Below are 137594 nucleotides of genomic sequence, written 5' to 3'. Positions count from 1 at the left end.
TTTCAGAGAGCTTACATTTGAAGGGAAATGGACAGTTAAACACGTGAGTGGTGATTAAAGTCCAGAAAGCGCTTTGAAGAAATCAAACTGGCATGGAGTGGAGGCTCAGTCAGGGAGGCCTCTATAGGGAGGTGACATGGAGCCAAGTTCTGCAGGACGAGTGGATAGGAAGAGGTGGGGAAGACCATTCCAGCAGAGGGATCAGCAGGAGCAAAGGCCCCAAGGTTGGGACAAACTTGGTGTCTTCCAGTGTGGCTGGAGCATGGTGACCGGGTGGGGAGAGGTGACACCCTGCAGGGTCCTTGAAGCCATGGTAAGGGGATTGGGCCTGTCCAGGGAGTACCTGGAAGGCTTCTGGAGTGGGGACGAGGGCCCTTGGGTTTCAGCATTTGGACAGTGCCCAGTGCTGGGAAGACAGCAGTGGCCACTGGGAAGTCGGAGCTGGAGTGGTCACCAAGGGCATTTGGGCTGTGGAAAGGCAGAGTACTGCGTGGGGTGGGTGGGGTCTCCTGGGCTAAGGGCGGAGCCAAGTCAGGGGAAGGCCCACCTGCACCCTGGGCTCATTTGGAACCCTGGAGGCCAAGGGCTCCATTCTTGGAGGACCGAGTCTGAAAGAGCTATGAGGAGCACATCGTTTAGGAGCACATAGCTCAGCACAGGAATTCAGGCATAGACTTTGGGGTCGGCGAGACATTGGGTCTGCCCCATCCTAGCTGAGTGACTGTGGGCCTCAGTTTCCTCATTTTAAAGTGAAGATAATAAAGTCCCTATTTCATAAGGTGGTAGTGAGGACTCAGAGGAATCCTGTGTGTACTTGGTCAGGTTCTCCATGGTGGAAGCCTGCAACTCATTCTCGCTCTCTCTTGCTTTACCTGTCCTACAGCTAGCTGGTCCATCAGTGCAGTTCCTGATCATTATTACTGTTAGAGCTGGAAAAATCTTAGAATGCTCCTCTAGACCACCTCCCACTTATAGAGAGGGAAGAGAGTGGAGGAGGCTGGCCCTAGGTCACCAACTGGCCAGTCTTCTGACTTTTGCCTTCTCCTCTGAGCCATATCACAGTGCTCCTCAGTTTCTTCTTGCCTCAGGTGAACTCTTGGAAATCCTGGTGGGTTTGGAAAGGGGTGTGACATGTAATGAGGAGTGTTTGTGTCAGTGTGAATTTATTAAGCACCTGCTGCCTCTGAGATGCCTCCTCCTGATCTTCCTGAGCATGGACCCCCACGCTGCCCCCCTTATCATCCTTGTTGGTGATGACCTCAGCATCTACCCAGCCTCCCACTTCCAGTCTTCTATTCTTGTAGACTCTACCTTGAGTTTGTCTTCACATCTTCATCCTCATGGCCCCATCCTCCTCCACTGCCTGGGCCACTGTCCCAGACTCCCCATGAGTCAGCCTGCCTCCAGATTCCACCCAACCCATCTGTCCCCTGCACCAGTCCCCACGGGGTCTTCTTTACACAGAATCTCTCTGCCCCAAGCCCTTCCACCTACAACATCCAATCCGGCCTCAAGACATGTATCATTTCTCATCTGAGTTTGAGCTCTTCCTGTTTCCCCAATCTCCCCATCTCAGGAAAGGTACTTCCACTGACCTGGGGTTCATTCCTGCCTCCTCCCTCTCCCCCACATTCAGCCAGTCGCCAAACCCTGTTGGGTTTACTCTCAGAAAGGCTTTTGGGGACACCTACTTCTTTCCACCTCCACTGCCACCACCCCGGCCCCAGCCACTGTCATCCCTCATGGCTGACCCTCCTCATGCTGTGGCCTTCAGCCCAGATCCCCACAGCCCCAGACTCATCCACTAAAATGTGTATTGAATCATCTCACTCCCCTGCTTAAAATTCTCTCAGTGGCTTAAAACTCTCCTGACAGTGTTTGGAATAAATTCCACAATTCTTGCCGTGGCCTATAAGGCCCTGTGAGGTCTGGCCCTGCCACCTCTGCCTCTCATCTCCTGTATCCTCCTTGCCCCTCTGCTCCAGCCATCCGAGCCTCCTTTCCATTCCTGGAATTGCCATGTTGCTTGCTGCCTCAGGGCCATCACCTCTTCTGTTCCCGCTGCCTTAGTGCTCTTCCCCACACTCTCTGCCTCAGGAATGGTTGAATTGCCGTGTAAATGCCACGTCCAGAGAACAATCTACGACATGCACTTTGCACCCTACATCAGGCATCATCCTTTTCCCACTCATGAAAGCACTTGTCCCGACTCAGAATTACATATTTATTTGATGCTTGTATTATTTTTTATGCTTTCCCCCAAAAGGCTGTAATCTCTCTAAGTGAGGAGAAAAACTATCTTTGTTTTTATTTGCGTTTAACCACTGTATTCTCTGAGCCTCGCGATGGCCTAGCACATAGTAGTGTTTATTGGTTACTTATGATCCAGCAATGGAATACCAGGGTCTTTTTATTCCCTTCAGGCTTCCCCTTGGACCATAAGCTCTTGGAAGACAGGTTCCAGAGCTAGCTCATCTCGAGGTCCTCAGCCCCCAGAACAGGGCACTGAGGGGGCATGTAGGGAATGTGTGAATTGAAGGGAACAGGGAGGGGTTGGCCCACCTTCAGCCAGGCGCTGGGGAGATCAGAAGGCATGCAGTGCATTGCTGAGTATCAAGAAATGCACTCTAAGGGCTGTGGGGGATTCTGGTGAGCCTGCATGGGCAGGAAGTGGCTTGTTCTTCTGTCCACTGAAGCATAGGGGACATTTTGAAGCTCCGAGAAGGAGGCCCATGTCAGAGTCAAGAGAGCCCAGGCTGTGAACAGGACAGACCTGGGTTTGAATCCACCACTCATATGCTGTGTGACTTGGGGCAGGTGACTTCACCTCTCTGAGCTCCAGTTCATCAGTAAAATGGGGATGATAACAGACCTCACCTCCTCGGACTATCATGAAGATAAAGAAATAGGGTGTTGGTTCAGACAGTGCAGAATAGTCCACAGCGTCAATATGAACACTAATGATGATGATATTGAGGAAGACAAAGAAAAAATATTTAAGTCTTTGGGTACTGGATACTCCTAAGCAGAACTTGGGGTGGCTGCAGCTTGACCTTGACTTAGGCTCATGGAGAAGCAGTCCTGAGGGCACCTTGGGTCTGAGGGGAGAAGCAGGTGTGTAAACAGGAAATGGAGGCTTGAGCCCAGAAGCTGAGAGGGGCAAGCAGTGCCCAGAGCAGACCAGGCTGAGGCTAGGGATGGTTCAGGGCATCAAAGGCCCATTTGGGAACCACAGGGCCCTGCAGCAGGAGCGGCCCACATCCGTTTATCTGTGTGTCTGTCTGCCTCTCCCGTCCTCCTGTTTTCCTGCCTGTTTGGGGCCCTGAGCCTGCCCTCCCTGACCCCCAGAGAAGTCCCATGTGTTTTAATACAGGAGGGAGGCTGGGCAGAGGGTGATCAGTGTCAGTGAATCCTGGGCCAAGTTCATCCCTTGGCCCAGCTGCTGACTCCCAGTGTGGCCTGCAATCTGGGCTCTTCCTGCCAAGCTGGGGGGCCCGAGGAGCCTTTCCAAGCTCCCATGTGCTGCAGCCCTACAGATGAGGGCAGCACCTGTGGGAAAAGACCCCTTGAGTCCCCACGCAGAGCTGGGAGGCGGCTGGGGGCTGAGTGGAGAGGTCGCCGGAGACAGCAGGAGGCCAGGGAAGCTGGGGGTGAGCCACAGGGAAGGTCCCCAGGGGTGGCCACAAGGAAGAGGCCGCGGCTGGGGGCCCTGAGGGGTGAAGAACCCCGCTCTGCTGTCCCCGGTGGGCCGGTTGCCCCCCCCACCATCTCCCCACCGGGCCCCCGGGGGACCTCGCTCTAATAATGTATTTGATCGACTCGCCGGCCGCGTACAAGCGATTATTGTCTTGTCGGGAGTCAAACGTATCGATCCGGCGAGAAATATGAGCGGAGCAATGGGGCCCGCGTGTCAGTTACTAGCCCCGCCGGCCCTGGGGAGCCCCCTACGTCTCCTTTAATTACCGCTCAGCCCTGAGCCCAGCCTGGCCCTGCACCACCTCTCCCCCAGGCTTCCTGCATCCCGAGTGGCCCCCTGTGCTCCCCAGCTCCCACACCCTACCTGCCTTGCTCATCATGGCTTGAGGCCTCTTCTCTGGCTGGGAGGCCACCATTTCCGCCTCTCCGGCCCTGGCTGCCAAGCCGGCTCCGCCCAGCGTGCCCCAGACACGGCCCCCCTCCTCTCAGGCCGAGGCTCTGGCCCACCCTCCCTCTGGATCACCTCACCAAGGCCTGGACACTTGGCTCTTGTCTCTCCGAGGCAGGAATAGGGGGCCAGCATGGGAGGCAGGTGGTGGGGTGATTTCTTCCTACCGGGACATGGGTAAGGCCTTCCTCGGTTCCTGTACTCAGCCAGATCTGGGAGGACAGCACCTGAAATGGGGGAGGTCCCTCTCTCCTGGCTCACCTTAGGGGGCGGGCACAGGGCCACATCCAAAAGCAGGCACCTGACATGGGTGGCATGGAATATGCCTGCAGTGGAGCCAGGGGGTGGCTTTGTGGTAGTCCCCTATAATATCCTTATATCCCATTTCCAAGCACCCCCCCCACCACCACCACCACCAAATGTACAATCCTAAATCGAAGTAGAGCTTACTGGGTAAATGCAGCTCCAAAACAAGGCTCCAGGCCCTCCCTGCCCACCAGTCCGCTGACCCAAGGACCCTCGTGTGCAGAAATCCTGCAGCTGCGCTGAAAGAAGGAGAGACAGAGGGAGGGAAGGGGCCAGGAGGCAGGAGGTCTGGGTTGGAACCCAGTAGCTCTTGGCCTCTGGACCTCCTCTGTGAAATGGCCTTTGCAACAGGGGACTTGGGGAGGGCAGATGCCTGGAAACTGTGTCCTCAGTTTGTAGCTCATTCCCTGGAGGGGGTGTGGACCCGTCAGGGTGGCTGTGCCTGGGTGGGAGCACAGGAGCTGAGTGTGCATGTGTGTGTGTGTGTGTATGCATGCCCAGGGCAGCATGCCTGGCACACACGTGTGGATGTGCCCTTGTGCCCACAGGGGATGTCCCTGTCTGGGGCTGAGGCACCTGAGCTGGGAGGGTCCCCAGGCAGGGAGAGATGTGCAGGCAGGTAGAGATGTGTTCACGTGTGTATGTGTGCACACGTGTGAGCAAGTGCAGAAATACTGGCGTGCCTATGTATGTGTGAGTCCAGGCGCCTGTGTGTCCGTGTGTGATTGGGGGCCCCCCAGCGTGGGGTGCAGCGTGTCCTGCGGGGTCGCAGGCGGGCGGGCAGGCGGGCTGTTTGGAGGCACCAGGCAGCCCGGCAGCCTCGGACCCCGGGCGCCCGGAGAAGGAAGAAGGCAGCGGGCTGCGCCGCGCCTTTGTCTGCGCCGCGGTGCGCGGGGAGTCCTGCGCCTTTGTGTGACCCTCGCAGGTGTGCGCGCGGGGGCGGGGGCGCGAGGCGGGGGGAGCCGAGGGAGGGGCGCCCTCCTCCGCAGCCGGCCCCGCCCTCCGGCCCATTGGCTGGGCGCTGCTGCCCTCTGGCGGGAGCCGAGGGAAGCGCGGGGCCGCGAGCGCCGCAGCGCTTTGGGCAGCTGGCGGTGGGGGCACCCAGTGCTCCCCTTCCCCGGAACCCTCCCCCTGGGACCCCGCACTCGCCCCCCGACAAATCTCTCGCGCCCCTGGCCAAGGCCCCCCACCCACAGCCAGCACTGCAACTGCCCGCGGGCACCGCTTTCTCCCAGGGGTGCCCCTAGATGTCTCACCTGCGGACAGGTGCGCGGCTCGGTCCCTCCGCCGCACGGGCACCCGCCCTGAACGCCTCCTCTGGCTGTATTTCTTGGCTTCATCGAGTCTTGGGAAAGTCAACTCACCTCCCTGACCCTCAGGCTTGTCGTCAGCAAACTGGGGGAAATAGCAGCGTACTCCCCACCCCCCCACCCGCTGAGCTGTTGTGAGGAGCCTCCCCTGCCATGGGCGAGGATCGCGGCCTGGCTTCGGGAAAGCCCCCCGACGCTGCTAGAGAGCGTGTTGGTGTTATTGTCGTGGGCCTCCCTTCTCCCCCAGACCCGCGGGTCCTGTCCAGACGTGTTCGCCCCCGTGGGGGCGGCAGGAGGGCTGGGCCGAGTGTGGCCACCACCTCCCCGGGGGCGCAGCTGCGGGAGCCTGCTCCCCTCCGCCCCCTACCCCGTCAGTCACCCTTACCGCCGAAGATGTGGGGTCAGCTGCTGGCGGTCGGCGGGCCAGGGTATTTTCCCTCCCGAAGGGGGGCGGATCAGCCCTGTGGTTTCCTCCCCGGGTGACTTCCGGCAGGGAGGGCTCGGCCCCCAGAGGGCGGGGAGATGACACAGTTGTTCCCCAGCCCTGGCAGGGCGGGCAGCATGGTTCACTCCAGCATGGGGGCTCCAGGTAAGACTCCCGGGACCTCAGAGGAAGAGACAGGCCAGTCGTTGGGTTTGTGCCCAGATGCCTGGCGCCCTCCCGGGCCCTCCCTGCCCCCCCTGCTTGGCTGTCTCCTTTGCCCTCTCTGTGCTTCAGCAGTGCCCCCTCTCCCAGCCCTGAGTCCCTGCTCCCCAGCTTCTCTTTACCCTTCCCCCAACATCAGGCACCCCTCCCAACCTTTTCTCCCCATTTCTGTTGCCTCCACCCTGCTCTGCGGGGTCTGGGTGGGGAGGATGGAGGTATGTTGTGAGCGCGTCCCTATATGGAAGGCCAATGGGGTGGGCGACACGGGGCCTCTGTGGGGGCCTGCAAAGGGGCTGGAAGTTTCCTAGACTTGAGTGTGTGTGCGTGTGCATCTGTGTATGTGTGCGTGTGCTGGAGCTCTGAGTCTTGGGAGGGCTTGGCGTGTGCCTGCTGTGTGTGGCGGTGGGAGACAGGCTGGGCAGTGATGTCTGGCTCACTTCCTCATGTCCTTTGCCCAGGTGTCCCCTTCTTGGAGATGCCTTCCCTGCGCTTCTGGTCCACACCCACACCCATCCTGCCCTCCGTGGTTCCTTCACTCTGCTTCACCTTTCCTGGTGGCACGTTTGTTTGTGAGCTTATTGAATGCCTCCCCACCGACTCTCAATGAACTGGGGGAACACTGAGCGTCGGGCACCTCACAGGCAATGGTCTTTGTGCTCATTTGGGGTCCTGTGTCTGTCTCTGCATGACGACTGTCATCGCTTGGTGTGATGATGGCAGGCTTAAATGAGAGAGCCTGTGACAGATGCTCAGCTCAGTGCCTGGAACCCAGGAAGCACTCAGGACTTCGTAGTGGCTGTTTCATGTATGGCTGTAGAGATGGGAGTCTTGGTTGGTGTGTGTTTGTTAGTCTGTGCGGGCGTCCTCAAGACCCTTCTTCAACAAGTTGTCATTGAGTTCTGTGCTAGGGGTTGGGAATACAAGTGAAAAAGGCAGCTCCGGTCCTGCCCTCCTGGGTTCTTGAGTTAGGGGTCAGACCTGTCACCAGACGGTGACAGCCCAGAGGGGTCAGGGCCGGAACAGGGGAGGCACGGCCGGAGGGGTCAGGGCCAGATGGAGAAGCACAGGGGAGTGAGAGTCCAGAGGGCCTGCGTAATTCAGCCTGTGGGGTATCAGGGAGGGCTTCCTGGAGGTGGGGATGTCCGAGCTGAAATCTGAAGGATAAGTGGGTGTGAGCAAGGCGAAGGAGATAAGGAGGGAGGTTGAGATAGAAGGAAGACACTTTGCCAAGTGGCATGTATGCATTTATTGAAGTGACTGTAGGTGCAACCAGGAATATGTGTGTGTGTGTCTATGCAGTGTCTACACAGAGATACAGCTGTGTACTCCACCCCTGACTCAGTCCCTGTCTGGGATTGAGTGGGGGCCTTGTGTGTGCCAGGCATGGGGTTAGTCCCTTTACTCGGGCTTTCTCACAGAGCCAGCCTGCCTGACGTGAGTGAATACATTGTGTGGCCTTGGGCAGCTTGCTCACCCTGATTTTGCTCAGGTGCCACATCTGTGAACTAGTTCAAGGGTCCTCCATGGCCATCTCCCAGGATCAGGGGACCCTGGGTGGGTGAGTGTATACATGTCTGTCTATCTGTGAGTGACTCTGGGTGTGTGTCTGTCTGTACATGACTGAGTGTGTGAATGTGTGTGTGCATGTCTGGGTGTCTGCACATGACTCTGGGTGTGTATGTGCAGTCTGATGTGTGTCTATCTGTGCCTGTGTGTGTGCACATCTAGCTGTGTGCCTGTGTGTGACTGGGTATACACGTATGTGTAGCAATTGCATGTCTAGGTGTGTGTCTGCTCATGATTCTGGGTGAGCGAGTGTGTGTGTGTCTGGGTGTGTGCCTGTCTGCACATGGCTCTGGGAGTGGGAGTGTGTGTGGATGTATGCATGTCTGGATGTGTGCTGTGCATGACTGGGTGTGTGTGTTTGCATGTCTGGGTGTGTGTCTGCTGTGCATGACTGGGTGTGCATGTATGTGCATGTCTGGGTGTGTATGTGTGTGTGCACACGTTTGAGTGTGTGCATGATTGGGTGTGTGTGTGAGAGTGTGTGCACATCTGGGTGTGGGTTTTGCATCTCTGCCCATGTCATCGTGTCTGGGCCTGGGTCTCTCTGTGCAGGCCGGTGCTCATTCTTGCCTGCAGTCTTTGCTCACTGCTGCCCGTGTGGGTTTGCCTAGTCTCCCTTGGTGCTGGGGCCCTGCCCAGCTAGGGCCTTGCCTGGGGTTGGCTCAGCTGTGGGGCCACCTCTCCTGCCGTGACGGCTGCGCCTATCACCATCCCTCCCTCCTGCCATCTCAGAAGTGTTCACCCTCTTGATGCCGCCCAGGGCCAGCCGCAGGTTGTGGTGGAGGGGATGTATGGGGTGCTGCTTCTGGGGAGGCCAGGGGCTGAGCCAGCTGGGCCCACCGAGGTTCCCGGCATTACAAGTCACCGCCCACAGGGGCTCCCAGGCCGTGGCCTTGACTGGGGCGGGCTGCGGGTGTGGGGGACCCAGGGGACCAGCCACGGGGGCCAGGAAGGGGTGAGGGGCAGCCCTTGGGCCCTCTATATTTAGCCCCATTTTCGGTAAGTGCTAAGGAGAAGCTGGCCGAAGTCTGCTAAAACCGGCCGGGGGAAATGCAGAGGAGAAGTGAAAGTCCGAGGAGGGCGGGGCGGGGAGCGCAGAGGGGACCCAGGGTCCCAGACGTGGGCTAGGCGGGCGAGCAGGGGTGAGCTCAGGGGCCTGGGCAACCTTCAGTGGGTCTGCCCCAAGGTTGGTGGGATTCGAGGGGCTGCGTGGCTCCAAGTGGCCTGCCAGGATTGTACATTCCATATCCTGGTCACGTCCTCTTAAAAAGTCACTCACCACCTGGGATGGGCACGGGGAGGGGCTGACCGTAAATAACCAACCAGATTTTCTGAGCCAGGGAGGCTTCTGGGGCGGCTGGAGGTGCCAGGGGCTCAACAGAACCACCTGGGGAGCTTTGTAAAACCCGATGCCAGGTGGCACCCTGTACCAACTACATCGGACTGCTGGGCTGGGTGGAGGCATCGCCCCTTCCCTAGAGGTGGGAGGGAGGGGTGTCGGGCATCCTTGCCGGGTGAGCAGGCTTCACCGGCCCTTGGCAGACCCTTGGTGGCCTGTGCCTGCAAGGCCACCCTAAGTCACCACCTGCCCTCTCGTCCACGGTGGACATGGAGCCCCCTACTGACCCTTGGTGGGAATGATTTGAAGAGACCCTTTCCTGGGACTGGGCTCTGACAGGGGAGGAAAGAGGAGAGAGAGGGGACACGGCAGAGAGCAGCCCAGGCAAGGGCAGTTGGTGGGCATGGTGGGAGAATTTAGGGAGAATAAGGGAAACAGAATGGTGAAAACTATCCCTCAAAGTGAAATTGGTCGGATTGTTCCCTTAAAGGGTTGTCTGGGGCCTGGGGTTAGGGGTTGGGGTGTCAGGTGACAGCAGGGATGGGGTCTGTTTTGGACCGGATTGGGGTCTACGTCAGATAGGGGATTCTTTCACGCATTCATTCATTCATTCCACTGCTTCTGTAGCAGTGACTCCAGCCTGGGCTGCAAGGAGCCCACACTCTGGGGGTGAGGGCCCTGCTCGTGGTGGTCAGGGTGGGCTAGAGGGCAGTGAGCGGGGTCTTAAAGGGGAGACGTTTGCCAGGAGAGGAGGAGAGGATCACCCCAAGTGGGAGGACAGCAGAGGCCAAGGCCTGGAGGAGGAGACCGGTGCTTTGGACCACCCTCGTCCACTTGTCACACATGTCCTATGCAGGGCAGTATTGAGGTCCCCGAGATGAGTCAAGCCTCCCCCTGAGGGCAGTGACAGGGGAAGATGCTGGGGTGGGGGAGCCAGGGTGGGGGAAGTTCCTCTTTAAGGCCCTGGCTCCCAGTCACCTCCTCTGTGAAGCCCTCCCTGACTCCCTATGCCCCTGACCTGCCCTCCGCCACACCCTGACCCCCTCCGAGGACTGTAACCCCCCCAGACTGTGGGCTCCTTGAGGGTCCAGGCCGGAGTCCCGACTGGGAGCTGGGGGCAGCTGGGTGGTGGCTTCACAGAGGACAGAGCCTGTGCTGAACCAAAGGGTGAGTTTCCTGGTGGCCCAAGTGGGGACCAGCCCAGGCCAAGGCCCCAGGAAACGTGTGTTAAATTGCAGGGGACAGGAGGCCAGAGGCAGGAACAAGTAAGAGACACAGAGAAAGATGCAGGGAGGACGTTCAGCAAACCTCTGCGATCCATTATTAAGGGCAGGGCGATGTCGGAAAACCAGCAGTGGGTCGGACCAGGCCTGCCCGCCCCAACTGCTGGAGGAAAGACCCGGGCGCAGACATCCACAGCCCTGGGGCTCAGCATGGGGACCGCAGGAGGGCAGCGGCAGGGGGAGGCCAAGGCCAAGGCCAAGCACGGTCTTTCCGGGTGGACGCGCAGGCTGCCGTGCTCTGTGGGTGGGCAGTATAGAACCTTCGTCCCAAGCTGAGGGAGACACCATGGGGTTGAAAAGCAGGATGTGTGGGGATAAAGTGGCAAGACAGGCAGTGGAGGGTGTCTGAAGGGCCCAGAAGGCCAGGAAAAGTGGCTTGGATTTTCTCAGAGAGGTGGGAGCCATGGAAGGTTTTAGAGCGAAGGAGAGCCGGATGTAGAAGAGATCACCCTGGGGCAACACGAGCAAGGCCATGCGTGGGTCCAGGCCTGAGTGGGAGCGGAGGTTTGGGGCATGGTGAGGAGGGGTGGGATTCAGGGCCTGGTTGGGGTGGCCTGGAACAGGGCCCAGGTCCGGACGAGGGAGAGTGGGACTGGGCAGCTGACATGGTTCCTGCCCTCGCTGCCCCCGAATCAGGACCTGGGGGCCCGATTGCCTGGCTCCCCTCACTTCTTCTCATGTCTCTTACGATCATGTGTGGAGAAGCAGAGCCTGCGCCCCCCGCCCGCGACACCCACTCCCCACCCTCCGCCCTTCACCAGCCCCCACCTTAGCAGGACTGTGTGCTGATGTTCAAGACATGGCTTTTTTCCTTTTTAGCTTTTAATTTTTTCTTTTTGTGTTTGAAACTCTAGTTTACATGCAGTAAAGTGCTCACGTTTTTAGGGTACAGCTTGATGAACTTTTACATGCAAATAGACCTACGTAGCCACCAAACAGATGAAGACACAGAGCATTGCCAGCCTCACAACAGGCCCTTTCCCAGTCGCTGCCCCCCAAAGGTCCCCACTAATCTGAGCTTTATCGTCTGAGGTCTCTTTTGCCGGGTTTTGAACTTCGTGTCATTGGAGTCACACCGTGTGTCCTCTCAGGTCCGTGTGGACCGATGTGCGTGTCCCACGTCTCTCAGTCAGCGTCATGCGTGTGAGATTCGATCCTGGGGGTGAAGCAGGAGTTGGTTGCTCTTGGTTGCTGGGGGATGTTTCGGAGCTGGATGGGCCACCTCCTGGGTGTCCGTTCACCCGCTGCTGGACACATGAGCTGCTTCCAGTCTGCCGTGGACATCTGTGGCTGGCGCATTGGTGGACAGAACGCCCGTCTCTCTTGGGTGTGTTGCCAGGGGTGGGTGGGCCAGGTCACAGGGAGGCCCTCTCCTCTGCTTTATTGACTGGGGCATGGGTCAACTGACGCTTCCACCAGCAGCGAAAGACCTGGCTTTTTAATTAAGAATTAAAACCCGAGTGGCGTTGCATGGCAAGAATTATCAACTGCAGAACTTCTGCACTTTTATCCAATTGCTGATGGCTTCTCACCCCTCCCTTTTGCCGGCGGCCTTGGGGTGCAGAGCACTGAAGAGCTCGACAGCCCCTGTGATTGGGGTGGGGCCACGGGCTAGGCCTGGGTTCTGGGGCGAGCTGTGGGGAGTGTTTAGGGTCCGAGTCAGGCGATGGGTAAGATCGGAGGCCAAGAGTTGGATGAAGGGCTTAGAGGCGAGTCAGGACTCAGGGTGAGAAAGGGGATTATGAACTCATTGGGCCGAAATGTGGGCTTGTGTTGGGGTCCAGGACCAGGAGGAGTGAGGTTCTAGCCGGTGTCAGGGCAGCTTTGGAGTGGGGAGCCGGGTGGAGAGGGCAGGGTTTGGGGACCGGTGGAAGTCAGGATCGGGGCACACGTGGTGCTGATGAGAAGCGGGAGCCCTGGAATCATGGAGACTAGGGCTCTGATTGGGGCACCTCTGGGGTGTCTTGCTGTGCTCTTGGGGAGATGACACCCCCTCTTGGAGTCTCAGTTTCCTCCTCTGTAAAATGGGAGTCAATCAGCACCACCCACTGATGTGAGCACCGTGGAGGAACCTGGTTAGCCTTTACTTTTCACAATGGGTACTTCAGCTCTTTGAGGACAGGGAACTTGTCCACACCCTCTACTGCCTCCTTTCGAATCCTGGCTCCAGGGAACTATTGTATTTGCAGGAGTGGGGTGTTTAGGTTGGATCTGGGGTACAGCTGGGATCCAAGGCTGAAGTAAGGGGTGGGATTTGGTTCGGGGATAAGGTCAGGGGCAGAGCCGGATGGGGCTGGAGGTCGAGGGGGTTTGGGGTGGGGCCTGTGGAACGCGAGAAGGAAGGCAGGTGGGAGTGAGGTGTGGATGGGAAAGTGAGGGGGCTGTGGGGGGACGACAGAGGGTGACTGAATCACACTCAAAGAGCTGGTGGCTCCCTCCCTGGGGGAAGCGGTCCCATCCCACTCCCTAGGCCCCACTCAGAGTGGAAAACATGTCTCACCCAAAACCTGGTAGGGCAGGACGGGGGCCCGGGCGGCCCAGCCGTGGAGGAGGCCGGGCGGACAGCACACCCGTGGAATGTCACTGGCTGCTCCGGGTGGCTGCCGCCTCCATCCACCTCCTGCCCCCCACCCTGCCCCAACGCCCCACAGGGGGCGGCACCCCTTGTGCCACCTTCTGGAAGGGTGAGAAGGCTCAGGCAAGATCCCCACGGCCCAGGGGACAGGGAGACTTCTCCAGGGAGGGGTGACTTGGGAGCAGGGCCTGGGGGGTCCCTCTCAGCTTCCCCTCCCTCATCCTGCTTCCATCTCTCCGCTGTCCCCAGAAATAAGAATGTCTAAGCCCCTGGAGGCCGAGGAACAAGGTCTGGATTCCCCATCAGATCACACAGGTAGGTGGTGGTGGTGGAGCAGGGTGGGCAGAGAGCCAACATGGACGGGGCAGGGTGGGGTGCAGGTGGGGGGCTGCTGCCAGCTCGCCCCTTCCCTCTTGTTGCAGACACTGAAAGGAATGGACCAGACACTAACCATCAGGTGAGGGAGAGGTGGATGGGCAGGGAGGGGGCAGGATGGGGCTGGGAGGGCGCGGGGTCCAGAGGCAGCTTCATCTCACCATCCCCACCGCCCCACCCCAACTTTCTCTTTTCAGAACCCCCAGAATAAGACCTCGCCATTCTCCGTGTCCCCAACCGGCCCCAGCACCAAGGTAAGGCCCTGGTGGGAACAGCCAGGAAAGTCGAGCAGTGTCTGGGGGACGTGCAGAGGCTGGGGAGGGTCGCAGCTGCCCGACCCACGACCCGAGAGGGCGCTGAGCCTGGGTACCTTGGTGGCGAGGTGCCTTCCCCCCAACTTCTCACCCTCGGGCTCCCGCCCTGGGCCTGTGACTCACCCGCTCTCCTTCCCCTTCCCTGGGGGGTGGGGGTGGCCAGGGAAATCCCCCCCAGGGCCCCGGGGCGATGAACAACAGGAAGCTGAGGGCCCCGCCCCCATCCCGACTTCCCTGGCAGAACAAGGGCCTGCACCCCCCACCCCAACACACGCACTCGGGGGCCAGCGCGGGCGGGGTGGGGTGCAGGAGGACAGGATGATCGGGAGGCCGGAAGCAGCCGGGCCGTGCACGTTCCGAATCCAGACGGGGCCGGGTGGTGGGCCCTGGCCAGCTTCCTGGGTGCTTCTTGGGCCTGAGACCCCGGGCAGACCACCCTCCAGCCTGGGCGGGGGCAGCGGGCAGGTCCAGGGGCCTGAAGGCCGGGGGGCACGAGCCCCCGTAGGACTCCTGGCTCTGACCGAGAGTGGCAGAGGGATGGGGTGGGAGGCTCCCCGCCCTGCCTCAGGCTTACTGTGCAACCATGGGGAAGTTGCTCCCCCTCTCTGAGCCTCTCAGTTTCCCTCTCTAACACGGTGGCGGGGTGGTCAGATCAGATGGCCCCTGAGGGCCTGTTTGCCACTGGCCCCTTTTTGCCGTGCTATTGTGGGAGGACACCGATCTTGGTAAGCAGATGCCCTCTGACCCCAGGCCTGGCTCGTGCCCTCTGACCCCAGGCCTCGCTCGTGCCCACCCTCCTCCTGCCCCCTCCTCAGCCAGAGCTGGCCTTTGCATTCTCTCCTCCCCTCAGCACCCCTCCTTCTTCTGGGGAAACCAGCCGGGCAGAGGGAATAAGGTTTTTTCCCTCCCCTTCCCCGGCTCTGGCGCCTGGTTCCAGGACAAAGCCAGAGGCAGAGGAGGGGGCAGCCCCTGGCCCCTGGTGTCCGTGCCCCCCTCGCCCTGTCCCCCGGCCCCTGGAGCTTTACCCCCCACCTCTCTCATCTCTTCTGTGTCAGCGTTTCCTTGCTCAGTGATTCACGTGCTCCCATCGCCATTTCAGACATGGCCAGGCAGGGTCTTGTACAATTATTTACATAATAATTTCTTTTAATTGGCCCGATTTAAAAAAAAAAAACAACAACATTTCACTATGGAAAATTTGAAGCGGATACAAAAATAGAGAGGTGCGTGTAACAAAAAGAAACCCTCAGGTGCTCGTCACTCGCCTTCAGCGGCTATCAGCTCATGGATTGGCACGCTTTTCAAACAGCTTAAATAAATGTTTTTTTAAGTGGAAATTCCACGGATGGAAAACCAGAATCACTTGCCCTAGAGATAAAGACAATGATTAAAATTTGCCCGGAGACTGTTGCCTGCTGAGGGGTCGAAGTCCTGTCTCCTTTTACTATAGGGGAGAAGAGCCGGGGGGGGCGGGGGGTGTCGGAGGCATCTGAGCCCCCAGTGGGGACTTTCCTCTTGAGATGACCAGAAGGAATGAAAGAGCCCCGAAAAAAGAAGGGTGGTCTCACCAGGCCATTCAATGCCATAGAAAAAAACACAACCCAGTTTTTATTAAAATGCTACACAAGTAAGAACAGCAAATGCACTAAGGGTACAGTTCTGTGCATTTTCACACACGGAACGTACTGTGTCACCAGCACCGGCTCAAGGAGCGGCACATGCCCTGACTTCTGGAAGCCCCTCAGGCCCCTCTCTGGGGTTCCCCTATCCTATCATTCCCTTAAACCTTCGAATGTTTGAATCCATAATTCGGGACATGCCACCCTCTGTTTTTGGACCTTCCCCAGGCCTCTGCCTGTCCCTAAGTCTCTGTGTTCCAAATGCCACCCTGCCCCCATCCCACCAACTTGCCTCAGTTTCCCTTTTTGCAAAGTGGTGCTGGGACACTGGGTGAAAAGATGGTCCCTAAGGTCTCCTCTAGATTTGGGGGTCTGTGATTCCATGAAGCCATGCCTTCTCCCATCCCCGCATGCCCTTAGCCAGGAGACCTTTCTGGGGAGGAAGAAGGCCACGAGCTCTCCAAGCTAACCGTTCCACATGTACAACGCGAGGGGCGTCCGCATTCGGGTCAGGGTGACAAGCGGGGCCTGGTGGGCCTCTGGGGTGGATGGAAGGCTGGCAGCTCCCAGGGCCACATCTGGCCTGCAGAGCTGCTTTGTTTATCCAGCCTCACATTTTTGTTATAGAGTTGAGAGTTTTTGGAGTTTGGAGTGGCCTTCAGGCGAGGCACGTCTTTGCCACGTCCCCCGCTTGTGCTGTCTGCTTGTCTCTGAAAGCACTGGGTTTGTGGCCCATATTCTAAGGCACTGATTTTCAAGCTTTTAACACCCTAAGACCCTTTTTTCCAGCAACATCTTACCCCACTGACTGAAGCAGATGAGGGGTGCAGGACTCAGAACCCACTTATTTGGCCCCCCCAAACTTCCCCTTCAGTGATACCATTTCCCATTTTATAGCAGCTGACTCCCAGGAAGGGGGAAAGTGCTTTCCAAAGGTGACATTCTCCTATAGAGGGTTGGGGTACAGGTGGTGTGTCAGCCCATTTGATGGATGAGGAAACTGAGGCCAGAGAAGGGCGGCCTGAGGTCCTCTGGCCGCTCAGCACAGGGGCGTGAGCAGCAGCCTCTGCACTCCAGTCTGGTCCGTTCCTCGGCCCCACACGTGCCCTCTCTTTGGTTCACAGGTGGGCATTCTCTCTGGCCTCCACTTAACATTCTGGGGTCCCGGACCCTGCCTCTCTCCCCCCCAGATCAAGGCTGAAGACCCCAGTGGCGACTCAGCCTCAGCAGCACCCCCGCCCCCCCAGCCAGCTCAGCCTCATCTGCCCCAGGCCCAACTCATGTTGACGGGCAGCCAGCTAGCTGGGGTAAGTACTTGGGAAGGACGAGGTTGAGGGGGCACAACCAGTCACCCCCACCCCCCGTCTGTTACAGGACCAGTGGCATGAGGTGTCCCATCAGGTCCACGGCCACGGCCACTCTCTCACACCCATGTTGCCCCCTAACCTGCTTGGCTCCAGCACTAACCCTCTCTGCCTTCTCTGCTCCTCTCCCGACCCCCTCCTCTGGCCCCCGCTGCCCCCCGGGCCGCCCCCACAGCTCACAGCGCTGATGCCAGCTCAGCAGCAGCTCCTCCTGCAGCAAGCCCAGGCCCAGCTCCTGGCCGCCGCCGTGCAGCAGTCCACTGCCGCCGCCGCCGCCACCGCCGCTGCCGCCGCCTCTTCCTCCTCCACCTCCTCCTCCTCCTCTGCCTCCTCCTCTGCCTCGCAGCCCCCAGCCTCTTCTGGGGTTGGTGACCTGCCACCGCCACAGCCTGCCAGCCAGCCCCCCGGGACCCCACAGCTCACCCTCTCCCAACCCATCCAACTCACAGCACAGGTAAGGGCCGCCATGCCGACTGTGCTCCTGCAGCAAAGGATACACGGAAGCAGTGAGTGGGGTTGGGGGGACTGACTGGCCCTCATGGGTCATCCTGGTCACCAGCCACAGGCCAGGCAGCTCTCAGCAACCTTAGGGAGGCTGGGGAGGTGCTGCCGCCTCATCTTCCAGGGGGGCACAGCGAGGCTCAGAGAGAGGAAGCAGGCACGTGGCATCCTCCACTTCCTTGCATCTTGCTGAGGGTTTGCGGCAGCTTGGACATCGGTATCATTATCTCGAATTTACCGATGAGGAAACCAGAAGCCACCCCTGTGAGCAGGTGCAAAATGGAAGGCTGAGAGTCAGAATGAGTGCCCACATCGTGCCCCTGGCTCATCCAGCAAGACGCTGTCTCTGAAAAGGGTTCTGGGATCTCATGAGTTAGGAAATGCTGCACCCTTTCTCCCCATGCTGGAGATTCCCGGTGCCCATTTAATCATGAATTTGTGGCCAACAGATCTCCTGTAAGGACAGTCAGTGGGAGCAGAGTAGGTGCTGAGCGGGTTTCGGGTGGGCACGCGCCCTCTGACTACCCCGTCCACGTCTACCACATCGTCTGCTTTGCTGTTGTTCTGGTTTCTCTAAACTTTGGAGTTTGTGGTCCGTGTTCTGAGGCCACGGTGAAGGTCCAGAGAAGCTCTCCGGCAAAGAAACCTGTTTCTCTTCACTCAGCCTGGGTTTCCCGGAACGCCTTCCTCTCACGTTGTCCCCACCTTCCTCGGAAGCCCCGGTCCTTGCAGAGTGGCTGTCCAGCCCCTGCCAGGCCATTCCCCTCGAGGGGGTTCACGCTCTGGACCCTGTGCTCCCCTGTTGGGTCTTTCCTTAACACAGAGCTTGCATCTGCCTCCTTTAACTTCCCGCCACTGGGCCTGAATGACACAGGACAATCTGTACCCACTGTTCCTTGGTGGCTCTTCTGAGTGTCCCTCCCAGTAGCTGGTCCACCATAGCAATAATAACTGTAGTCTTGGTACAGGGTGCTGTGCAGATCATGACTTCTTTGAACCCACGAATCCTCAACACGGCCAAGGCTCAGAGAGGTGAAGTGACTTGTCCAAGGTCACACAGTGAAGGAAAGTGGCCTAGCCAGTGTGTGAACCCAGCTGAGTCCAGGCTCTCACTGCACCATCGGTGGCTGCTGCCTTTGGCCATCCTTAGGGACACAGTTTCCAGCCCCTCCCATCACGCCGCCAAAGACTCGCCAGCAGGTGTGCAGTTTGCCTGGTGGCCCATGCCGCTCTTTACTGAGCGACGCCACGGGTGGGGGTCCCTCACGTGAACCGGGCTGTCTCATACCCTGGTGCCCCTGCTCTCGTTTGCCCTCCTGCCTGGAAATCTGCTCCTCCTGCCCCCTTGCCTGGATTGCTCCTCCTTACCCTTTAAGCCCCAACTCGGGAGTCACCACCTCCAGGAAGCCTTCACTGACTGCCCTCCCTTCAGCTCAGTTGATTTCCTGCTGCAGCAGCACTTGCTGGCTCCTGCCTCCCCTGGGGACCCCCGCCCACATCTCTCCTTCTGCCACAGCCCTGATCGCCCAGAACTGTGTTTGAATAAGCCTGAGGACATTTGTGTTGAAGGAGCAGACTACAGGAAGGGAGGAGGGGACATGGCCGCCTAGTGCAGACCCAGCGAGGCCCTGGCACACCCCTTCCGTGGTGCCCTCCCCATCTTTACAGCCTCCCCAGGAGAGTGACTGAAGCCATCAGGTCACCAGGGTCCAGCTGTGAGCAAGGCAGGGGGGTTGCCCTCGAGGCACTTATGTTCTGGGGGTGACAGACATAAACAAGTGAACAAGCCAGCAAAACAGGCAGCTTCAGACCCCTCTCCTGATCTGACCCTGGAACCACCTGCCCGGCTCCCCACCTTCCCTCAGCCCCCTGCCACTGGCCCAGGAGATGCTGAAGGTTTCCTTGAACCTCCCCCCTGCCAAGCCCTCCTCTCCCCGGCTTCTCTCTCGGCTCTGCTCTTTCCCTGTAGGCAGCCAGGTCTGCTTTCTGGGAATTCTGTTCCCACGGGCCGAGTCGCCCTGTGACGTCATTTCCCCCGTAGACAAATGTCCCTTGGGTATCCCTGCCCCATGCGGGGCACCACACTGCGCGCAGGCTACCGAGGGGCCACGGTGGGTCTCACTTCCTTGGCCTCCCCAGCCCCCGCTGGCTGCCCTGACCCCTCCCCGCGGCCCGTGCCTCATGCCTCTGGGTTCTGCTTTCTGGGCCTTTCTGCACAACTTTGCCCTGCAGTCATTTCACAAACACTCCCCCCTGCCTCCCCAACATCAGGCCCTGGCAGGAAGCCAAAGACTTGGACGTGAATCAGACCCATCCTTGCCCCTGGAGTCGGGGAGTCAGGGGGCGGTGGGGGGAGGGCTCCCTGTCTTATAGTGAAACAGACACAGCATTTAAAACTATTTTATTGAAAAATACCAAAAAACACCAAAAAGAAAGCAAAAAGCACCTCTAAGTTTTATCACTTTAAAATCATATAAAATAGGAAGGGAAATTCTGCTTCCATTCCTCTAATGCCAGCTCCCCAAAGTAATGTCAATTGAACAGTCTGGCTGGATCTTTCCTATGTTTTCCTAGCTTGTACAGATAAAAGGACAATTTTAATACAGGCCTCATAGCTGAATCAAGGAGGGAAGTTTTGCTGCAGTTTTTCAATGGAGGGTGGGGAAGACCTCTCTCCAGGGGAGTATTTCGGGATGTCTGGGGTAGGGGAAAGCATTGATTGAAAATTTACATGAACTGTTAAAAGATCACTTTATATTTAGAAAGTGAAAAAAAAAATCCCTAATTTCATAATATGACCACAGAAAATCAAGCTTGACAAAATGTTTTAGCTGGGAGGACCTAGTGAATAAAGACTTCCCAGAGAAACCCACTGGATTTGGGAACAGAAACGTGACCTGAGTCTGAGGGAATCCAGGAAGGCTTTTAGAAGGAGGTGGCATCTGACCTGAGGCAAGACAAATAGACGTTTGCCAGGTGGGTGAGCTGGAGGAAGGGCTTCCAGACACGGAGAATGGCAAGTGCAAAACCACAGAAGTGAGACAGGAGAGAAATGCCGGGGGCTGGCGGGAGAGAGAGAAGGGTGGTCAGGCCAAAATTCAGCCCAGGTGGGAAGGAGGAAAGAGATCATCTGCCTCCCGTCACCGAAAGGCCCAGCCAAAATGTCAGGTCTGGCTCCAGGGATCTGTCTCCCTGTTCCATTCTTGGGCAGCCAAAATGGGTGCCAGCCTTTGTAGACTGACAGCCACCCTGCCCGGGGAGATAAGACACATCCACTACCCAGGTTTGAGTTGGTGCCCACGACCCCTGAGGCAGCCAGAAGGTGGGGTCAGCCCCACCTGGACCACGTGGCCTGAGATTCCATGGGGAGGGCAAGCCCCAAAAAGGGAGAAATGGGTTCTGTTGCTTGAGGAGGGGGCAGTGGGTACTGAGCCGGGCAAAGCCACACATCTGGGGTGTGTGGAGCATGTGTAGTCAGACCCCTGGAGTCCAGGAGCTGGGCTGAGGTGGGCCAATTACTCTCACTGATTCCTGGGCTGGGATCTGCTGTCCCTCGTCTGTACTGGAATTTCAGCATAGGTGGTATCTGATGTAACACAAAATCCATACTTAGGTTTTTTCCTGCTGTTGAAAGTCTGTGTTTCATGGTGTTTTGTCCCAAGCACAGAGACTTGCTGTGCACCATAGGGCAGGACAAATCTCTGGGGGGCAGGGGGCAGAGAAGAGCCCAGGCTAGGGGCAGGCCAGCCCCTTCCACACCCTCCCCATCTTTACAGCCTCCCCCAGAGAGTGACCGGAAATCATCAGGTCACTTATTCATTCAACTGGCGTTTATTGAGCAGCTTTTGTATGCCAGGTGCCCACCCATGGCCCCGAGGGGACAGCTGTGAGCAAGGCAGAGGGGGGTGCCCTCAAGGAGCTTATGTTCTTGGGGTTGGGGGGTGGCGAGACATCAACAAGTGAAGGAGCCAGCAAAACAGGCAGCTTCAGAGTAAGTGCGATGCAGCAAGGAAGCCGGGCAGAGTTAGAGAAGCGGGAGGGTTGTCGGAGGTGTCACTGGGAAGATGACCTTTGACAGCCCAGGCCTGAGTGAGTCAGTCATGGGAGCAGCCAGGGGAGGCATCTGAGGAAGAGGGAGCAGCCAGTGCCAAGGTCCTGAGGTGGGAACCAGCTCGACTTGTTCAGAGCACAGAAGGAGGACAGTGTGGCTGGAGCAGAGCAAGCAAGTGGGGGACGAACAAGACATCGGGAGAGAAGGAGGCAGGGCCAGGAACTGCAGGGCTCTGTAGCCGGGGCAAGGCGTTTGGAATGTACTCTGAGCTTCATGGGATGCTGTTGGAGGGTTTTAACCAGGGGAGAGACGTGACTCGATTTACCCTTTTTGAAGCTCCCGCTGGCTGCTGCCGTGGGGAGAATGGGCTGCAAAGGGACAGGAGTAGAAACAAGGAGCCCAGTGGGAAGTCCTTGCAGGCATCCACGCAGGAGAGGAGGGTGGCTTGCCCCAGGAGAGCGACAGTGGGAGTTGCAGATGCCCTTTCCTGTGACTTGGACAGGTCAAGGATGACTCCTGGGTTGTTGGTTTCAGCGTCGAGGTGGGGGATGAAGTGGTTTCCTGAGTTGGGGGATTTAGGGGAAAAAAGAGGGGGTCTTTTGGAAGACTGGGGTAGAGAGCCTGGAGTTTCATTTTGGTTGTGTCAGGGTTTGAAGTGTCTCTTCATCATCGAAGGGGAGGCATCCTTCAGGCTGGCAATATATGAGGCTGAAGCCCAGCGGAGCGTCTGGGCTGGTGCTGGAAGTTGTGAGTTGTCAAGAAGAGGATGGAACTGATAGCCAGACAGGGGTCCCTCCCCGAGAGCTCTCGGTCCAGTGGGCTGCCGTGGTGGCAAGTGCTCATGTTTGAGGAGTCTATTGTGATTTTCCAAAATGCTTTCAGGCTAATAATATTATTCAGACCTAAGAACCACCCATTTTGTAGATGGGAAAACCGAGTCTCAACCCCCCTCTCCCCCGCTGAGAGAGAAATGACTCAGGAATAACAGCTAACATGTATGGAGGACCAGTTAAGTGAACGGGGGTTGTGCTAAACATTTTGCATGCATCATCTTATTTACTTCCTTTAACAGCCCCACGAGGTCAGAATTTTTGTGGTGTCCCCTGGGAAAACTGGGGCTCAAAAAGGGTAAGGAGCAGCCAAAGTCTGCAGCAGGTAAGGGACAGAGTGAGGTTTCTGGCCATCTTCAAAGCCTGGGTCTTTCCCTGTTACCACGCGTCATCATTGTATTAGTTTCCTGTGGCATAAAACGACAGAACTTTCTTCTTTCACAGTTCTGGCGTCTAGAAGTCCAAAACTAAGGTGTGAGGGGACCATGCTCCCTCCAGAGCCTCTAGGGGGGTCATCCTTTGCCTCTTCCGGTTTCTGGTAGCTCCCGGCCATCCTTGGCTTGTAGCCACTGCACTTGTCTCCACCTCCGTCTTCTCATGGCCTTCTCCTCCGTGTCCCTCTCCGTGTCCTCCCCTCTGCTTATAAAGACACAAATGGTTGGATTTAGGTTCCATCCCAAATCCAGGATGATTTCATTTCAAGATCTTTAATTTATTCTGTCTGCAAAGGCCCTCTTTCCAAATAAGGTCACATGCGGAGCTTCCAGGTAAACATGAGTTTTGAGGGACACTATCAACCCAGGACAATCATCCAGTACAGTTAAGAAAGCTGAGATCAGAGAGTAGACATGGCAACAAGGACACGAGAGGGTCAAGACTCACACATGCGAGTTTGCAAGCTGGAAGGGATCTTCCCTGCCAGTGTAGCAAGTGCCTCCACTCTGTGCTGGGTGGGCAGTGACTCAGTTTTACGTAGATGCCTGCCCCCCAAGGCAGCCCATCCCACTCCTGGGCCGAATGACACTGCTCAGAGGATCAGAAGGCTCTTGCTTATTTGGAGCACAGCCTATCAGTATATAACTGACCTGGTGCCCAGGCCCCAGCCCCTCCTCTCTCCACGTTCTGGATTTGCTCCAGGCCGTCCATGTCTGGCACTGGTCATAGTTGGCCATATCAGGGATGGCAAATGGGTGTCGATCCACCACCACCACCCCAGCCCGGGTGGCTGCTGGAGCAAGTGTGGAGGACTGTAATGGAGGGGAGGAGGGGTCCCGGGGTATGGGGCGTGGAGTGAGGTGTAGCCTCTTCTGTCCCGGCTCCGGTGGAATGAAGGCCACATGGGAAATGACAGTTGTACCTCTGTTCACCCATGTATCACACAGACTCTGTAGCTCAGCCTTTCTGCCCCCAATCTGTGGCCAAAATTCTACCTGCGGCAAGGCGCAACCAGTCTGCCCCCGAAACACTGCCCATCCTAGGTTTTGCCTCATCCGTACGTTGAACTTTTATTGAGCACCTGCTAGGTGCTGGCACTGGGGGTGGGGGGTGATCAGAATACAGGGACTTGGTCCTTCTCTTCCCAGCTGTGCCAGCCCCTGCACTAATGTTTCTCATAGATTAGGGACAAGGAGTGGATCCACTGGACATTCTGGCCAGGGACTGTCCCCGGCCTCTCTCCACTTACTAGAACTTCTCCACCCTCTGACTCAGACACCGTCTGTAACATGCTGAAGGTTTCAGGGCTGCCTGTAGATGGTGGGGCAATGGGGCCTCCTGCTGGCCAATCCCAGCCCGGCTCCCTGTTCACCAGGATCTTCTCTCCTTCACGGCTGCCACACACTCGTCACTCTTTCGTCCCTTTAGTCAGCGAATGTTTACTAAGCACCCACGTGCCCAGGCACCTTTTTAGGTGAGGATCAGTGGGCAATAAGGCAGACAAATCTGTGCCCTCGTGGAGCTGAGCCCACCCTAGCTCGGGAGACAGACAGGAAGCAGGTGACTGGAAAAGAAGAGGGTGATGTCATAGGAAGTGACCGAGGGAAGGGAAGAGTGGGTGGCCAGGGGAGGCCTGTCTCTGAGGAGGGGGCTTTCGATAGAGGCTTGAATGGTGAGGAGGGGCTAGCATGCGCAGAGCTAGAGTGGGGCGGCACGTGCAGATGTGCCGTGGCGAGGACTTCTCTCCGGGCTCAGTGACAGGAAGGGGCCCTGTGTGGCTGGATCAGGGCCAGGGAGTGCACTGACTGTGGGAGGTGAGGAAGGAGAGGGGAGCAGGGGGATGGCTTCGTGCAGCAACAAGACAAGGAGTTGGATTTTTAACAAAGGTGATGGAAGCCATCGGAAGGTTTACGGCTTGTTTCACACTTTAGAACAGGGACCTGGAGTCACAGACCTCCTGCAAGGGGGTCTGTGAACTTGGATGGGAAACAATTGCATCTTGATTTGGCTCCTCTAACCGAATGTAGCATTTCCTTTGAAATCTAGCATTCCTTATGAAGGTAGGCAATGGATCACAGTAGTATCTGCAGTAGTTGACTTGGTCACAGGTAGAAAGCACAGATATTTTCATATTCTGTTACCACTGTGGCAGAGCTTTTGAAATAGCGTTTTCACCCATCATTGCTTCGGAATCACAGTAGTCATCAGACCTGTTGCTTGATCTTGCGTTAACAAAGAAACCCATAGATTACCAGAGCACAATTCAAAATATGTTTGATCACTGTATTTCAGTATAATAGATTTTATTTGAAACCCTATGTATTTTATCTTACGCTTTTTAATTCTGAGAAGGGCACAGTAGGTTTTGTCAGGTGCCAGAGAATTCAGGGCACCAAAAGGTCCAGATCTCTGTGTTATTAGACCCCTCTCTGACTGCTTTGGGGAAAATGCAGGTGATGATGGCTTAGATCATGAAGGCACCAGAGGAGGGGGGCGATGTGAAGGGAGCTGGCAGGATTTGCAGATGGGTTGGACATAATGAAAGAGGGGAAGGAGAGAATCTAAGTTTCTGGAGTAACCTGCGGATGGGGGTGCTGTTTAGTGGTTTTCACCTGGACTTCTCATGGCCGGACCCACTGCGGGTTGGGATGCATTGTCCCCATCCTTTTCTTCTCCCTCCTGATCCAGAAGGAAACCCCCACACACCCCTCATCCAGGCTACAATGGGAAGGGAGATTTGCATGGAGAACCCAACTAGGGAGAGAGGCAGGAGTTAACAAATATTTTAATCAACAAGCTAAGACTTGTAGGAAATCAGAAAAAAACTCATTCATTTTAAAAAACTTTTTATTTTTACATAATTTCAAAATTACAGGACAGTTGCAAAAATAATATAAACTCCATACAGAGAACTCCACCGTACCACACCCCCTCAGATATCAGATCCACCAATATTCACATTTTGCTGCCTTTGCTTATATTCTGTTATCTATTATTTATCTATCTATTTTCTGAACATTTGAGAGCACATTGCACACATCATACTCCTTGAATACATAATACTTCCATGTACATTTCCAACCAACAAGGATATCCACTTATGTAATTACCTTAAGTGCAGTTATCAAGTTCAAGAAATTTAACATTGATAAAAAGCTTACAGTCTATATTCCAATTTTTTCTTATGTGCCAGTAATGTCTTTTTGAGCCTCTTTTCCTCCATTCTTAGATCTCATGCAATATTATGTATTGCAGTTAATTGTCATCATCTCTTTAGTTTCTTTGTTGTTTTTTTTAAATTGTAGAAACATATACAAACATAAATCTCCCATCCCAACCGCTCCCAAGCATACCATTTAGTGGGATGAATCACATTCACAATGTGGCAGTGCCCTCACCACCATCTATCGCTAGAACTTTCCCTCCACCCCAAACAGAAACCCTGCACTCATTTTGCATTGACTCCCCACTGCCCCCTGCCCCCGCCCTGGTAACCTGTACTGTGTTTTCTCTCTCTACGAGTTTGCATATTTTCTGATATTTTCTTTGTGGTTACCTTGGGGCTTAAATTAACATCCTAAATCTATAACAATCTTGTTTGCTTTGATACCAATTTAACTGCTTCTACAACATACATAAGCCATGTTCCTATACACCTCTGTCCCCCCATCTTTTTGTGGTTCTTGTTGCAAGTTACATTTTTATACATTTATGAATCCAAAATCATTGGTTTATCATTACATTTTATGCATTTGCCTTTTAGATCCCATAGGAAGTAAAAAGTGGGCGTACAAACCAAAGCCAAAATGATACTGGTTTTTGTGTGTGTGTGCTTATCTAAATAGCTAATCTTTTTACTATTTATATAATATTAGCAACTGTATTCATTATTCATTGCCATTTAGTAAAGACAGACACATTTACATGACACTCCCTATTTAGGGAGGGAATTAGCAGAGTCCAAATGCCTTAGTTAACAGAAAAATTACAAAAGATAGGTTTAAGTACTTGTAAAAGTAAAGTTTAAGTTGTTATTTTTCACAATCCTTCAGGCTCTCTTGGATGCTTTTTTATGGTGTTTGACCCCCCTCCCATCTGCCCTAAACTGTACTCTACTGCTCCTTAGAATGCAGGTGCTAATTAACTTCTTCTTTTTTAAAAAATTCAGTTTTATTGAGATATATTTACATACCCTACAATCATCCACAGTGTACGATCAGTTGTTCACAGTACCGTTATATAGTTGTGCATTCATCACCAGAATCAGTTTTTGAACATTTTTATCACTCCAAAAAAAAATAATAATAATAATAAAAATACAAGTAAAAAAGAACACCCAGAACATCCCATCCCCCCATCCTTCCCGCTAATACTGGCTTTTATATTTACCCACGTCATTATCTTTACCAGAGATCTTTATTTTTTTTCATGTGTCTTCAGTCAGCTGTCTAGTGTCCTCTCTCAGTCTGAAGAACTCCTTTTTGCATTGCTTGTAAGGCAGATCTCAGCTTTTGTTTATGTAGGAATGTCTTAATTCCTCCCTCATTTCTGAAAGACAGTTTTGCTGGATATGGAATTCTTGGTTGGCATTTTTTTTTTCTTTCAGCACTTTTATATCTTCCCACTGCCTTCCTGCCTGCATCATTTCCAATGAGAAATTGGAACTTAATTTTCTCAAGGCTCCCTTGTATGTGACAAGTTGCTTCTCTCTTGCAGCCTTCAGAATTCTCTTCATCTTTGATGATAACATGGTACAGTGTGGGTCTATTTGGGTTTATCCTGTTTGGAGTTTGTTGAGCATCTTGGATGTGTATATTCATGTCTTTAGTTAAATGTGGGAAGTTTTCAGCCATTATTTATTTGAATATTCTCTCTGCCCCCTTCTCTCTTTCTTCTCCTTCTGGGACTCCTGCAATGCATATATATTGGGATTCTTGACGGTGTCCCACCGTTTCCTCAGGCTTTGTTCATTTTTCTTCATTCTTTCCTCTTCCTGCTTTCAGACTGGATGATTTCAATTTTCTTATCTTCAAATTCATGGATTCTTTCTTCTGTCAGCTTCAATCTCTTGATGAATCCCTCTAGGGAATTTTAAATTTCTGTTACTGTGATCTTCAGCTCTGTTTGGTTCCTTTTCACAATTTTCATGTCTCTATTGATATTCTTTTCAGGTTCATCTATCATTTTCCTTTTTTCCTTTAGTTCTTTGTCCATGTTTTCCTTTAGCTCTTTGAGCATACTTAGGACCATTTTTAAAAAGTCTTTGGAATATCCCAGGTCTGATCCTCCTCATTGATGGTTTCTATGCTTTAATCTTCTCCTTCGCCTGGACCATCACTTTCGGTTTCTTTGTATGTTTTGTAGTATTTTGGTGAAACCTGGACATTTTGATATTTTAGTGCATTATCACTGGGTTTTAGACTCTGAGACGTCTGGTCCTTAAGCCTGTATCCAGCTAGTATTGCGACAAAGCTTTCCGTGAATGTCAGGAGCTAACAAGAGGAGGAGGAGGTGGAGGAGGAGGAGGTGAAGAAGAAGGAGAAGGAAAAAAAAAGCTTTTCCCAGTCTTTGCAGATTGGCCTGCTCCAAGTGCTCTCCTTCACAGCTCATCCCTACAATGAGTGTGGAGAATAGCTCCGGGCCAAAGCACAGGGGCCTCCCTGATCCCTTCTGCACTGATTCTTGTCTTGAGCATGAGCATGTGGCCCTAGGAAATTCTCCTGCTTACATGGAAATGAGTGTCCCCTCTACCCAAGGAAATGGTTCCTTGAGGTCCAGGCATATACTGTTTGTCCTATAGCCAGCAATCCCTTGCCCCAAGCAGTGTGACTCGACTTTCCTCCCACAGCATAGCGTAGGGGAGTTCCGTGAGCCGCCGCCTACATACAGGGCAAGTTCTGGGACAGCGAGTCCCTCACGCCACCACCAGACAGTGTGGGCTGGACATCGGGCCCCCAGTATGTGCGTGAGGGTCACTCTGCTCCCTCTGGAACTGGGACCAGGACCTGCACGGGGGGCTCAGGCAGAGCTGGTGAGGGGTGGGGGGATGGCCGGCCAGGGTGTCATGAGATCCTGTCCCTTTTAAGTGGCCTTTTTCTTGATTCAGTGCACTCTGTTAATGCAGTCCATTAACCATATTCTGGAATTTTTAGAAAGACGTTTCTGCAGTTCTTGCTGTTTGTTCAAAGCAAGTGTCTCCCTCTGCCATCTCGATTGGAGACTGGCCCTATCCATTTTGATTCAACTCAGTGGGCATTTGTTGAGGTTAGGGTTACACGAAGAGAGAGACAGGGCCCCTGCCTGCTAGAGTTTCAGTCCAGCAAAGGGAAATATATATAAATAAACAAATACATTGCATGGAGATGTGGCCTAGAGCAGGGCAAGTCCAGTTTGTGGGGTCTGAAGTTTATAGAGTTAGGGGGCCCTTTTAAAGAAAAAAATACAAAATTATGAAACTGAAATTAGGTACAGGGCCTTGCAATGGTCCAGTGTAAATGGGAGGTGCTGAAGCTCCAGCTTCGTTTGTTTCCTGGTCACCCCACATCTGGGAGGGAGGCAGCCATGGGGTTTTATTGGGCTGGGGGTAGGCAGGAAAAAGAAGGCAGAATAGGAGCACTTGTGAAGGCTAGAGTGTTGGGATTTCCGAACCTCAGACAGCCTTGAGCTGTATGCTTAGATTTTAGCAGCTAGAGTGAGAAAGGGGGAGCCCCCTGGGCACTCCTGAGACCTCTGTGCACTGCTGGACACCAGCCTGCCCAGAGCATACTGGGAAAGCTGAGGCCTTCGCAAGTGGACAGGAAACAGACCCCAAACTATCACAAGATGAAGGGTCAAAAGAATAGGATGTTAGGCAGATGTGACTGTTCAACTGAGGAAGGGACACAGGGACATTTATTGAAGTAGATGTTCAGAATTCAGGAGATACAGAAGGACCTACAGTGTTTGAAGTTTCTAATGCATTTTTCCATATATAGTCTTTGCACAGCCAAGCAAATCCCTAGATATACTTTCTTAGACAAATAGTGGCATATTGTGCCCCCTATTCTGCATCTTGATTTTTCCACTCATCGGAACATCTTGGAGATTGTTCTGGATCAAGATGCAAGGAGCGTCCTTGTTCTCTTTGATGGCTGCGTAGTATTCCAAAGTGTAGATTCACTCAGCCCGTCTCCTGCTGGCCCACGCCCAGCTGGTCTTCAGTCTTTGGCTAAAATACTGCTGCAGGGAATATCCTTTTATATCAGTCATTTTGCTCAAGTGTGAGTATGTCCCTCAGGTAATTTCTAGAAGTGGAATGTCTGACTCAAAGGGTACATGCATTTGTAATCTGGACACCTGCTGCCAAATTGCCCTCCACAGAGGTTGTGCCAAGGTACCCTCTCACCAGCAACGCTCAGGGCAGTCTGTTTCCCCATCCTCTCCCAAACTTAGTGTGTTAGCTGCTGGGTTTTAAAAATTTGAGTAGTTATAGGTTTACAGAAAAATCATGCAGAAAGTACAGAGTTCCCATATATCCTCCCCACCACAGTTTTCCCTATTGTTAACATTTTGCATTAGTGTGATGATAGCATAACATTGTGAATGTATTTAACACTGGATTGTATACTTGAAAGTGGCTAACCTGATTAATTTTAAGTTGTATATATGTTACCAGAATAGAACTGCACAACACAGAGAGCTAACCCTAATGTAAACTCTGGACTATATCATAATACTGTTTCATCAATTGTAACCAAAGCACCACACTAGCTGCTCTTTTTCTCTTTGCCAACCTGATAGGTAAAAATAGCATCTCGGTGCAGGTGTAGCTGTGCTGTTGTATTTATCTTGTTGTGCGTGAAGCTGGAAGCCTTTTCATCTGATTAAGAGTCGTCTGCATTTCCTTGGCCGGACACTTCAGATATGTCTGTTGGCCACGCTGGGCATGGGTTGTTAGTCTCCTTCTTATGGATTTGTAACAGCTCTTTAATATATTAGAGAAGTGTGCCTTTGTGTTGAGTTGCTTATATTTTTTCCCAGTTTGTTCACTTTCTGGGATATTAAATTGATCCCTGAAATAATAATAGCCTTAGAAAGAACTGAAGGGTAGGTGCCACAACTCCCCAATTTCCCAGAAGGAAAAAATTTTAACTGTAACATATGACAACTTTCCACCACACATAGAAGTTGCTGAGAAAATTATGAAGCATCAGTCTTGGTTTGTTCCACAAATATATATGGAGCACCTACCAGTGCCAAGCACTGTTTGACGTGCTAAGGATACAGCAGAGAGCAAAACAGTCGAGACTGCGACGTTCCTGTGAGGGAGACACTCTGAGCGAGTCGACAGAAGAGGGAGCTCTCGCGCTGGCGCTGCGGGAGGCGGGGCGGCAGGCTGGCTTAGGGTGGTCAAGGAGGACATCTCTGAAGAGGTGCCATTGTGTTAGGACCCGAGTGGCAAGAAAGGACCCACCAGGAGTGTAAGCCAGGCATCGTCCAGGGCAGCAAGCTGTGTGTGTAAAGGCCCCAAGGTGGGGACAAGCGTGGCACGTTTGAGAAACAGAAAAGGGCCGACTGGCGGGAGCAGAGTCTTTGAGGGAGAGGATGGTAGGAGTTGAACACAGAGCAACTACACGTGCCCAGGTGAGGATTTTGATAATATCTTGAAGGGCTCTGAGAAGCCATTGGAGTGTTGCGGGTGTGTGTGTATATGTGCATAATGGGTTTTGCCTTTTCTTGTTAAAATCTGCCAACATATAAAAGTAGAGAGAATGATACAATAAACCCCACTTACCTGTCACCCAGCTGGACAGATATAAACGTTTTGCCAATCTTGTTTCATTTATCTACCTTGCTTTCTTTTTTTCCTCTGGATTTCTTTTTCCTCTCCCTCTTTGCCTGTCTCATTCCCTTAAAATGTTTTTTATTGAAGTGTAACAAATACAGAGACATGCACAAATCATAAGTGTACAGCTCGATGAATACTCAAAAACTGAGCACATCCATGCAGCCAGCACCCAGATCCAGAAATGCAACATGGCCAGCCCCCCCCAAAAGTCCCCTTGTGCCCCTTCTGGTCTGTACCCCCAAACCTCTAGCATGCAAATGAACCATAAAGGGAACTTCATGGAATGTCTTCTGTCGCGACGTGTTTCTTTCACTTATCATTATGTTTGGAAGCTTTATACCGCTGAGTATAACTGTAGATGGTAGACCGTCTATTTTCATTGCCACGTAGCATTCCCCTGTGTCATGGGTTATTGACCTTTTGTACCGTGGATGGGCATCTGGGTTCTCTCCAGGTTTTGGCTGCTACAAATGGTTCTGCTGTAAACCTTCTAGTGCAAGTCTTTTGGCGAACGCAGGTACGCATTTATGCTGGGTTAGATCCAGGAGTAGAATTGCCACTGGGTCCTATAGGAGGTGTCTGTTCAGCTTTTAGCAGATAGCGTTTTCCAAAATGGTTGTGATAGTTTTCCAAAATGGTTGTACCAGTTTACATGCCCACTGTTTGCTAGAGTATTTTCAAGCTTGTCACAGACATTCTATCATTTTATTTTGAAGTGTTTTAAAAGGAGGAAAGACTTGGCCTGATTTCTATTTGTTCTGTGGGAATGTAAGATGAGGCAAATATTTCACTGAGAAAGAAAAGGCAAATAAAGAGTGAACCTTCCTGCGGCTGTCCAGATCGGACTCTCTGGGACCCTGGGCTGGGAGACGCTTCCTGGGTGCCCTGAGCTCAGGGGCGCCTGCCAGACACCCTGTGCTCCATTCCTCGCACTCCCAGGCCAGGCTGCCCCACTGGAGCCTCTTCCTGGCTTCAGCCTCCCCAGGGCTCAGGTTGATGCAGAGACGGGAGAGCCGGCCAGGACTCAGGCTGTCTTTCTGTCTGTCCCCCTCCCTGCCAGGACATACAGCAGCTCCTCCAGCTCCAGCAGCTGGTGCTTGTGCCCGGACACCACCTCCAGCCGCCGGCTCAGTTCCTGCTGCCACAGGCCCAGCAGAGCCAGCCAGGTAAGGCCTCCCGGACGCCTCCGCAGAACCCCTTGCTTCCCCCTCACCCCCTCACCCCACGCCTCCCCCTTGTCTCCCCAGGCCTGCTACCGACGCCAAATCTATTCCAGCTACCTCAGCAAACCCAGGGAGCTCTTCTGACCTCCCAGCCCCGGGCCGGGCTTCCCACACAGGTGAGCCCCGGCGCTTAGCTGCAGGACCTGGGGGAGGCCGAGTGACTGGCAGGTAGGTGGGTGGGTGGGGTTCTCCTCTCCATTTGGCCCACTTCTCAGCCACAAGGGGCCAATAGGGATCAGGAGACCTGGGGCCCAGCCTAGCGCTGCCACTGATCTGCCATTTTCTCTCTACTTGGGCACCAGACCAACGGCTCTTAACCCTTTCAGGCACAGAGGCTCCTTTGAGAATCTGTGGAAAGCCTTGGGCCACCCCCACCCCCCCCCCCCCCGCTTCCTTCCAAAAATGCACAAATACACTAGCACATGAGATTTCAGGGGGTTCGTGAGCCTTTAGGTTGAGGATGCTTCGGGTCTCTTCCACCTCTGCAACTGCAGCTATTGTTTACTAACACATGGGGGCTTCCCTGAACAGAGATCGAAAATGGGGGCTACAGATAAAGTTTTATTGGGTCCAGACAATTTTTTTTTTCTTTTTTTTTGCAACTGAATTAGTTGTCAGCTAAATTCCCAGAAGGAGCCAGATTTCCGGCTTCTCTTGACAAACCAGATCTGGCAAGAGTGGATATGCGTGGATCCCACAGGTGCCCAGGGCAGCGGACAACTGGCTGTAGCCGTGGCCCCTTAGGCAGGGCATGAGCTCACCAGGCCACGTCGGTGGCCACTGGCTGGCTTTGCTGCTTTATGTCACCTGGCTGCCCCCCCAGGCTTTTCTCTCGGTTTGCTGTCCAGGACCTAAACTTAAATGATAATAGTCTTTCATGACCTTTTACATATTTCAAAGTTCCTGCCTACCCATTTTTTTTTAATACACCCCCCTTTCAAAAAAAAAAAAGAGCTGTTTCAGAAAGTCCAAAATGTTAGAAACTAATACAGTTGTTATCTGCAATTCTGAACCAAGTTTTCCTTATAACTTGGGCACCAGAAATAATTTGGCTGCAAAACCTGACCTGAGCCGCTATGAGGCTGGGCCTGACCCTCACTGTGGGATACTCATGCTGCAGAGTCGTCATCCTGTCTGATGACAGGGTGTGCCCTTGACCCTGATGGGCAGCTCATGTGATCTGTGATATATGCCCCCCAAAAATGCTGAATTCGAAGACACATCTGGCTCCAGGATTTTGGATGACAGATCAGGGACCCTTGAACCCACCACTCTTTTGCTGTATTTGCTTCAGATCTTTTCCTTTTAGGGAAATGAAGTATTCCAGACAGAGCTGCTGCTTCTTTGTAAATCCCCCTAATCACCTTCCCTGTCCACTTTTTATACTTGAACATTTTTTTTTGCAACTTCTGCATTCCTAATCTGATTCTCCCAACAACTTCATGGGGTAGGCAGCGCAGCAGTGATTGTTCCCATCCTACAGAGGGGGAGACTGAGGTCCAGAGAGGCTAAGATGCTTGCCCCGAGCTACCCAGCAAGTCAGTTTCAAGAGCCAGGATGAAAACCCCATCCCCAGCTCCAGAGGGGAGCATTTCACTGCACGTGTTCCCAGCAAGTGATGGGCAGAAGGGCAGAAGCAGCTGGCTGCCCCTTGCCACGAGTTTGCAGGCTGGGAGGGAGAGTGCAGAGTGCCAGGCAGTGAGAGGACCCCCGTGGGGCAGCAGAGCCCTAACCTTGCTAAGAGGAGAAGCTTGAGCGTGGAGGAGTCAAAGTGGGGCTGGTGGGAAAGAGCCCGGAGCAGGAGGCGGGACGCAGGGAGGGGCGGGGCCTGTGCCGACCTTGCTGAGCCCCCTCCTTGTCCTCCGTCCCGCATCCCACCCGCCTCCCCACCCAGCAGGCCGTGACCCGCCCCACGCTGCCCGACCCGCACCTCTCGCACCCGCAGCCCCCCAAATGCTTGGAGCCCCCATCCCACCCCGAGGAGCCCAGCGACCTGGAGGAGCTGGAGCAGTTCGCCCGCACCTTCAAGCAACGCCGCATCAAGCTGGGCTTCACGCAGGTCTGAGGCCAACTAGCAGGCGGGGGCGAGGTTTGGGGAGGTGATGGGCGTGCAGGGAGGGGCGTGGCCAGAGGTGGGCGGGGCGGCCCAACCCTGACCCTGTCCCCACCCCCCGACCCAGGGCGATGTGGGCCTGGCCATGGGCAAGCTCTACGGCAACGACTTCAGCCAGACGACCATCTCTCGCTTCGAGGCCCTCAACCTGAGCTTCAAGAACATGTGCAAACTCAAGCCCCTCCTGGAGAAGTGGCTCAATGATGCAGGTGGGCCCGGGCTGGGGCTCCTGGGTGGGAGGGCGGGCAGGGAGCCGGGGGAGGCCTCCCCTCACGTCCCCCCTGTCTCCCTCCTGGTTGCAGAGACGATGTCTGTGGACTCCAGCCTGCCCAGCCCCAACCAGCTGAGCAGCCCCAGCCTGGGTTTCGACGGGCTCCCCGGCCGGAGACGCAAGAAGAGGACCAGCATCGAGACAAACGTCCGCTTCGCCTTAGAGAAGAGTTTCCTAGCGGTGAGGCCCACCCCTCGCGGGCGGCCTGGGGGGACGGCTGGACGGGGCGCGGCGCTGACCAGCCCTGTGCCCGCAGAACCAGAAGCCTACCTCAGAGGAGATCCTGCTGATCGCCGAGCAGCTGCACATGGAGAAGGAGGTGATCCGCGTCTGGTTCTGCAACCGGCGCCAGAAGGAGAAACGCATCAACCCCTGCAGTGCGGCCCCCATGCTGCCCAGCCCGGGGAAGCCGGCCAGCTACAGCCCCCACCTGGTATTGAGACCCCCTGCGTCTGCGTGGCCGTGGACCCCTCAGGTGGGGGTGGGGGTGGGGGGTGAGGCTACCAGGCGCCCTCAGCAGGCGCCTTGGGAAAAGCACAACCCACCTGGTTGTCCCCAGCTCCTGGAACAGAGGCGGAGGGAGGCCCCTGGGGACAGCACGTCACCAGGATGGGTCACGGTCGCCCAGGGACACTCGCAATTTCTAAGGAACTGCGATCCCCCTGGGAGCTACAGGCACCCAGAGGCACACACTGACATAGCCAGGCACAGAGCTGCCGCAGGGACATGGCCACACAGATGGATCCGCACATCCAGGGCCGTGGTGCCAGGGGGCCACAGGTGTCTCCACATTGGGCACTGGCCCAGCAGGCGGCGAGGGCCTTCCACCCGTGGGCGTGCCCCCGGGGCCGCAGGCTCACACAGGCATGACAAGGAGAGCCTCCTGTCTAGCGAGAGGGGCGAGGGGCCCACAGCAGCCCCCACCCCTGGTGGCATGGAGGAAGGAGGGGCAGAGGGGAGAGAGAAGGGGCCTTCCGGGTGGGGGTTTGGCTGGGTTTGAGGAGTCCTGCAATGGGGCGGGCGTGGAGCTGGAATGCAGATGACTTGGAGGGACAGGCGCTCTTGGCTTAAGGCTGAGGAACTTGAACCATGAGCCCTGAGGAGATAGGGGAGAGGGCCGTTTGAGCAGGGGAGGGACAAGGTCAAGTTTAGAGTGGGCTGATAGAAAAGGGGTGAGACTGGAGTCAGGGAAGCCAAGAAGGAGGCTGTTGGGAAGGTCCCAGAAAACCAGGCAGTGTGACATCTTGATATCTCTGCACTCTGACGCACCTCAGTCTCTGTTCACTCTCTCTCTCTCTCTCTCTCTCTCTCTCTCTCTCACACACACACACACACACACACACTCACACACTTCAGACCTGCCCCTCCTTTGCCGGGATCCCTCTGAGCATTTCCTCCCGCCTCCATTTCCTCCCAGTCTCACTCTGCAAAGGATAGTGTTTATTTGCGCTAGGAAAGGAGCTTTGGTTTTAGGGAACCCCCAATCCCAGGAGCAGGCCGACGGGGTGCTCCTCAGGTACACAGCCCTTCAGGGCTGCAGAGAGGGTGCTGATGTGCCTGCTGGCCGCCACCATCTGGACGGGAGAGTGTCATCGAGGGGCTGGGGAGGCACGTGGGTGGGATGAATTCCTCCCTGTTGGCGGCTCGGGGTCACCGAGGGTGAACGTGAGGATACCGTGTGAAGGATACGGCACGATTCAAACCAGGCGTTGTACCCAAAGCCGCTCTCACCCCGTGCTGGGTGCAGAGAGGGCTGAACCCACGGGGGCACCAAGGGGGCTCTGGGAGACGGCAGCCTAACCTTGCCTCCGTTCCTCTCTCCCCAGGTCACGCCCCAAGGGGCCGCGGGGACCTTGCCATTGTCCCAAGCTTCCAGCAGTCTGAGCACAACAGGTCAGGGGGGCAGGGGAAGGTGCGGAGGGCACGGGAGGGCGTGGTGTGGGCTGGCACCCGAGGTTCTCAAGCAGCTTCTGGGAACCCGGGGCTGTGGCCTCTAGGCTGAGCCCGGGGGTGAGGGGGCGTGGGAGGGACAGAGGGGGAGGGCAGACCCCACCCTGCCTGTGCCAGAGAGGCTCGTGTTAACCTGCTTCCATTTTACATGAGAAAAGCACTGGGTTGCTAAAAGCTGACGCACTTGGCTTCTAGCCACAGCCTGTCATTTACAAGCTGCGTGAACTCGAGAACTTATCCCTCTGAGCCTCACACTTCATCAAATTATTGTGAATGTATGATTCATACAGAAGATAAAAGTGTATACATATAATGCATACATGTATATATGTTATATATAATGCATCTAACGCATCTAGATATATTCACAAGAGCGTCTGTGTCCATGTGTGTATGTGGTTATGCACACACATGTATACACACACACACGTATACATACCAACTCTGGTACCTGAAGTTAGGTACCACAGCTCTTCCCCCTCCCTGGGACAGGGCGTGTTTAACGTCACCCACATAGGAACCATGTAACATGAACAGCACCTTGTCCTGCCCCAGTTGAGAAATAAATGGAGGGTGATGACGGAGTCGGGGCAGGCCTGTAATCCCCACCCCCACGTCGTGAGGTGGCTTCTGTCCTTATCCCCATGCTCTGGGTGGGGGGACTGGAGGCCAGAGAGGGGCCCAGCGGGGGTGGGGTGGGGCCAGGGGCGTCTGCCCAGGCAGTGTGGCCCTGAGTCTGGGCTCCTGCTCCGGCACGGCCTGCAGGGCACCTTGCCATACCCGCGCCCGGTGTCTTCATGTAGCAGTGATGTGGGCGGGGTCCGCAGGGTGTGGCCGGCACCCACCACAGTGCATGGGCTCCAGAGGTTACAGCTGCTCTGACCACCACTGCAAGGATCACTGAGACGGGCCTGGGTGGTGGGGGCGGGCCAGGGAGGTTGAGCATGAGCTGAGGCCGCCCTCTCTTTGTCTCTCTCCACCAGTTACTACCTTATCCTCAGCTGTGGGGACGCTGCACCCCAGCCGGACAGCTGGAGGGGGTGGGGGTGGAGGCGGGGCTGCGCCCCCCCTCAATTCCATCCCTTCTATCACTCCCCCACCCCCGGCCACCACCAACAGCACAAACCCCAGCCCTCAAGGCAGCCACCCGGCTATCGGCTTGTCAGGCCTGAACCCCAGCACGGGGTAAGTGGGTAGCCGTGGGGTGTGGGGGAAGCTGTGCAGAGAAGCAGGGTCGCTGCTGCTTCCGGGTGGGAGAGAGCAAGCTGTACCCCAGATCCGCCGCAGGCCCCCGCCCCTGCTAACGCCTCTGCTTTGCCTCTTGCAGAAGCACAATGGTGGGGTTGAGCTCCGGGCTGAGTCCAGCCCTCATGAGCAACAACCCTTTGGCCACTATCCAAGGTGCGTGCCGCCTCTTGTCACCCCCGCCGTCACCAGCCCTGGCCCCCCGGGGCCTCGGGTCCCCCACATTGTTGCTCCAGCCTTGCCATCCTGCCCCTGCTCACCGCATCGCTCGCCTCTTCATGCCCATCTTGCCTTTGGGGAAGGGGTGAGGGGTGCTGATGGGGGTCAGTGGGAAGCTCGGGGACACTTGGGCAGGACGCCGGCAGGTGCAGGGCCCCCCTGGCCTGGCGTGCCCCCAGCCCCCTCTCTCTCTCCCCGCCAGCGCTGGCCTCTGGTGGAACCCTGCCCCTTACCAGCCTTGACGGCAGCGGGAACCTGGTGCTGGGGGCGGCCGGCGCGGCCCCGGGGAGCCCCGGCCTGGTGACCTCGCCGCTCTTCCTGAATCACGCGGGGCTGCCCCTGCTCAGCGCCCCGCCTGGCGTGGGCCTGGTCTCGGCGGCCGCGGCGGCCGTGGCGGCCTCCATCTCCAGCAAATCTCCTGGCCTCTCCTCCTCCTCCTCCTCGTCCTCATCCTCCTCATCCTCCACGTGCAGCGAGGTGGCCGCACAGACCTCTGGAGGCCCGGGGGGGGCCCGAGGCAGGCTCCAAGCCCGAGTGAGGGTCGACCACGCCTCCCCTCTGACCCCTCGACCCCCACCTAGCCCCCCGCCCGGGAAGAGGGTGAGGAGGCCAGCGGTAGGGGCACAGAGGGTCCCAGGAGCAGGAATGACCAGGGAGGAAAGAACCAAAAAACCAACTAACCAAAAAAACCAAAACAAAAAAAAAAAAGAAGGAAAAGAAACCAACAGAAAAGAAAACCAAATATAATCACAACAGAAACCAGCTGCCCCAAAGGAACCAAGAGGTGAAAAATAAACCAAAAAAAAACAAAAAAAAACAAAAAAAAAACAAAAACAGAAAAATCAACCAAAAACAAACAATCCCCCCTTGCAAAACCAAACAAACCAAAAACCAGTAGTGAGCCAGACCTCAGTGCGCTCATGGTCACCAGGACACCATGTGGGGCCGCAGCCCCCAGCCGAGGCCTGGCTGCGGGCTTAGCCCCTGAGCCCCCTGCCCCAGCGGGCGAAGAGGAAAGGGAATGTGTTTGCCTCCCAGCCCAGCCCCAGGCCTGCAAAGACAGGACACTGCCTGGGGCAGCGAAGTGGGGCTGGGGGCTCCCCCAGCCAAATGTCCTTCTCCAGGGGGCGAAAGACAAAGGGCCTGGACAACCTCACACCAAATATTCAGTAGCTTCATCCAAAGGATGTACAGAGTTTTTAGCGTTGCGCTCAACGGAATGTGTTCCTACCATGTGTCCCCTCTCCCCCGGCCCCCGGCTCTCCCTGCCTGGGCAGGGGGGGTCTTGCTTTAACCTCCCCCTCCCCTCAGCCAGGGGTGAGTTTGGGGCAGGCCTGGGGAAGACTTGTCGCCCCCCGCACCTTCCCGTTGCTCTCTGCAGGGTGGGCCAGGCCGTCCCGCCAAGCTCCAGCTCCCATGAGTCCCTCCCCACCCTCCTCTGCTCTGGAATCTGCCCCCTGCCCAGCCTGTGGGAAGGTGGGAGTTTCTGGCAAGAGACGATAAGGTGAGGGCATTCAAGTTGTCTTTTCTTCCATCCTCGTCTGTCAGTTTCCCTGAAAAAAAACAAAAACAAAAACAAAAAACTCATATTCCAGTGCCTATCCGTGGGATCCTTCACGTTCTTTGACATTAACCAGAAACCAAAAAGAGAGCCCCTTGCCCTGCGCCCCCCGCACTGGCACACGCACACTCACACGCACCCCGGTGGGGGGTCCGTGGGGCGGGTCCCCAGCCGAGCGGCTGCCGCGGTGGCCACCACCCCCTCCAGCCTCGGCTGGACCCCGGCCCGGCCCTGGACGCGTCTCGGCGGGGACGGAAGAGAGCAGCGCCGAGGCCACGCGGCCCTCCCGCCACCACGGAGGCCAACGGAGTTCCGAACCCAAACCAAAAACCAAAACCAGAAAACCAAACAAACAATAATTAAAACTAGGAAAAAAAAAAAAAGAATTTATAGAGATATATATATATTTAAGGGAAAGAAGGCGAGGACTCTCCGAGGAAGGAGGAGCCGCGAGGCGGAGCGGCCCCGGGCCTGGGCCCGAGGCGGATGTAGGGCCGGAAGCTTCTTTCTCTTCACAAATACCTCATGGACGTCATCTTCGGGAAAGCAGGAGGGACTGGGAGCGGGCGAGCGTCAGGGACCCGGGCCACAGCCCCCTCCCGCCCCCCAATCAACTGAGAAAGCTTTAAAGGAAAAAAAAAAAAGCAGGAACGAAAGGAATGAGAAGGCGAGCAGAGCGGACGAAGGAAAGCCGACAAACGCTCGGGTGGTCCGAGTCCTTGGACTTCTTTTTCTGTTCTCTGTTCTCTCCTGTCTTCTCTCCTCTCTGTCTCTCTCGCCCTCTTCACGTCCTCTTCTCTCTCCTCTCTCGGTCTCTTTCTTTCTGTGTCTCTCCTCAAACCAAAGTGTTGCTGTGAAGGACGCGAGCCATGGGAACCCACAGGAGCCGCTCCCATGCCCTCCGGACACGCGAGCAGAGGCGGCCGGCGGCCCGGGCCTCGGCGTTCTCCTTTTCTCTTGTCTCCCTTCTCCCACCCAGGATTAAGGCGCAGGGAAGGGGCCGTAGTGGGGCCTCTGGGTGCCTGGTCCGGGCAGTGGTGGGACAGCCGCCCTCTGGCCCCGGGCACCCACGGGACCTGGCCCGCTGTCCAGCCGTCCTCGCCGGAACATAGGCGTCTCCGCCGACCGACTCCCGGCCCTCACCCTACCTCTGAGTTTGTCCGTTTTTATTTCCTGAAGACAGAAGGGTCTGGCGAGAGGGCCTGGGCCCCAGCCGAAGGGTGCAGAGGCAGCCAAGGGCTCCTGAGCCGGAGAAGAAGGACATCTGAGCAGAGCAAAACGAAAGGAGTTAGAACCCAAACCCCTCTGAGAAGACAAGCAGCACGGAAGGCACGGTGGAGATGACTCAAACAAAAACTATGATTCTAGACCAAAAAAAAAAAAAAATAAGGAAAGAAAATCCAGGACTCACCACCACCCACTTCATCCTGCTTCCTCCCCATCAGGCCTCACCACCTGGGACCTCTCCCTCCCCAGTGGGGGGCAGTGGGGCAAAGAGGAGAGGAGGAAGCAGTGAGCAGGGATGGGCAGAAGCCCTGACATGGTGGAAGGACCCCCGTGCAGCCGGGGGTGGTGGGGACCTCCCCATCCAACCCCTACAACTGGGAAAAGAAAAAAAAAAAAAAGAAAATTCCTGGGAGGGGGAAAAACTAACCAAATCCCAAGCTTTAACTACAGCTGTGAAACCAAATATTGGGAAGGGGGTGGGAGGGAGGGAGGGGCAGGTGAGCCCCAGGTCTCCCCCCTGGGCCCCCCCTCCCCTGAGGACTCGAGATAAGGCACCAAATACCTCATAGAACTTTAATATTAAAAAAAGGAAACCAAATATCGTTGGCTGGGGGCCAGCCAGGGCAAGGGGCTGGGGGGCTGAAGGGAGCCAGGCTTGGGAAGGTGGTGGGGGAATCCGTGCCCCCACCCCCCTCTGCCCCTTCCACTCCAGTCCCCCGTCTCGACTCCGGGAAACAAAACTATCTCATCATTTTTATTTTGTGGTCTGTGAAGAGCCTGTGTCCGTGTGTCTGTGTGTGAGAGAGAGTTTGGGGGCTGGGGATCTTTTTGTGGGGGATGGGGAGGGAGACCCCAGGTCTGGGCTAGGCTAGATGGCTGAGGTGGGGGGCTGGGGGCTTGGGGTAGAAAGAGAGATGAGTGGATTGGAGAAAGGGGGAGCCCTGTGAATTTCTCTTCTCCCTGCCCTCATCTCCCACTTAAGGGAGGGACAGAGACTGGGTCTACCCTGATGGTGGCCTTTTAATTGTGCCAAAAAAGAAAACAAACAAACAAAAAAATGCCAGTAACGAAACCACCTCTCTCTGTTCTCTTCTGGGGGTGGGGTGGGGTGGGGGCTGAAAGTGGGAGGAAGGAGCTGGGGGTGCCTGTGGGGGTGGGTAGAGGTGGGAAAGGCAGCCCCTGTAGGAATGGAACTGGGATCACGGGGAGGAGGCCTCCGGGCCCTGCACCCGGGGAAGACCAGGGAGGGCACCAGCCAGGTGAAGCGAGACCGCTGACCCGACTAGACCTCTCACCCCCACCTCAGGGTGCCCGTCTCCTCCGCGAGCCCAGGGTAGGGGAACCCAAGTGAGAGCGAGAGTGAAACAGACTGAGCAAGACTGAGACACACGGGCCCCCTCTCGTCTGAGTGGGAAAGGCAAGTGCGAGAGATAAAGGCCTCCAAGAGAAAAGAGAAACAAACCAAAGATTTAACCATTAAAAAAAAAAAAAAAAACCCCACAGACAACTCCGCTACCTTTTTATACGTTGGAAAAAAAAGTGAAAAAAAATAAAAATAAAAATAAAAAAATACACAAAAACTCCAAGCCGCAATTCCTTGGTGCGGTTTGAACTTTGACCTCAGCAGTCTCCAAAGCATGATGATGATGACAAAGGCAAGAAAAGAAAAAATAATGTATATTTTTAAATATTTGTCCTTGAGATGTTAGCTCCTTATAAAACAAACGGAAAAGGAGAGAAAAATCCAGACGAAGAGTTGCTGGGACGGAGACAACAATTTACTATGTCTGTGTTCCCCCCACCGACCCCACCTCCCCCTCCTCCCCTTTCCTCTCCTCTATCCCTGCTGCCCCTCCCCCAACCTGTCCCCCAGGCCCAGGGGCTCAGTATTTATTTATTTATATAATTGCAGGGTGTCTGGGGGCCTCTCTTGACACCTGGTAGAGAGGGACTTTGGTGGGGTGGGGAAGGGGCAGGGAGCCTTTGGGGGAAAGCCGGGCCTGATCCTTGGTCACCTCTTCTCTGCTTTCTGGTCTCTGATCCCACTGCTGCCACCATCACCTTCCACATCCAGGGCTGTACTAGGCTAGAGGACCTCCCCACCTTGGGAAGATCTGACCAGCTCAGCCCTTTCTGGGTGGCCGTCTCTCACCTACTCACGTGAATGACCAGGTTGGAGTGGGGGTGAGAGTGGAGACTGGAGGGGGTGGCAGGAGTGGGCAGGGGAGACCAGGAAGTGGCACCCGCAAACCAGGCAGGCTCTGGGGTGGACCCACCTTTCCTCTGTCCTCACCCTGCTGACCCCTCTCAGTTCTGTCTGACCCCTGTGTCCGTGGCCCCTCCCTTCCCATCCTGCCCCCATCCCTGTCTCTTCTTGTGGTAGCGGGTTAGCGTTTCAGTGTTCTTAACTCCAATCTGCTTGTTCATTGTACAATGTGCTTCTTTTAAGGCCCCATTTTTGTAACTTGTGTCATTCATCTGAACCACAAACATCAAAAAATAAAAAATTAAAAACTGTACAGAGAGAAATGAGGTCTGCTCTCCCTTGGTCTCCTGACTCTGTGCTCGGAAGGGTGGTGGGGTAATCGGGGGATGGGGTGGGTGCTTCTATTGAAATGTGAATGTTTGGAAGTGAGACTCAAGTTTTTCACCAACTAAAAAACCAAGTCCTGGAATTTAGGGTGCCCTGGGGACAACAATGGAGACAGAGCATCTGCAGAAGAGCTGTGCAGCACAGGTTCTATAAAGCAGGGCTAACCGACCCCACCTTGAGCCCAGTAGCCTTGAATTCGAATCACATTTTGCCATGTTATAGATGGGACCTTGAACCAGTTACCGAGCTCCAGTGTCTGCATCTGTAAAACAGGGACAATTCTTGCCTCAGAGCGTTTTAAGAATTAAATGAGATGATGCTGTATGTAGATTGCGTCGGACAGCTATCAGGACAACTGTTTTCAATAAAGGACTATGAGAAAGCCAGGAAACCAGCAGGTTCCTCCCCACCTCCATCCCACTTCTTCCCTGGAGGACTAGGAAGGCCCTTTAAAACCAGAGTTGATTTTGAAGTCGTCTGGTGGTACAATGTATAAGCCCCCCTCCACGCCCCGACTCTTTTCAGAGCAGCACTTCCTCTCATATACTTGAATTATTGTGCCCATCTTAAGTCATTTGATAGAAACAACAGCTTTACATGACAGGCTGTGGGCTGACCCCCAAGACCTCCCCACTGAAAATTAGAAACAGGGCTATCGCTTTCTCACTAACATGCACTGAGAAGCTACAGATTTCCTTGCCACTGTTCCAAACCCTGTTGCATGCCTGGCACAGCTGTTGGGATACTGCAAATTCAATAGAGAAGAGTGGGGAGTGGGGGAAAAGGAGAAAGGAACACGATGGGAGAGAGCTTTATAATTTAATAAGATAAAAAGTATTGGCAGTGCATCATTTGGGCAAGATTGGAAGGGGAAAGAAGCATCTCTTCAACTCTCACGTCATTAGGGGTGGGGGAGTGGCATGCTGGAATGGAGGCTCCAAATAGTACCCAGAGTTAGGTCACCTGGTCCAGCCCCCTGCCTTCAGGCTGGGGCAGACACAACCACACAGACCAGCCAGGCCATCCAGGTGACAAGCACAGGCAGCATGCCCGGGAGCTCTCTGGAGCTCAGGGCTTGTCCTGAAGCCGCAACCATGCGTCCACCGTGTCCCTCTAAGTGTACACGACACTCCACAGTCCCTCCCTCATACCATCAGGCTTGGGCCTCCTCTTGTCAGAAACACACTGGGCACCAGAGGACCAATGTCCTGGCCACTTGAGAGACTTGCTAGTGCAACCTGACTATCCAACTACATCAAGCAATACCAGCCTCTTCTTAAGAAGGGTCTGTGAACCTCCTGCATCAGAATGAATCTGTGCTCAAAACGCAGATTCCTGGGTCTCACCCTAGACCTGCTTGCTGAAGCCAAACTGCTTTAACAGATGATCCTAACACACATTAAAGTTTGAAAACCATGGCCTGTAAAAACCAGAATCCAACAAGGGTTTGATTAGTGCCATCTTTTTTAGAACAATGGTTCTGAGGACCATGAGGTTTTGGGAGGTGACAGTGAACAATGAATCCCCTGCATTTGTCTGTAAATGTTTGCCCTCACCAACTTTTCTTAGGGAGTCCAAAGCCTTCCACAGATGCTCCAAAAAAGAACCACAACAGAAGAATCATCACCCCATTGTCCCAGAGCCATTATTCTGTGCTTCCAGTCCCTTTGGATTGTTCTCTTTGTTCCTGTCCTTTTAACTAATTAAGACTGATTTTTACCTGGTTTTGCAAGGATGAATCCTCCAGTTGCTCTAAGCACCAGATGCCCTGACTTTCAGATGTTATAGCTCTTGAGAGAAGGCCTGGTTCAGGAATGACTCTACCTGGCATGTTGGGCCAAGATGGCTCCAGTGCTTCCTGCAGGGTAGGAGGTTCCTGAAAGACGGAGCCTCATCAGCACACGCTAGTTAAAAACCAGCTGCTTGCTCCTCATTGGGGGCTGTTAGAACAGCAAATGGACACTCTTTTTCTTCTTGAAAATGATCAAAATAAGCACAATGTAGAAAAATGTTCTAATGGGATTGGGAGACCTGACTTCTAGCTCTGGTCCTACCACCTGTGGAATCTTGTTGAGCCTCTTCCCTCTGGGTCTTCCTTTTTCTCATCTGAGCAATGGGCTGAATTATTTCTTAGAGCCCTAAGGGCCCAAAAAGGGCATATCTCAGGTCTCCCTTTCCCCTGGTTTTAATACAAACCATTTCCCTTTTACCTCTCATTAACTGAGGTACCAAATAAGAATTTTTCTCAATAAAAGGATCTGGAGTAACTGGGAAGGAGGGGGGGGCGCTTATTTTCCCTGGGTGTGCATCTTAGACAAGACCATAACAGCAACTGAGCATTCCATCACCCCCCCCACACACACACACACAGACCCACAAGTATCTAGAAGGCAAGAGACTGAAGAAGAAAACATGTGGGTGACTAAACCAGGTAAGACTAAGCTTAAATTCAAGCTCTGCCCTGGCTGGGCTGAATGACCCGGGGTGAGTCACCTCACAACTTTAGACTTCATATTCCTTTCGTGCCAAATGATTTCCAAGGGATCGCTGTGACGATTATACTAAGTCACCTAGAGGCACCTGAAACAACTGAGATGTTCAAACCCTGGCCGGCCACCCCAACCACCATGCCCCCCGCCAAGAGACATCTGACTGCTGACCGGGCCAAAGTCCAACTCCACGTGGGCTGCAAGACACATCCCCTACATGCTTCCTCCCCCAGCCACACACTATTCAGAACCTTCTCCAACTCCACAGGGTCTGGCAGAAGGAGCCACCTCCTCTATCACCCCACAGACCATGCCTTTCACAGACCTGAAGTAACCCCCAGGGATCTAGAGAAAACCAGATGCCCTTGGGGGATGCAGCCCACATCAGATGAGACATGTGGGGGTGGGGGTGGGTGGTCAGGGGTGGTAGTGAGAAGAATCCTTAAATTTCTCCAAATGTTCCTGATCCGAGCAGAAAACAGCGTCAAGCTTTTCCAAGGGACTGTGGGGCCCTCTAGTGGCCACGGAGCCTTGCTGCCTCCATGCAGCAGCAGAGCAAAGCCCCCACTTGGAGGGCCATGCCCACCGGGCCCCATGTCCTCCTCTTCGGTTCAGCAATTGCTAATGAGCTCCTGGTTCTAGGCACTGAGGATACAGCCATGAGTCAGACCCCGTACCTGGCCTAAAGACTCCTGCATTACTCCCTCCCACAGCTGGGTCTTACAAATAATGTAAATATCCAACTCGTCTTTATTGACTACTTCACCCTGGGGCCACCAGTGCTAACAGGTAAAAGGTGTGTGTTCATGTGTGGGGGGCATCTTTATGCATGTCAAGGGCCCCAGAACACACCCCTCATTGGGGAGAACAAATCCAGTTACAGAACTTCACGGCAGTTGGGAGGGGAGAGGGAAGGCGCACAGTATGTACAGAGATTTAAGGGGATGCTGGAGGAGGATCTCCGGCCACAGGGCACAGTGGTGTTGAAGAGGGAAAAGGGACAGAGTCAGCCGCTGATCTGGACACCCTCTGCCTCAGCCAGAGGATAGATTTCAATGGCCTCCACCAGGGGCAGTGCCTCCACCGCAGTCTCCATCACAGCCAGGCCGACTGCCGCCTCCGCCTCTGCCAGCTGCTGCCGCACAGCTGCCTGATGCTGCTGCTGGTGCGTCTTGCGGTGCTTCCAGAGATTGGAGAAGGAGCGGTAGCTCTTGCCACAGTCGGGACAGGAGTAGGGCCGTTCACCCGTGTGGATGCGGCGATGTTCCGCCAGACGCATGGAGATGGCAAAGGCCTTGCCACACACTTCACAGGCAAAGGGCCGCTCCCCTGTGTGTAGGCGCCGGTGGTCCTTCAGGTGGGTGCTCTGGCGGAAGGCCTTGCCACAGTCCGGACATGGATACGGCCGCTCACCGGTGTGGATGCGCCGGTGTACCTGCAGTGACGTCTCTGTGCTGAACAGCTTCTTACACTCGCTGCACTCCAGACCCCGGCGTCGGGCAGGGGCCGAAGGGGCTCCAGAAGCAGTGCCTCCGAGGGTCGTTGGGGAGGCAACTGGTGTGCGAGTGGCCCGTGGGGCCCGAGGGGCTGGGGGCTCCTTAGCCAGGACCTCTCCAGGCCCAGCAGCTGCGTGGGCCGCCTCATGTGCCTGCAGCCGAGCAGCTGAGCCCACTTTCTTGCCACAGGTGCCACACTCGAAGCGCCGTGGGGCTTGGGCAGCAGCAGCTGCACAGCGGTGCTCCCGGAGCCGCAGCGAGGAGGGGAAGGCAGCTCCACAGGACAGGCAGCGATGGGGCTGGCGCCCAGCATGGGCCACCAGCTGATGCACCTCCAGCAGCCGGCGCAGCAAAAAGGAGCGGGGGCACTCACGACACTTGTAGGGGTACTCGCCTGTGTGGTGGTAGCGGTGCATGAGCAGGCGGTAGGGGCGGTGAAAACGCACACCACATTCCTGGCAGCGGTAGGGGAAGTGTTGGGCATGTACCAGGCGGTGCTGCCTTAGCGTGGAGCTCTGTGTGAAAGCCTTGCCACAGTCCCCACATCGGTATGGTCGTTCTCCTGTGTGCGTGAGCCGGTGGCGGGCCAGGTTGGCGGGTGAGTTAAAGGGCTTGGAACAGTCTGGACAGGGGAAGGGCCGTTCACCTGTGTGTGTGCGCAGGTGATTACGCACATGAGACTTCTTCTTGAACATTTTGCCACAGATGCCACACTTATGGCGACGTTCCAGCCGGTGGACAAAACGCTGGTGCCGGGTCAGCTGCAACGCCTTGCCAAATTCACGGCTGCACAGCAGGCAGCGGTAGGTGCCTGGGGTAGCAGGCCCTGCTGAGCTCTCCTCAGACACGGGGGGTTCTGGGACTTCTGGCTCTCCAGTCTCTGTGGGGGCTGGCTCAGGGAGACCGATGACAGGGTCCTCTGGTGGGACTGGTGTCATAGGCAGAGGGACACCCCCCACCCCGTGGGTACGCCGGTGATAAAGGAACTTGGTAAGGTTGACGAAGGTCTTTCCACACGGACATGAATGCAGTGGATTCGGGGTGTGGGCTCGACGGTGGGCAAGTAGAAGGGCCTCTGTGCCAAAGGCCAGGCCACAATCCACACATAGAAAATGGGACTCGCTGCTGTGGTCTCCAAGGTGTTGGTCCAGACTGGAAGGGCTAGGGAAGACACGACTGCACAGGGGGCACTTAAATACACCCTCCCGGTGACTCCGCAGATGCTGCTGTAGCTGGTGAGGCGAGAGAAAGAGCTGATCACAGGCTGAGCAAAAGAGCTCCTGGGTGGCCACCCCGCCCGCTTCTCCACTATTGTTCCTCCGGGTCCTACGACCCCGGCGATCACGCCCAATGGCTTCCCCGTTGCGCAGCTCGTAACTGTGGTCAGAGGCTGGCAGGGGATCAGGCTGAGACACAGGCACTTCTGCAGGTGATGGGGTCAGGGTCTCCTGCTGTAAGGCAGGCTCCTCGGACTCTGGGGTGGGAGCAGGAAAGTGGGTGGCCTGGTGCTCCAGGAAGTCGGCTGGCAGTTGAAAGAGCTGGGAGCACTCAGAGCACTTGTAGAGGAGAAGCTCCACTTCAGTCACCACCTCAGTAGCGGTGGCAGTAGCAGAGGGGATGGTCGCCCCTTCCCCACCCTCTTCTGCCTTGCGGTACGAGTGCTCCACAGCCACACGGGCCTGACCCATAGGGGGCCCTAGGACAACTTGGGACCCCAGTACAACTGGGGCTGGAGGTTTGGTGGGCGTGGCCCGGAGGTGTGTCTGCCGGTGGTTCAGCCAGAGCTCCTGGCTGGCGAAGAGAGCCTTGCAATCCACACACTCGTAGTGGATGGTGCTGGTGCTCAGGGCAGGTGCCTTGGGGGGCGGCTCAGCTGGCATTGCTTCCTGGGGTGCAATCATCTTCAGGTGCAGCTCCTGGTGCTCCAGAAGCTGGCTGGGTGACATCAGGAGCTGCCCGCACTCCAGGCACTGGTATTGGCTCTCCTGCACGAGGGTCTGATAGAGGCCCGTGCCCGAGGTTGCCTCTGTGGCCATAGTGACTCCAGGGTCAGCCACGCCCACCAACTCAAAATGCTGCTGGGGCACGTGAGAGTTCTGGTGCATGAGCACCTCCTCCAGGGATCCATAGAGCTGATTGCACTCGGAGCAGACATAGCGGTGCTCAATGTACAAGACGGTCTCCTCAGACTCCTCTGTCATGGCGGCAGCAAGGCCCTGGGCTGGGAAAAGGGGAGAGGCTGCAGCAAATCACAGCTAAGCCTTGCTTTCTCAGTCATTCTCAGGGACAGTTTCCCCCCTTTACCACCCCGACCTCCAAAAACCTTAGATCTACCCCCCCATGTTCGTGCTTCAATTTTTCCACTTCTACCCCCCTCCTTGACAATCCTTCCTCTCCTGAACACAAAAAACAAAAACACTGAACACAAAACCTTCCCAGCAGTCCCTCCACAGAGATCTACCCGGAGGCTCACCTCTGAATCAACTCTCATTAAAACTCCACCTACCAGATCCTGGTAACCTGTCCAATCCCCTCCTAGGCCCAAGCCTCACAGGCCACCTCAGGCTCCACCCCTCACAAGAAACTGGTCACTCTCCACTCAGGCATCCTTCCACTGACTCGGCTCCTTATCAACCCACACTACCCTAGCACGCCTCCCACCCCCTCAGGAGGGTCCTCACATAGGCCGTCACCACCCACTTTGCACTTCCAGACTCCTCCCACAGTCCTGCTTCTTCTCCTTGGTTCTCAGCCCCAGACAACTTAATGCCCACCCTTAGCACCATCTTCTTTACACCCAACTCCTGCTACCCACTAACTCTCTCTGGTGTCCAGATTCCCCATATCAAACTATCCCTCCCCCCAGTCAAATTTCTCACACTGGCCTAATCCATCTCTACACCCAGGCTTTCCCCACCTTAACCACTTCCCCATGATACCAAGACTCAGTCCCTTCACAATTATTTAACCCCAGCCCCCAAATCAAGGCCCTCTCCCACAATCCTAACCTCTATTCAAGAATACCCAGAAGCCTAATCCTTTCTGCATTCCTAGACCCTTCCTACCAACCTAACCCACATCCCCAAGGTACCTGGATCCTCTTCACATTAATTTAATCTCTCTCCTTTGCACCCAGACCTCACCTACAACTCTAATCCCCTTTGGTATACCCCGACTCCCTCTTCACATTTACTTAAACCCCTCCTCTTCATACAAACACCACTCCCACCACCCCAACCCATTCATGGATACAGACACCCTTTTCACATTAACCTAACATTTTCTTCCTTGCAAGAAAGATCCCCACCACCCTAACCAATTCTAGAAATATCCATGCCTCCTCTTCATATTAACCTAAGCACATCTTTACAAAAGGACTCAATCCTAGCCCAACCCATTCCAGAGATGCCCAGATACCCCTGTTCATATCAACCTAACCCCTATTCTTTGCAAAAAGACCCACCCTAACCCACTCCAGTGATGCCCAGACTCCCACTTCATATCAACTTAATCTCTTGCCTGGGCTAAAAAAATCTCACACTCAATCTAATGCATTCCTGAGATATCCAGACTCCCTTTTCCAATTGTTTAAACTCATTTCACACATACTCCTCCCACTGCCCAAATCCCCTTTAGGGATACCCGGACCACTCCCCCCCCTTCTTCTCATGTACAACCCCACCACCACCCTAACCAAGTTAGAGGTTGGCCAGACCTCTCTTCCTCATACCCAGACCCCTCTCACTTGCCTCCTCCCCTAGGGGCACCCAGACCCCCAACTGCATAGCAACCCAACATCTCATTCTCATTCAAGAACTCCCAGACCCCCCTCTCTTAGCACACAGATCTCCCACACTACCCTAAACCCCTCCACGAATACCCACACTCCTCTACATTTCAAAAAGACTACTTCCACCCAGCTAGCATTCCACACACCCTCTGACCCCCTTTTCACATTACATAACCCCGTCTCTGCAGAGCGCTTCCTCAACCCATTCCAAGGATAACCCCCCCCCCCCACAATGGCTCAATTCCTCTTCCTGTTCATTTAACCCCATCCTTCACACACACCTGGAGCTCTCCCTCAGCTCTAACCCTCCCCTTTAGGGATATCCGTTTCCTAATATCTTCTTTTTCCCACCAAGACCCTCACACCGCTCTAGACCTTTCCCTTAACTTAACTTTGTCTTTACAATAACTTAATTACCTTTCTTCTCACGCCCTAACCCCCCCCCCCCGACCACCCAAGTGCCCTCTAACGCCCCCCCTTCGGTCCCACCACCAAGCCCTTGAGCCCTGGATACGCCATGGTGCCTTCCGGCCCTCCTCGGGGGCAGCCCGAGGACCTCCTCTTCCCGCCCGGGTCCCCCCAGCCCGGCGCCCACCCCTCCTCATTCAGCCCGTCACTCGACTCTAGCTCCCTTCCCCACCCGCCGCCCCGGCCCGGACCCCACCCGGCAGCCCGCGCGCCCCGCCGGCCGTTGGTGCCGCCCCGCCCTCACGGCCCGGCGCGCGCCGCCCTCGGGGCCCTCCGCACGCTGGCGGCCGGCGACAGGAGGCCGCGGGGGTGGGGTGACGAGCCGGGCCGGCCCTCCGCGCGCCTGCCCGTGCTCACCCGCTTCCGCCGTCTCGCGCTCCCCGGGCCCGGATCCCCGGTCCCCTCGCGCGGTCACCCTAGCGCAGCGCCCGCTCTAGCTCCCGCTGTCGCCTCTCGCCTGCTCCGCAGCCTCACTCTCGCCCCCGGCCGCCCTCAGCAACGCCCCACCTACCTTCCCCCTCGGCCGCTGCGCGGACGGCCAGACACACCCAATCACCGTCCGTCTGGCCCCTGCCGCTCGGCCAATCGACGCTCGAGTCTTCGAGGCTTGACCAATAGTGCTGGGCGTCGGGATCCCTGCCAGCAACCAACCAATCCTCTGGCGACGTCCCCTCGCCGGCCTGCCCCTGGGTTGACAGTGCCCGCCCATTTAAGCTCCCTAGAGGATGCTCCTCTTCCACCTCCTTCTCGACTCCGCCTCTGGTGACTAGCAGTGGAGCGCAGAGCGGAGGGCAGCGTGATGACGTCAGGCGGCGGAGCGAGGCTGCGGGCGCCATCTTGGGGGCGCCGGGGAGGCATTCGGGCATCGGGGGCGAGTGGGGGAAAGTCTCGGAAATTGAGGCCTGGGCGGCGGGGCGGAATTGAGGCGCAGGAGGGGGCCCGGAGAGGAAAGTGAAGCACCAGTCAGTGCCAAGTGTAGAGGGGAAACCGCTGCACCAGTCAAATAGGGGTAGAAAAAGAGGAAATCAAGACTCCGGAACCAATTCCTGGGAAAGGGGAATGGAGGCAACGAGAAGCAGGGGGGAAAGACTGAGGAGAGTTCTGAGGAGGTAATAAAGGAGAAAGGAAGCAAGAAGAGAGGCATCTGAGGGAACAAGGAAAACCTGAAAGATATGGCAGGGAAATGGGAAATGGAGGGAGAAAGACAGACAGGGACAGGTGGTTTCATTTGAAGAAGCAGGGAATGTGGGGGATGGAGGACCTGAAGGACAACCAGGGTGAAAGCCTGAAGGAATTGACCCCGTAGCTAACTCTACGCTCTGCTTCCTTCCTTGGTGGCTTGGAGCCTGGCTGGCCCCCACAATTCAGGGAGGGTGGGGCCCCCATGTGTCCTAGAGATTCTGGCCATCCCTCTTCTTCCCCTCCCCCAGCCCTGCCCCAACTTCAGGCCCCTAGGGACTTGCGAGCCAGTTACCCCAGCCCTGTTAGAAAATTTCCCAGAGATCCACCCTGAACCCAAGCCCAGGAGCTGCAGGAGGACTGGTGAGATTCAATTGATCCAACTCCCTATTTCTCAGATGAGGAAACTGAGGCTCAGAGGAATTGAGTCATTTACCTAAGGCTGAAAAGCTAATCAGGGATTGAACACAGATTATGACCTAGATCTGACTTTTGCTATGTCCTTCATTTGGCTCCTAATAGGTTGTCCTAACTTCCCACTAGATTAAACTCCCTGACACCAGGCTCTTGTGGTTAAGCCTGGATTAAAATCTGGACCCTGCCACTTCCCAGCTGTGACTTGGGCAAGTCAAGCCTTCTGTGCCTCGCTTTCCTTATCTATGAATTGGGGATAACAGCTTCTGTCTGCTGTGAGGCACAGAGTAAAAGCTGTGTAAAAGTTATTTTTATTATCTCAAGGAGTCTGGTAGTAATAGCTAACATCTCCTGAGTGTGTTATGATGTATATTATGCTCAGTGCTTTACATGCATTTTTCGGTTTAAATACTTTTACAACCCTGTGAGGAAGGAACTATTAGCCCAACTTTATGGACAGAGTCACTGAGGCTCAGAGAAGTTAATTTGTCCAAGTTCCCATAATCAGGATAAGATAGAACCAGGATTCCAACCCAGAAATTGACTCTAAGGTCTACACTTTTGGCCCCCAGACTCTGTTGCCTGGCAGTTGGAATGAAACAGAGGAAAGAAGTTGGTGGGAAATCAGTGAGCTCTGAAGCTGAAGTCAGCCTGCTCTAAGGCAATCTGGGACCCGAAGCAGGAAGCAGAGAACTTGGAAGCTGGGTTCCACCTTGGTCAAGCTGCATGTCCTTGGGCAGGTTCTTGTTCCTTCTGAGGCCTCCTTTTCCCCATTTGTAAGATGAGAGGATTCAACTGAGCTTCTCAGGTCCATTTCTGCTCAGACCTTCATATTGGACTTTTCAGCCTGTCTGGGCTGGCTAGATCCCTTCTCTTCAGGTGATACAGGAGTAAGCTGAGGGTTAGGTCCGTTCTGGAGGTGGTGACATGGGACCAGGACTTCTCAGACGGGTGGAATTTTCAGAGGATAGGTGTTCTATGCCGGGGTATCAGCATAAGCAAATACCTAGTGGTAGGCGTGTGTCTGGGCTTTCAGACCTGGCTGGAGCTGAGGATGAGTGTTGGGGGGGCTGTAGGTGTTACCCAAATAGGATGGGGTGTGTGTGAAGTTGGTGGTCCTCCAGGGTCAGATGTATATATGTATATTGGGGATGCCCCCCTGTCAGCTGCAGGGTACGTGCCATGCAGGCCTGTGTGTGGTCAGAGTTGCCATGTGCCGGGTGTGTGTGCGAGGCATGCTGGTCACGTGTGCCCGGGGGCCACACGTGAGTGTGTCTGTGTCTCCTCCCCATCACGAGCTTCGGGGGTGGTGGTGAGTCATGGGCTCAGCCTTCAGCACCAACTGTCATGTTCCTTCCCCCCAAATTTCACCCCCCACCCAGCCGTGCACTACCCACCCCCACTCCAAGATCTGTGTCAGTTCTTTCCTCCATCCCCCTGCCCTGCTCAGCTCTTTCTGAGATGCTGCCTGGGAAGGAGTCTCCCACTTCTCCTGGCTCTGCCCTCCAGCTCCTCTGCTCTCATCTATTCCCGCTTTCTCACTGCCTCTCTGCCCTGGTGACTAGAGATTGAGGAGGACTTTTCCCACCCACTCATATCTAGAGTGCCCCAGGGATTCTCTGTGCGTTATGGAGAATCCCAGACTAACCACCCCTGCTGTCACCTCCGTGGGCCTCTATTCTCCCTTGTCTTCAGGGGCTGGCTGCTCCTGCCTCAGTGGACCTCTTGAGTGCATGAGCCACACCCCTGTCTCTCAGGGTCCCCTAAGGTTTGGGGGCCTCCCCCACCTGCTTCTGTGGCTGCCTCCCGCTTTCCTTGGCTCCCTCTCCACCACTGAGGTTGCCTTCTCGTTCCCATTCTGTGCACCTCTCCCCATTCCTTGGACTCTCCTGTCCGTGGACAGCTCCTCATGCCTGAGGCGTGTTTTCCGTTTCCATGGGCCTCTCCCCATCTCTGGGGTTAGAGGGCAGGGGCTCTGTGTCTGTGAGTGGCCCCCTTGTTGCGAAGGTCTTTCTCTTGTCTCTCTGGGCTGCTCCCTTGCTTGGTGGGCCGGAGCCTCATCTCTTCGGGTCTTTCCCTGTCCTCTCTGGGTCTTCTGCATTTTTCTTCATCTCTGTAGTGCTCTCCCCCCATCTCCGTACATGGCCCTGGCCTTCTCCCCAGGTCTCCCCGCCTCGCCTGCCTCTCATCTCCGTGGGCTCCTGTGCCTGGGGCTGCCTGGCCAGGGCGGTGGCGTGGTGTGGTGGTGGAGGGGGTGGCCCCGCCGTCCAATGCAGCTCCGTCCCCTCATCAGCATTCTCCTCGTAGCCCCCAGCCCCGACCAATACGGGCTCCCCCTCCCCCGACTCCCCTCCCTCCGCGCTCCCGGCCTGCCTCCCTCCCTTCCTGCTGCCCGCCCTCCTCCCTGCCTCCCGCCCTCCCTCATCTCTCCCCCCACCCCCCTCGCGCTCCAGGACCCAGCGCGGGCGGCGGGCGGGCAGGCAGGCGGCGGCCTCAGAGGGGAGAAGGAGCTGCGGTGGCGGCGGCGGCAGCCAGCAGCGGGAGGCAGGCCCAGCTGGGGACCGGGAGCCGGCGGCTGCTCCTCACAGGGGACCGGGAGTCTGTGGCCAGGCTCTCCCACCGAGGCCCGCGCCCCCGGGACACCCCACCCTCCTCCGCCTGCCTCTTCCACCTGCTCTTCTCCCTCCTCCCCTCCCTTCTCCCCTCCCTTCTCCCCATCTCTCCACCTCGCCAGCCCCCTCCTCGGCCTCTCCAGGTCTCCCAGCACCCATCCTCCCCAGCCCCAATCCTCAGCCTCTCCCCGCCCCCAGCATGCTGTTCCCTTGGGGGCTGAGGGCTTGAGGCCGCCTGGCACTTGCCTCATCCAGGGCAGGGCCAAGGCCCCAGGGGGGAGGGGGGAAAGGGGTGACCCCCTCCCCCCAGCCATCCCTCCCCTCCCCCACCTCTCCTGATGGCCGGCTTCCTTTTCTCCACCCAGTCCTCGCCCTCCGTGGCCCCCCCTGGCCGGCCCGGCTAGGGGAGGGGGCGGGGCCCTTTCCCGGGCCGGCTTCCCCCTCCCCCGGCTCTGCCTGCACCCCCCCTTCCATTTTCACCTTCCTCTACTCCCTTCCTCCCTCCTTCCCCTCTATTTTCTCCTTCCCCCTTTCCCCTCTCCCCTTCTCTTTCCATTTTCCGTTTGCTCCTTTCCCCTTCCTCCCCTCCCCGGCCCACCCTCTCCTCTTCCACCTGTCTTCTCTCCCCACTCCTGGGGAGCCACCGTTTTGGATTAGTTGGGGGCCACCGCCGGTGGCGGGGGAGGGGGCCCTGTGGACTGCCCTCCCCCCCCCGCCCCAGCCACACCACCACCCAGCGCCAGAGCATCTGCCCCTTGTCGCTCCTCGGGCCTCGAGGGAGCCCAGCCCTCCATCCCACCAGGATCCGTGAGTGTCTGCAGGGTGGGCGCTGGCCGGGCCCGGCCTGGGGCCTGGGAGGCTGCACTCGCTGCCGCCTGGTGGGGGCCTCGCGGTCCCTGCTCTCCAGACTGGCAAACCCTGGGCCCTCCATCACCTCGGCCTTTCCGCACCCCTTTCTGCTGGGTGCACAGCTCCCCTCCACCCCCACCCCGTCCCTCCAGCTTCCAGGGATCCCAGGAGCTGACCGGCTCTTACTTGTGGTCTCTCACCTCCTTCCCTCCTGCTCCTGGCATGTCCCCGCCCCTGCCTTCTCTGAGAAGCTCTGTCCTGCTGTGACTGTCTCCAGCGCTGCTGTCTGTCTGATCCCTCTGTTTTCTTCCTGAGCCTCCTTCTCTGCCTGCCGCGGGCCCGTCCCCATCCGAGCCGCCCTCCATCTCCTGGCAGTGTCTTTCCGTTTCTGAATCCCCATCTCGGTGTCTCTTAAGCCTCTCTCTGATTCTGCCGAACTTTTCTCTTAGCTGCTGGCCTAACCCTTTCTTGGCATGTCTCTCGAGAACACACTCTTTCCCTGTCAAAAACTCCTGTCTTTTTTGTCTGTCTGCCATGCCATGTCTGCCTGTCTTTCCACTTCTCCTTCTGCAACATTTGCTTCTCCCTGTTCCTCTCTTCACCTGTCCTTGTTCCTCTTTCTCTAGCTCTGGGCCCACAGGCAGTCTGTCTTCCTTCTCTCACTTTTTAGGGTCCTCTCCTTTATCCCCTTCCTTGCTTGCTTCCCCTGGATCCACCCTGGGTCCCCCCCGCCGCCTCCATCCTTCACTCACAGCCATGGCCCTGGCTCACTTTGTCATCTCCTTGGTGGTCCCTCTCTGCCCACCTCCCTCTCCCCCTCTCCCCTCACTTCTGCTTTACCGCCCCCCAGCCCTTGGCCTTTTCGTCCCCGCTGCTCCCCACGCCTTGGGGGCTTGCCAGCTCCTGGATCTTTTTCTCCCCCGTCCTATATGAGTGTCTCAGGGTGGAAGCATCTCTCTCTGGGTCTCCTTCCTTACAGGCGCTCACCCTACCTACCTGTTCCTCCCAGGTGCCCACTCTTCCTGCAGGCCCCCGTTTCCCTCCCGACTCTCACCCTCTCTCCCAGTTTGTGAGTCTGTCTCTCCTTTCACCCATCACTCTCTCCCTGGGTGCTTCTGGGTGCCTCTTGCTTTTTCAATCCTGCCTCTGCCTCTCTGGTCTCTTCCTCTGCTCTGGGCCTGGCCGTGCAACTCTGATACACTTTCTCTCTCTCTCTTGCACCTGTTAGGCTCTTTTCTGTCCTCCCCCTCACCCTGTTTGCCTTCTCACCCTTTGTGGGATTGCTTGCTAGTCCACAGTCTCTCTTCCCTCTGGCAGGGCCCCTAACCCTGCCCTTTCCGCCCAGCTCTTCTGCTGTTTCCCATTCCCACCTGACTCTTGCTTGTTCGCCTCTCCGGGCCTCAGGCCTGCCTGATCCCCTTCCCTCCTCTCCACCCCCTCTGTCCTGCCCCTGTCCCTTTTGGTGTCTTACTTCCAGGCTGTGGCCCTTTCCTTTGCTCTCATTTAGTCCCAGGTACTTCTTTTCAGTCCTTCTGTAGCTTCCCGTGTCTCTGCAGCCACTGGTCCACCCCCCACCCCATCCCCACTCTCTGTCTCTTTTTGCCTCTCTTGCACCTGTTCCTGCCACCTGTGGGTCCCTGCCTTCCTACACCCTGCCTCTCCCTCCGTCTTTCATCTTCCTGTCCTCGAGTCTCTGCTCTCTGATTTGCCTGGCTCTGCTCACCCGCTTGTCCCTGGAAGTCCCTGGAATCTCAGGGTGACCCATCTCACGCCTGCCTCTGTCCCAGCCGCACCCTCCACACTTCGTGTCCGTGAGCTCTTGTTTCTCTGTTCCTTGACTCTGTCCTTGACAAACCCTCACCTTAGACTCAGATTCCAGCCTGCAGCTCCCAGCCGGTCTAGCATGCCTCCCGCTCCACTGCTTCTCTTTCCCAGAGGCCCAGAGAGAGACAGTGACTTGCTCAAGGTCACACCGTGAGTTGGGGGCAGGGCCGGGACAGAGCAGGACTGACTGGATCTCCTGCCACCCTGGCCTGGGTTTTCCTGGCCACTTAGACGTGTGCCTCCCTGCTTCCCCAGCAGTGTTCCTTCTACCACCTCACCGTCTCCAGCCCTCCTCCCATGGGGAAGGGGTGTGGGGAACACACCCAGGCTGCCCTCCCAGCACTCCGGGCCCCCCGAGAATCCTCTCCCATGGGCCAGGGGGAGCTGTGCATACAGCCTAGCTCATCTCTGCCCAGAGTTGTGGGGGTCAGAGGTCACCCAGGGGCACCCAGAGGAATCCCTGACTCCCTGGTGGGGAGCAGTTGTGAGGCATGAAGATGTACCGCAGAGCCTTATCCTCGGCTCCCCAGAGCTGGAGAAGGGCAGCAGTTTGGCACTCACCTCTAGCAGGCATCCCCCCACCTTCGGACCTTACCCACCTATTCCCTCCCAGCTCTCCCTGGTTGTGGCCCGAGTCTGGTTCTGTCTTGCTTTCCTCCTCTGTCTTCTTGGTGACCCTGGGTCTCGCCCTGTGTCTTGGTTTCCCTCTCTCTGACTTCCCCGCTCCCTTGCTCTCCCTGCTTCTGTCCCTTCCCTCACTCCTATACTTTTGTTCTCCATCTCTGCGTCTCCCCATCTTTCCCATCTTCCCTCTTCTCTCTCTCCTAGTTGTTCTCCTCATTGCCCTGTAACTCTTCCCTGTTTCTATTTCTTTTACTATTTCCCTGTCTTCTTAATCATCTTTCTGTCCCATTGTGTTTCTGCTTGTTTTTTCTTTTCCTTTTCCTGAGTTCCTTGTCTGTCTTTTCTCTTTCTGTCTGTGTTTCTCTCCTTCTCTCTCTTTTCTCTATTTTTCAGCCCCTTTGCTGCGTGGGGTCCGTCCGTCTCCACCTCTGTGTCTCCATGTGTCTTTCTCTCCTCCCTCCCCAAGTTTCCTAACTCCCAGATACTCTCCCCTCCAGACCCGGATGTCCAGGCCTCTCTCCCCATGGGATTGTGGGAACCGGGAACGTCAGGAAGGTGCAAGTGAGGTCTGGGATGGGGTTGCCTAGCAACCACCGCATCCTCTCCAGCCGGTTTCTGTTGCCTAGTAACAGCCGCCTGCCCAAATACAGGGGCGGGACTGGGGGGTGGCACTTCCTGGTTCCCTATTGGGATGGGGATGGTTCTTAGAATTCCCCTTCTACCTGAGATCCCCCTGTTTGGGAGCTGTGAACGTCCTCTAGCAGTGCCTGGCCAAGCCTGAGCTTTCCTTCTAGCAATGTCCTCGGCAGCATGAGTTTCTTACCAGGGCAGGGTCCTCAGAGCTGGGAACCCCTCGTGACAATGTCTTGGGGTCTATGGTTATCAACCCCTCCCACAGGCCTCCAGGAGGGCTCTGCACCCCACATCACCAATCACCATGGGTCGGGGGTCCCCCTGCAGGTGGCGAGTGGGGGCCGCGGCAGCTGCATCCCCATGAGGAGGGGAGGAAGATGCCGGCTGAGCTGCTGCTGCTGCTGATTGTTGCCTTCGCCAGCCCCAGCCGTCAGGTGCTCTCATCACTGCGCATGGGTGAGGCTCCCTGGCATCCTCCCCGTCTCCTCAGAGAAACTCCCACCTGGCCCTGGGGTCCCCCCCTCCTGGGCCTCCAGTCTCAGCCTTCTTAAGGAGCTCAGAGTACCAGCCTCCAGCTCCTTCTTTCCCATGAACCCAGGAATCCAGGCCCCCAGGTCGTCCCTTCCTCAGGAATCAGGTGTCCAGGCTCTTCTAACCAAAGACCCAGAAATTCAGACCCCCACCCCCCTCCTCTCCTAGGACCCCTGAGTCTGGGTGCCCTGCCCCTCCTCCCCCAGGACCAGGAGTCTGGTCTCCAGCCTCTCTGTCCCCTCAGCCGCAATCCTGGACGACCAGACAGTGTGTGGTCGCGGTGAGCGTCTGGCCCTGGCCCTGGCCAGGGAGCAGATCAACGGGATCATCGAGGTCCCAGCCAAGGCCCGAGTGGAAGTAGACATCTTTGAGCTGCAGCGGGACAGCCAGTACGAGACCACGGACACCAGTGAGCGGGGCCCGGGGGCGCGGGGCAAGGCAAGGCAGGCCAGCAGCTGCACTCAGGCCTGTTCTCCCAGGGCCCTGCGTCCGTCCTTCTGTCCCCAGCCTCCTCAGCCTGCCTTTGTCCTCTTCTAGCTCTGGCTACTTCCTTTGGGTCTGTCTCTGCTTTCTCCTTCCTGTAGATGGCTGCTGTTGGCTGTGGGTGGGCGGTAAAGGGGTGAGCTCCACACTTGCCCTGGAGGAGATCCCAGCTTCATTTTCAGGATAAGCTTCACACCTGGCCGGGGAACCCAGCGCTTAGTAGCAGGGGCCCAGGCAGGGAGGCCAGGGACAGGGGCTGGCAAAGGCTTTCCGGAGAAGGCCAGACTGCCAGTGAGCTTTGACACACGATGGGGAATGGGTGGCCTTGGACACCCTGGGGAGCCTGACTTGCTACACTATGGGGTGCCTAAGGCTCTGTTGACTACTGACCAACTGAATGAAGGTTACAGGCATTCCTTGAACAAGTATGCTGGGGCCATGGACCTTCAGGCCTTAAAAGGGGTTTCTTTCCTGCAGGCCTTATCAGAGGCTTTATGATGTTTGTGTGTGTTTCAGATCTCTGTGAGAGAGCATGGGGTACAGTGTTTCCCAGAGTGTTCCAACTGTTGCATCTCAGAGCATAATCTGGGAGAAACTGGGATGGCGGGTGAGGCAGCAGATGGCATTCCAGGCATGTACCTGCAGCCTGGGAGCTGGAGGGGAGGAAGTAGTGTGATATTGGAGCCAGGGACCAGAGGGTGTGGGGTTGGGTGTAGCCTGACCACCTGGACTCAGGGCATGTTTGAGGGGCTCTTGAGAGGCTTCTGGACACTGGAATGTGACTGGGAAGTGGGAGGTAAGGCAGGGAAGATAGGCAGCCCGGCTGGAGGGGGCCCACAGAGCCACAGTGAAAGATGCTACCTTCCCCAACAAGCAATGGGGAGCCATAGATGGGTTTAGACCAGGGGATGTGGTCAGCACGGGGCTTCTGGGAGGTCAGTCTGGAGGCTGGATTTGAGGTGAGATGTGGTGGGAAATGGGGTGGGGGCTGGAGGCAAGGTGGTCCATGAGGATGCTAGCGCTTATCCAAATTGAGAGGCTTAAAGGAGGACAGAGGCAGAAGGGTTGAAGAGAAAGGGAAAGATGTGAGAAAATTTGAGGAAGAAGAAGGGGAAGGCCCTTGTTTTTGCCAACTGTTCAGTGAGTTTGAAACTTTTTCAAAATATAAACAGTTTATTAAAAAAAAAAAAAGGGACAGGACTTGGTAAGTAATTGGCTGTTGGGAGAAAGAGAGAGCGAGAGAGAAGGACGTTCCCAAGTGTCTAGTCTGTGCAAATGGTGGGGGCCTCACCAACATGGAAGATGTAGAAAGAACAAGTTTGGAAGACGATGAGGCATTCAGTTATCAGGTTTTATTTGGATGTGGTAGACACCCAGCTTGGGCTGGCTTAAGGACAAAAAAGAACTTTCAGCTCATTTCTCTAAAAGGCCCAAGCACTGATTTCAGGCATGGCTGGATCCAGGTACTCAAATGCTATCTCAGGAATCTCTGTCTCTGAGCCCTACTTTTCTCTGAATGGCTTCATTTTTGGACATACTCTCCCTAGCAGCTCAAAGCTTACATCTCACCTGTTTAGCAAACCCGCTAATAATTGCAGCAGAAGACACGGGAAAGGCTTCAGTGGTCTGGTTTGCACCGTGCCCATCTCTGAGTCACTCGGTGTGGCCGGGAGGATGTGGTTCCGTGACTGGGCAGGCCTGGGTCATGTGCCAGTCAGTCCTGAGGGAGGGGATGGTTCCCTGAGGAAAACTTAGGTTTCTGTTCTGCAAATGGGCACTGGGTAGGCAAAAGCCATGGCTTTATACCTCCCAGGGTTGAGACACTCTCATGTTTAAGGAGAAGAGAAAGGAGAAAGCAGAGGAGCAAGTAAATGCAACAGACAAACGGTGTTTGGAGTGGGACTGGGTCCAGGGGACGTGGCTGTGGTGTAGGGTGGAAGAGGGGATGTTGGATATATCATAGGTGGTCACTGGGTTAAAACTGTTGAGAAACATGAAGGCTGAGAAACAGGGCACTGGATTTGCAGGCCGGAAGGAGGCTGCTGGTGTCCTTTTCTCTTCATCCCTTCTTTTGTTTCCCTGTTGGCCTGACCTGCCCCTCTGATGCCATGTCTCCCTGTCTCTCTCTCTCTCTGGCTTGCGCCTCCTCTTTTTCTCCACTGAGATGTTGGGGACAGGGATTGGGCCTTTGGGTCTAGGGTGGCAGAGGCAGATCAGGCTCCGAGAGTCTGGATCCTCTCCCGGGCCAGGAAGGAGAGGACAGAGAGGGAGTCTGACTGCGGCCTCTCTCCGCCCCTTGCAGTGTGTCAGATCCTGCCCAAGGGGGTCGTGTCTGTCCTGGGGCCCTCGTCCAGCCCTGCATCTGCCTCCACCGTGAGCCATATCTGTGGGGAGAAGGAGGTGAGGTGGGGAGCGGGGTGGGGTGAGACGAGGGCTGGGGAAGAGTGGGGCAGGACAGAAGCAAAAGTGCCTTCTCTCTCCAGATCCCTCACGTCAAGGTGGGTCCCGAGGAGACGCCCCGCCTTCAGTACCTGCGCTTTGCATCTGTCAGCCTGTACCCCAGTAATGAGGACGTCAGCTTGGCCGTGTCCCGAATCCTCAAGTCCTTCAACTACCCCTCGGCGAGCCTCATCTGTGCCAAGGCTGAGTGTGAGGGGGGACAACTACATGTTTTGTTTTCTACTCCCCTCAAGCGCCCCTTCCTAAGAGATCTAGGCCAATGACACAGGCCCTAGGCCCCCTGGTTATAACCCTTGGGGTCCCAGGCTCTTCTGGGCCCCACTATCCCTTCCCCTCAGGATCTGAGACCTCTGTTTCTGCCGGCCCCTTCCCTTTCCTCCAAAGACAACCATTTGGCCAGCAGGGATTTGCTAAGCACCTACTGTGCTTAGCAAATCCCTCTCCGTCCTCTCCTTCCCTGCCCCCCAGGGGACCTTCCTGGCCCAGGAGAGGATCCAGACTCTCGGAGCCTGATCCGCCTCTGCCACCCTGGGCTCAGCTGTGCACAGCACTAGGCGCCCTCCCTGACCTGCAATGCGAGACACTCAGGGACTGTAGGAAAGCCAGCTCCTTCTGGGAGCTTCAGAGCCTGCGTCCCCAAGAAAGGGACATCTAAGCTGGGCCTGAAGGCTGAGGAGATACAGAGCTAGGGAGGGGTGGCAGGTCTGTTCTGAGCAGGGGCAGAGGCAGAGGGTCCAGGGGAGCATGGCCCCTTGGAATGGCTAAAAGCTGCTCATGGCAGCTGGAGTGTGGAGAGTAATGAAGTGGGAGCTGTGGCCAGGGGCCTGTTCCTGCTGGACCTTGTGCTTTATCCTGGGGGTGATGGGGAGCCATGGAAGGTTCTATGTGGGGTGGGGCAAGGGGACACTGGCAGATCTGCAGCATAGGGGGAGCTCTAGGCACAGTGAAGAGTGGCTGGGAGAATGATTGAGGGGTGGCAGACAGATACGATGCTGATTGGTGCTGAGGTGGTGGCATCTGAGTTGGAGGGGACAGAATGGATTTGAAGTGGTGGGGAGGTGATGTTGAGGAACCAGATGGAGGGGAAGGGAGGAGGGAGCGGAGTTGAAGGTGCTGCTGGGCTTCTGCCCAAAGAAGGAGGAGGGCTGCGAGTCCCCTGGGGATGTTTGATGTGTCTTTGAGACATTCAAGTGGAGAAGTCCAATAGGCTGGTGGATTTGTGGGTGCCTCTTTGAGTGTGAGAAAGGGCCATGCTCAGTAACTTCTAGAAGGAATTCATCTTTCCAAAGGCATTTTTTGGGCACCTACTGGTGCTAGACACCGTTCTCGGGAATTGAGATATAGCAGTAAGTGTAACGGACAAACCCCTGCCCTTGTTGAGCCTCTATCCTAATGAGAGGAGTCAGGCAATAAACACCATAGGAAAGTGACTTATGTAGTTAGAAGGCACAAGTTCTGTGGAACAAACAGAAGAGGGGAATGGGGGTGCTAGAGTAGGGGTGGGGTGCACCTTCAAATGGGGTGGCGAGTGTGGGCCTCCTGCACAAAGACCCGAAGGGAAGGGAGGGGAAGGGTGTGACAGGTGGAGGGAACAGCCCATGCAAAGGCCACAGGACAGGAGTGTGCTCAGCAGCCAGGAGGCCAGTGTGGCCAAGGGAGGGAGGGAGGAGGTGGTAGGTACATCCCTTGTGGCCTTGGGGGCCGTGGTGAGGACTCTGGCCTTTACTCCTAGTGGACTAGGAAGCCGTTAGAGGGTTTCGAGCAGCAGAGGAGCAGATTTGATCAGATCTGATCGATGTCTTTCTGGCTGCTGTGTGGGGAATAGCCTCTGGGGCTGGGGTGGGGGGCAGGGAGCGTGGCTGCTGCACCAGGAAGGAGATGGCGGGAGCTCGGGACAGGGCTGCACCTGTGGAGAGGTGTGGGGGGTTCTGATGTGTTTCGAAGGCAGAGTTGACAAGGTCTGTAGAGGGACGGGGCATGGGTGTGAGAGAGCAAGGAAGCAAGGCCAGTGTCAAGGAGTTTGGCCTGAGTGACTGGAAGGATGGAGCTGCTGTGCTTGTTGTGGGGCCGTGACTGAGGAGAGCAAGAGTCTGGTTTGGAGCATGGAGTGTTGGAGAAGCCTGTCAGACATTGCGGTGAGATGAGATGTTCAGAAGGTGGCAGAAGAGAGGAGTCTAGACTTCTGGGGAGAGGTTTTAATTTGGAGGACCCAGGCCTCGGGCCCAGGATCCCAGGGGACTCAGTTCGGGACTGCTGTCCCCTGTCCCTGAGCACTCCCTCCAGTGCTGCCCCCAGCCCCTGTGCCCTGTGGAAGGGCTCCCACCCCACGGTCTGACCCTGAGCCCTCCCCAGGCCTGCTGCGACTGGAGGAACTGGTGCGCGGCTTCCTCATCTCCAAGGAAACACTGTCAGTGAGGATGCTGGATGACAGCCGGGACCCCACGCCGCTGCTCAAGGAGATCCGTGATGACAAGGTGTCCACCATCATCATCGACGCCAACGCGTCAATCTCCCACCTCATCCTCCGCAAGGTGGGCGCCTCCCCCCATCTCTGATGCCCTGAGGGAAACGCGGGGTGACTGGTGGCAAGGCACCCAATATCCATGGGCCTCAGCTCCCACGGGGGTGCCAAGAGCCTCTTAGAGCAGACTGGCAGACGAGAGTCCTAAAGATTGCCACATGGCTTGGCCACTTCCCAGTGGCGTGACCCTGGGCAGTGAGGACATTAAACCATAACAGGCTGTCCTGGGGGCCAGTCGAGTAGAGAGGACACAGAGCTCTCAGGACAGCCTGGCCGGAGCACCTGCCAGCAGAGCGGGAGCAGCTGGCTAGTTTGCTGAGTGTCCACTCTGCGGTGGGCTCTGTGTGGAGGCCCCCATTGCATGTGCCATTTTCTGGGCTCTCACCTCACCCGGTCGGGCAGGTGCGATGAGCGTTTTGTAGATGAAGGAGCTGGTTGGGGTTCAGAGCGGGGAAAGGACTGACTCAGAGTCACCCAGGAGAAGCAAACGCAGGACTTTCCCCCACGGGCCTGACACTTGCTGCCCCCCACCCCCCCCAGTGACCGCCACTCATTAATCATTCATTTGCTTCCCTGCTCTTAATTTTTCCTCCTAATCAAATTTGTATTCTCTGTTTTTCTCCAGTGTCTTTTTTTATTAAAACCATATGTCACTGCTGAGTGTAGCTTTCAGGAAGTGTGACCAGAATCCAAGGGCTCTCAAGGCAGGCGGTCGAGGGAGAGGTTTTGAGAATTCGGGTGCAGGCATCCCTGGGCTGGCACCCCAGCTCCGAGCTCTGTGCCCGGTTGTCACCTTCCCCTGTGAGGAGTGGGGCCGTGACCCAGGGGACAGGCGCCCAGCCCAGATCCTGCCACCCAGGCGGGAAAGAAAGGTGTCGTTTTATGTCATAATTATTAAAGGGAGCCAGGAGTGGGCACTGCTGGCATGGAGAGTTTTTCCATCTCTTTTCCTTGAAGAGTGTGAGGAGCAGCTCAAAAAATTGAATCTAGAAACTTAAATAAGCTGCTTTCTAGAAGTTGCAAATTGTTTTTAAGGATTGCAGGGGGCAGTTTGTCTGTCCTCCTGACCAGGCTGAGCCCTCCATGTTAGCTGCCAGGGCAGCCTTGGGGCAGAGCAGGCGTTAAGGGCCCCCCTCCTCACCCTAACTGTCTCTGAGGCGTCACCTAGACTGTTTCCAGAAGGAGGTTCTCTGGGTTCTGTAATGAGGGAGGCTGTTCCCGGCCCCCGTTCTCTTCTCCAGTAAACCTTTGTTCCACCTGGGGCTCCAGCCAGACAGCGGGCCGGGACTTGAGGGGCCAAGGCCCCCCCCCCCCCCCCCACTGCCTCTCTGCTCTCTCTCTGTCTCTGGTGTTTCTTAACTGAGTTTCCGGTGTCGTCCTCTCTCGGGTTCTCCTTGTGTCTGCCCGTGGACCTCTGCCTCTGGCGCTACCTCTTGGTCTCCCCTGCGCTCTCCAGGCCTCAGAGCTGGGAATGACCTCCGCCTTTTACAAGTACATCCTCACCACCATGGTGCGTACTCCCCCTGCCCTGCCCACCACAGGGTCTGCCCCACTTGGCTGTGGCCACAGGCCTCACCACCTCTCCTTGGGCCCAGGACTTCCCCATCCTGCATCTGGACGGAATTGTGGAGGACTCTTCCAACATCCTGGGCTTCTCCATGTTCAACACCTCCCACCCCTTCTACCCCGAGTTTGTGCGCAGCCTCAACATGTCCTGGAGGGAGAACTGTGAAGCCAGCACCTACCCCGGCCCTGCGGTGAGCACGTGCCCTCGCCCCTGACCCACGGATACCCTGTCACACCAGAGACACATCCTACTCACACTTACAGGGGCCTCCTAGTGGGGCCCTGAGACGATCTTCCCTTTTTTCTCCTCCTCTGCTCCAGCACACCAGCCTCCTTGAGGTGCCCCTGGCCTCAGGGCCTTTGCACTTGTCTCTCCCTCTGCTGAGCGTATGCTTCTACAGTGAGCAGTGGTTTGTGCCCTCCTTGCCAGGTCTCTGCTCAGATTCCCCTCAGTGGTTGTTCCTGGCTCCTCATATTTAAAAAATTGCAGACTACCCAACATTTGGTCCCTTTCCCTGCCTTATTTTTCTCTACACTACCTATCTTTGCTCATCCAGTCCTATGTGGTTTACTCTACAATTTGTTGTAAGTTCCATGAAGGCAGGGTTTCTGTCTCTTGTTCACCATTGTATCCCCAGCACCTAAAACAGACCCTGGCTCTTAGTAGGCATCCGATAGATATATATATATGTTGAATAAACGTAAATGTACCAAAAATGCATATTTACGTGTATTTGTTCCCAGACACGTGCTCACACACCACTATTCCAAGGCCCAACTCAAAATGCACACGTGCGTACACAGAGCCTGCAGCAGGCAGGGTGCACACAGACCAGCCCTGCACCCACACACGACAGAGGCACATTCACCCACACCCCTACGTGTACCTGCAGGACTCATATGTTCATCCCTTTACGGACATGCAGTGAAAACACACACTGATGCTCTCTCACGGTTGTCAGTCATGGCTGAGGGGCCGGTGTGAACCTCAAGCTTACTGTGTGCCAGGCACTGTTCCGAGCCTTTACCTGCATGATCTCATTGAACCCTCATAGTAGAGCTCGGAGGCGGAGATGATTATTACCCCCATTTTACAGGGGAGGCAAATAAGGCTCAGAGAGAGGTAAGACTCGGCTCTGGGTCACAGAGGCGGGGAGGAGTAGAGCCGGGTCTCCAGTGCAGAGCTGCCTGCCCCCCAGGCCCAGCTCAGACCCATCCTGCTCTCCCTGCTCCCTGGATGTCTTGCCCACCATGTGTGGACCTAGACAGTTGGACACACGCTTGCCCACTCCCATATACCCTCAGACACCCTCCCAGGCTGCTTGCATGGGCCTCACAGGCATGGTTCTTGGGCCCACACCCCCCACACGTGGGTGATAGCTGGTCACCCAGGTGGACCCACTCAGGCAGGCCCTGCCCCAGAGACGCCAGGCCATGTGCCGCTGGGGAGAGCTCCACCCGCCAAGATGTGGGGTGACATGCACACCTTCCAGGCTGCCAACGCCCCCCACTCATTGCCTGACAGCCCCCTCCTCGCCCCTGACACACCCAGGCTCCCATTCCTGGGAGAGAGCAGTCTGAAGGCCTGGGGGTAGCACCACAGGGGTCTCCGGGGCTCCCCAGCTAAGCCTCCTCTCTCCCATCTCTCCCCCTCTTCTGTGCACCCCAGCTGTCAGCCGCCCTGATGTTTGACGCCGTGCACGTGGTGGTGAGCGCCGTCCGAGAGCTGAACCGCAGCCAGGAGATCGGCGTCAAGCCGCTGGCCTGTACGTCGGCCAACATTTGGCCCCATGGAACCAGCCTCATGAACTACCTGCGCATGGTGAGCAGGGAGCGGGGAGGCGGAGGTGGAGGAGGGCAGGGTGGCACCACCGCGGGATGGGGGCGCTCACTGTGTCCACCTCGCGGTCCCTCTCTGCCCCCTCTCCTCCCACCCCCACCTCCCGGCTTTCTCTGGGCCTCTCTCTCATTCTTTCTGTCTCATCTCTTCACTCGGGTCTTCCCCTGCCTTCTGGGTTGCTTGCCACCTGGGTCTGGCTCTTTCTCTGCATCTTGTCCCTATCCCGTCGTCCCCTTGCGGTGGTCTTCCTCTCTTGACTGCGGTGCTTCCGGATTCCTCTCCCTCCCTCTCGTGGCTCCACCTGGATCTCCTCACACTCTCTGCCAATGGCTCCTCCCTCTGGGCCTTTCCCACCCCGCCCGCTGCCCCGCCTCCCGGCCCTCTGCCCCTCCTCCCGGCCCTCTGCCCCGCCTCCCCACCGTCTGCCCCGCCCTTTTCCCCGCCTCCCCGCCCTTTGCCCCGCCTCCCGCCGGCTGCCCCGCCTCCCCGCCTTCTGCCCCGCCTCCCGGCCCTCTGCCCCCACCCCCCCGCCCGCTTCCCCGCCTCCCCGCTCTGCTAGGTAGAGTATGACGGGCTGACCGGGCGGGTCGAGTTCAACAGCAAAGGGCAGAGAACCAACTACACCCTGCGCATCCTGGAGAAGTCCCGGCAGGGCCACCGCGAGGTGAGCAGGCCCAGACGACCGCAGAGCCCAGGAGGGTGGGGCCGGCCGGGCCCAGGGTTGCTGCGTCTCCGGCGGGGCCGGTGCTGAAGGTGCCCTCTCTGCCCCAGATCGGGGTGTGGTACTCGAACCGGACCCTGGCTATGAACGCCACCACCCTGGACATCAACCTGTCGCAGACGTTGGCCAACAAGACCCTGGTGGTCACGACCATCCTGGTGAGTGGCTCTAGAGAGGGAGTTGGGGGTGGGAAGGGGTCCTGGCCCCGAGCCCTTCCTGAGAGGCACCCTGAGCCCAGTCCTCACTCCCACTGTGAGACAGAGGATGCTGTGGCTGGGGTGAGCCCACAGGGTCACCGAGGGATGTGACGCTGGTGCCTGACAACCCAGGTGTGGCCCTGGCACCACCCTCCTAACTGCTACCTGTGCAGGTGGGAGCAGAGGCTCTGCTCTCACACCCAGACCCAAGCCCAGACTCGTGTCACCGGAGGCTCCTACTCAGCAAGCCTGTGGGCAGTCGGTGGCGATGGTTGTGACTGTGGGAGCAGGAGGCATGAGTGGAGCTCCTGGCACAGGCTTGGGCATATGGGAGACCCTTGTTGCCACATTTGCCAACCCAGTGTGTCACCACGTGCCAATGTACTTAGTATCCATTTCGAAGATGTAGAAACCAAGTCTCAGAGAGGTGCTGCAACTTGCCTAGGGTCCCACAGCAAGCCTGTGGCACAGCCAGGACTAGAAGCCATGTCTTTAAGGTTCCAGACCCTCAGTCTTAATCTTTGTGCTCTAAAGCTCCAAAACCAGCCATAGGCTTTGTCCTGGTGCTGCCACTCCCATATTTTACTATCAGGGAAGCTGAGGCCCTGAGAAAGGACATGGTTTATAAAAACCTGAGATGGAGGGACCCTTTGTGCATCCACAAATATTTATTGAGTCCCCATTCTGCCCTGGGCACCGTGCTAGGCCCTTTCCAGGTGTCATTCTAAACCTCACAGCCACCCCACCTGGTAGGTCCTACTTTCTTGCTTTTGAAGATAAGGAAACAGGTCACGCAGCAAGTTCCTGGTGGAGCTGAAGGTCAGGCTCCAGAGCCCCTGACCTCCCCATGCACCCTGCTACCCCCCACAAGACCCTTGGCCCTGGAGGAGGTCAGGGAGGGGTGGCATGCATAGCCCTGGAGAGCAGGAGGCTCCCCGAGGAGCTGGGCTTCATGAGCTGCCCCAAGCCCAGGACCTGTGGGTGCCATTGTCAGCAGGAGCCCCTCAGTAACTGTGAGCTGGGCCAGCCGAAGTCCAGAGAGGGTTCCTGGGAGTATTGGTGACCCCTAAAGCAGTGAGTTGCAGAGCTATTTCCTTGGTCCCTAGGGAACTCCTGACCTGAAGTGGACCTCATGTCTCTCTGGAGAAGGGCCAGTGATCCTGCTGGGGAGGGACAGATGGCCTGCAGATGGGAAACCAGACTATTGTAACAGCCTCACCCCGGGGCCCTGAGGGCTGGGTGGGGCCGACTGGGAAAAGTGTACCTCTGTGGGTGTGGGTGTGGTCAGTCCCAGAGGCCTTCTGGGTGTGGAAGAGACAGGGTCCTGGGTAGGGGGATGGGGACAGAGGTGAGAGTGGGGATGTCAGGAGAGCTGAGCCAGGACCTCAGGGGACTTCACGTCTCTTTTTCATACTCCTCTCCCCATCTCCCCAAGATGCTGAGATTGGCCTGAGAGCCAATATTGTTCTTCTCTCCCTGATGTTCATTCTTCTGTTGGTGGATTCATTCATTCATTCATTCATTCATTCAGCAAATATTTCTGAAGCTGCTCTGTGCCAGGCTTTGCACAAACTGTGGAGACACAGAAACGAGTCATGGGTGGACTTGTGGTTTCCCTGCTCCTGAGTGGAGTTGGGGGAGGGAATCCCAGTCTGATGGAGAAATTAGGCCTAGACATAATCATTCCAACATAGGGTAAGGAGGGCTGTGGGACCACCAAAGAACTGAGGGACCGATTCAGTTTTAGAAGGCTTGAGGAAGGCTTCACAGAGAAGATGACATTAGATGGGGTTTTAAACTTTGCATAGGAGTTGGGTGCACGAAGGAGGGGCAGGGCACCCAGCTGGCAGAGAGCAGGAGCAGAGGCCTCAGGAGGTGGTGTTTGGGTTGGACACGGAGGCAGTGGGAAGTCATTGGGCACAGCCAAACGTGCCCTGTCCATTCCTGCACATTTTCGGACATGTGTCGAGGGGCAGGGCCTGAGTTAGGCTCTTGGGGATTCAGACGTGAGTCAAACTGGGGGCCTGGTGGAAGGTGCAGGCCAGGACTTGTCTTATTCCCTGCCCTGTCTTTAGGGCCTAGAGCCGCACATGGTGCAGAGCAAGTATGGAGGGGGCAGTGAGCACTGAGGCTCAGGGCTGCAGGGCAGCAGGTGGGAGGCTCTCTCTGAAGGACTCAGTTGTGCTTACACTTCATCTTGGAAGGGTGCTGAGCAGGAAGGGACGGGGCCAGGCCTGGGTGTCGGAAGAACAACTCCGGGGCCCCTGAGGGAGGCTGCTGGAGAAGAGAGGGGGTCCCAGGGGAGAGGATGAGGCCTGGCTGGGGCCATGGGAAGGAGGAGCAGCCAGATGACAGACGTTAAGCAGCGCAGGCAGGGCAAGGCAGCCTGTGGGCAGGGCGGGGGAGCAGGAGGAGGTCAGTGGGTGATGGGGTGGAGGATGGGGCCGGGGACTATCCTTTGCACCACACCACCTTGATTTCTGCTTCCTCTGAGCCTTCGGGGCTGCTTCTAGGCCTGGCACTGCCATCAGCATGCTGTGCAACCATGGGCATTATTTCTCTTCTCTTCCCTGTCCTCAGTTTCCTCTTTTAACATGAGGGGATTAAAATATTCATAACAGAGTGAGGGGGTCAGACTAGATCAGGGTTGTTTAAACTGTGCTCCAGGAGGTCCTGGACATGGATTTGGGTCCTGGGTGCATGAAAGAGACCAGGGAAGCAGCTTGTGAAGAATATTCTAGAATCCACCCTCCTCTAATTTTTTTGTTTTCAGTTTCAAGATATTTTTCTTGAAGTGTAGCAGGCATACAGAAATGTGCAGAAATCATAAAAGTACCGTGCACCAGATTTTTACGAAGTGAACTCATCTTCCCCAGAGCCTCCTTTTGCCTCTTCAGTCACTAACCCTTAAGGGTAACAGCCATCCCAACTCCTGTCACCATAGATTAGCTTCGCCTGCCTTTGAACTTCACATAAATGACATTGTATGTGTGTTCTCTCTGTGTCTGGCTTCTTCCGCCCAACGATATGTTTATGAGATTCATCCAGGTTGCTGTAAGTAGTTTATGCTCATTGCCATCAGTTGTGAATGTACCGCAGTTTACTTCCCCGTCAAAAGTAGATGGACGTTTGAGTTGTTTCTGTTTTTTTCTCATGAGTATGCACTATAGGAAACCTGTCTTTTGGAGAATACATACAGGCTTGCCTTTTGGATATAGACCTGGGAGTGGGGTGGCTGGACCACAGGGCCGGTGTCTATCTGTTTGGCTTTAGTAAATACCGCCAAAGCGTCTTCTAAAGTGGCTGTCCCCATTTACACTCCCACCAGCAGTGTATGAGGGAGAATCCCAGTTGTTCCACATCTTCACCAGCATTTAGTGTTGACTGTTCTTTTCATTTTAGCTCTTCTGGTGAGTGTGTAAAGTCATCAAACCACACTGCAGTTTCCATTTGCATTTTCTTCATCACCAGGGAGGTTGACCACCATTTTGCATTTATTGGCTGCTTGGAAATCCTCTTCTGGGAAGTTCCCGGTGAAGTGAAGTCTTTTTCGGTTTTTTAAAAATGGGGATATATGACCTTTTTACTGATTCGTGTGAGTTTTTATACATTCTGGTGCAAGTCCATTATCAGATATAAGGATTGCAAATATCTTTTCCCACTTTGTGGCTTGACCTTTCACTCTTAATGGCATCTTTTGATGAGATTAGATTTTTAATTTTAGTAATGTTCAGTTTATCTGTTCTTTTTTCTTTATGATTAATGCTTTTAGAATTTAAGAAGTCCTTGCCTTCCCCCAGGGTCATGAAGAGATTCCCCTATTTGTTTTCAAAAAACTTAATTATTTTGCTTTTTACATCGAGATCTGCAATCCACCTGGAATTGATTTTTCCATGTCATGCGTGATAGGGGGTCAGGATACATTTTTTTCCGTATAGATATTTAATTGAACAGCACCGTTTCTTTAAACGATCGTTCTTTGCCCCCTTCACTGCAGCCTCACCTTTGTCATAAATCAAGTATCCATATACTTGGGGTTGCCGGGCTCTCCATTTATTGCCTATTTGTCTGTCCTTGCTTTAATACCACAATGTCTTCAGTACCATAGCTTGAAGTTAGTTGTTAAAATCTGGGGGAATAAGTCCTCCAGTCTTGTTCTTCAGGATTGCTTTGGCTCTTCTTAACTCTTTGTCCATATACATTTTCATATACGTTAATGTTTTATTAATTCAGTACATTGGCGGAGGGACAGAGATTAATGCAAACCTACTTAAAAGAGCTCAGAGTGGGTAAGGAGTGAAAAATCAATCTCCTCCCTTCCCTGGTCCCCCATGTCCTTTCTCCAGAGGCCACCAGCCTTCCAGAAATATCTGCACATACAAGCACTTCCCCACTCTTTTCTTTCACAAAGAGTGGCATTTTGAACACGTTGTTCTGTACTTGTTTCTTTTTTTCTCTTAATATATCCTATAGACCTTGTTATTTTAGTAGTTGCATGGGATTCTTTTATAACATTAGTAATCTTTATAGTTTATCCCAAATTAGATTGTTCCCCATCTCTGTTCCTGCTCTAAGCCACCCTTGATTCTCTTGGACCTGCATTTTTGTGTGTAGGTGCGCAGCCATCCCTAGAACGAATCTTTAAAATTGGGCTTAGCAGCATCCCTCAGTCTGCCTGCTCTCTTGGGCTTCCATGTAAGATTTTCCTGGCAGAAGTCTGAAAACTTTGGATTAGAGGCTCTCTCAGGAGCCTTCAGTTCTCACAGTCTGTGGCTCTCATTGATTCTTGGACTGTCGTTTTCTGATCTTGAATTCTGTTCACAGGCCCCAGTCTCTGTTTCTGGCCCCATCAGCTCCGACCTTCGACCCAAATCTACAACCCAAGCTCCTCAATCTTGAATTCGGGAACAGCTTGGCATGGTGGAAAGAACAACGGCTTTGGAGTACACGGCATCTGGGTTTTGAATCCCAGCTCTGCCCTGTCCCTGTCTGCTTCCCCCACTTCGGCTGTGTGGCTTTCAGCAAGACAACTTTGCTTCACTGAGCTTTGGCTTCCTCCTCTGTAAATCAAGAGGGCTATGAGAGAGCCTTCCAGCTCTAACACTAGGTGCCTGTCTCGAGGATTCTCGATTTCTGCTTTTCCAGGTTTGATACTGGATCCCTGGCTCTGTTTCTGGCCTCTCTCGTGTCTAATTTCTGATCTGTCCACTGGAGCTCACTCTAGCCCTGGGCTTAAGAGCAGAGCTTTGGAGTCAGACAGACTTGTCCATCTTAGCCACTTACTACTTCTCCGGACTTCAGTGTCCTCATCTCGAAAACAGCGGTAATAATATCAGCCTCCCACACTGACAGAATAGCTGTCACACAGCAAGCCCACAAGAAACACTAGCTACTGCCGCTATTATTAGTATCAGCTCACATTCCTGCTCCCAGTTCCACAATTTTGGATTTGGAAAGGCAGCTTGGTAGAGAGAGAGAGAGAAGCACTGACTTTCCTCCAACTCCTTGGTCCTCAGCTGTGGGCTCTGTGGGGCCCAGGAGCCCAGGGCCTGTCACAGGTTCTGGCCTCCCAGTAGGAGGTTCTATATCTATTGCTATTTAACAAACCACCCCAAAAGCCATGGCTGCAAACAATAACGATTTATTATCTCTCGTGAGTCTGGGGGTTGACTGAGTATCTCTGCTTGTCTCTCCTGGGCCAACTCATGTGGCTGCATCCAGCGGGCGGCTAGGCTGGGCTGGAAGGTCCCAAGTGGGCGTTACTGCTGGCCCTTGGCTGGGGCGCCTCAGCTCACTCGTCCTCCAGTGGGCTAGCCTGGGTCTGCTTCCATGTGGTCTCTCTCAGAGTTCCCAGTGGGCAAGAGTAGACTTGACTTCTAAGGCCTAGGTGCTGGAATTCACATGGCATCCCTTCCGCCACATTCTATGGGCTAAGGCAAGTCCCAAGGCCAGCTGGGATCCAAGGGGCAGGAGAACTGACTCCACCCCTTGATGGGAGGAGCTGCAAGACACTGTGGCCCAGTCTGCCACAGAGCTCAGTAAATTATTTGTTGAATGAATGAGAGGTCACAGAGGCCTCAGTTACCATATCTGCCAAATACGTCTAATACCATCTCCCGGGCAAGGCCACTGTGAGGAGGAAGGTGATGTGGGAGAGTGAACCCAGAGCAGGGCTGACGCTCAACGCACAGTGACTACTGTGGTTATCTTTGCCAAAGCTCCTCTTTCCAGGCTTCTGAAAGGTTGTTTCCTAAGCTGTTTTGTTTGTAAGTCCAAAGTAACACTGTACACCCATTTGGACAGTGACTGTATCAACTTAAGTTTTCCTTTTGTTGCCTTCATCTTCAAATGCCTCTTCTTTGTAGTGCTTTGAACTGCTCCCTCTGCTTTTGTGTTTACTTGGCACAATGGGGTCAGTGAAATGTGCTCAGACTGCTCAGAAATAAGCATCAACAGGGCAACCCAGCCCCAGAACAGAGGATGCAAACTGGCAGATGTGTTTGTTTGGCCTGCAAAGCATTAAAAAGAAAAAAAATAAAAAATAAAAATAAAAATAGGTATTGGAATTTGAATTAGTTGCTAACCTTTATAATGAGGAGATTTTACAAAACAATCTAGCTTTCCAAATTCTCTTAAAATTGGACCATCTGGCATCCCAGGCCCACTCCCTCATGGTGGCCTTTGGCTGGAGCTAAATCACCGTGGGGGACACTGCAGTGTTGTCAAGTGGCAGTCCTTAACCCTTTGGTGGGTCATGAAGTCAGTTTGATGGGTCACTATTGACCATGTGAAAAATGAAGCAGAACAGAATAGAAAAGATCAGAGTATATTTCCCATAATCACTAAAGGTATGAACTGTTTTGTGGAACTAGTTCTAGATATGTGTGCCTATGCGTGCACGTATGTGTGTGTGTGTGTGTGTGTGTGTGTGTGTGTGTGTGTGTGTGTGTTGAGAGAGAGAGGGAAAGAGAGAGAGAGAGAGACTTTGGTTGCAAAGTAAAATGTATTTCTTACTGTGGGTCACAGTCAAAAAATATGAAAGCTCCTGTTCCAGTTTGGCTCAGTTTCCATCTAGAATGATTCTCTATTAAATTACCTGCCTCCCTGGTAGGCATTTGAACTTGAGACTAATGACCATCGGGTTGGCTGGTGGAGATTACGGTGGCACTGTGTGATCTGTTAGTGGCTGGCAGGGACCACGTGCTTTCCCCCTGGCTCTCAGCTGTTTGCAACTCACTGAGGAGGGTGTGAGATGGTCTCCTAATAACTGCCCAGTCCTGGACCAGCAGATGCCCAGCCTCTGACTCCTGTTCTCTACTCCCACCCTACCCCCCAGGAGAACCCGTACGTCATGCGCCGGCCCAACTTCCAGGCCCTGTCGGGTAACGAGCGCTTCGAGGGCTTCTGCGTGGACATGCTGCGGGAGCTGGCGGAGCTGCTGCGCTTCCGCTACCGCCTACGGCTGGTGGAGGACGGGCTGTATGGGGCGCCCGAGCCCAACGGCTCCTGGACGGGCATGGTTGGCGAGCTCATCAATCGGGTACGTCCAGGCCAGGGCTGGGGGAGGGGTTGCAGACCAGGTGGGCAATGGAGGGCGGGCAGCTTCAGAATCGGCCTGGCACCCAGAAGATGAGGAGTGGGTCCTTGAGGGCTCCTCCTGCCTCCTTGGCCCGGTGCCTGGCACCTACTGAGTGCTCTGGAGTGGAAATCTGGTGAAGGCCTGAGGTGGTCACGGGCAGGGTGAGGGTTAGGAGACTAGGGACTGTGCTTTGTTTGTGCTGTCTGCCTGGCACTCACACATTCAGTCACCCAGTGGGGCTTGGTTGAGCATCTACTATGTGCCTTGCGCCATACTGGACACAGGATACAGTGGTGGGCACAGCTGACCTGGACCCTTCTGCAAGAGCTTAGAGCTTCCTTAGGGTGCAGAAAAGCATCACAGCCCCGAGTGATCTGAACTGTGAAGGGGGAAACTCAAAGCAGGGGCCCAGAGGAAGCTCCTGACCCAGCTGGGGCATCCTGGGACAGCTTTCCAGAAGGTCCACGAGCTGCTTCCCAGAGAGTGCAAAGGAGTCAGCAAGGGGAGGGAAAAGCATTCCAAGCAGAGGGAACCACATTTACGTAGGCCGGGGGTGGGGTAAGAGAGATTGGGGTGCCCTGAAAGAACCAGTGGAACCCTGAGCTTGGACAGGATTTGGATGATGAGGAGGAGGGATGAGAGTCAGGGGCATGGGAGGGGACAGGTGAGGGCGCAGAGGGTTTTAATCCTTAGGTGAGTCACTTCTCTTCTCTGAACCTCAGTTTTCCTCTCGAGGAGGTGGGGATAATACCTTACGGTCCATAGCGAGTGTTATAGAAAACGGAGCAAGCAGCACATTGCTTGTCAGAGTATGGGAGTCCGAAAGGCAGTTCTTAGGATTCCAGGCAGGAAAAGCCATGTGGCCAAACACCCCAGAGGCTGGACAGTGCCACGGGGACACACGGGCCCTCAGCGTAGGCCACCACGGAACAGGCAGGAGCAGGGAACTGTGGCCAGGCCCAGCCGGGGCGGCCTTGAGGTTGACCTTGGCAAGGTGCACGGGAGGTCCTCACTCTGTCGTCTCACCCATCCCAGAATCCACTACTTCCAAGGCCCTGAATGTCATTAGCATAGACACAAGGAGGCCACTTTGCCTGACAAGGGCATTTATCCCTTAGGGCCTGGATCTTCAAAACTTACTTTAACAACAGAACTTTTTTTTTTCCCATTGAAGTCTCCCTCAGAACCGTGGGCCAAAGCCGAGCTACTGTGGTGGAGATGGGGGCCAGGGGTTCCCGGAGCCCTGGCGACTTGGTCTCCCCCACCTCACCCCACAGGCAGGCCCTGCTGCCAGCTGCCTTGAAAGCTTCTGCCGTGGGGTGGGTTTGAAGGACCTGAGGCCCGAAGAGGCCCTTGTTGAGACAGAAGGGAGTAGTCCCCGAGCTGGCGCCCACCCAAATGGCAGGATTCCCCGTGACCTGTTTCCATAGCCTGGTTCTTGGTCACAGAGACTCAGAAGTTTTCCTTCAGGGCCCCCAGAAATGAGCAACCTCCTGGGGATGAGCTCCCTAATCAAAGTCATTGTAAGTGGGAAGCCAGGTTATTCATGAACAGAAGTGGACCGTTTAGAATAGTCCGCATAGCTGGTGACCTCAGGTAAGAGTCTTGAGCCCCCTGCCTCGGGGTCTACCCCATGGGGAGGGGGCAGCACCACGGCTGGGAGCCTCTGTGGTTGGTGCTATGAGAGGACCCTGCCCAGTTTCTGTCTGAGTGTTGGCTCTGCTGTGAGCTAGCTGTGTGACCTTGGGAAAGTCGTTTTCCCTCTCTGAAACTTAGTTTCTTCAGCCATGGCTCTGGGGACCCAACAGCCACTAGCACAGAGCGGGTGTAAGCATGTGGTGAGTTAGTCCCTGTGATGGGCTTGGAGTGGGGCCTGGTGGGTTGTGAGTGCTGTATGCATGTGCCCCACTTCTGTTATTGTTTCTATTGGCCTGGCCAGCCAGCACATACACCCATCTGTGCATTCGTCCATTTTCCGTCTATCCAGTATTTATTGAGCACCTGCTGTGGGTCCTGGGCGCGGCCCTGGGGATCCGGTGGTGATGGAGCCAGGCCTGGCCCCTGCCCTTCCTGAGCCAGGTGAGAGCTTGGATCTCAGCAGGAGGTCCTGGGGATGCCTTGGAAGGTTCGAAACTGGCTGAAGTGAGGTACAAGCCTTGGCCAGGGGCAGCTGTGGAGGCAGCATGGACAGCAGAGGGGTAAGGGGACAGCTGATGGGCAGCAGAGCTGGAGACCAGGGGAGGGGCTGGAGCGCACCAGGCCTGGTGACTGTCTGTGGGGGGTTGTGCGAGAGAAAGGATACTGAGGTGCCTCCCCACTTCCGGCTTGGGCAGCTGGGCGCTGGGGATGACCTTTACCGTGAGAACACTGGGGGAGGGGCGGGTTGGTGTGCACGTGAGGGGCGGGTTTCGGCCTAGTGAGCTGGAGCTTTCCATGGGGTGTGCAAGTGTCTGAGTGTGCCGGTCTTCACGGGGGTGTAAGCCCCATCCTCACAGCAGCAGCAGTGGCTGCGACCATTTGTTGAGTTCACACCAGGTGCCAGGAGCTTTTTGAGTGGTATTTAATGTCTGTTAACACCCCGCAGTTCTTCAGGCCCCTCCTCCAGATGGGAGCTCTGGGGCTCAGCAATGTTGGTCCCCAGCACGTGGGGATGCAGCCGGGCACGTCTGACCCAAGGCCTGTGCCCTCTCCAGCCACCACGCAGCGTCCTTAGGCAACCGGGGGCAGTCACAATCACCTCGCTAATGTTTCTTGAGCGCTAGCTCCGTGCCATGCCCTCATCCAAGCTTTATGAACTCGTGTGAACTCCTCGACTCCTCTCGGCCTCCCCCAAGGAAGGGACTGCGTCAGTCCTGCATTCTCAAATGGACTGAGTGGGCTCCTGGGCGCCATGTCCAGCTCATAACCGCCAGTGTGGAGCAGAGCCAGGGCTGGCACCCCAACAGGCTGGCCCCGGTGCTGGTGAGTGACTTCCAGATGGAAGCCAGCCCAGTCACTACCCCCCAAGGCACCCCTGGGCCAGACGCAGGCCTTGCCGGGTTAGTCTCTGTTACGGTCCCTTTATTCCACCCAGTGGCTGCTGCTGGAATTGGCCTTCTCCTGTCTGCCACCACGAGTGGGAATTCAGGCCCCATCCTCTCTCACCAGCCTCCTCCTGGGTCTCCTGGCCTCCAGTCTCTCCCCGTGCCAGTTTATCCTCCAGCAGGGTCTCTCTAAAATGCACATCTGACCTGTCACTCACATGCTCTAGCCACGGTCCTCCAGGCCCTCTTTGGCCTGGCAGCCAGGGGCAGGGCAGGTGTCTTAGGTTGGGTTCCCGGGAAACAGACTCTGAGACAGAGCTTTGCAGGCAGGAGTTGTGCTAGGGGTGCCCTTGGAAAACACCTGTGGTAGCACAAAGGCTTGGGCAGGAGCAGGAGTTGAGCTGCGATGCCATCGTGACTGGGCCTCTGCTGTCCCATGGGGAGCCCTGGAGCTGGGAGGCCTCTTACAGGTCATCCCCCTGAGGTGCGGGGGCCAGGTCTCATACCTGCTCTGACCTGTCCCACGACCTGGGCTGCCCTCAGGGAGGGTTGGGACCTTGGGTGAGGGGGCTCTCTCCACCAGGAGAGCTGAGAGCCATCGGCTGCCAACACCCTCCACAGCTGGGGACCATGTCCCAGTCCAGAAGGAGGATCTGGACAGTCCCCCATGGCATCCACTACAGCAGCATGCTGGCGAGGAGCCAGAGAGAACCTGCTCAGGTCCCTGGCAAGTCACTTCCTCTCTCTGAACCTCAGTTTCCCCTCTGGGAATGGGCATGATATTGCCCCCTCACAGAGCTTTTGTGGGGATGAAATGGAAGGACATTGGTAAAGAGCTCGGAGCACTGCCTGGCATGGCGGCGGGCACTGCTGGCGGCCATCCCGGGCCATCTCAGGCAAGAGCAGCATGGGGGTGTGGTCACAAGCACATGCTTTGCCATTAGATGGCCCTGGGTTCAAATGTGGGCTTGCGCCTTACTTCTTGTGTGACCTGAAAGGCAGGTGGCTGATCCCCAAGTCTCAGGGTCCCCTAAAATGGGGAGTAGTGACCCCTCACTTGGAGGGACAGAGGAGAGCAGCACACGGGCACTGCCATGGCCAAAGTGAAGCCCACCCACGTCACCTGGGTGGCGGGAACTATGTCTCCTTAGCTCCATGTCTCCAACACAGGCCCCAGCTTGTAGTAGGGGCCCAGTAAGTTAGCAGCTGAACAGATGATTGGCTCTGTCAAGGCTTCTGTAGAAACGTCTCCCTCAATTCCCCCCATCTGAGTGAAAGCCCCCTCCCCACACACACACACACACACAAATCAGCACCGTTCTTCAGCTGAGCACAGAGCGGCTGCTCCCCACTGTCACGTTCAGAGTCCCAACCTAGCCCTGCCCCCTGGGTTGCCCAGATTGGTATTTGAAAGCGGCACAAATTATTTGTTTTCCAAATCTGAAAGTGCTCACATTTTTACTCATTATGAGAGACACTGATAGGTACAGAGAAGAAAGGGAATGTCACAGCAGGACTTCTCTGCTTTAAAAAATTCATCTCATTTTGTGTGTGGAGGTTTTTTATTTTATTGTGGTAGCATATGACATAAAATTTGTCATTTTGTATATAGAGTTTTGAATCCTGATATTTAAATACTGTGTTGACAGTTATATTGTGTTGCTGGTTATAAAACAGTATGGGTCCCAAGTGTAATTCTGTTTTGTACAAAAATGTGTGTACATAGAAAAATACTAAGTTTTTCTGCATGCCATTAATATTTTTCTGAAGCATTTTAAAAGTAATCCCTTTATTTTCTCTCATTACAATTTTGATACCAAGTAATCCAGAGTCCAGTGGTGCAGATAGTTTTACCAGTAGACAGAAACTTCCCCTACAGTCTTACGCCTCAGAGGTAACCACTGGCATGTGTGTGGGCAAATTTCCCCAATTCCTTTCTTATCGATTAACATACACACACACATATACACACACATATATATAATGTACCTTTGAATTTTATTTTATTTTTGCAGAAATGGTATCCTATACTGTTGTGCAATTTGCTTGCTTCACTTATGTCTTGGCATTCTTTGCCTGTTAGTACACAGAGCTCTACCTTATTTTTAAAACAGCTTTGTTGAGTCATTTGTTGATTCAGTCAACATTTAGTAAGCACCTACTATGTGCTGGGCTCTGTTCCAGGTACAAGGGAGAAAGCAGTGTAACAAAACAGGCATGCTCCCTGTGCCCTGGAGCTGACAGCAGATATGGTGATGTAATGTCAGGTGGTAGAAGAAATAAAGCAGGGTAAGTGGACAAAAAGTGCCTGGGCCGGGGGTTCTGCTTTAGACAAGGCAGCCAGCATTAGAGAAGAGACCCAGGCAAGGGGGGAAGGCAGCCTGGAAAAGACCCACCTGAGACGAGCTTCCTGAGGGCAGGTTATGCTGTTTGGTTCGTTGCTGTGTGCCCACAGCAGGTGCTCAGTGAACCTTTGCCAGAGGACCAGATGGACCCCGGGGAAGAGTGTTTCCCAGGTAGAGGAACCATCAGCATAAAGCCTGGGGCTGGACAAGAGGGGGTCAGCGTGGCTGGAGGGGCGTGGGCGAGGGCAGAGTGGGAGGCAGCTGGGAGGTCTGGAGGGCAGGCCCAGATCATATAGGGCCTTGCAGACACTGGTGAGGAGTTGGGGTTTTATTTTTATTGTGTGTTGTGAAGCCACTGGACGGTTTTAAGCAGGGGAATATGCTTTAATCTCATTTTTAAGTCAAGTGAAAATGATTGCTCTGGCTGCTCTATTGAGAAACAGTTTTTTTGGGGGGTTGGCAAGAGGAAGAACAGGGCTGTCCGTTTAGGAGGCTTTTGGAAGGGGTGGGTGAGAGAAGTGGCTTGAGCTTGAGTGGTAGCTGTGTCAGGTGAGCCACTGGATCAGACAGGGGAAGAGAGAAGAGGGGTCCAGGATGACTAGGATTTGGCCCGAGCAGCTGGATGGAGGGTGAGGCCTGTTTTCACCTGGGGAGGACGTGGGAGGAAGAGCTTAGGACACAGGAGTTACCTCTGGATGTGGATTGCTGGAGGTTGCCTACCTGACGTTCAAGTGGAAGTCGATGTATTTCATTGTGTGGCTGAAGCGAAAATTATTTAATTCATCCCCTGTTGGTGGATCTTTGGGTGGTTGCCAGTCTTTTTTTTTGCTGGCATAGGCAACGCCCCATAAACCTGGCCTGTGGATTTGTGAAAAGTGTTTCTGAAGAGTAAATTCCAAGAACTGGAAGTGCTGGGTCAAAGGGTAAGAATTTCTTGTTAAGTGTATCCTGCCAAATGGTCATTCAAAAAGGTTCTCCCAATTTATATTTCCACCAGAAGTGCACGAGAATGTCAAGTTCCCCACACTCTTGCCAACAGTGAGTATTAATCAATCTTAAAAAAAATCTCTGCCAATTTGAAAGGCCAAAAGTAACATCTTATTGTTTTAACCTAAACAGAATGTGACATGGCTGCATATTACTCCACCACATGGAAGTTCCATAATCTATTTAACTGTTTTTCATATTTTGTTGTTTCCAAGCTTTTTGAAAAATTTGTGTGTGTTTGTTTTTGCTATTGTAAACAACCATAAGCAAACATCTTTATGTAAAAGCTTTACCTGCATTGCAGCTTTTCTTAGAATTGAGGCTCTGAATAGAATGCCTGGGTGAGAGAGGAAGGCCCTTTTGATGGCTCTTGTTGAATTGCTTTCCAGAAAGAGTACACCAGTTTCTACTCAGCTCCTGCTTGGCATTGAGGGTTTTGATTGGCTTTTGGATGTTTAGGAAATCCCTGTCATTTTGATGAGTGGCTAGTTGTTTGGATTTTTCTTGCTTTGATGGACCACAGTGGGGATTTGTATAGTCAATTAATAGAGGGCGGCTTAGCCCGAGTCCAACTCAGAATGGTCCCGGCAGGTCCACAGATTCTGCCATGTTTTCCCAGTTCCTGACTGTGGGACTGGGGTGGATGGCCGTGGCAGCTGGCTCTTTCCCTTGTTGGCTCACTGACCTGTGAAGTGAGGGCCATCGTGGTAGGAAGAGCCAAGTGGAAGCCACTAGAACTTCCCATCTTTCCCAGGACAGTAAATCAAAGCAGTTCTACATCCTTTGGGGGAATTGCACAGATCAGGGTCACCATAAAAGGCGTGAAGGAAGCAGGGTAGTGCTCCCATCTTCATTCACCTCGCCTGTTTGGCCTGTGCAAAAGGCACGTGGAGCCTGGGGAATGACTGGGGACTATCGTCAGCATAATCAGGCAGTGACTCCAATTGCAGCTGCCGTGTCACATGAAGGATCTTTACGGGAGCAAATCAACCCAGCCTCTGGCAGCCATATGAGCGACTGACCAGACAAAGGCTTTTTTTGTCCACAAAAAATGTTTCTAGGGCCCACCAGAAGCCAAGTGTACATACCTTCCAACATCAACTCTCTGGTTTTTTGCTATAACATAGGACAGAGAACTTGAGTGACTTGATAGTCCTCTCGACATGATGCAGGGCTAATGCATTGATGTTAGTCCTGTTGGATCTGATGAGCAGGAGGTGGCAAGTACTTTGGAGAATCCGGGGGTCAGAGAGAAGCCCCCTTCTGATACCAGTCAGTCAGGGTCCAGTTTGGAGACAGAAGCAATACGAGTTACTTGGAGAGACTCATATCAGTCATTTGAACAGAGAGAGTTTAATATCAAGAATTGCTAACTAAATGTAAGCTGTTAACCAGCTAACTGAAAGGGTAAATTGAAAACTAAACTATCTTAGAGATAGCAACTGTGGGAAGCAGCTACTTCCCTGGGGCTGAGGGGACAATGGGAAGAGGTTGGAATTATTAAAACTTAGAAAACCAGCGGAGGGGCCCCAATGGAGTGGAAACGCAGTCCTCAAAGGAGGGGCCCTGTTTAGCTGGTGTTGGTGACATCTGGTGGGCTTCTTGGATTTTGGAGGCGCTTATACCACATTCGAGAGGGCTTCTTCAATGCATGAGGCTTCTTGTTTTGAGAGGTCCAGAGCGCAAGAAGGCCTTGCAGCAAGCCTGGGCCGCGGGAAGCGGACCTGCCACATGGGCTCCTGGCCCAGCAGACACAGTGACTGCCCAAGAGCTTGTTGCTGGCAACTAGGGCCGCTGTGTGGAGACTCGGGCAGCACCCATAGGTGACTCGGCACCCACCTCTAGGGTTTTGGAGCAAATCCATGCCCTCTTCTGCAGATAACTATTCTCCTTTTGAGAAACAGCCCCTGGCTGGTTACTGGACCCTGGGTGGAGACCAAACACCCGCCCGTGGCGCAGCGAGTGACCTTGTGGCCTGAGCTCCCGTCAGGAACTGGGTGTTGTCATTTCTCATAACTCAGAATCTTGCCGGGAGAAAGCCGTGCCAAGGATTTGAACGGAGAGAATTGCTGACCGGCTATAATGTTGTTAACTAGGGACTGGAAGGGTAAAAGGAGAACTCCAGGGCAGGGAACAAAATGCCTTAAAGGGCAGGGCAGTAAATATTTTCTGCCTTGGGACCATATGATCACAACTACTCGGCTGGCTGCTGTTGGGTGGGAAAGCAGCTAGGGACAATAGTAAGCAAATGGGCGTAGCTGTGACCTGATAAAACTTTATTTACAAAAGCAGGCACTCCGGTTTGGCCTACTTTTGCCCATCCTTGCTCTAAGGTATCTTAGAGGTAACAAGGCAGGAAGGGGCTACATTCCTAGCTCTGAAGGAACAAATGGAGGAGCTGGAAACTTAGAGGAGCCGAAACTCAGACCCTGAGGAGGGGGCGCCCGCCTGCCAGTACTCCTGAGAGAGGGGACGATAAGGCCGGCTCTGTGATGCTGGAAAGCTGCCAACTGGGGTCCTGCTGTGGGCAGGAGCTGCTGCTGCAGGGGTGCGGAGCCTGGCGGGGGGCCGAGGGTGGAAGGCAAGGACGAGCAGGGCCCGCTCCCCCTGCAGCCTGGCAGCCCCTCTGGCGCCCCCCGTGGGCATTCGGCTCCCCGGGCTCCAGCCACCGCAGACCCTGCGGGGACCTCAGGCTGGCTGGCACTTCATCTCCCAGGGCACCGCAGGGTGCTCTTACGCTTGGCACCGCAGGGTGCTCTTACGCTTTGCACCGCACTCACATTTGTACTCAAGAGCTGGCAGGGGAAGTGTATACAACCTCGTGTTTTCCATCACCCTTTATGCTGTTGCCTTGCTTCATTTTGCATCATGTCACTTGCCACTTCCTAACACTTCCTTTTCACTGCCGTATCCCGAAAGCTGGAACTGTGTTTGGCCTGTGGTGTGTACTCAGCAAATTAGTGAAAGAACAAAAGGAGAAGATAGTGTGGCTGGGATGTGGGGGTAGAGGGCAAGATGAGGGGTGGTGAGGTGGGAGCGGGGAGGGGCTGGAAGAGAAGGCCCTCATGGCAGCCAGGCCAAGGGCTTGGGGTGAAAGTTTCAGAATGGTGAGAAGCCGTGACAGGGCTTAAGCAGAGGAGTAGCGTGACCAGATTTGCATTTCATTGGGATCCCTTGGGCTGCTTGAGCTGGAAGACAGAGGCAGGAACCTCAGTCTTGAGGGATGGGGGTGCCTGGGCCGGGGCTGTGCTGCAAAGAGAAGCAAATGATTCCGGAGATGTTGGGGGTGGTGAGGGGGCAAAACCAGGAGGGCTTGGGGATGGATGCGGTAAGGGGGAGCGAGTGAGGGGGGTTGTCAAGGATGACCCCCAGGTTTTGGCCTGGGGTGATGTCAAGACCCGACACAAAGCAGGATTGGGGCAGAGGGTGGAGGCTGAGTGTGTCACATTAACTGGGGGTTCAGGGATACTTCCTCTAGTCGCTCAGCCCACATTTCCTAAACACCCTGGGGTGCGCCAGGCCCATATTGGGAGAGCTGGGGACCCAGAGGGTGAGCCCCCTGCCTGGGCCTTATCTCAGACCCCCCTCCCCATAAGGGGAGGACAACAGACAGGGAAAGCCTTCTCAGGGAGCAGGAGGTTAAGAAATAGACCCTGGAGCTGGACTGCTGGGGCTGGAAGCCTGGGGTCCATAGAGCGAGGTCCTAACCCTCTCTGTGCCTCGGTTTCCTCATGTATATGATGCTGAGAAGGATGGCCCCCCACATGGGGTGGCTCTGGGGCCTGAACCAGTGCCTCTGAGTGAAGCCCCTGAAACACAGCTGCCCCGAGCAAGTGCTGCCGAAGTGCCTGGTCGGGCCTGTGGGAAACGCAGCCGCGGGGAAGGAGGGGGCCGTCCGCTGGGGAGCACAGGAGGCGAGATTCAGCAGCTCCTGCTCCGAGCTTGCCCTGGGTTGGGAGCAGATCCTTTCCCAAATCGAGCCAGGTGCTGAGATGAGTCAGTGCCCAGGGTCGGGGGGATCCAGGGAAGGCAGCCCAGAGCAGGACAGTGCCCATAGGCCCTGGAGGGGTGGACGGGATCCCGTTTCTTTCAGTCCTGCAAAGCTGACTGGGGGGCTCTGGTGGCCCCAGGAATGCGCCCGGGAGCCATGGGCTGCGAGTGGGGGAGGTGGAGGCAGCCGTGGATGCTGGTCACAGAGGCCAGCCCCGTCGGGACCCTGTGCTGGGGGAGCCATTGGAGATGGTGAGAGACGGTCACGCCTTTCCTCAGTGTCTTCGGGGCCGATGTGTGCTTGTAGTTTAGTAGGGAAGACAGTGGTAAATGAGCAAATGAACGGGCAAGATAATCTCCAATAGTGCCAAGCAGGATTTAAAACTAGTGAGGGGGGCCTGGGGCTGGGGAGGAGGGCTGGGGCTGCTTTGGGGAGCCCCCTCTGGGGAGGTGAACCGTGAGCTAAGCCGCGAATGGTGAGGTGAGGGGGGAGAGCAAGGGGCAGCAGGTGCAGAGGCCCCGAGGTGGGGAGTGAGCCCGTGTGAGAGCAAGAGGAAGGCTTCATGGCTGGATTAGCGTGGGAGGGGGTGGGAGGTCTCGGGTCATGCAGAGATGCAGCGGCCCTCACGCCACGCCAGGTCTCAGGTGCAGTGGGAAGCCGTGTACAGATTTTGAACACAGCATCTCTCTTTGTCTTACATGTAATGATGGATTTGTAGGGGGTGTGGCGGGGGAGAATGGAGGCAGTGAGGCCGGTGAGGACGCTCACACGGTTATCAGGAGAGAGGTCTGGGTGGCTGGGCCTGGTGGTGGAGGGGAGAGTAACAGACAGATCCTGGGAGTGTCTTGGAAGCAGGGCCTGGCCTGGGTGTTTGGCCTCGGGAGTGGGTGAGGAGGCCCATGAGCGGAGCAGGGGACAGAACAGGGCAGCCCGCCGGGCCTTAGGGGGCACATGGGGTCTGACCTCTCCCCACTAAGAGCCCAGCCCATCAGTCTAGAGCTGCCAGGGGCCCTCCCCAGCCCATCTGAAAGGCCACCGCACCCTCCTCTCTGAAATGGGGGCTCGGGCCACCATGGAGGTCTGTTTCAGGACTGAGCTTCTGGGGGTCCATAATTCCATATAAGCTGTAATTATTCCTAAAACAGCCACTTATTAGTTATAAAAGAGGCAAGTGCACAACAAAGGGGAGAAAGATTCCTTCCTCTCAACACCAGGAATCCCAGGGATATTCTCAAGAACCCAGCCATGTTTTGGGCCCCTGCCACACGCTGCTGCCTCAGGTTGAGGCTTTGGGGCTGTGCCATCTTTCTCGGCTCCGAACTTATGTTGGGACCTGTGCCAGCTTTCCCCCACCTTGGGTTGTTTAACCTGCACCATGGCTCTCTGCTCTCGCTTATCCCTCAGGCCCATGTCCTCTCTCTTTGTCCCTGGATTTTGTTTGGGGCCTGTGTGGTCTCTCCCTGAGCTTGGGCCGCGTCTGGCTCCTGTGGCATCCCTGCCTGGCCCCGTGTTAAGATTTGGGCCTGGGCCGTCTCCCGTTTGCCTAGGGCTGTGCTCATGTCATCCCCTCCTGGACTTGGGCTCTCTTTGGGGCTTGTGCCCTGTCTCCCTTACCCTAGAATGAGTCAGTTCAGCCCTGGATTATCTCTACGCTGGCTGGGGGGGGCATGCTGTGACTGTGCCCTCCTCTCTCACCCCTGCCTTGGTGACATCCGGGTCTCCACCCTCTCCCCCTACCCTGGGTTATGCCTAGGGCCTGTGCCCTCTCCCTGCCCTGGCTTATGTCTGGGTCTAGGCCTCCCCCACTCTGGGTTGTGCCTGGGCCTGTGCCCCTCTTCCCCCCGCCCTGGGTTCTGTCTGGGGCTCTACTACCTTGTGTGATCTCAGTCTCAGCCCCTTTAGGTGAGCATGTGTTCTCCTGGGCCAGTGAGCCAAGATCTCAGCTCTTTTATTTCAGCCCTAGGGGGATTTTCTGCTTGAATTCAGGTTTGGGGGTCTCCTCCACCCCCAGCCCCTGATGCTGGGGCCTAGTGGTTGCCCAGGGGCTGGAGTCAGTGTGCCTGGAAGGGGCGTCCCAGGACCCGGCCCCCAATGAGACATCACACCCCATGCCTTCGTCTTAGAACTGAGGCCCAGAGATGGGAAAGCTCCTGCCCGAGGTCACCCAGCAGCCTCGGGGCAGAGCGGGGCCTGGAGGCCAGGGCACCCCACTCCCAGGCTGGACCCCTCCCAGCACCCTGCCCTTCTGCCCTGCCTCCTCTGCCATGGCTGTGTGGTGTGGCCATGTGTGCAGTGTACCCTGGGGCTCCATCCATGCGTGTATAGATGGGTGTGTCATCTTGTGTCCGCTTGGATGGGGTGCACGTGTGTCTCGTGTGTGAGTGTGGCTGTGGTGTGCACACGCCCATGGTGGTGTTGACATGACTCTACCTGTAGACTCTTACACATATGCAGTGTTTATGTGTGTATCTGGGGATGGGGAGAGGCTGTGCCGAGGGCCACATTTTTTCCCAGCCTTGTGTCTAGCCCACAGATAAGGGCTGGCTAATATACCCTTGGCCAGAGCTGACCGAGAAGGCCTTTTGGAGCAAAAAGTACATTCTGAAAGGGATTCGGGGTGTGCAGACCTGGCCCGAGCCCAAACCCCATGGGCAAGGGAGAGGAGATCATGTCCCTGCCTTATGTTCCCCAGCGCCTGCCTCAACTGCTAGCGCTCTTGCCTCTCTGGACCTCGGTTTCCCCCATCGAATAGTGGGCCTAGTGGTAGCTGTTACAAAGCTGTTGGGAGGAGTGCAAGAGACAACCCATATAAAGCGCTGTGGGACCTGGAGCCCAGCACCCAGAAGTGCTTAATAAACATTACCCGCCCTTAATTATTATTATTTTTTTTAATCATCATTTTATTGAGATATATTCACATACCACGCAGTCATACAAAACAAATCGTACTTTCGATTGTTTACAGTACCATTACATAGTTGTACATTCATCACCTAAATCAATCCCTGACACCTTCATTAGCACACACACAAAAATAACAAGAATAATAATTAAAGTGAAAAAGAGCAATTGAAGTAAAAAAGAACACTGGGTACCTTTGTCTGTTTGTTTCCTTCCCCTATTTTTCTACACATCCATCCATAAACTAGACAAAGTGGAGTGTGGTCCTTATGGCTTTCCCAATCCCATTGTCACCCCTCATAAGCTACATTTTTATACAACTGTCTTCGAGATTCATGGGTTCTGGGTTGTAGTTTGATAGTTTCAGGTATCCACCACCAGCTACCCCAATTCTTTAGAACCTAAAAAGGGTTGTCTAAAGTGTGCGTAAGAGTGCCCACCAGAGTGATCTCTCGGGTCGTTTGGAATCTCTCTGCCACTGAAGCTTATTTCATTTCCTTTCACATCCCCCTTTTGGTCAAGAAGATGTTCTCCGTCCCACGATGCCAGGTCTACGTTCCTCCCCGGGAGTCATATTCCACGTTGCCAGGGAGATTCACTCCCCTGGGTGTCTGATCCCACGTAGGGGGGAGGGCAGTGATTTCACCTTTCAAGTTGGCTTAGCCAGAGAGAGAGGGCCACATCTGAGCAACAAAGAGGCATTCGGGAGGAGACTCTTAGGCACAAATATAGGGAGGCCTAGCCTCTCCTTTGCAGCAACCGTCTTCCCAAGGGTAAAACTTATGGTAGAGGGCTCAACCCATCAAACCACCAGTCCCCTATGTCTGTGGTCATGTTAGCAACCATGGAGGTGGGGTAGGCGAATACCCCTGCATTCTCCACAGGCTCCTCAAGGGGGCACTACATCTTTTTTTTTCCTTGTTTTTTTTTTTTTTTTTTTTAACTTTCCCTTCTTTTTTAAATCAACTGTATGAAAAAAAAAGTTAAAAAGAAAACAAACATACAATAAAAGAACATTTCAAAGAGACCATAACAAGGGAGTAAGAAAAAGACAACTAACCTAAGATAACTGCTTAACTTCCAACATGTTCCTACTTTACCCCAAGAAAGTTACATAATATAGCAACATTTCTGTGAACTTGTTCCTACTATATCCATCAGAAATTAACAGACCATAGTCATTTCTGGGCATCCCCAGAACGTTAAATAGCTTATCTGTTCTTGGATTATTGTACCCCCTTCCTTAATTGCTCTCTACTGCTAGTTCCCCTACATTCTACATTATAAACCATTTGTTTTACATTTTTCAAAGTTCACATTAGTGGTAGCATATAATATTTCTCTTTTTGTGCCTGGCTTATTTCGCTCAGCATTATGTCTTCAAGGTTCATCCATGTTGTCATATGTTTCACGAGATCGTTCCTTCTTACTGCCGCGTAGTATTCCATCGTGTGTATATACCACATTTTATTTATCCACTCATCTGTTGAAGGACATTTGGGTTGTTTCCATCTCTTGGCAATTGTGAATAATGCTGCTATGAACATTGGCGTGCAGATATCTGTTTGTGTCACTGCTTTCCGATCTTCCGGGTATATACCGAGAAGTGCAATCGCTGGATCGAATGGTAGCTCTATATCTAGTTTTCTAAGGAACTGCCAGACTGACTTCCAGAGTGGCTGAACCATTATACAGTCCCACCAACAATGAATAAGAGTTCCAATTTCTCCACATCCCCTCCAGCATTTGTAGTTTCCTGTTTGTTTCATGGCAGCCATTCTAACCGGTGTTAGATGGTATCTCATTGTGGTCTTAATTTGCATCTCTCTAATAGCTAGTGAAGCTGAACATTTTTTCTTGTGTTTCTTGGCCATTTGTATTTCCTCTTCAGAGAACTGTCTTTTCATATCTTTTGCCCATTTTATAATTGGGCTGTCTGTACTATTGTCATTGAGTTGTAGGATTTCTTTGTATATGCAAGATATCAGTCTTTTGTCAGATACATGGTTTCCAAAAATTTTTTCCCATTGAGTTGGCTGCCTCTTTACCTTTTTGAGAAATTCCTTTGAGGTGCAGAAACTTCTAAGCTTGAGGAGTTCCCATTTATCTATTTTCTCTTTTGTTGCTTGTGCTTTGGGTGTAAAGTCTAGGAAGTGGCCGCCTAATACAAGGTCTTGAAGATGTTTTCCTACATTATCTTCTAGGAGTTTTATGGTACTTTCTTTTATATTGAGATCTTTGGTCCATTTTGAGTTAATTTTTGTGTAGGGTGTGAGGTAGGGGTCATCTTTCATTCTTTTGGATATGGATATCCAACTCTCCCAGCCCCATTTGTTGAAAAGACCATTATGGCTCAGTTCAGTGACTTTGGGGGCCTTATCAAAGATCAGTCGGCCATAGATCTGAGGGTCTATCTCTGAATTCTCAATTCGATTCCATTGATCTATATGTCTATCTTTGTGCCAGTACCATGCCTGTTTTGGCAACTGTGGCTTTATAATAAGCTTCAAAGTCAGGGAGTGTAAGTCCTCCCACTTCGTTTTTCTTTTTTAGAGTGTCTTTAGCAATTCGAGGCATCTTCCCTTTCCAAATAAATTTGATAACTAGCTTTTCCAAGTCTGCAAAGTAGGTTGTTGGAATTTTGATTGGGATTGCATTGAATCTGTAGATGAGTTTGGGTAGAATTGACATCTTAATGACATTTAGCCTTCCTATCCATGAACATGGAATATTTTTCCATCTTTTAAGGTCCCCTTCTATTTCTTTTAGTAGAGTTATGTAGTTTTCTTTGTATAGGTCTTTTACAATCTTTAGGTTAAGTTTATTCCTAGGTACTTAGATTTTTTTAGTTGCTATTGAAAATGGTATCTTTTTCTTGAGTGTCTCTTCAGTTTGTTCATTTCTAGCATATAGAAACATTACTGACTTATGTGCATTAATCTTGTATCCCGCTACTTTGCTAAATTTATTAGCTCTAGTAGCTGTATTGTTGATTTCTCAGGGTTTTCTAGATATAAGATCATATCATCTGCAAACAATGACAGTTTTACTTCTTCTTTTCCAATTTGGATGCCTTTTATTTCTTTGTCTTGCCGGATTGCCCTGGCTAGCACTTCCAGCACAATGTTGAATAATAGTGGTGACAGCGGGCATCCTTGTCTTGTTCCTGATCTTAGAGGGAAGGCTTTCAGTCTCTCACCATTGAGTACTATGCTGGCTGTGGGTTTTTCATATATGCTCTTTATCATATTGAGGAAGTTTCCTTCAATTCCTACCTTTTGAAGTGTTTTTATCAAAAAGGGATGTTGGATTTTGTCAAATGCTTTTTCAGCATCTATTGAGATGATCAATTGATTTTTCCCTTTCGAGTTTTTAATGTGTTGTAATACATTGATTGTTTTTCTTATGTTGAACCATCCTTGCATGCCTGGAATGAACCCCACTTGGTCATGGTGTATGATTTTTTTAATGTGTCTTTGGATTCGATTTGCAAGTATTTTGTTGAGGATTTTTGCATCTATATTCATCAGGGAGATTGGCCGGTAGTTTTCCTTTTTTGTAGCATCTTTGCCTGGTTTTGGTATTAGATTGATGTTAGCTTCATAAAATGAGTTAGGTAGTGTTCCATTTTTTTCAATGTTTTGAAAGAGTTTGAGTAAGATTGGTGTCAGTTCTTTCTGGAAAGTTTGGTAGAATTCCCCTGTGAAGCCATCTGGCCCTGGGCATTTATTTGTGGGAAGATTTTTGATGACTGATTGGATCTCTTTGCTTGTGATGGGTTGGTTGAGGTCCTCTATTTCTTCTCTGGTCAGTCTAGGTTGTTCATATGTTTCCAGGAAATTGTCCATTTCTTCTACATTATCCAGTTTGTTGCCATACAGTTGTTCATAATATCCTCTTATAATTTTTTTAATTTCTTCAGGATCTGCAGTTATGTCACCTTTTTCATTCATTATTTTGTTTATATGGGTCTTCTCTCTTTTTGATTTTGTCAGTCTAGCTAGGGGCTTGTCAATCTTGTTAATCTTCTCAAAGAACCAACTTTTGGTGATATTTATCTTCTCTATTGTTTTTTTGTTCTCTATGTCATTTATTTCTGCTTTAATCCTTGTTATTTCTTTTCTTGTACTTGGTTTAGGATTGGTTTGCTGCTCATTTTCTAGCTTCTTCAGTTGATCCATTAGTTCTTTGATTTTGGCTCTTTCTTCCTTTTTAATATATGCGTTTAGTGCTATAAATTTCCCCCTTAGCACTGCTTTTGCTGCATCCCATAGGTTTTGGTATGTTGTGTTCTCATTTTCATTCGTCTCTATATATTTAGCAATTTCTCTTGCTATTTCTTCTTTAACCCACTGATTGTTTAGGAGTGTGTTGTTTAACCTCCAGATATTTGTGAATTTTCTAAGTCTCTGATGGTTATTGACTTCTAATTGTATTCCATTGTGGTCAGAGAATGTGCTTTGAATAATTTCAGTCTTTTTAAATTTATTGAGGCTTGTTTTATGTCCCAGCATATGATCTATTCTGGAGAAAGTTCCATGAGCACTAGAAAAGTATGTGTATCCTGGTGATTTGGGATGTAATATCCTGTATATGTCTGTTAAATCTAATTCATTTATCAGATTGTTTAGGTTTTCAATTTCCTTATTGGTCTTCTGTCTGGTTGATCTATCTATAGGAGAGAGTGATGTGTTGAAGTCTCCCACAATTATTGTGGAAACATCCATTGCTTCCTTTAGTTTTGCCAGTGTTTCTCTCATGTATTTTGTGGCACCTTGATTGGGTGCATAGACATTTACGATTGTTATTTCTTCTTGCTGAATTGCCCCTTTTATTAGTATGTAGTGGCCTTCTTTGTCTCTCAAAACATCCCTGCATTTGAAGTCTATTTTATCTGAGATTAATATTGCTACACCTGCTTTCTTTTGGCTGTAGCTTGCATGAAATATTTTTTTCCATCCTTTCACTTTCAGTTTCTTTGTGTCCCTGTGTCTAAGATGAGTCTCTTGTATGCAACATATTGATGGTTCATTTTTTTTGATCCATTCTGCGAATCTATATCTTTTAATTGGGGAGTTTAATCCATTTACATTCAACGTTAAAACAGTGAAGGCATTTCTTGAATCGGCCATCTTATCCTTTGGTTTATGTTTGCCATATTTTTCCCTCTCTCTATTAATATCCTTTATTGTACCCATACCGCATCTCTTTAGTACTGAACCTTTCTCCAAGTCTCTCTGTCCTGTCTTTGTTTCTCTGTCTGTAGGGCTCCCTTGAGTATCTCCAGTAGGGCAGGTCTCTTGTTAGCAAATTCTCTCAGCATTTGTTTGTCTGTGAAAAATTTAAGCTCTCCCTCAAATTTGAAGGAGAGCTTTGCTGGATAAAGTATTCTTGGCTGGAAATTTTTCTCACTCAGAATTTTAAATATATCGTGCCACTGCCGTCTCGCCTCCATGGTGGCTGCTGAGTAGTCACTACTTAGTCTTATGCTGTTTCCTTTGTATGTGGTGAATTGCTTTTCTCTTGCTGCTTTCAGAACTTGCTCCTTCTCTTCTATGTTTGACAGTGTGATCAGTATATGTCTCGGAGTGGGTTTTTTTGGATTTATTCTATTTGGAGTTCGCTGAGCATTTATGATTTGTGTATTTATGTTGTTTAGAAGATTTGGGAAGTTTTCCCCAACAATTTCTTTGAATACTCTTCCTAGACCTTTACCCTTTTCTTCCCCTTCTGGGACACCAATGAGTCTTATATTTGGACGTTTCATATTATCTATCATATCCCTGAGGTCCATTTCGATTTTTTCAATTTTTTTCCCCATTCTTTCTTTTATGCTTTCATTTTCCATTCTGTCATCTTCCAGGTCACTGATTCGTTGTTCAGCTTCCTCTAGTCTTGTACTATGAGTGTCCAGAATCTTTTTAATTTGGTCAACAGTTTCTTTAATTTCCATAAGATCATCCATTTTTTTATTTAGTCTTGCAATGTCTTCTTTATGCTCTTCTAGAGTCTTCTTGATTTCCTTTATATCCCGTACTATGGTCTCATTGTTCATCTTTAGTTCTTTGAGTAGCTGCTCTAGGTGCTGTGTCTCTTCTGGTCTTTTGATTTGGGTGCTTGGGCTTGGGTTATCCATATCGTCTGGTTTTTTCATATGCTTTATAATTTTCTGTTGTTTTTGGCCTCGTGGCATTTGCTGAACTTGATAGGGTTCTTTTAGGGTTTGTAGACCTATTGAAGTCCTTATCTCTAATTTATCAGATCTACAGCTTCGTGGAGTACACTTTCTCTAACTAACCAGCAGGTGGCGTCCACGAGCCACCTGTTCTCCACAAGCCAGTTCTCCCCTGCTTAGCCTTTTTGGTGAGTGGGGGAGTGAGTCTTGTGGGGCCCAATTGGTGTACCAAGCTTGCGTGTGTAGTTGGTGTTGCCTGCCCTGTATGTGGGGCGTGTTTCTGGGCAGTCGGGGAGGGGGGTGGCCCTAACAATCAAATCTCCCTGATGATCCTAGAGTTTTAAAGCTGCTGCAATAGTCTAATCCTTCAGTTCAGTCCTGCCACAGTTTGTCTCTGCCACTGACCCACAAGTCCTTGGTATTGGCGTATGGCTCCTGAGACTTGCAAGTGGGCCCCTCTTCCAGGCTGTGCACCCCGGGTCCTCTGTTGAGGGATGACTGTGCTATGTCACAGGTGAGTGCCATCCCCCTAGGGCAGTTCTGGGCTGCTGGGCTGTGTAGGGAGGCTCCCAGTCTGCTGAAATGATGGCTGAATGGGGCTTTGTTAATTCACACTGCTCCACCTTCCCAACTCTGGGACAATCAGCTGAGGTTGCAGGGAAGGCTAATGTCCACGCCCAGTTTTGTGGTGTGTGCCCGTTATTTGAAGCACTTCCGTCACACTGGGTTGTCTGGGGCAGCTCTGGGCTATGGGGCTGGCGATGGGCAGGAGTGTTTCCTGTCCACCAGGATGGTGGCTGTGAGCGGACACCCCCCTTTTCTTGGGAAGTTGTGGTGTTTAGTGAATTTTCTCAGCCACTGGATTATTGCCTTTTGTCTCAGAGCTGTCTTAGTTCTGCTCTTGACTTGACGTGCCCAAATTGCAATTCTTTGAAGCTTTCTGTATTGGGCTTCTTAGAGTAATTGTTTTAGAAAAAGAAAAAAGGATTAAAAAAAAAAAAAAAAAAAAGGGCCCTCTTCAGAGATCTAATGGGTTATTGAAATGCTAATAGACAAAGCAACCAGGGCCATTAAGGAAAGGTCCACAGGGCAGAGAGATCAGCTTTTCTTCGGGATTTGCATATGCGCCTCAAGGCCTGAGCTCCGCCCTTCCCCTTTCTGTGTTCACCAGAACTCCAAAAATCCTCTGCTTTTATTTTGGAGTTTTTCGTGTTATTTTTTTTTTTTCTATGCCTGTCTCCTCTCTGCTGGGCTGGCAGCTCTCAGATTCTCTGGTGTCTGGTCTCAGTCTATCTATGGTTGGAGTTTGGATCAGTAGAATGAGTTTCCGATAAGGGCTGCCACTGCAGTTCTCCCTTCTCCTTCCCGGAGCTGGCAGCCCGTCCTCCCACGGGACTGAGCCTGGCAAGGAGGGGCGCGGGTCCCCTGGCTGCAAAAACTTACAGATTTCGCTGATCTCAGCAGTTCGACATTTTCATGAGTGTTGTATGAATATGCCCAAAGACAGATTGCTCTGTGGTGTCCAGTCCACGCAGTTCCTGGCTTTCTACCTACTTTCCTGGAGGAGTAACTAAAACTTGCAGCTCACCAGTCTGCCATCTTGCCCCGCCTCCCCGCCCTTAATTATTAAGGCAGAAGAGGGAGCCAAGGCCCAGAGAGGGCCCCAGAGGGGGTCAGTGTCCAGGCGTCGACTCCAAACTCACTGCCATGGGCGGGCAGGGCCCCAGGGAGTTGCGAGGGGAGTTTGTAAAGCAGGGGCGCGTCCCCGTCAGAACCGGGCCTCGGCAGTGGACTCGGCAGAGTGAGACGACCTCCTGGAGCGTGTCCAGGCTCCGGGCTCCTGTCCTCTCTCCCTTCCTTACCCCTCTCTCAGCTTCTGGTCTCTCTCCACCTCTCTCCCTCTGTGCGTTTCTCTCTAACTGCCCCACTCTCTCCCCCCGGCTCCCCACCTCTCTCTCGCCCTGCTTCCCCTCCAGCAGAAGGCAGACCTGGCGGTGGCTGCGTTCACCATCACAGCCGAGCGGGAGAAGGTCATTGACTTCTCCAAGCCCTTCATGACCCTGGGGATCAGCATCCTCTACCGAGTGCACATGGTATAGCCCCCCGGGAATCTGCAGGGCTGCTGGCCTGGCCTGGAGGCTAGGGGCAGGGGCCTGGGAAAGGGGAGGGTGGTGGGCAGATTCCTGGGCTCTCAAGGGCTGCGGCTGGACCCCTGGGTTCACCTCAAATGGGCGCGTCAGGACCTGGGGCCCTGGCGGGGCAGGAATGAGACTCAGGTAAGGTCACTCTCTCTCCCCCTAGGGCCGCAAACCCGGTTACTTCTCCTTCCTGGACCCCTTCTCCCCTGCCGTGTGGCTCTTCATGCTTCTTGCCTACCTGGCCGTCAGCTGCGTCCTGTTCCTGGCCGCCAGGTGAGTCTCCAGCCTGGCCGCCTGGGAAGGAGGGAACAGGGGGCCAGGGGCCAGGGAGCCTCTGTAACTGACCTGCACCCCCTTGCTTCTGTCCCGATTTTCCTCGGCCCCCAACTTTGGGGCCTCTGATTCCCTGCACCCTCCTTTCTCTCTTTCTTGCTCTGTCTCTGGACCTCGCGCTCTCCCACTGGTGGCTCTGACTTTTGCTCTGTGGTCCTCTCTCTGGACCTTGCCCTTCCCTTTCCTTCCCTCTCCTCCTTTCCCCATTTCTCTCTGTGTGTCTCTCTGTCTCTGTATGTGTGTGACTCTCTGTCTCTCCTCTATACATTTCTTCCTTTTTACCTCTTCTCTGTGTGTGTCTATCTGTCCATCTCTCTATCTGTCTTTCCCCTCCTTTTTCTGCCTCTCCCCCATCTCCTCTGCTTCTGGAGGCTCTGTCTCCTCCTTCTGTTTCTCCCCTTTTCCTCCCCACGTCTCCCCACAGACTGAGCCCCTATGAGTGGTACAACCCGCACCCGTGCCTGCGGGCGCGTCCCCACATCCTGGAGAACCAGTACACCCTGGGCAACAGCCTCTGGTTCCCCGTGGGGGGCTTCATGCAGCAGGGCTCGGAGATCATGCCCAGGGCCCTGTCCACGCGCTGCGTCAGTGGAGTCTGGTGAGTCGGCCTTCTGTGTCCGCCCTCCCGTGGGGCTGGGGGCCATCGTTCTGAGGACAGGGTGGGGGAACTCCTGCAGGCCCCCAGGCAGGTTCCCACCCCCCACTGTAAGCTGTGTGACAGGGGATGGGGTGGGGATGCTGAGCCCCAGCCTGGCCACTCACTGGCTGTGTGACCTTGGGTAGGACAGGTGCCCTCTCCATGCCTTGGCCTTACCTGAACAATGGGGATGGCAGTGCCTGTGTGTCAGGGTTGGAGGGAGTCAGTGAGGTCAGCGATGCAAAAGTGTTCTGTGACCTGGTCAGCTTTCTGCCGGCACGGGGGCTTGTAATTGTACCCATGGGCTCAGCGGGGCTGTTGCCATCCCAGGACATTGCCCGGGGAGTCCTCGAGCAGGGACAGCTGTCACTGCAGAGGCCGAGGCTGGCCCAGACAGGGAATGCTCCCTCAGGGCCCCACAGGGACCCAGAATCTCATTTACCCCTGAGACAAACCCCAAGAAGCCACACGTCAAAGGGCAAGCACTGACAACCGGTGGTGTTGGCATGGCCCACCGTTCTAAGAATTTTTGAATTAGTTGCCAACCTTAAAAAATTGGGCAAAGTCGCTCACAATTCCGCATTCCTTACTTTTCTTAAAAATTCAGAAGACCTGGTAACGTTCCTCCTGCATTCCCACCTGGCTTCTGGCGCCTGAGTGAGCTGGCCCCTTGCTGTCCCAATGCCTCTCACCTGCTTCTCTCACTCATTTCTGGCTTGGTCTCCGGAAACTTCTGTATTTGCTACCCCTGTCTCTTTAACAGCAACCAGGCCTGATTTGCAGTTCACATAACCCTTCTCCCGGCCTTTTCCTCATTAGAACCACAGAAAGCCCAGGAGACTGCTTCCAACAGGGAATATTCTCCCTGCTTATGGATTGAAAAACTGAGAACCAGAGGCATGAGTTGCCCGGGAGGCTGCATTTGGCTAAAGGCAGGGCCTGGCCAGAACCAAGGCTCTCCCCACCCCCCGCCATGCCACATGCCCAGCGGCCCTCGGCGCTGCACGAGCCCAGCCCTGCTTCTGAAGCCCTGGCGACCCTCCATGGCAGTCCCAGTTGGGTGACTTCTTGAGGAGCGCTCTGTCCTCACCTCCTCCCCGTCAGAACCCGGGCACCAAGCATTCAACCATCGGATATTTATCGAGCCCCTCCATGTACCAGGCACTGGGTGAAGAAAATCTGGCCTATCCCTGCCTTCAAGAGGGCAGAGGAGCTGAGAACAAATAAGTAAACAGATAAATAAATACAGGAATGTCATGTTTCATTCAAAGAAGATGTCCCAAAGGTTTTGTCTCATTCAAAATTTGTTAAATTCAAAACTAGCCACAATGGGTGGCAGGTTTTTCTCTTTCCCACCTGAGTGGAATTTACCACCAGATCAGTCATTTACAGTCCTCTTAATCCATGGTTTTGAGTCTTGGTGATTTTTTTTTTAATGTCTCTGGATTTGTGCCATTTCAAATCTTATACCCTTCGTTAGTTCCCTGTGGCTGCTGTAACAAGTCACCGGAAACCCAGTGGCTTAAAACAACACAGATTTATTCTTATAGAGCCTTGGAAATCAGAGATCTGAAATGGGTCTCACTGGATGAAAATCAAGGCGTCAGCAGGGCTGCTTTCCTTCTGAAGTCTCCAGGGGAGGATTTGTTTCCTTGCCTTTTCCAGCTTCTAGAAGCCACCTTCATTTCTTGGCTGGTGGCTTCCTTCCTGCATCTTCAAAGCTGGCCGCATAGCATCTTCAGATCTCTCTCTCTGACTCTCACCTCCTTCTTCTGCTTATAAGGACCCTTGGGATGACATTGGGCCACCCAGGGATCATCTCCCCATCTCAAGAGCCTTAACTTCCATCTGCAAAGTCTCCTGTGCCTTCTGGGGAACACACTTCCAAGTTCTAGGGATTTGGACCTGTGCATATTTGGTGGCCCGTTATTCTGTCCATCACATGCCCCCAAATAAATTGATTAATATTTTCAATACAGTGATGTATCATATGTAGGTAAAATGACTGTACCCCTATGTGCTATTGAGGTGACAGAGAACGATAGAGAATGGGGGTGGCCAGGGAAGGTGACAGCCAGGCTGAGTCCTAAAGACTCAGGAGAGAGGAGGAGATTCCAAACAGCAGCCGAGGCCGGAGGCGAGGAAGAGCTCAGTGTGTGGAGAGGGGGTAAGAGGGTGCTAACGAGCCCTCCCTGGATGGATCTGGCCAAGTCCCCATGTCAGGCAGGGACCAATGACCGTCCCTGCTCGGGCCATCCCTTCTACACTGCAGCCAGGGGCCCTGTGCATCCAGGGACCATCCTGTCCAGCCAGACGTGCTCTGTCCCTTCTCATCACCATGTTCCAGGAAGCCGGGTCACGTTCCCTCTCTCGTTGGAGCCTTTGGCTGCTGGCTCACTCTCTCTTCTCCACTCCATGTCCTCCCTGCATTCACTCTTTTGGAGTTTCTTAATCCCCAAATGTGACCCAGGCAAGGCAGTTCAGCAGGCCACGTCCCCACCCCATGGGACTTCCTTCCGGTGGTGGGGTGGGGGTGGGGGTTGCCGCCCTCTCCCTTGGGGACTTGGCGGCCACAGGCACAGCCGCAGCCCGGCCGCAGCCTGCCTCCCGGGCCCCTCGACTCCAGTGTCCACCCGGGCCACGGCCTGCTGCAGCCACCCACATCCAAGGTCTCGTCATCCTTCCAGACAGCTCTGCCTCTGAAATCAAGGTTTCCAAGGTTCCACTCTGGCCGCAGCCATGGTCTCTGAACCCTGCCTGCTTGTACCTCCTTTCGCCTCCAGGTAGGCCCCTCAGCCATCTCTTCGGCCACTCCTTTGCTGGTGTCCTCAGCTCCTCCGCAGCCCTTCTTCCTCACTGTCTCAGAAGAAAACTCAGCCTTGGTCTAGCTAGCAGCTTGGCTCCCCCCACCAGAACCCCCCACCCCAGGTTCCCCAAGGTCACATGTGGCCTCCTTATTGATAAATCCTAGTCCCGGCTTCTCTGCCAGCAGCCCTGTGAGCCACCCGCCTTCTAGAAACTCCTTGCTTCAGGCCACTGAGTCTTTTCTGGTTTCCTCCCACCTCTTTGGATCATCTGTCTCATTTTTCTTTGGATTCCTGTTGCCCTTGTAATGCTTCAAATGGTGCCTCCCACTTCACGCCAGGAATCTTTAGGGTCACCTCCCTTTCAAGGGTGGTGTAAACCACCTACACACTTAATTTTAAACACATCAATAAAGTGCCTAATTGCAATACCATGGACAAAAAGGGAAGCAATTTGTGAAGAATTAATAAACTATCAATCTAAAAATGCTTGGGCATGATGTAATACAGTAGTCAAGTGGTTACAGCTACTTACAATGAATAAGTTTGGAATTAAGAGAAGTAAGACTAATAGGATTTTGTTGACACTTTTACGTTTGACATTTTGAAAGAGTCAGTAACTAAGTACATTCATGTCAATACAAACCACAGAAAACGTGACAATTTACCGACACAGACAGATCCAAGTGTCTTGACTTGGTGACTCAGACTCCAAGAGTGGAATTGCTCTCAGAAGGACTTCCCAAAATTGTGGGCAGTTCTTGGTAAAGTTGCAAATAAAACAAAATCCAGTCATTCTTCAATTTAAATAACAGCAGCATTTCTGGAAATTTCAGTGTGTATTATAACCATGCAAAAAACATACTTTAATTTTTATGTGGCAAGGAGTTAGGTCTTAGGCCCAGGTAATCAGAAACCAAATTTTCACCGTTGATTCTGTGCTGAGCAGTCAGATACCCACCCCACTCTGCAGCAAGTAGCACCCCTCAATCACACTGACCACCCGAAAGCTGCCCACCTTCCCCAGACACCCCCTAGGACGCACTCCCTACCTGGAGACCATGCTCTGTACAGTCCTGGGCCGTATCAGCTCCCCCGGCGTCCCTTGCAATTCAGACCCCGACCCCACACCTCAGGCTCAGGCTCCCCACTGGGTGCCCTGCAGGCGTCCCAAACTCACCTCCACTCAAACATGGCCCCGCACCCTTCTCCCCTCTTCCTCTAATGCTCCCTCTGTGTTCTCCCTGCCCTCTCTCAGCGAGTGGCCTCATTGTCCACATCCTACCTGTTGGCCACAGCACATCCTCAAGGCTCTGGGCAGTACCCATTGTGTACCAGGCACTGGACAGTATTGTCCTGAGTGAATGATGACACTGAGCCATAGGGTGGATTTGGAGAGAGTTGGTTTCCAGGGGAGGGGATGGTCTCTGCGTGTCAGGTGTGGATTTTCTTTTTCAGAAGGCTGTGTCAGTCATCCCTCCATCCACTCCCTACACAACCCGCCACCAGTGCTTACTTAGCACAGCACTCAGCAAAGGAGAGCTGCTGTTTCACCTATAGCCATGGGGGCTGGGAGGTCCTTCCAGCATCCTCCTGGCGTCAGGCCCCATAGAGGCACACGGTCTGCAGGGAGCCAGGCCACTCTTACTCGTCAGGTGGGAGGACACAGAGGGCCAGGGTAAGATGAGGGGCTGCCCTGGGCCCCCACAGCCAGGCCCCATGGTCACCTTGTTTCCTGACTCAGTCCTTTGTCACCGAAGTGCTGAGGACAAACACCTGCAGCTGAGCACTTCCCCCAGATTAACTCATTTATTCCCCAGCACAGCCCTCTCCGGGAGGGACCACTTATTTTCCAGGTGAGGAAACTGCAACCCGATGTCCAGCATCACACAGCTGGGCATTGAGGGAACCCGGATTGGGGGGTTCTCCAGGGAGCTTCTCATTGTTGATTTCTGATTCCACTGAGGTCAGAGAACATGCCCTGTGGGATCTCAATCCTTTTAGATTTATTGAGACTTGTCTTGTGGCTCAGCATATGGTCTGTCCTGGTGAATGCTCCACGTACCCTTGAAAAGAATGTATATTCTGCTGTGGGTGGGTGCAGTGGTCACTAAATTCAGTTAGGCCCAGCAGGACGAAACGGCTGGGCAGGCCCTCTGCCTCCTTACCAAGGTCTGTCTCCTTATTCTGTCGGTTGTTGCGAAAGAAGTGTTGGAATCTACAGAAATCAATTTGTCGGTTTCTCCCTGCAGTCCCGACAGTTTTTGCTTCATGAATTTTGAAGCTCTGTAATTATGCATAATTACTTTGGACTGTTAGGTCCTCTTGATGAATTGACCCGTTATCACTCTTTATTCCTAGTAACCTTCCTTATTCTGAAGTTAATTTGGATGTTAATAATAGGCGCTCTGGCTGCCCTGGGCTTGTTTGCACAGTGTATCTTTTTCCCGTCCTTTTACTTTCTGCCTACCTATATCATTCTATTTAAAGTGAATTTTAGAATAAACACCTTGAATTGGGTTGGCAAATTTTTTCCACGTTGGACCAAATAGTAAATATTTTAGGCTTTGCCAGTCATCGTCTCTTTTGCAATCACTCTGCTCTGCTGTGGTGGTGCAGAAGCAGCCATAGCCCAATAAACACACAAATGAATGGATGTGACTGCGTTCCAGTAAAACTTTATGTACACTGAAATTTGAATTTAATGTGTCATGTGTCACAAAATATTATTATTCTTTTGATTTCTTTTCAACTATTTAAAAATGTAAAAGCTGTTCTTAGCTTGTAGGCTGCACACCAACAGGCAGCAGGCTGGATTTGGCTTGTCGGCTGTGGTTTGCCAACCCTTGGTTTAGACCATTTACCTTTAATGTAATTATCGATGTGGCTGGATTTAAATCTGCCATCTTGCTATTTATTTTCTGTGTGTCTCATCTGTTTTCTCTCTTTAAGAAAAAACAATTATTGTGGTAAAATACATATAACATAATCATTTTAACCATTTCATTAAGTATATTGACACCACTATCTATTTCCAGAATGTTGTCCTCACCCTAACAGAACTCTTAAGTGTTAAGCCGTAACTCCTGTTGTCCCCATCCCCCACTCCTGGTGACCACTATTTAGCTTTCTGTCTCTATGGATTTCCTTATTCTAAGTATTTTATGTAAGAGAAATCGTACAATATTTGTCCTTTTGGGTCTGGCTTATTTCCATCTGTTCTTTGTTCCCTTTTTCTTCTTCTCCTACCTTCTTTTGTTTATTGAGATTTTTAGGATTCACTATGAGTGTATTAGTTACTTTCTCTTATTTTTCTTAATTGTTGCTGTCCTGGTTTGCTAATGCTGCCTTTTTGCAAAACACCAGAAATGGATTGGCTTTTATAAAGGGGGTTTATTCGGGTACAAAGTTACAGTCTTACGGCCATAAAAGTGTCCAAGTTAAGTTATCAACAATCAGGTACCTTCACTGGAGGATGGCCAATGGCGTCCGGCAAAACTCTGTTAGCTGGGAAGGCATGTGGCTGGTGTCTGCTTGCTCCCAGGTTGCATTTCACAATGGCGTTCTCCAAAACGTTGCTCTTGGGGCATTTTGTCCTCTCTTAGCTGCAGCTACTTTTCAAAATGTCACTTTTGGTTGTTCTTGGGTGTTTGTCCTCTCTTAGCTTCTCCGGAGCAAAACTCTGCTTTCAAAGGCCGTTTCCAAAATATCTCTGTAAACTGCAGCTCCTCTCTCAGCTCCTTGCGTTCTTCAAAGTGTCCCTCTTGGCTGTAGCAAGCTTGCTCCTTCTGTCTGATCTTATATAGTGCCCTAGTAAACTAATCAAACCCAAGCTGAATGGGTGGGGCCACACCTACATGGAAATTATCCAGTCAGAGTCATCACCCACAGTTGGGTGGGTCACATCTCCATGGAAACACTCAATCAAAGAATTACAATCTAATCAACAGCAATATGTCTGCCCCCACAAGACTGCATCAAAGATAATGGCGTTTTGGGGGACATAATACATTCAAACTGGCACAGTTGCCCTAGGATTTACAATATGCATTTTTTAATTTATTACAACATACTTTCAAGTAACATTATACAATTTCCCATAAAATGTATCCTTAACACACCTCTCTATATCTGTCTCCTGGCTTTCGAGCTATTGTTATTGTATGTTTTACTTCCACATATCTGACAAACACTACAATTCAGTATCTTTTAAAGACATTTTCTAAATGAGAAATAATATCTTGTATTTACCCACACATTTTTCATTTCTCATGCTCTTCATTCCTTAATGTTCATCTGAAGTTCTGTGTAGTATTCTTTTCCTTTTGCCTGAAGAACTTCCTTTAATATTTCTTGAAGTGCAGGTCTGGCAGTTAATTCTCCCAGCTTTTGTTTATCCAAGAAACTTTTAATTTTCCTTTCTTCTTCGAAGGATATTTTTGCTGGAGAGGTTTTTGGTTTTTTGTGACATTTTATTGTATTGCCTTCTGCTTTGCATGCTTTCTGACATGAGGTCAGCTGTCCTGCTTATCTTTAATTTTTTTTGGGGGGGAGTATGTAACGTGCCCCCCCTCCTGTGCAGATGTCTGGAGCACTCTCTCCATGCAGCTCCCTCCTTTTTGAGTAATCTATCCCATAAATTCCAGCTATCTTGGCCTCCCTGAGCTCCGATGTCTCACAACTCAGCAAAATGGCTAAAGTGCTTGCAGTCTGTAAATTAAATCCAGTCAGAAGGCCTGGACAATGTTAGAGGTCACTTCATTTGTCTCCATTTTCTGGGGGACCACAGTCCGGTAGTGCCTGTTGTTCTTGGTGTTTAAATAGCTGTTTCCTGCCTTCCGTGCGGTTTTCTAGTTGTTTATGGTGGGAGGGCCTCTCCAGACCATCTCACTCTCTCGTGACTGGCAGCGGAAGTCTCTGGAAGCAGGATTTAAACCCAGGGAGTCTGTCTCCAGAATCCATACCCCTGGCCACTCCGCTGCTGGGCAGCCATGGAGCATTCTGGATGTTGGGGTCACTGATGGGGATCCCTGCCAGTGGGGCGCTGGGCCACAGGCAGGGTGGCAGGGCAGCTCCAGCCTGCAGCTCACCTCTCCAACCCCCCAGGTGGGCCTTCACCTTGATCATCATCTCCTCCTACACGGCCAACCTGGCCGCCTTCCTCACCGTGCAGCGCATGGAGGTGCCTGTGGAGTCGGCCGACGACCTGGCGGACCAGACCAACATCGAGTACGGCACCATCCACGCCGGCTCCACCATGACCTTCTTCCAGGTGGGCCGCCCGGAACCTCCCGGCTTGGCGTGGTCCGGGCCTCCTGGGCCAGAGGGACGGCTGGTCAGTGACGGCCTGGGAGGCTGGAGGCAGAGGCCACACTTGCACTCTCAGGGTGCTGCCCTCTGGCCAGGCAACGGGCCCTTCACCCAGGGGTGGGAGAGGGAGGAGGTTCTGTAACCTCAGGCCAGATGGGGGTCAGGAGGCGGCCTGGAGGGTCAGACATGGGAAATAGGCTTTTCAAGGTGGAAGGAGCTTGTCCCTGTTGGGGAGGAAAGGAAAGGAAAGCAAGGCCGGCGAGGAGCTTCAGGTCAGACTGCGGAGGCCTTGAGTGCCAGGAGGGGCCCTCGGATCTGACCCCATAAATGGGGAGGAGGGGGCAGTTTCTGAGCAGAGGGGTGACCTGTTAAAAGCTGCAAGTTCCATCTGGGGCCAGTTTGGGTGTGGACTAGTGGTCTGGAGAGGGCTGGAGCCAGGCAGGGGCTGCTGACTGAAGGGTTAAGATGGAGGAAGAGGAGAAGTGAACTCCCACACTAGAGCAGTGGGTTTGGAAAGCTGCCGAGCACAGGTGAGGGGCCTGTGGGGCATCCTGGAAGAGTGGTGCCTGGACCTCAGGTAAGGGTGGAGAGGCAGAGGAGAGGGCGGGGAGCGGGCGCCTTCCCAGCCTGGCTTCCCCACCCTCACCCCTCACCCCTCACCCCTCAGGGCTTCTAAAGTCCTGGAGCTGGAGCCGGGGTGGGGGTGGGGTGGTCCCCAGAGGGTCTCCCCGAGCCTACTGGAAGTGGGCTGCTCTCTTTGTGTGGATGCAGGTCTTCCAGAATCAGAGAACCAAACCCTTGGCCCTCGGCGTCCTCACATGGCTGGTGGGCTTGGGGACACCTTGGGCGGGCCCCTCAAAAGCCATCAGTCTGTCTTGAATTTTTTCTCTGTCTTTGGCTCTTTCTGTCTTCCTCTGGTCTCTTCTCTCTCAGGCTGAGGGAGGCTTCCTGGAGAGCAGGGGACAGGGCTGGGGGTGGGGCAGGGAGTAGAAGGACCCCTACCATCCTCGCCCTGTGCTCCCTCCGCCCAGAACTCACGGTATCAGACGTACCAACGCATGTGGAACTACATGCAGTCGAAGCAGCCCAGCGTGTTTGTCAAGAGCACGGAAGAGGGCATCGCCCGCGTCCTCAACTCCCGCTATGCCTTCCTGCTCGAGTCCACCATGAACGAGTACCACCGGCGCCTCAACTGCAACCTCACCCAGATCGGGGGCCTCCTCGACACCAAGGGCTACGGCATCGGCATGCCACTGGGTATGGAGCAGGGGCGGAATAGGGCAGGGAGCCCTGTGCATCGGCACCTGAGGCAGGCTGTGTGTGTGTGCACCCAGCCTCCCGGCTGTGTGGCCTCGGGCAGGTGACTTCACCATCCTGAGCCTTGGCACCCGCCACCTGCCAAAACGGGCCCAGGAGCGATCGGTTCCACCTTACACAGGACTGCTGGGAGAATCCAGTGGGACTCTGCCTGTAACCCAGTGCCCGCGGGGCAGCCATCTCCCCACACTGGCAGAGGGCCCTGAGAGGCAGAACCTGGTTTCATCTGCTTCGTATTTCCTGCCCCAAACCCACAGCCCACCTCAGAGCAGGAGCCAGAAAGCGCTTGTTGGATGGATGAATGGATGGGTGATGGGTGCGTGGGTGGGTGAATGGTGGACAGACGGATGGGTGGGTGAGTGGACGGCTTTGCCAGGGAGATGTGGATGTGCCTATTTATACTTCAGGACATGCTCTCTGGGATCAGTGCCAGAAACCCACCACCAACTGTTGTCAGAGCCACTCCTGTCGCTGTGGCAGAGCCAGCGCCATGCCAGGGAGGCAGGGTGGCCTGAGGCTGCGGGGGGGGGGGGGGGTGTGGGGAGAGGCTCAGGCAAGGGTGTCACCTTCCCCACCCAGAATTTGGAGGTGGTTAAGGCCTGCCTCACGGGATCACTGTGAGACTTGAATAAATTTCTGTAGACAAAGGGTCTGACACATAGTAGGTGCCAGATAAATACCCGGTCACCCCCACTCACCCATATCCCTAGTTCCTGGCGTGTGGTAGATGCTCAAGAAGTATCTTTGTAAATGAAGAAATGAGTATAGATAGGATACATGGGGAGTGTTTGGGGCCCGAGGATGGTTTAAGGGGAAGATCTGAGGGAGGAGGACCGGGGTTGGGGCCATGTTGCTGCCCTACTGTGTGCTGGGTCCTGCACTAGATGCTGGGGATACCTCAGCAGAGACGCTGCCAAGTCCCACCCTCCTGCCTTCTGGCAATAAACACAGCGCTCTAACATGATGCCAGGTGGTGACAGCTGCTCTGACATAAATTAAGGGGAAGAGACTGATGGGGAGTGGGGGTAGTCGGTGCCATTTTAAATAAAGTAGTCAAAGAAGACCCTGGGGGTGGGGGGCCCCATGTGAGCAGACCTGAAGAAAGTAAGGGAAGGAACATTGCAGGCAGAGTGCAAAGTGGGGCTGTGCCTGGCATATTTGAGGAACAGCTAGGCGGCCAGTGTGGCTGGAGGTGAGAGAGCGGGAGGGGAGGGCAACAGAAAGGCAGCTGGCCCTCAGAGCAGGACGGAGCTGTAGGTAGAGGGAAGACAACAATCTAATAGCAACAGGAAGCCACTAAAAGGTTTTAAGCCTACGACTGTGTGTCTAAAACTGTCCCTCTGGTTGCTGTGTTGAGAAGAGGCTGTGGGGGGGGGGCAGCCAGCCGCAGGGAGGTCTGTGAGGGGTCCCTGACAAATGTGAGGTGAGGTGGGACAGGGACTGGGCCCAGGGGGGTTGCCGGGCAGTGGGCAGACTCGAAGCTGGACAGGTGAGACGCTGCGGGAGTGGCAGAGGTGGAAGCGAAGGCCCAGGTGAGGCAGCAGCTTGGGGTTCCGGCTGGGCAGGGACCTCTCGGTCCCCAGTCCAGCCCCTCCTTTGCCCGGCCCAGGCTCCCCGTTCCGGGATGAGATCACCTTGGCCATCCTGCAGCTCCAGGAGAACAACCGGCTGGAGATCCTGAAGCGCAAGTGGTGGGAGGGGGGCCGGTGCCCGAAGGAGGAGGACCACCGAGCTAAAGGTCAGCCCCCCCATATCCCCGCCGCGCGCGTCCCCGGGCGGCACCCCTCGCGGCCCCTGCGCCTCCCCACCGCGCCTGCGCAGCCCGCCCACGCGGCCCTCCTTCCGCGCAGGTCTGGGCATGGGGAACATCGGCGGCATCTTCGTCGTGCTTATCTGCGGCCTCATCATCGCCGTCTTCGTGGCGGTCATGGAATTCATATGGTCCACGCGGAGGTCGGCAGAGTCCGAAGAGGTGGGCAGGTTGGCGAGGGGGCGGGGGAGTGGCGACAGTGGCGCTGGGAGCCCCAAGTGGTGGCTGCTGCCTGGAGGAGGGGGAGGAGGAATCCTGAGGCCAGGGGGGGCCTGGGGAGGTGGCAGAGGCAGGCTGGAGGGACAGGGACCCCAAGGGTGTGGGGAAGGCCAGAGGAAGGAAGGGATGGATGGAAGGGAGGAGGGACATGGAGGGAAGGAAAGTGGTAAAGCAAGAAGTAAGAGGAGAAACGGAGGGGCGGGGAGAATGCAGCCGAGTGCACCCCGAATAAAACACGTGCTTGCGGGCTGGGCTCCCGCTGTACTCAGGGTCTCTGGCTTCAAGTGGGCCCTTGATGCTGCCCAGCTGGACGTGGCATTTCCTTCCCCATCATGCTCCCACCCGCCCCCTCTCCACCAGCCTCCACCCCTCTCCTGTCCTCCCTCCCAGCTGACGACCTTGCTTCCCCACATCCCCCAGAACAGGAAAGGGATCAGAGGAGAGCATGGCCCAGAGTCCCAACCTGCCCCCCAGCCGGCCACCTACCTGCCTTCTCCACTTACCCTGCCAGATTCTGTGAGGGAACAGCCATGCTCCCCACCTCTCGCCCTCCCAGGGACATCACTCAACCATCCTCTCCTTTCCTCCTGCTTCCTCAGACGTCCTCTCTCTATTGGATCAATCCCATCGGCATACAAATGTGCTGTCATTTCTCCCATCTTAAAGAAACCCTCTCCTGACCCCACTTCCCCTTGCAGCTGCCACCCCACACCACGCCTTCCCTCTACAACCAAGCTCCTCCGAGGTGTTTTGTCTCCCTGCTCCTTCCAGTTCCTCTCCTCCCATTCACTCTTGGAGCCATTCCAATCCAACTTCGGCCCTCACCACTCCAACTGAAGCCACTTTTGTCACCAGTGAAACTCCACGCTATTGAAATCCCATGCCCAGGTATCAGACCCCATCATGTGGGGGCCCTCAGTAGTCTTCAGCCCAGCTGATCACTCTATCCTCAAAACTCTTGCTTCCGCCGGGTTCTAGACACTGCACTCTCCTCATTTCCCTCCTACCTCTCTGGCCACTCCTTCTCAGGCTCTTCTTTGTCTCCTCCCTCTATTCGCAGGGGTTCCTCCAGGGCTCAGTCCTTGGACTGCTTCTCTCCTCTGTTGTCCACTCCCTTGGTGATCCCATCCAGATTGATGGCTAAGGCCACCTATATGCTGATGGCCCCTTCTGTTAGTTAGCTATTGCTGTGTAACAAATGACCCCAAAACTCAGCTTAAAACAGCAAACATAATTTCACCATCTGTGTGGGTCAGGAATCCAGGAGCAGCTTAGCAGGGCAGTTCTGGCAGTTCAGGGTCTCTGATGAGGTTGCAGTTAAGTTGTTGGCTGGGGCTGTTATTGTCTGCAAGTTTGACTGGGGCTGGAAGAGCTGCTTCCAAGATGGTTCATGCACATGGCGGTTGGCAGGAGGCCTCAGTTCCTCACATGAGGATCTCTCCAGGGGACTAATTGAATGTCCTCACGGTTTGGCAGCTGACTTCCCCCAGGGTGAGTAATCCAAGAGAGAGCAAGGTGGAAGCCAAAACATCTTTTATGAGCTAGCCATACTGTATTGATCACACCAACCAAGTCTGATCCTATGTCAGAGGTACTTAAACAAGGACGTGAGTCCCAGGAGGCAGGATCATGGGGTGGGATCGTGGAGGCAGCTGCCATGGCTCCCTAGTGAGCTCTCACAGGGACCTCTGCCCTGCAGCCCAGGCTGGTGAGTTCAGTTCCATCCTCATCATATTCACGTGGATGTCTGCCAGGTCTCAGAGGACACTGAGCTCCTGCACACTCACAAGGCAGCACCACCCTGCCTCTTGGTCAGGCCAACCCAGGTGGAGCTGTCCTAACTCCCCTGTCTTTTACACCCCACAACTGATCTTCTGCTCCCCTCCTCCCCTCCTTTGCCACCATCACTCTAATCTAGCCACCACCATCCCTGGGCTCCTGCCTCGGCCTCCCTACAGTCTCTTCTCAACACAGCACTACAGGGATCCTATTAAAGCACGGCAGGCCTCCGCTCAGAACCCTCCAGTTGCTCCCTCTGACTCAGAATAAAGTCAGGATCCGTACAATGGTCTCTGGGCCTTCTCTGAACAGGCGAGCTGGCCGCCTATCGCTCCTCAGACCTCATCTCCCCCTCTTGGCCCCGTGCACCTCCCATTCCAGCACACACACACTCCAATCTGTTGCCACTCCCAAAACATGTCAAGCTACTCCCACCCCAGCACCTTTGTCCCCCCCACCTGCGTGTGGCCTGCCCAGGATGCTCTCCTAGATCTCCAAGAGACTCACCCCAGCCCTGCTTTTCAGTCTTTACTTAACGGTCCAAATTCAGCCCCACCCACCTTCTCAGAAGTAAATTACTCTTATTTTCCTCCAGAACCCTCATCATCATCTAGCATGCTCTGTTTATGTCCTCGTTGTTATCTGGCCCTGCTCAGGGCAGGGGCCTCTGTCTGGTTCTCTCCTGTATCCCCAGTGACCAGAACAGTGCCTGGCACCCAGGAGGCGCTCAGTCAGTGTGCCTTGATTAACGACGTCATGAGTGAGAGAAGATGGGAAACAGAAACAAGCAAGAGGGAAGGACCAGAGGGTGTCAGAAATCTGGGAAGGGGAAAGGCAGGAGGACAGAGAGGAGCCCAGGTGGGAGGTGAAAGGCAGATTCAGGAACAAATCCAGGAAGAACGGAGGCTAGGGAAAGGGCACTGGGGAGAAAATGAAACCGAGGGCAGTGAAGTGAGAAGGGAGGGGAGGAGGTGAAGAGAGGAGGGAGCGAGGAAGAGGGTGTGAAGAAAGGCCAGGGGAAGAGCGGAGGAGGAGAGGGAGAAGAGCTGAAGAGTGGGGTGTGGCGAGGCGGGGAGGTGGGTGCGGGGCTGCGGGAGCCCGGGGAGGCGCGGGGGCGAGCAGAGGAGGTGACGGTCGCCCCCGCCCCGCGCCGCCCGCAGGTGTCCGTATGCCAGGAGATGCTGCAGGAGCTGCGCCACGCGGTGTCCTGCCGCAAGACGTCGCGTTCCCGCCGGCGCCGGCGCCCGGGCGGCCCGAGCCGGGCCCTGCTGTCGCTGCGCGCGGTCCGCGAGATGCGGCTCAGCAACGGCAAGCTCTACTCGGCCGGCGCGGGCGGGGATCCCGGCGGCGCGCACGGGGGGCCCCAGCGCCTGCTGGACGACCCGGGGCCCCCCGGGGGGCCCCGGCTCGCCGCGCCCACCCCCTGCACCCACGTGCGCGTCTGCCAGGAGTGCCGGCGCATCCAGGCGCTGCGGGCCTCCGGGGTCGGCGCGCCCCCCCGCGGCCTGGGCGCCCCCGCCGAGGCCACCAGCCCGCCTCGGCCGCGGCCCGGCCCCGCCGGCGCCCGAGAACTGGCCGAACACGAGTGACCACGGGCGGGGCGGGGCAGGGCGGGCGCGAGGACTGATCGTGGGGCCGGGACCTGCCCACGCCCCGCCGCCCCCGCCCACCCCCGCCCCCCAGCGGACGCGGGCAGGACTTGGGCCCCCGCGCGCCGCACGCCGCGGCTCGGCCGTCGCTTGGCGGTGAAGCCCGCGGCCCGGCTGCGGAGCCTGCCTGCGCCCCCTGGCGGACCCTGGGGAGGGCGCCGCGGCCGCCCGCGCTCCGCCCCTCCACTGCGGGCAAAGGAGCGCAGGGGCCGGGACTCCAGCGGCTGGGGACTGCGGGGGCCGTGCTCTCAAGCGGAAGGACGTCCGCGGAGAGGACTCCATCCCGGGACCGCCCAGGCCTCCCAAGACTTGACTCAGCCCTCCCCATTTCTGGAGGAGGGGAGGGCCTCTGGGCAGATGGGCGTCCCCTGGCGCCCCTCGACTCTTCTCTCTCGTTCTCTCTTTTTTTTGGGGAGAAACCTCGGAATTTCTATGAGACCCCACTAGGGAGGGGGTCAGTTGGGCCCCCATTCCTCTCTCTGCCACACCCCAGTCCCTGTTGGAATAAAAAAAGAACAAAACCCCCAAGCCGGGGATAACCGGGTCTCATTTCCTGGAGGTCTGAGGGCATGGGGGTGGGGGGTGGGGTGTCTGCTGAGCACCCGCAGCCTCTCTGCCCTCGGCCCTGCCCAGAGCCCGCAGGTCAGCCGAGGTGCCTGCGGCTGGCCCCTCTCCACTGACCTTGTCTCAGGACAAGAGGGAGGCGGCGACAGGGACCCCAAGAGAGACGGAGAGAGATGCAGGAATCTGGAGAGGCGGGGGCGCAGAGAGACTGAGACCAGATGGGGCAGAGAGGAGGTGAAGGCGAGTGTGCTGTTAAATGTGGCGGTGCCTGGGGTGGCACGTATGGTGGCGGATGTGTGCCTGGGCCAGGGTGATTTGGTGACTTTGGGATCGCGAGCCTGTGTGTGTGTGTGTGTGTGTGTGTGCATCTGTGAGACTATCTTCCTATGTCTGACTGTGACCCTTTGTTTCTGCTGAAAATGTACCTTCCACACTCCCCCATCACCCCCACTCCCCCATCACCCCCACCCCCAGAGAAGAGGTGAGGAATCCCAGTAGAATGAGGAGGGAGAGGCTGAAAGGCTGGTGGAGCTGGGTGGGGGGGAAGGGTGCGTCTGCTTTCTGTCCCCGCCCTCCCCCGCCCTCCTGGAGGTTTCTGTGGAAACTGCAAGGAGAAAGGACGAGTGAAGGTCACACAGTGAGAGCCAAAGCGAGGCCGAGTAGAAGGGGGAGAGACGGAGGTGGGGGCAGAGGAGGGACGAAGGGGGCCGAGGGGGGAGAGAATGGAATGAAGATAAGTGTTTGGGGCATGGGGGAGAGATGGAGGGACACCGTGATGAGGTCAGAGGGGGTGAGACCCGGGGCAGTTGGGCTGGAGGGTGACAGAAGCAGGAATCGAGATGGAAGAGAGACAGGCAAGATACAAGAAGCCGTAGAAAACTAGATGGGGACTGGAAGGGGCCCCAGAGGCGAGGAAAGCTAGATGGACGGGGCTGAGGGAGAGGGACTCGGCCTGGCGGTTGGGCAGGCGGCGCGGAGCCGGGAGCTGTCCGTTCAGCACCCGCCTCCTCTCCGCAGTCCTCGGGCGGGGCACACCGGGAGAGGCCCCTCCTGACACGCGGCCCAGCACCCAGGACCCCCAACGCCGAGCCGGTTCTCACAGCACCCCGTGTGTCCACCAGAACTCCCTGTGCGTGGGTCCTAGGCGAGCTGAAGCGTGCGCCTCTGCTGTCTCTTTTACAGACTCCAGTCAGCACCTCTGCCCCTAGGCGGGACTCCAGTTGACTTGGCGACTAGAACAAGGTCGCAGGCAGTTCAGATCTCTGCCGTTCTCTGTCCCAATATCACGGGCTGATCCCTTCTGGGGTCTCTGCGTTTCTGCCTTCTATCCCTCTATCCCCGGTGTCTGCTCTGAGTCTCTCCCCCCTCTTCGTCTCTGAGTCTCCCTAGTTTGCCAACCCTGTCCCTGGCTGGCTCTCTGTCCCTGTGTCTCTCTGTCTCTTTTTTCGGTCTCTCTATATTTGTTCCCATTTCTGGACTGTGTACCCGTTTCTCCTCTCCTGTCTCCTTCCATCTCTTACTCCGTGCTTCCCTGTCCTCATCCATCCCTATGACCTGCCTAAGTTCCCTCCCCCACCCCCGACTTCCGCAGAGCCTCACGTGGGGAGCGCTGCACAGTCATCAGTCTCGCCAGGCTTGTGTCTGAGGAGAGAGTGCATGGGGGGGACGTGAGCCTGAGTCTGGAGTGGATTGGGGAGGGGGCAAGGTCTCCCCCAGCCCAGCTGGAGAGCAGGAGGAAAGAGAAAGCCTAGAACCTCCTGTGGTCTAGAACACCCCCCTACCCACCCCCACCCCCCTGCCCTAGGCTTCTCTGTCTCCCCAACGCCTTGCCCCACAATCCAGGCCCATCCTTCCAGGCCAAGGTGGTGGGAGGGAGAAGGGGTGATCTATTGGCAGGACCTCCATCCCCCAGAAGGGGGCAGAGTTGGGAAGGGGGCCTGGAGGTGATGCACCTGGGTTAGAAGATGTGGCTCCTCCTCTTTCCCCAGTCTCCATGGCAACAGACCTGGTCTGCAGGCCCAGCCTCCTTTGCTGCAGAGTCTGGCCTCCCTGTTGCCATGGCAACAGGGACAGTGGGCGGGATGGAGGCAAGTCAGAGTACAGGCCCAGGATGAAACTGGGTACTGGGGGAAGCCAGGGAACCCAAGATTCCCTGCCTTCCTCTGCTGTCTGTCTCTGTCCAATTCAGTGTGGCTCTGAAAATCAATCTCTTTCCTTTAGCATTTCACACATTTTCACAAACAGATCCGTATCCTTCACCCATGCCCCCCACACACACCAAGCTCACCCCTGCCCCTTGCCTGGGTGGAGCATGAGGGGCACACCTCATTCCCGTTGGTGGGGAGGACACCCACATTCTGAGAAAGCTACAGGGACAGGCTCGCTCTCTGTGTGCCCCTTGTACCATCCCAAGGAGAGTCTGGGCTGTTCCTCATGGAACAAAGTGGTATCAGGGTAGGGCTGGGACTCTCTGACTCCTCAGGCTCCAGTGGGTGGCTGATGGGGTGTCGTGTGTATGTAGCCAGCCTGGGGTGTGGGTGCCTGCTGGGACTCGGCGCGAGTGCAGACACATGAGTGAGTGAGGACTTTGGATGTATATGAAGTGCAACAAGGTGTATGGGAGAGTGTTGTGTTATGTGGTGTGTGTGTGTGCGTGTGGGAGGTGTGTGGGACGGTGTGGTGTGGTTTGTGCTTGAATGATGGTGATGGGTCATGTGTGAGTCTGTGTGCCCTTCACAGTGTGTAATCATTTGGTAAGTCTGTTCTGGGAGCCTTTGGTGCCCGGATGTCCTGGAGAGGGGTGTGTGTGATGATGTCTGGGACGTTGGGTGAGCACATGGCGGTATCAGCAGAGGTTTATGTGGCGTATCTGGGAGCAGTGTGAGGCCTACACTGAGAGAGGGTGTGTGTGGTTCATGGGTGGCATGGTGTGGCTCTGGATGTGAGGTGTGACAAGGCCAGATGCGATGTGTGAGTCTGAGGTAGTGTTGTGAGGGTGTGTGTTACCCATATGGTAACTTTATGGCTGTGATTGTGTGTGTTGTGTGATGGGGTGTGCGAGGTGTGTGTTCTTTGTACTTCAGTGACTATGTTTGAGGCTCTGAGGTTATATGGTAGTGTGCGCATGTGTACAAGAATGAGGGAATGTGATGGTGAAACTGCTCATGTGTGTGTGTGTGTGTGTGTGTGTGTGTGTGTGTGTGTGTGCTGGAGCATCTGAACTGCCTGGGTGGTGGTGCCTAACGGTGATGTTCTGCATTTTCTGAGATTCCCAGTGCAGTCCCCCAGCTGTGGTGTGTCCTGTGTACCCCATAGTGTGTGTGTGGGGGGGGCCAGGGGTGGTCTTTAGGTTCTCACCCTCTGCAGCATCCCTCCTCATTTTAGGGGACTTCTTTGCCCTCTTGTGACCCCCTTAACTTCCTCCACTCCCCAGCGGCGCCCCCTCCCACACTGTAGAGATCTCTCCTGTCCCCCTCCAGCAGCACCCTCCACCCAGACAGCAGCCCCTCCCTGGTCTCCAGGGCCCCGTCCGGCTTCACTGCGGGGAGAGGGTCTCTGGGCCCCTGCCTGCTTGCAGTGGTTTCCTGGTGGTTTACTGGGCTTTCCCCCTTCAGCACCCCCTTGCCCTAGAGGCACACCCCAGAATGAAGGGATCTGAGGGATCTGAGGGACCTCAGCGCCCCCTCCTCGGAGGCGTCCGCCCATACTGCGGGGGCCTCCGGGTGCCCCGTTGCGGGGTCTCCGGGATTCCCCCCACCCCCCGCCGAGCTCCCCCTCCTCGGCGGCGCCGCCACTTTGCAGCGACTGGGGGTGGGGGGGGAGGACAGCTGCAGTACCAGGGGCGGGGCCCGGGGCCATCCGTCAGCGCGGCGGCGCCCCTGATTGGCCCGTGCCGCCCCCCCCCACAAGCGCCGGCATATGAGGAGGCGGAGGCGGTGGCCGCCGCAGCCTCTGTGCGGAGGGACCCACGGACGGACGGACGGACGGACGCCCGGACCGAGGCGCGGGCGCTGCAGAGGCCCCCCAGCTCTAGCCCGCGCCTGAACCCACCCTGAGGCCCCCCGCCCGCCCGCCCGCCCGTCTCCCCGCGGAACCGCCAAGATGGGGGTAGGTGCTGGGGCCGGCCGGGCGGTGCTTGTGTGTGACATTCGGGGGCCGCTGACATTGGGGCTCTGCGTGGGGCGGGGGGGCTCCGGAGACGCCGTGAGCCGGCTGACTGGGGCCGCCCGGGGGCTGAGGCTGCGCGCGGGGCCGCCCGGGTCGGGGGTCTGTCGCGCATGTTGGCGCCTTCGCGGGCGGGGTCCGCGGGGGTCCGCACCGGCCCGCAGCATCTCCGCCTGACCTTGCGCGGTTGCGTGCCCCGTCGTGTGTGCATGCGTGTGCATGTGTGCATGTGCGCCCTTGGCTTTGTCGGGCCCTGCCCCCTCCGTCTGCCTGCGATTGTGGGGCCGGGGTTGTGCGTTTGCCGTGTCTGGGGGTGTCTGAGGGTGTGCATTTGTGTGTCTGGGGATGTTGAAGCCATCCCACCTCCCCGGGATGGGGACAGGCGCAGGCTGTGGATGGGCAGTCGGGTGACCTCTCTTTCTCCTTCCAGGCCTGGGGGGGTGGGGGGAGGTCTCTGCAGTGCAGCGGGCCTGGGGCTGCCTGTGTGTCCAGCCCTGATGTGGGCAGGAGGAGCAGGAGAGCAATGGCCGGCAGACTGCGAGGCTGAGGGCATGCATGTGCGAAGACGGTTGTGTGTGCGGTGGGGGGTGTGTGCATGCCTGGCTATGCCCTTGCCTTGGTGTCCGTGCGTCCTTGTCTGTCTGTGGGTCTCTCCAGCAGATGCCGCCTCCTTCCCTGGCTGACCACCTGACCCCACCGCAGCCCTGGATTCCTCCCTGTGTGTCTGGGGTGGGACTTTGTGGGGGCGGGGGAGGCAGGTGGGCTGGGGTAGGTGGGATGCAGGGGGAGGGTTGGGATGGGAGCGGCTGATAGAGAGGGAATGTGGAGGATGAGGAGGAAGATGGCGGATGGAGGCCAGTGGGCCTGGAGATGGGGGTGGGGTGGGGCTACGGCTCTGTAGATGGGGGGGATGGGGAGAAGCAGGGGGTGGGGGGAGGACTCGGGGAGGGAAGGGGAGTTGGGAGTCAGCGATGGTTTCCAGGTAAGTGGAATGGGGGAAGGGGGAGCTGTGGGAAGATTTGGGGAGAGGACTGACTCTAAACACCTTAGAGAAGGAAGGGAAGGGACTCTTAGGAGAAGAAGTGGGGGTGGGGGGAGAAGCAAAGATGCTTTACGTGAGGGAGACAGAGAGAGAGAGACAGACAGACCCATGGAAAGACAGAAATCAGCAGACACAGAAAGAGACAGACGTAGAGACAATGAGAGACACAGAGACATGGAGAGATAAAGAGAGACATGGGATAGACAGACCTGGAGAGACGTGGAGGGAGACAAAGAGAAAAAGTGAAGCTGATTTGAAGAGGCTCAAAACAGGAATTTCCTATCTCCTGTAACTGAAGCCAGCCTGGAGGACGGGGAGAGGAGGCAGAGGGAAAGGGGGAGGTGGGGGAGAGATGCTCTGGGGTGATGGTCCCAGACACCCTGAGGGGGAGGGAGAGGCCGGCCCAGGTGCAGTGGCTGCATGAGCCGGCGCCGAGCCTGAGGAAGAGGCGGACAGCGCTGAAAATGGAAAAGAGCCACGGAGGCGGCTACAGCCGGGAGGGCGGGTGCCCCACCTCGGAGGTGCCCCTGTCCCGCAGCGCACCCGTCTGGGCCTCCTGCCTTAACTGGGGAAGCCTCGGCTCCCCACTCTGCCAGATGGAAGCCTGGCCCCAAGGGGGTCTGGTCATGGCAAGGGCAAGCGGCAACCAAGGTTCACCTGCCAGGGATGGTGTGCCCAGCCCCCTCCTCCCTCAGACCCGGGAGTCCCAGCCGAAGCCCCCTCCTCCCTCAGACCCGGGAGTCCAGGCCCCAGCCTCTCCTCCCTCAGACCCAGGGGTCCAGGCCCCAGCTCCCTCCTCCTTCAGACCCAGAAGTCCAGGCCCCAGCCCCCTCCTCCCTCAGACCCAGGAGTCCAGGCCCCAGCCCCCTCCTCCCTCAGACCCAGGGGTCCAGGCCCCAGCTCCCTCCTCCCTCAGACCTGGGAGTCCAGCTTCCAGTCCCTCTTCTCTTAGATCCAGGAGTCCAGCCCCCAGCCCCTAACCCTTGTGGGGACCCAAGCATCAGCTCCCCAACCTTCCCTAAGGTTGCAGGGGTGGGCAGCTGGTTTTCTCCCCCTTTCCTGCCAAGCCTCCATCTCCCCTCTCCTCCCCTACTTTGAGCTCCACAGCTCTCCATCCATGTGTCTGCTGGTCTGCAGAGGCTGAGAGTCCTTCTGAGGCAGAGGAGGGGTGGAAGGGAGCAGCCTCCCTGTCCCCCTGGCTCTGCCTCCCTGACAGACGCAGTGCTGCTGCAGGGCTGGCCCGGGGCCAAGCCTCCTGCCCACCCCCGGCCTCCTCCACACACACGGCTGAGCCCCTCCCGGTGCCCACCCGGGTTCAGCCCTGGGTCCGGGGGCAGGCAGCAGGCAGCTCAGTCCCTCCGCAAGGTCACGAGGGGATTAGCGCTGAGCTGCGCTGAGCCTCGGGTCCCAGCAGGGCCCAGGGCCCGTGGGATCTGTCAGTGCCCGCCTTGCCCGACCCTCCTGCCAGCCCTGGTCCCTGACTCCCCATCTGCCCAGGCCCCCAAACTGGAACTGCGGTCACCCCTTCACACCATGTCCAGTTCAAGCCAGGCCAGGGCTTCTGTCTCCTGCTCTTCCGCACCCCACATCCCACCCAGCTCTGTGCTGTCCCCCAGGGACTTGGCTGTGCCCCCCTGCTGTGCAGACTCACACTGGCTCCCACCCACCCCCAGGAGAGAGCCTGGGGTCTGCAGGCTGTGAGCCAGGGCCCCCAGGTCTGGTCACATGTCAGCCGGGCCATGTGCCCTGTGCACGGCAGGCTGGCTGCTGGCCTTTGTCCCGGCTGTGACCAGCACCCAGAGCACCCTCTCTGCTCCCTTCCGGCCAGGCCTGCAAGGTCTGCCAAGATTTGTGGGGTCCTTTGACAGACAGAGACTGAGACACCCATGGGGCTGGGAGAGGCCTGGAAACAGAGGGCTGGGCTGAGACAACAGAACCGAAGGGAGGGACAGACAGGGAGACCCGGACCTGGGGTGCCCAGGTGGACCCAGGGAGACAGACAGTTGGACAGACACACTGACATAGCTCTAAAGATGAAGGTAGAGCACACTGACAGAGAGAAACAGAGATGATGATGGAGAAAGACTCAGGGACCAAAAAGACTGACCTTAGAGGCAGATCCCAGCAGACACCAAAACACAGAGGGCAGGCTTGGGGAGTGACGGGTCAAGGGACAGAGTCAGAGACACAGAGAGCCAGAGACCAGCAAGAGACACACACACAGAGACCCAGAGACAGAGAGACAGAGAGAGAGAGATCAAGAGAAAGACGCAGCCACAGAGAGACGGAGAGACCGAAACAGAGGGATAGGGGTGGAAGTAGCCAGTGAGAGACAGAACAGAGCAAAAAGTCGGACAGACAGACAAGCAGAAGAGACCTATGCAGCAAGAGACACCCGCAGAGCGGTGCACTGACCCAGAGAGAGGAGGAAAGACACAGAGACGAAAGGGAGAAACCCACAGACGTGGGGACGGAAACAGAGATGGATAGAAGTGTAGACAGCAGACAGACAGACAGACAGCCTGAAGGACAGAGACCAAGATACATCAGAGACGGTGAGGCCAAATGAAAGACACGAGAACCAGGTCCTCAGAAACACCCGGAGCCGGAAGGGCACTCACCCGGGGACCCGGGGCAGGGACGGGGAGAGAGAGGTGGGCCCCGAGGGATGCGCAGAGCCTGCGGCGGCCCCTGCCCAGAGACCCGGACGCAGGCAGGCTGAGGGCTGCAGGGGTGGCCGAGCGGGACACGTGGAGGCCGGTGTCCCTCTGTAACCCCTTCTCGCCCGCAGTGCGGTCGCTCTGACAGCTATCGTGTCGCCACCTCGCAGGACAAAAAAGACGACGCGGACTCGCCCAAGAAGAACAAGGGCGCCAAGGAGCGCCGGGACCTGGATGACCTCAAGAAGGAGGTGGCCATGGTAAGCCCCGCCCCCCACGCCCGCACCCTCTGGAGCAGCCCCCAGCCGGGCACAACCTCAGCACTCATCTGACTCCCCCACCCCAACTTCTGTCCCCCAGACAGAGCACAAGATGTCAGTGGAAGAGGTCTGCCGGAAGTACAACACGGACTGCGTGCAGGTAGGGCCGGGGCGGGACCCCTGGGTCTGAGAGGAGGGGTCTGGGCCCAGACTCCTGGTCCTGGGGGTGCCTGGGGGGGTCGGGAAGCCAGGGTTCCTCTGGAGGGTTCTGTGTGAGGCCTGTGTTCCCCAGGGGCTGACCCACAGCAAAGCCCAGGAGATCCTGGCCCGGGACGGGCCCAACGCCCTCACACCACCACCCACAACTCCGGAGTGGGTGAAGTTCTGCCGCCAGCTCTTCGGGGGCTTCTCCATCCTGCTGTGGATCGGGGCCATCCTCTGCTTCCTCGCCTATGGCATCCAGGCGGGCACCGAGGATGACCCGGCGGGTGACAATGTGAGCACCCTCTGGCTCACACATTTGGGCACACACACGCACACCCACGTTCTCCCTGTCTTTTTCAGCTTTTCAGAGCCCACTCTTCTTTCTTTTCTCCTCTGACTTTCACAATCACCCTGTGAGAGAACCAGAACAGGTATGAGACACACTGAGGCTCAGAGAGGCCAAGTAACCTGCCCAAGGTCATGCAGCAGGATGTGAGCCATCAGCAGCCTCAGGGACAGACCCTTAAGGTCACGGCCTGAGCGAGACCCAAAGAGTGAGTGTGCCATGGAGAGACCAAGGCACACCCCCTGCTTCACGTTGGGACTCACCAACATGGGACACACGGACGTGCAGTCTCCACAGTCTCCCGTGCTGACAAGCTGAGACCCACACACCAGTACACAGAGATCATCATGCGTGCACACACACACATACAGGCCTGTGCACCCACAGAGGGTCAGCACAGTTACACATGGACACGGATCCCAACACAGCCACCTGACCCAGATATAGACTCTCAGACATCGATTGATGGACAGACAGAAACAGGAACCCAAACTCTTACAGACAAACGCAAAAAGAATTGCAGAAATGCTCAGGTGACAGACAGGCAGATGCTGGAACCAGTTACAGACAGACAGTATTCTTGGAACTTAAAACCTGGACAAACAGACGTACCCAGAGTCTCACACACAAAACAAGCTAACGGAAAGGCAGGTCTGCGTGCAGATGCAAATGCAGTCTCAGAAATTTAAAGCCAGACATGCAGACAGTCAGGCAGACACATAATCTCTAAACACATACAGACACATGGACAGACACTAGAATCCCTAACATAGGTGGGAAGATAGACAGACAGACACAAAATAAAGATATAAACAGGCCCAGAGACTCAAACACCCAGGTGCAGAAAGAGGTGCTCAGACACAGACTGGCAGACAGACACACAGACAGAGAGGCTCAAACAGACACACGGACCCTCAAAGGCACTCAACCCTGGGGCCAAACACAGGTAAAGACAGACCCCCGTTGACACGAATCTCCCCTCCTCAGATTCCACAGTGCTGGGGGTGGAGGTGGGAGGAAGTGACGTGGGGCTGAGTGACCCCGCTGTCCCCCGCAGCTGTACCTGGGCATCGTGCTGGCGGCCGTGGTGATCATCACAGGCTGCTTCTCCTACTACCAGGAGGCCAAGAGCTCCAAGATCATGGAATCCTTCAAGAATATGGTGCCCCAGGTGAGAGGCACCCAGGAAGGGGGCCCGAGGGGGTTGGGCAGGTGTGGAGGGGTCATGCCATGTGACCTCTGGGCAGAGGGAGTCGGGGAGGTGACTCCTCTCCATCCCACCCCCAGCAAGCCCTGGTGATCCGGGAAGGCGAGAAGATGCAGGTAAACGCAGAGGAGGTGGTGGTCGGAGACTTGGTGGAGATCAAGGGCGGAGACCGAGTCCCCGCAGACCTGCGAATCATCTCAGCCCATGGCTGCAAGGTGGGCCACCCTGTCCCTGCCCCTGGGGGACCAAGGAGCCCAGCCCCTCCTCACCCAGGATCAGGGTTCAAGGCCCCAGTGCACCCCACTCTCAGACCCAGGGGTCCACAGCCCCCTCCTCCCTCAGACCCAGGGGTCCAGGCCCCCAGCCCCCTCCTCCCTCAGACCCAGGAGTCCAGGCCCCCAGCCCCCTCCTCCCTCAGACCCAGGGGTCCAGGCCCCCAGCCCCTCCTCCCTCAGACCCAGGGGTCCAGGCCCCCAGCCCCCTCCTCCCTCAGACCCAGGGGTCCAGGCCCCCAGCCCCCTCCTCCCTCAGACTCAGGGGTCCACAGCCCCCTCCTCCCTCAGACCCAGGAGTCCAGGCCCCCAGCCCCCTCCTCCCTCAGACCCAGGAGTCCAGGCCCCCAGCCCCCTCCTCCCTCAGACCCAGGGGTCCAGGCCCCCAGCCCCTCCTCCCTCAGACCCAGGGGTCCAGGCCCCCAGCCCCCTCCTCCCTCAGACCCAGGGGTCCAGGCCCCCAGCCCCCTCCTCCCTCAGACTCAGGGGTCCACAGCCCCCTCCTCCCTCAGACCCAGGAGTCCAGGCCCCCAGCCCCCTCCTCCCTCAGACCCAGGAGTCCAGGCCCCCCGCCCCCTCCTCCCTCAGACCCAGGGGTCCAGGCCCCCAGCCCCCTCCTCCCTCAGACCCAGGGGTCCAGGCCCCCAGCCCCCTCCTCCCTCAGACTCAGGGGTCCACAGCCCCCTCCTCCCTCAGACCCAGGAGTCCAGGCCCCCAGCCCCCTCCTCCCTCAGATCCAGGAGTCCAGGCCCCCAGCCCCCTCCTCCCTCAGACCCAGGAGTCCAGGCCCCCAGCCCCCTCCTCCCTCAGACCCAGGGGTCCAGGCCCCCAGCCCCTCCTCCCTCAGACCCAGGGGTCCAGGCCCCCAGCCCCCTCCTCCCTCAGACCCAGGGGTCCAGGCCCCCAGCCCCTCCTCCCTCAGACCCAGGAGTCCAGGCCCCCAGCCCCCTCCTCCCTCAGACCCAGGGGTCCAGGCCCCCAGCCCCCTCCTCCCTCAGACCCAGGGGTCCAGGCCCCCAGCCCCCTCCTCCCTCAGACTCAGGGGTCCACAGCCCCCTCCTCCCTCAGACCCAGGAGTCCAAGCCCCCTGCCCCCTCCTCCCTCAGACCCAGGGGTCCAGGCCCCGGCCCCCTCCTCCCTCAGACCCAGGGGTCCAGGCCCCCAGCCCCTCCTCCCTCAGACCCAGGGGTCCAGGCCCCGGCCCCCTCCTCCCTCAGACCCAGGGGTCCAGGCCCCAGCCACCCCTCAGACCTTCACTCTCCTTCTGGACTCCCAGACATTGCTCAGCCGCCACACCCCAGGCCTCTAGCTGGGACTCCTGAGGGCACAGGCTTCAGCTAGTCTCCTCTGGACAAGCGCCCCAGACCCCAGGCCACAGGCTGAGCCCTCGTTCCGTTGCCCCCATCCCAGGTGGACAACTCCTCCCTGACCGGCGAATCCGAGCCCCAGACCCGCTCTCCGGACTGCACGCACGACAACCCCCTGGAGACCCGGAACATCACCTTCTTTTCCACCAACTGTGTGGAAGGTGAGGCGGTGTGGGGGGCACCCGGGGCAGGGCAGCTCCGGTCCGCTCCCGGGGCCCCTCCCCGCCTCGGGCCTGACACCCTCTGGCCCCACAGGCACTGCGCGCGGCGTGGTGGTGGCGACCGGTGACCGCACGGTCATGGGCCGCATTGCCACCTTGGCGTCGGGGCTGGAGGTGGGCAAGACGCCCATCGCCATCGAGATCGAGCACTTCATCCAGCTCATCACGGGCGTGGCCGTCTTCCTGGGCGTCTCCTTCTTCATCCTCTCCCTCATCCTGGGATACACCTGGCTCGAGGCGGTCATATTCCTCATCGGCATCATCGTGGCCAATGTCCCAGAGGGCCTGCTGGCCACAGTCACTGTAAGGCCCAGACCACCGGGGCTGAGGAGAGGGGCTGTGACCGTGGGTCTGAGGGAGGAGGGGGCTGGGACCCCATCTCTATGAGGATAATTGAACACTGAGTGCTGAGCTTCTTGGATGTTGAAGGAGGAGGGTCCTGGAACTCAAACAAAACAAACAAACAAAAACCTTGAGAAACCCTGAAAGACACAAAGGGCTAACAATCCTATCCATTTTTAAATTAAACTATACAATTAACAAGTACATTCTCACCATAAAAATCCTAAAGAAGACATCAAGGCAAACAGAAAAACAACAGCCTACCTCCCCCAGCCCCCTTGGCCCCCTCCTGATTCACCATCTTCCCAGCTCCCCTGAGACATGTGTTTGTGTGTGTGTGTGTGTGTGTGTGTGTGAGAGAGAGAGAGAGAGAGAGAGAGACAGAAACAGAGAGAGAGAGAGAGAAAGGTTCTTTTCCAGGTACAGGGAAGGGATCCTGCTGGGATTACTGTTCTATTCCTTGATCGTTTTACTCCTTGTATCCTGCAAATTTTTCCATCTTAGCATATTCAAAGCTGCCCAATCTTTAAAAGGCTTTTTATCGAAGTCTGATAGACATATAAAGAGTCACCTGTTGAACTTGGACACACAGAACACACCCATGTCACCCCGTCCAGGCCCCTGGGTGCCCCCTCAGGACCTCATTCATCCTGCCCCCAACCCAAGGGTACCCCCATCCTGACTCCTATCAGCTTGGCTTAATTTGCCTGTCTTTGTACTTCTCGTAAATGGAATAATTCAGCATGAACTCTTTTGTTCCCAACTTCTATTTTGTCTCCATGCTGTTTGAACTTCACCCGGGCAGCTGCAGGCAGCAGTCGTTTGTTCTTTTTCATCTTGTTCTTTTTCATCGCCACAGAGTTTTCCGTCTTATGAATATTCCACAATTTATTCTCTTCTCCTGTTAGCGGACGTTTGGGTCATTTCCAGTTTGGTGCTTTTATAAATAGCGCTGCCGTGTCCTTGGGGCGCCTCCCAGCCTAGTTGTTTCGGTCTGCACGTGGGAGTGGAGCTGCTGGGCGACACCTCGTCTTTTCTGGGCTCCCCGTGATTCCCCGGGGGGCTGGGCAGCCGTGTTGCCAGGTGGGGGCAGAGGGGTCTTCCTTCTGGTTACCCCCCGTCCCTCTCCCGCCCCCCAGGTGTGTCTGACTCTGACTGCCAAGCGCATGGCCCGGAAAAACTGCCTGGTGAAAAACCTGGAGGCCGTGGAGACCCTGGGCTCCACGTCCACCATCTGCTCGGACAAGACGGGGACCCTCACGCAGAACCGCATGACCGTCGCCCACATGTGGTTTGACAACCAGATCCACGAGGCGGACACCACGGAGGACCAGTCAGGTGAGGGAGGGGCCTGGGGCTTGGGGGCCGCGGTGGGGGGACCTGCCCCCAGGCCGCTGGGCCCTGACACGCGTGCCCCCCTCAGGCACCTCGTTCGACAAGAGCTCGCACACCTGGGTGGCCCTGTCCCACATCGCCGGCCTCTGCAATCGTGCCGTCTTCAAGGGCGGCCAGGACAACGTCCCCGTGCTCAAGGTGGGTGCTGGCTGCGGCCCCGCCCGCGCCCACCCCCTCTGCCGCCCCCTGCCCTGACGGCCCCTCTCTCCCTGCAGAGGGACGTGGCTGGGGACGCCTCGGAGTCCGCCCTGCTCAAGTGCATCGAGCTGTCCTCCGGCTCCGTGAAGCTGATGCGCGAGCGCAACAAGAAAGTGGCTGAGATCCCCTTCAACTCCACCAACAAATACCAGGTAAGCCGGGCACCCCCTGCCCTCACCTGGCTCCGGCCCGCAGCTTCTCTACGCCATGCGACCCGTAAAGTGCTCGTCTCTGCCCTGCTGCCCTCCTACTTTGGGCAAGTTGCTGAGCATCTCAGTGCCTCAGTTTCCCCATCTGTGAAGTGGGAACAGTCATACCCACCTGGTGGGGAGCGGGAGTGAGAGAAAGATCTCTATGGCAGATCTCCCCATAGCAGAGACCTCTGGGGGCAGAGACAGCGACATCCATCCATTTGACAACTATCTTTTTGAGCACCCACCATGTTTTAAAGGTGAGGGATGTGGCAGTGAGGGAAACAGTGCCCTCGTGGAACCCACACTGTAGGGCTGCAGGACAAGCAGTGGCGGAATACCTCAGCGGGGCAGCGTGCTAGTAAGGGAGGGCCGTGCCCACACCTGGGGGCAGAGTGTCCCAGACAGCGGCAGAGCGTGTGCCAACCCCGAGGCAGGGACGTGTTGTGGGACTACCACCAGCAGCCAGTGTGGCCGAGCCCACTCCCACGGCCCAGGGAGTGTGTGTGGCGGGAGATGGGGGCAGCTCGTGGAGGGGGCACGTCCGTGTCAGGCTGTGGGGATGACTTGTACTCCAAGGCAGACCTGGGCCCTGGGAGGCCTCTGAGCAGAGGAAGGACAGGACATGACTCAGATTTTTTTTTTTAATAGCTTAATTGAGGCATAATTTGCATACTCTAGGGTCATCCATTTGAAGGGTACATTTCAGTGGTTTTTGTTTTCAGTGCAGTCACAGATACAAGCTTCCATCACCATAGTCAATTTGAGAACACTTTCATCACCTCAAAAAGAAATGCACACACCACCCCCCTCATGCTGCCCTGCAGCTTCCTGCCTGCCCAGCCCCTGGCACCACTGATCTGCTCTCTGTCTCTATGGATTTGCCTTTTCTGGATATTTCACATCAATGGACTCGTACAATCTGCAGCCTTGGTGTCTGGCTTCTTTCGCTCAGCGTCATGCTTCCGAGGTGCGCCCGGGTTGCAGAAGGCATCGGAACTTTACTCCTCTCCATGGAGGGACACTATTCCAGTGTGTGTGTGAGCCACATGTGGCGTGGCCGTCCCCATCCATCAGGCGATGGAGCTTTGGTTTGCTTCCACCTTTTGGCTCATATGGATAATACCGCTAGGGACATTCTTATCTGAGCTTTTGTGTAGAAAAATGTTTCCATTTCTCTTGGGTTTAGACCTAGAAGAGAGATTCCTGGGCCACATGGGAACTTCAGGTTTAACCACTTGAGGAACTGCCAGGCAGTTTTGCAAAGTGGCTGCAGCATTTTGCACGGACCCCGATTTCTAAAAGGCTCCCGCAGCTGCTGTGGGGAGGGTGGGCTCTAGGTGGGGAGGGTGGCCTCGGGATCCCCCGTGAGAAGGCTGCTGCGATGCTCCGTCCTCGAGGGGCTGGTGACTGGACCAGGCAGGGGCCGTGGGGCAGAGGGGGTGGCAAAAAGGATCATATCCCAAGGTGAGCCAGCCAGGTTTGGTGATGTGGGATGAGGGAGAGAGGAAGCCAGGCACAGAGAGGCAGATATCCAAGGACAGCAGGGATTTCTGTGGGAGACACTGGAGGAGCCAAGATGCTCGAGTTCTGGAGACCGCAACAGGAAGAGATGAGCAGAGATCTCTGTGAGAGAGTCAGAGAAAGTGATGACTTCTCCCTTGGGTTGAGGGATGTGGGCAAAGCCCCTGAGGGAGCCCAGCGGTGTCCCCTCCGGCACTCGTGGCTCTGGGACAGTGGGGAGTGGTCCGGACGCAGCTCCCCTGGCCCCGTGGCGCAGGCACGTCTGCCCTCCGTTCTGTCCGCAGCTCTCCATCCATGAGACCGAGGACCCCAACGACAACCGGTACCTGCTGGTGATGAAGGGGGCCCCCGAGCGCATCCTGGACCGGTGCTCCACCATCCTGCTGCAGGGCAAGGAGCAGCCATTGGACGAGGAGATGAAGGAGGCCTTCCAGAACGCCTACCTGGAGCTCGGCGGCCTGGGCGAGCGCGTGCTTGGTGCGGACCACGGGGGTCCGGGGGAGCCGGGGCTGGGGGCCACTTGATGGCGAGGATGGGGGATGAGTGTGACGCTGTCTGGGGCCTGGCTCAGAACAGGTGTTCCGGGAATGAATGAATGAATGCATGAATGAATGAATGAATGGGAGGGAAAGGCATCTTCAGGAAATGGTTGTGGCCTGACACCCGCCCGTCTGATGGGTGGTTCCGAGGCTGGAGCCCTGCCGTCCACCCGTCCCTGCAGGTTTCTGCCATTACTACCTGCCCGAGGAGCAGTTCCCCAAGGGCTTTGCCTTCGACTGCGACGACGTGAACTTCACCACCGACAACCTCTGCTTCGTGGGGCTGATGTCCATGATCGACCCGCCCCGGGCCGCTGTCCCCGATGCTGTGGGCAAGTGCCGCAGCGCGGGCATCAAGGTGTGGCCCGGGAGAGCTGGGGGGCGGGCAGGGGTGAGGAGGCAGGGCCCGGGGCCCTGGGGTGCAGCGGCCGAGGCTGGACCGTCCCCACCCACGCCTGCAGGTCATCATGGTCACCGGTGACCACCCCATCACGGCCAAGGCCATCGCCAAGGGTGTGGGCATCATCTCAGAGGGCAACGAGACCGTGGAGGACATCGCTGCCAGGCTCAACATCCCGGTCAGCCAGGTCAACCCCCGGTGAGGCCCCACCCAGCCCGGCGCGGGGGTCTGCCTCTGCACGGCCCGCCTCTGTGGCTCCCGGACCCTCTCGGTGTCTGGGGCTCTGTGTCTCCGTGCTTGCTCAGTCCTGGGTCTCCGTCCTCCCCCCGTATGAGTGTGGACAGCTCGGTGTTGCCAGCATAGGGGCTTTGGGGTTGGCACAGGGCAGGCTCGCACCCCAGCTTGGGCACTCGTGAGCTGTGGGACCTGGGGCAAGTCACCAGCCCCTTGGGTCTCAGTCTCCTTCTCTCTAAAATGGGCTTCAATAATTCCTGCCTGAGAGGACTCAGTGAAATCCCATCTTTCTCTGTGTGTTTGTCTCTCTTTTCCTGTCTGTATTGTCTATCTGTCTGTCTGTCTCTCACCTCTGCTGTTTTTCGGACAGCCTCGGCTTCCCCGTCTTTATGGCCTCTCTGTATCCGTCTTCCTTTCCTGATTGCCTGCATCTCCCTGTCCTTCTAATGCCACTGTCCCAAATGCTTTGCTGCGATCTGCCTCTCCCCATCCGCCTCACCTCTGACCCCAGTCCCCAGGCTCTCCTGCCCGTGGGTCCCACCTGTCCAGCTCGGTGACCCCCAGGGGTGGGCAACACCTCTGACCTTCCCCCCTGCCCTCTGGGCTCTTCCCAGGGACGCCAAGGCCTGTGTGATCCACGGCACTGACCTCAAGGACTTCACCTCTGAGCAGATCGATGAGGTCCTGCAAAACCACACTGAGATCGTCTTCGCCCGCACGTCCCCCCAGCAGAAGCTCATCATCGTAGAGGGCTGCCAGAGACAGGTGGGCAGGGCTGGCGCAGGGAGGGGCAGGGAGGAGGGGGCTGGGGGTGTGGACTCCCGGGTCTGAGGGTGGAGGGGCTCGGTGTCCCCCAGCGGTGTCATCCTCACCCTCTCCCTCCAGGGCGCGATCGTGGCCGTGACGGGGGACGGGGTGAATGACTCCCCCGCTCTGAAGAAGGCCGACATTGGGGTGGCCATGGGCATTGCTGGCTCCGACGTCTCCAAGCAGGCAGCGGACATGATTCTGCTGGATGACAACTTCGCCTCCATTGTCACGGGCGTGGAGGAGGGTGAGTCAGAAGGGAGCAAGTTGGTCCCTGGAGACTGGGGTCCCAAGAAGGGTGAGGAGGAGAGGACCACACTGGGACCACAGAGGGGAGACCCAGAGTCCCGCCGGGGTCCTCGTGGCACCCGAGCTTGTCTTTGTCTCTCGTCCTCCCCATGGTGCCAGGCGGTCCCTGGAGGCAGGGCTGGGCCGACACGTTGCCGGGTTCTTAGCATCACCCCACACAGGCCCATTTTCTGGTGAGGCAGAGCTGGAAGCATTTTTAAAATCCTTACAAGTGCGAGCAGGGAGAAGCAGAGGATCGTGGGGGAGCCCTCGGCTGGCCCCTCGCCCAGCCCGGGGTCGGGTAGTCACAGAAGCTTCCAGAGTGGATGAGAACAGCTGGCCAAGCCCGAGAGCTCTGCTGGGATTCGCACCGAGGGTGGCGAGAGGGCGGGACGGGAGTTCCAGGCAGAAGAAATCATGTGTGCAGAGAGCAGGGGGTGCCAAGGGGCCGAGCTCTGTGGCTGCACCCAGTGTTTCGGGGATGGGGGAGTCGGGAGCCCGGGCTGCAGAGCTGCCAGCCCCCCCGGTGCAGCCGGAGAAGGGGCTCACCCACATTTAATTTTACTCTGCTCATGCAAGTAATTCATGATGATTCTAGAAAATGCCACCAAGTGTAAAGAAGGAAATTGGAATCGCCCATAATGGCACCACCTGGAAATAATCACTGTTGGTGCTTCGGGGCATTGCCTTCCAGTCTCCCAACCCTGCTGTAAATGTCACTAGTATCAGAAATTAATTCATAAAAAAAACTCAAACAGTAAAACGGAGCCTAAAACGACAAATAACATGTCCTTATCCCTTGTCTCCTACTTCCCAGAGGAAGCCTGGGTGGCTCTTCCTTGTGTCCTGAGGCGTCCCCGGCACACTCACGAGGGCACGCTCATCTCCCAGATACGGGTGTCTGCTCTCTCCCAGTATTTTTTGGGCCCTTCCCTGGGGCGTGACAGGGTCCTGGAGATCCGGCTGGGAGCAGACATGGTCCCTGCCCTGACAGAGCTGGGAGAGGCGGCTGTAAGCAAGTTAACAGACAAATAAGGACGTACCTGCAAATTGATAAGGGCTAAGAGGAGAACACATGGGGCACTGTGACAGGGTGCTACTCAGTATGGACAATGAAGGCCTCTCTGAAGTGAAGGAAGAAAAGTTTAACTTCTTATTATGGAAAATATCAGATATCCCCGAGAGCAGAGCACATGGCCTCGGCCCCCAGCTCGGGCAGTTATAGGCTTCGGTCGATCTGGTTTTGCCTCTACCACCCGCCATACATATCGAGTTCTGTCAAAGCAGGTTTAAGTCATTTTTTCATTTCATCCATAAATATTTGAGGATGAGGGAGAACTAGTCATGGGAAGAGGGCGGAGAGCAGAACCTTGCAGCGAACAGCAAGACCAGGTGCGAACAGCCGGGTGTCTGCTTTTGACCCCAAGATGATCAAACCCCCCATAGCACCGTGAAGTTGCTTTCTCAATCATAAACAATCAGCTTTGTTGCTCGTTGCCTCTCAGCACATGGGAGAGCACTTAGCAGGCGGGATTGGCTGTGATCATTTTTTTTATTTATCTTTTTTACTTTATACCCTTTGCACCGATCAGATTTGTATCGCAAATTAACCTCTAATACCAGTGACATTTACAGCAGGATCAAGAGACCGGAAAGCAATAAAACAATATAACATACATACACTATAACATGCAGTAAGCCAGGTAGCTCAATGAATTTCTACACCCGGGCACGTCCATGCAGCCACCACTCTCAGATCAAGATAGAGAATATTCCCAACTCCCCCATTAGAGTGTTCTCAGGCCCCTTCCCAGTATATCCCCCTCCCAGAAATAACCACCCTCCTGACTTAGCACCGCTGGTTAATTTTAAACCTCATGTAAATGGAATCATTCAGTGTGAGTGCTTTGGCATCTGGCTCTTTTCACGCAACGCAATCCCTGGGAGACGGAGTTGGTGTCTCGGTAGCGGGTTCCTTTTCATTGCTGGGTGGTGTGTGGCGTGGGTGTCGGGACCTGCCACCGTTTATCTGCCCCCTGTTGATGGACACTGGGGTTGGTTCCAATTCGGGGCTGTCGTAAATAAGGCTGCCGTGAACATTCTTGTGTGTGTTTTTTTTGGTGGACACAGCACTCATTCCTCTTGAGTAGGAACTTAGGAGCAGGATTATCAGCTCAACAGGGTATGGGTAGGTTTAACTTTCACAGAAACTGCCAGTTTCCCAAAGGGGTTGTATTTCAGGAACCTTCGGTCAGGGTGCGGTACAGTCAGACAGACGTTGGGGTAGAAAGGCAGGTGGGAGCGGAGGACGGATAGCAAAGGAGGTGAGGAGGACGGGGTGGGGGCGGGGCTGGAGGGACGGGCCAGGGGGGTGACCTCCTCCCGCCACAGGCCGCCTGATCTTCGACAACCTGAAGAAATCCATCGCCTACACCCTGACTAGCAACATCCCCGAGATCACCCCGTTCCTGCTGTTCATCATGGCCAACATCCCGCTGCCCCTCGGCACCATCACCATCCTCTGCATCGACTTGGGCACCGACATGGTGAGGCCCGGCCAGCCCCAGGCCCCGGGAGGGCGGGCGCCGCCCCTGCCCCAGCTTACCCGGGCCCTCCCGCCCAGGTCCCCGCCATCTCACTGGCCTACGAGGCTGCCGAGAGTGACATCATGAAGAGACAGCCCAGGAACCCCCGGACGGACAAGCTGGTCAACGAGCGGCTTATCAGCATGGCCTACGGGCAGATCGGTGAGTGGCCGGGGCCCCTGCTGCCAGGGACAGATGCTTGTGTGCCCACGTTCCGGCTGAGTGCCCGGGGCCGGCAGCAGCACCTGGCCCAGAGTGGACATTCAGGAAGCTGGCGTTGGATGAATGGAGGAGAAACCGGGCTCTGCAGGCAGAGGACTGGCTGGGGGGTGGATATGTTCCTCCTGCCCCCCAGGGAGCACATGGGGCCTTGAGTAGCAGAACTGGAGTTGTCCCCAGAGCCCACTGCTCCACCCACCTCTATGTTGGGAAGGAGCTGACTAGCCTGGGAGCTCCTGGAGGGCAGGGGCTGTGCCCTGTCCTTCTCCACCTCGTCCTCACCTGGCGTTGGCAGTGGGGAGATGGGGACTCCCTGTTGCTGGGACTGTCCCAGCCAGCTGTGGTCAGTGGCCTGCAGGAGCTCATTCCTGCACCGGGGGGTCTGTCAGACTCCACCCGGGCTCCTCCAGGATTTTGTGATGTTCTCAGGTGGCTTGGGGCAGGTGGGAGGGAGCCTCCAGGTTACCCCTCCTTGGCAGGACCCCTTGCCAAGGCTCCCGTCCCAGGGGGCTCGCCTAACCCTCTGGGAGCCCACCCAGAACAAGGAGGCCCACCCGCCTCCTGGGGCCGGTCCCTGTGGGCTGCTGCCCCCCACCTCAGCCTCTCCTCACCCCACTTCTGCCCTCCCCACAGGAATGATCCAGGCGCTCGGAGGCTTCTTCTCCTACTTTGTGATCCTGGCAGAAAATGGCTTCCTGCCCGGCAACCTGGTGGGCATCCGGCTGAACTGGGACGACCGCACGGTCAACGACCTGGAGGACAGCTACGGGCAGCAGTGGGTGAGTGGAGCCGGGGACCCTGCCCAGAACCAGTGCTGGGGCTCAGCTCTCCCAGCCGGGCACCTTCTGCTCCCAAACCCCGGCTGGGCTTGGGGGGCCTCCTCGTGCTCTCGGACCCACCCAGGCGTGCACCCCAGATCCCACTGTCCTGGCTCTCTGCCTCCTTCCCCGTCTCTATCTGCCGCCTCTGTCTGTCCCTGCCGAG

The 137594-nt window shown here is 55.4% G+C and overlaps 5 protein-coding genes across 12 annotated transcripts in view; 3 read left to right on the top strand and 2 right to left on the bottom strand.

The window, feature by feature from the left end:
• Nucleotides 1-2346: 2346 nt before the first annotated feature.
• LOC119521955 lies at nucleotides 2347-5855 on the bottom strand. 5 transcript variants are annotated; one of them, XR_005214439.1, is made up of 4 exons: nucleotides 5707-5855; nucleotides 4595-4689; nucleotides 4225-4356; nucleotides 2347-3098 (listed from the first exon to the last, which is right to left on the bottom strand). XR_005214439.1 is itself a non-coding variant. In XM_037820688.1 (4 exons), the coding sequence occupies exons 1-4, from the start codon at nucleotides 5788-5790 to the stop codon at nucleotides 3022-3024; spliced, it is 339 nt and encodes a 112-aa protein (XP_037676616.1). In that variant the 5' UTR covers nucleotides 5791-5855; the 3' UTR covers nucleotides 2347-3021. The 5 variants fall into 5 exon arrangements, 4 of the variants coding, with proteins under 4 accessions (XP_037676616.1, XP_037676615.1, XP_037676617.1 ...); XM_037820688.1 differs by having other exon boundaries at nucleotides 4225-4307; XM_037820687.1 differs by having other exon boundaries at nucleotides 4225-4371; nucleotides 4595-4684.
• A 446-nt stretch (nucleotides 5856-6301) lies between these two features.
• POU2F2 (POU class 2 homeobox 2) lies at nucleotides 6302-39186 on the top strand. Its single transcript, XM_037820711.1, is given in 16 exon segments — nucleotides 6302-6349; nucleotides 13419-13484; nucleotides 13592-13626; nucleotides 13742-13798; nucleotides 16668-16784; nucleotides 32546-32651; nucleotides 32733-32824; nucleotides 34603-34767; nucleotides 34889-35030; nucleotides 35124-35272; nucleotides 35349-35525; nucleotides 36919-36985; nucleotides 38026-38227; nucleotides 38370-38443; nucleotides 38709-39010; nucleotides 39012-39186. Coding segments are annotated over 16 exon segments (1812 nt in total). The 5' UTR covers nucleotides 6302-6321; the 3' UTR covers nucleotides 39045-39186.
• Nucleotides 39187-47108: 7922 nt separating this feature from the next.
• Nucleotides 47109-52632, bottom strand: ZNF574 (zinc finger protein 574). Of its 2 annotated transcripts, none has more exons than XM_037820607.1 (2): nucleotides 52488-52632; nucleotides 47109-50093 (listed from the first exon to the last, which is right to left on the bottom strand). In XM_037820607.1, the coding sequence occupies exon 2, from the start codon at nucleotides 50071-50073 to the stop codon at nucleotides 47383-47385; it is 2691 nt and encodes an 896-aa protein (XP_037676535.1). In that variant the 5' UTR covers nucleotides 50074-50093; nucleotides 52488-52632; the 3' UTR covers nucleotides 47109-47382. The 2 variants fall into 2 exon arrangements, with proteins under 2 accessions (XP_037676535.1, XP_037676536.1); XM_037820608.1 differs by lacking the exon at nucleotides 52488-52632 and adding an exon at nucleotides 50346-51485.
• Nucleotides 52633-53255: 623 nt separating this feature from the next.
• Nucleotides 53256-116115, top strand: GRIK5 (glutamate ionotropic receptor kainate type subunit 5). 3 transcript variants are annotated; one of them, XM_037820604.1, is made up of 21 exons: nucleotides 53262-53672; nucleotides 54296-54459; nucleotides 60593-60721; nucleotides 61041-61205; nucleotides 63582-63679; nucleotides 63763-63928; nucleotides 66092-66270; nucleotides 67717-67770; nucleotides 67856-68017; nucleotides 69496-69648; nucleotides 70226-70330; nucleotides 70438-70545; nucleotides 77921-78124; nucleotides 99565-99678; nucleotides 99887-99996; nucleotides 100481-100654; nucleotides 108604-108769; nucleotides 109839-110064; nucleotides 111734-111862; nucleotides 111975-112096; nucleotides 115093-116115. In XM_037820604.1, exons 2-21 carry the CDS (start codon nucleotides 54450-54452, stop codon nucleotides 115519-115521), a joined length of 3003 nt encoding a protein of 1000 aa, XP_037676532.1. In that variant the 5' UTR covers nucleotides 53262-53672; nucleotides 54296-54449; the 3' UTR covers nucleotides 115522-116115. The 3 variants fall into 3 exon arrangements, with proteins under 3 accessions (XP_037676533.1, XP_037676532.1, XP_037676534.1); XM_037820605.1 differs by lacking the exon at nucleotides 67717-67770 and having other exon boundaries at nucleotides 53256-53672; nucleotides 67802-68017; XM_037820606.1 differs by lacking the exons at nucleotides 53262-53672; nucleotides 54296-54459 and adding an exon at nucleotides 56202-57142.
• A 4098-nt stretch (nucleotides 116116-120213) lies between these two features.
• ATP1A3 (ATPase Na+/K+ transporting subunit alpha 3) overlaps nucleotides 120214-137594 on the top strand; it is a 19519-nt gene continuing 2138 nt past the window's right edge. The window contains exons 1-19 of the mRNA XM_037820603.1: nucleotides 120214-120252; nucleotides 124182-124271; nucleotides 124372-124431; nucleotides 124564-124767; nucleotides 125879-125992; nucleotides 126109-126243; nucleotides 127711-127828; nucleotides 127923-128191; nucleotides 129370-129568; nucleotides 129654-129763; nucleotides 129841-129975; nucleotides 131823-132015; nucleotides 132260-132435; nucleotides 132539-132675; nucleotides 133326-133476; nucleotides 133597-133765; nucleotides 136198-136352; nucleotides 136430-136553; nucleotides 137244-137389. Of these exons, the coding sequence (XP_037676531.1) occupies nucleotides 120247-120252; nucleotides 124182-124271; nucleotides 124372-124431; nucleotides 124564-124767; nucleotides 125879-125992; nucleotides 126109-126243; nucleotides 127711-127828; nucleotides 127923-128191; nucleotides 129370-129568; nucleotides 129654-129763; nucleotides 129841-129975; nucleotides 131823-132015; nucleotides 132260-132435; nucleotides 132539-132675; nucleotides 133326-133476; nucleotides 133597-133765; nucleotides 136198-136352; nucleotides 136430-136553; nucleotides 137244-137389 (2691 nt within the window). The 5' untranslated portion in view covers nucleotides 120214-120246. The remainder of the gene's footprint in view (nucleotides 120253-124181; nucleotides 124272-124371; nucleotides 124432-124563; nucleotides 124768-125878; nucleotides 125993-126108; nucleotides 126244-127710; nucleotides 127829-127922; nucleotides 128192-129369; nucleotides 129569-129653; nucleotides 129764-129840; nucleotides 129976-131822; nucleotides 132016-132259; nucleotides 132436-132538; nucleotides 132676-133325; nucleotides 133477-133596; nucleotides 133766-136197; nucleotides 136353-136429; nucleotides 136554-137243; nucleotides 137390-137594) is intronic.

Source organism: Choloepus didactylus, chromosome 27, assembly GCF_015220235.1.
Source record: "Choloepus didactylus isolate mChoDid1 chromosome 27, mChoDid1.pri, whole genome shotgun sequence".
Taxonomy (NCBI): Eukaryota; Metazoa; Chordata; class Mammalia; order Pilosa; family Megalonychidae; genus Choloepus; species Choloepus didactylus.
This window is presented reverse-complemented; position numbering and strand designations above follow the sequence as displayed.

Bases quoted from the DNA above. Each gene is read 5' to 3' on its own strand.
- LOC119521955 (XM_037820686.1), bottom strand. From the start codon at position 5,790: ATGAAGCCAAGAAATACAGCCAGAGGAGGCGTTCAGGGCGGGTGCCCG. The intron at 4,690-5,706 runs GTGAGACATCTA...TCCTTCTTTCAG, and splicing joins AGCCGCGCACCTGTCCGCAG to CGCAGCTGCAGGATTTCTGC. The intron at 3,099-4,594 runs GTAAGCTCTACT...TTCTCCCCTCAG, and splicing joins TTTGGAGCTGCATTTACCCA to ACCCAAGGTGCCCTCAGGAC.
- ZNF574 (XM_037820607.1), bottom strand. From the start codon at position 50,073: ATGACAGAGGAGTCTGAGGAGACCGTCTTGTACATTGAGCACCGCTAT.
- GRIK5 (XM_037820605.1), top strand. The intron at 68,018-69,495 runs GTGAGCACGTGC...TGTGCACCCCAG, and splicing joins GCACCTACCCCGGCCCTGCG to CTGTCAGCCGCCCTGATGTT. The intron at 99,679-99,886 runs GTATAGCCCCCC...CTCTCCCCCTAG, and splicing joins TCCTCTACCGAGTGCACATG to GGCCGCAAACCCGGTTACTT.